This window comes from Oncorhynchus masou, chromosome 13 (assembly GCF_036934945.1).
Source record: "Oncorhynchus masou masou isolate Uvic2021 chromosome 13, UVic_Omas_1.1, whole genome shotgun sequence".
NCBI lineage: Eukaryota > Metazoa > Chordata > Actinopteri > Salmoniformes > Salmonidae > Oncorhynchus > Oncorhynchus masou.
The window spans coordinates 36,118,697-36,226,805 of NC_088224.1; the positions used below are offsets into that span (position 1 = coordinate 36,118,697).

At 42.8% G+C, this 108,109-nt stretch overlaps 5 protein-coding genes across 11 annotated transcripts; 1 reads left to right on the forward strand and 4 right to left on the reverse strand.

Annotated features, from left to right (window-relative positions):
* Positions 1–3,183: 3,183 nt before the first annotated feature.
* On the reverse strand, positions 3,184–23,834 carry tmem65 (transmembrane protein 65). Its single transcript, XM_064983637.1, has 7 exons — positions 22,791–23,834; positions 12,204–12,248; positions 10,360–10,427; positions 9,802–9,856; positions 7,436–7,478; positions 5,907–6,012; positions 3,184–5,691 (listed from the first exon to the last, which is right to left on the reverse strand). Exons 1-7 carry the CDS (start codon positions 23,047–23,049, stop codon positions 5,572–5,574), a joined length of 696 nt encoding a protein of 231 aa, XP_064839709.1. The 5' UTR covers positions 23,050–23,834; the 3' UTR covers positions 3,184–5,571.
* Positions 23,835–29,192: 5,358 nt separating this feature from the next.
* LOC135552180 (E3 ubiquitin-protein ligase RNF139-like) lies at positions 29,193–34,367 on the reverse strand. Its single transcript, XM_064983638.1, has 2 exons — positions 33,565–34,367; positions 29,193–32,014 (listed from the first exon to the last, which is right to left on the reverse strand). The coding sequence occupies exons 1-2, from the start codon at positions 33,725–33,727 to the stop codon at positions 30,165–30,167; spliced, it is 2,013 nt and encodes a 670-aa protein (XP_064839710.1). The 5' UTR covers positions 33,728–34,367; the 3' UTR covers positions 29,193–30,164.
* Positions 34,368–34,472: 105 nt separating this feature from the next.
* tatdn1 (TatD DNase domain containing 1) lies at positions 34,473–38,410 on the reverse strand. Of its 5 annotated transcripts, none has more exons than XM_064983639.1 (12): positions 38,322–38,410; positions 37,769–37,834; positions 37,524–37,573; positions 37,186–37,249; positions 36,917–37,060; positions 36,714–36,756; positions 36,495–36,580; positions 36,363–36,403; positions 36,156–36,232; positions 35,984–36,054; positions 35,752–35,878; positions 34,473–35,529 (listed from the first exon to the last, which is right to left on the reverse strand). In XM_064983639.1, the coding sequence occupies exons 1-12, from the start codon at positions 38,386–38,388 to the stop codon at positions 35,427–35,429; spliced, it is 939 nt and encodes a 312-aa protein (XP_064839711.1). In that variant the 5' UTR covers positions 38,389–38,410; the 3' UTR covers positions 34,473–35,426. The 5 variants fall into 5 exon arrangements, with proteins under 5 accessions (XP_064839711.1, XP_064839713.1, XP_064839712.1 ...); XM_064983641.1 differs by having other exon boundaries at positions 38,245–38,335; XM_064983640.1 differs by lacking the exon at positions 38,322–38,410 and adding an exon at positions 38,059–38,226.
* Positions 38,411–38,647: 237 nt separating this feature from the next.
* On the forward strand, positions 38,648–42,154 carry ndufb9 (NADH:ubiquinone oxidoreductase subunit B9). Its single transcript, XM_064983648.1, has 4 exons — positions 38,648–38,776; positions 39,115–39,307; positions 41,024–41,137; positions 41,771–42,154. Exons 1-4 carry the CDS (start codon positions 38,688–38,690, stop codon positions 41,900–41,902), a joined length of 528 nt encoding a protein of 175 aa, XP_064839720.1. The 5' UTR covers positions 38,648–38,687; the 3' UTR covers positions 41,903–42,154.
* Positions 42,155–42,316: 162 nt separating this feature from the next.
* LOC135552183 (protein MTSS 1-like) lies at positions 42,317–88,701 on the reverse strand. 3 transcript variants are annotated; one of them, XM_064983644.1, is made up of 14 exons: positions 88,204–88,701; positions 83,010–83,071; positions 80,679–80,752; positions 56,967–57,051; positions 56,616–56,707; positions 55,965–56,039; positions 50,821–50,978; positions 49,907–50,014; positions 49,584–49,681; positions 48,872–49,082; positions 47,694–47,822; positions 46,572–46,727; positions 45,358–45,514; positions 42,317–45,082 (listed from the first exon to the last, which is right to left on the reverse strand). In XM_064983644.1, exons 1-14 carry the CDS (start codon positions 88,273–88,275, stop codon positions 44,445–44,447), a joined length of 2,115 nt encoding a protein of 704 aa, XP_064839716.1. In that variant the 5' UTR covers positions 88,276–88,701; the 3' UTR covers positions 42,317–44,444. The 3 variants fall into 3 exon arrangements, with proteins under 3 accessions (XP_064839716.1, XP_064839718.1, XP_064839717.1); XM_064983646.1 differs by lacking the exon at positions 47,694–47,822 and having other exon boundaries at positions 45,358–45,544; positions 46,584–46,727; XM_064983645.1 differs by lacking the exon at positions 47,694–47,822 and having other exon boundaries at positions 88,204–88,700.
* Between the last annotated feature and the right edge of the window lie 19,408 nt (positions 88,702–108,109).

The window sequence follows — 108,109 nt, forward strand, 5'->3', positions numbered from 1 at the left end:
CATGGTCTGTCCTTTAAGTGCCTTTTGACAAACTCCAAGCGGGCTGTCGTGCCTTTTACTGAGGATTGCCTTCTGTCTGGCCACTCTACCATAAAGGCCTGTTTGGTGGAGTTGGTTGTCCTTCTGGAAGGTTATTCAATCTCCACAGAGGAACTCTGGAGCTCTGTCAGAGTGACCATCGGGTTCTTGGTCACCTCTCTGACCAAGGCCCTTCTCCCACCATTGCTCAGTTTGACCGTGCGGCCAGCTCTAGGAAGAGAGTCTTGGTGGTTCCAAACTTCCTTTTAATAATAATGGAGGCCACTGTGTTCTTGGGGACCTTCAATTGCTGCAGACTTTTTTTGGTACCCTTTCCCAGATCTGTGCCTCGACACAATCCTGTCTCTGTGCTCTACGGACAATTCCTTCAACCTCATGGCTTGGTTTTTGCTCTGACATGCACTGTCAACAGTGGGATTTTATATAGACAGGTATGTGCCTTTCCAAATCATGTCCAGTCAATTGAATTTACCACAGGTGGACTCCAATCAAGTTGTAGAAACATCTCAAGGATGGTCAATGGAAACAGGATGTACCGGAGTTCAATTTCGAGTCTTATAGCACAGGGTCTGAATACTTATGTAAATAAGGTATTTCTGTTTTCGCTTTGCCATTATGGGGTACTGTGTAGATTGACGAGGAAATCGTTTGCCGAGACCGGTGTGGAAGAACTTGACTGGCCCCACCAAACACATTTGGGATGAATTGGAATGCCGACTGCGAGCCAGTCCTAATCACCAAACCTCAGCACCCAACCTTACTAATCCTCTTGTGGCTGAATGGAAGCAAGTCCCCACAGCAATGTTCCAACATCTAGTTGAAAGCCTTCCCAGAATAGTGGAGTTATAGCAGCAAAAGGGAGGACCAACTCCATATTAATGCCCATGATTTTGGATTGAGGTGTTCGACATGCAGGTGTCCACATACACTGCATGAACAGAAGTATCTTCTTAATCCCATGGCTTCTATCTAGATCATTCAGCTTAATAAATTAGGGTGGAATCATCCATCCTCCTCTACAACCCCATGGACCTAGACAAGCCAGTGCATCAAATTGGTAGCGAAGGAGTTCCTGGAAGCTCAAGGGGTCACCAGGAATTTGTCAACATTTTACTGGTACAGTATTTGTTCGAATTTTTGACTTGGAATATGCCCCAACATGTACAGTATGGTATACAACTATCTTTTCCCCACAGCTCCTACTGGAAATGTATTTAAAGAGCTTCAGATCTTCCACACAGGACATTTAGTATGATGTCTACCTCTTTTGTGGAGGAAAACCAGGCACACAACCATTCTGGTATCTCTTATACTTCAGACACCATTTTGAACACCAACCTGTACTGTAGCGTTCTGTACCTACTTGTTCAGTCTCATCCCTCCCACTTCAGTTCCATTGCCATTTTCTTTGTGAATTGATTTTAGCAGTTGTTTGATTCTAAACGTTTCCTACACACAATAGGACGCCCCTGCGCGTGTGATTGACAGATGCGCCTGAATTTGTCTTGTCACCACCAGTGCGCCTCTGACTGGCTCACACCAGTAATAAAAACAAAATACTAGTTGGAAAGAAAAATCTTGGTGACTCAGGGGAATATTTTATAATGTCTAGCTACCTGTTGAGATGCAAGGGAAAATAATTAACTCACCCAGCTGGTTAGCAAAAGGTATATTTTTAAGGAATACATGTCTAGCTACCTGTTCACTTGTTGAAATGTTCAATTAATAAAGGACTGTTAAAGAAATTGGTATTTTTAATTCTGTCATTTGTATTGACTTACTTACCTGCAAAACACTGTAGCAAATTCATGGGCTGGCCCCCGACCAGGACTCAAACCTGGGTCTAGCGACTCTCAACCCAACACCTTAGCCGTTACGCCAAATTACCCTTATTGAGGTTGCAAGGTGTTGGATTAAGGTCGCTACAATACTCTTATTCGCTGTAGGTGGGTAAAGTCAAGTCCCCTGAGCCTGCATTTGCACAGGCACAAAGGAGAGGGACAGGGAGGAGGGACATGGAACTAACCTTTTTATAAAAAGTAATATACAGTTGAAGTTGGATGTTTACATACACTTAGGTTGGAGTCATTAAAACTCGTTTTTCAACCACTCCACACATTTCTTGTTAACAAACCATAGTTTTGGCAAGTTGGTTAGGACATTACTTTGTGAATGACAAGTAATTTTCCTAAGAATTGTTTACAGATTATTTCACTTGTAACTCACTGTATCACAATTCCAGTGGGTCAGAAGTTTACATACACTAAGTTGACTGTGCCTTTAAACAGCTTGGAAAATTCCAGAAAAATTATGTCATGGCTTGAGAAGCTTCTGATAGGCTAATTGACATCATTTCAGTCAATTGGAGGTGTAGCTGTGGATGTATTTCAAGGCCTACCTTCAAACTCAGCACCTCTTTGCCTGACATTATGGTAAAATCAAAAGAAATCAGCCAAGACTTCAGAAAAAAAGAATTGCAGACATCCACAAGTCTAGTTCATCCTTGGGAGCAATTTCCAAACGCCTGAAGGTACCACGTTCATCTGTACAAACAATAATACGCAAGTATAAACACCATGGGACCACGCAGCTGTCATATCGCTCAGGAAGGAGACGCGATCTGTCTCCTAGAGATGAACGTACATTGGTTTCGAAAATATAAACTTTTGCTATTGATCAAATACTTATTTTCCACCATAATTTGAAAATACATTCATAAAAAAAAATCATACAATGTGATTTTCTGGATTTTTTCCCCTCATTTTGTCTGTCATAGTTGAAGTGTACCCATGATGAAAATTACAGGCCTCTCATATTTTTATTTGGGAGAACTTGCACAATTGGTGGCTGATTAAATACTTTTTGCCCCACTGTGTGTGTGTGTGTGTATGTATATATATATATATATTGTGTGCAGGATTCATTCATCAGTATCACAATCCAATTCGATGTATCCAATACATAGGCTGGTTACTCACAGTTTTGTAGACTTTCCATTGGTGCACAGGAACACAATGCCACAATAGAAACATGTCATCCCCCACAAATGATGTAGCCCCACCCAGGCCAATTTAGCATGTGATTAACATATTTCAGTTGATTAGTATAGAGTACCACATTATGAGTCATAATACCCATAAAGCCTAGAGGTCAAATGGTGAAATAGTTCCATTCGATTTATTAAATCATTGCAAAATACAAGAGCGATCAAACAGTATTTTCTCTATTTTTGTTGGCATAAGTATTTAAACATGGCAGCATAGATACATTTTATGTGCCTGTCGTTTACATGGGAGTGGGGATGAGCATTAGATAAGGCCATGTTTGTTTAAATGAATAGTTCTTATTACCATGCCAGCCTTTCTATGATGTCGTTAATGGTAACAAAGAGAAAAAAAAGAATCAGACGAGGTGTGCTTTAATATCATGGTGAGAGGACACCACTATCATGGTGGACCAATAGCTAAGCAGGGAGAGAAGAGTTGGAAAGCAATGACAGGGAGTGAGGTTCAGATACAGATGGCAAAACAGACAAACACAGAGAACCATACCACAGGAACCAAACTCGAGAACAGAACACCAAACAAGATTGAAGGAATTTTGATGTACATGTTTGGGATAGAGAAAAAGTGTTCAGGCGAAAGACAGAAGAGATGGAGACATCCCATGAAGTTTGCAGGAGAAAATTGGCAAGAGCCAAATACATCCTAGAGATGCAAGATGGCTTACCTTCCACATTAACGTGTTCCAACATATGTCTGGGATTTCCGAGACTATAGAGGAGACCAATGGAGTGGAGTTAGACAAACACCAAATAGAAGAGGACAGAGCGTGCGGATCAAGGGTCTCTGCAGCCATAGAGCCTAAAAAACAGCTGAAGAGCACATGTGACCAGGAGTCTCCAGCAAGCCCAGAACAGTGGTGCAACAAGCAAGACCAGAGGACGCCAGGAGGAAAAGCAGTAGGGAGAACGAGTCGGGGCAGATACAAAATGTCCAGAGGGCAGAGGAGGTGAGGAACAAGTGCATGGCTTCTATTAGCGCTGAAGAAAAGGATGGAGTAAGACCATGATCAAACTGCAGAAATACTATTCACCCAGAACAGAACATTTCCATTGCTTTCAAACAAAACCCATCAAAGCATTTAGGTTACACCTTGGTGCCCGTTTTCTTATCAGTCTGGTTGTGCTGAAATATGCAGTTTTTTTTATAGCAAAGTACTTGTGGGAAAAAAACTGCATTTGGCAGTAATAGTTTAAATAATAAGGGTCATTATGAACATTCACTACAGTTCATGCAGCATGGTGAGGGGCATTCCAGTTTAAGTACTGCATTTACTGTAATACGAAAAGGCAAACGGAAAAACGAAAACCAATATTCAGACAGAAAACACAAAGAAGATCCTTTCACACAAATGACTAGTTTGATTAGGCCACCATAAGCAAATGGTTGTCTATCAGTGAACAAACAGTAACTGTCCTACAAAAAGTCAATCATAATGGCAACGGAATAGTAGGTGCTGTAATTGCATTTGAACAAACCGTGAGTGCGCAGTTTTACTCTGTTGTTCAGCTTACTTCGTTTCCTTAATTTCTTTAAAATCAAGCATATTAACAATGACGTTCTTTCAAACATGAAGTTTAATACTTCACAAAATAAAATCTCCTACGTGCTGGTTTTTCAAAAAGGTCATAAAAATACATTTGGTTAGAGTGATGTGAAGAAAATAAAGTGAGGCACTTCTATGGTATGGACTGTGAAAATTGGCTTTGCTAAAATAAATGTGAAAGCTAAGAGACATAGATCAGCAGTTAGAATAGAGAGGCAAATTAAGCCTGACATGCTAGGAACCCAAGGCATTACACCCACTCAATTGAGTGCGCGTATAGTAGAGGTATGTTTGTAATTACGCGTCTGAAAAACAGGGTTGGTAGTGCTAATAATCATAGCGGAATTGCTTTTTCCTTGTTGACAAACCAAATCAATAAAGTTCAATGCTTAACATACTGTACAGAAATTCCTCAACAAAAAAGACGTATCCTTGGAAAAAATATATATTGCACAAGCTAGTTCAACTCTTGCCGTTTCAAATCCCCAAAAATAAAATGCCATCGAGGTAGCAGTTCACACGTGTTCCTTTGTTTCACAATCTTAAAACATTGGTTTAAAGTCATCTCAAACTCATTTTCAACTCCTAGGCAAATTCATCTACAAAATCCATCCTATGAAAATATCTTGCCATCAAATGCAACTACTTTGTAAGCCTAATGGCTCATAGTACATTTTTGGAAGGTTATTTGGTAGCTCAGTTGGTAGAGCATGGCGCTTGCAACGCCAGAACAGTGGGTTCGATTACCAGGACCACCCGAAAGTAAAATGTGTGCACCCATGACTATGTCGCTTTGGATAAATTACATGTATTATATTATGAAATAGAGAAGAAAGGTTTTCCAGAGTTAGAGATTCATTTAAAATCATGCTGATGATGCAGCTTGCAATTGACCCTGAGACCAGAAAGCTGGTTCACATGCTGTTAAGAGTCTGTGGTGTTGGTGTGTGCTTCTTTTTTCTTGCCCTCATCCTCATCATCCCCTAGGAATAACAGGGGGAACATTCCGAGAATGCATCCGATTGTGACTCCAATGCCTTTTCCCTGCACACAACGGGAGAAAAATGCATGTCAAATGTGAAGTTCAATAGTTTGAGTTTTGTGCATGCTTCTCTTACGATTAAGGTTAACATGGATCGCTAGTAACCCACCCATCTAAATATCTCAACCCTATAGAGCCAGTTTCCCCTAACCAGACTAAGATTTTTAGTACAGGAGTAGACCAGCCCATAAAAGGTCATCATTTCTAAATCACTCACCATGTGGGAGCTAACCCTGGTCTGCCACATGTCCGCCTGCTTGGGTGTGAGGTCTGGAACCTGCATCCCTAGCCTGGAGGCTAGGACCTCCACGTATCCGGCAAGACTGCCCACAGACAGACAATATAAGAAACACAGCTGTGGTAGTCATGTAAAATTTGTATTACCATTCCATTTCAAGAAAATAATAATCACAATCATACAGTATGTGGACACCCCTTCAAATTAGTGGATTTGGCTATTCCAGCCACACCCGTTGCTGACAGGTGCATTAAAAGATAAAAAATAAAAATCGAGCACACAGCCATGCAATCTCCAGAGACAAAACATTGGCGGTAGAATGGCCCGTACTGAAGAGCTCAGTGATTTTCAACGTGGCACCGTCATAGGATGCCACCTTTCCAACAAGTCATTTCATAATATTTCTGCCCTGCAAGAGCTGCCCCAGTCAGTCAACTGTAAGTGCTGTTATTGTGAAGTGGGAAGTCTAGAAGCAACAATGGCTCAGCTGCAAAGTGGTAGACCGCACAAGCTCACAGAATGGGTCCGCTGAGTGCTGAAGCGCGTAAAAATTGTCTGTCCTCGGTTGCAACATTCACTACCATGTTTCAAACTGCCTCTGGAAGCAACGTCAGCACAATAACTTTTCTTCTGGAGCTTCATGAAATGGGTTTCCTTGTCCGAGCAGCAGCACACAAGCCTAAGATCACCATGCGCAATGCCAAGCATTGGCTGGAGTGGTGTAAAGCTTGCTGCCATTGGACTCTGGAGCAGTGGGTACGCGTTCTCTGGAGTGATGAATCACGATTCACCATCTGGCAGTCCGACAAACTAATCTGGGTTTGGCGGATGCCAGGAGAACGCTACCTGCTGGAATGCATAGAGCCAACTGTCAAGTTTGGTGGAGGAGGAATAATGGTCTGGGGCTGTTTTTCATGGTTCGGGCTAGGCCCCTTAGTTCCAGTGAAGGGAAATCTTAACGCTACAGCATACAATAACCTTTTATATGATTCTGTGCTTCCACTTTGTGGCAACAGTTTGGGGAGGCCCTTTCCTGTTTCAGCATGACAATGCCCCTGTCCACAAAGTGAAGTCCATACAGAAATGGTTTGTCGAGATCGGTGTGGAAGAACTTGACTGGCCTTCCCCAAACAGAGCCCTGACCTCAACGCCATCGAACACCTTTGGGATGAATTGGAACGCAGACTGCGAGCCAGACCTAATCACTCAACATCAGTGCCCGACCTCACTAATGCTCGTGGCTGAATGGAAGCAAGTCCCTGCAGCAATGTTCCAACATGTAGTGGAAAACCTTCCCAGAAGAGTGGAGGCTGTTGTAGCAGCAAAGGGGGAACCAACGTAATATTAGTGCCCATGATTTTGAAATTATATGTTCGGTGAGCTGGCGTCCACATACTTTTGGTAATGTAGTGTATGTCAAAATCATACCCTGAAATACTTGCAAGGCTTTGAAAGTTATATAACTGACTAAATATTACACCGAATGGAGAAGTGGTTGGTGCTCTTACCCAAGTCCAGCCAGGTCTGACACTAGGTTCCCAAGAGCTGCAGCTGTAACAGAAGACGAATGAGATTTCACAGTCTCTAAACCAAACTATTCTTGAAATCAGATCATTTTTCAATACAACTGCTCCTGAGGTTTGTTTAAACATGTAAACAATGCTTAACAGCTGTTGTGGCATGTTGATTCCTTTTTCAAACGTTCAAAGGTCAGCCACTGTCTCCACAGTTTATAAAATCGGATCAGTGTACTGAATTGTATTATCACTTCATTTCATAAGCAGTCAGTCACAATATGAACCAGGCCCAAGGAACTGCATAGATCCAACTGCTATAAACCCTGAAAGCCTCATGAAAACGCTGCTTGTGCATCGCACTGGGATGAGGAGCGACTGTAAATTGCATTGTGGATGTATGGTGGCACTTGGTAAATCATGGATGAGACAAGCCAATATCAAGCACAGTTCATTCAAGTAGATTGATGTATATTAAATGTGTGCCAGCATTAGACAACACTGATTATGAGTATTGGAATTGGCTAGCATATGTTCTTGTTTTCAATTATCAAACTGTTATTCATTGGACAGTGGTGATATTACAAAAATGATCCGAGGCACTAGAATGGTCCAGGGATACTGTTCCACATACTAGTGATGCATCTAGTGATATGGGGGGGGGATAAAAAATATTTAAATATTATTTTTACGCTAGTTTGCTGTACATTCACCAAAATTCCAGTAAGGCTTGTTCTCCATCTTTAAAAAAAAGGTGCAATATGCAGAAATCGCTCCTCCATTTCCTGGTTACTAAAATTGTAGTACTTTACATAATTTCAGTTTAGTGTAGAGAATCATTGTACCATCAAAACCACTTGATTCTCTTCAATAACAACAAATATTGTATTTTCAGTTGGTGTGCAAAACCAAAAGTAGAAGTAGCACACATAGAACATATACCTCTTCTTAGACTTGACTTGGATGCAAATTATAGATCTATAACTCACATTTCTATGTAAATTTGGCCAATTCGCCCAAAAAGTTAAATATTGCAGCTTTAAATAGGGAGCTCTTATTTCCATGACTCATCAAAACGTATTGTTTTCTTGTGGCTCTCTCGTCCTTCTGCATCAATTGTTTGGGGAACGAATCGCAATCACAGTGTCAAATCACAATACATAAAGTATTGTGAGAATCGCGATACATAGACACCTAAGTATCGTGATAATATTGTATCGTATGGTCCTTGGCAACACTGACAAAGCAAAAACAGGTTTTTATACATTTTTGCTAATTTAGAAAGAAAAAAAAGTAAACTGAAATATCACATTTACATAAGTATTCAGACCCTTTACTCAGTACTTTGTTGAAGAAACTTTGGCAGTGATTACAGCCTCTAGTCTTCTTGGGTATATTGCTACAAGCTTGGCACACCTGTATTTGGGGAGTTTCTCCCATTCTTCTCTGCAGATCCTCTCAAGCTCTGTCAGGTTGGATGGGAGCATTACTGTGCAGCTATTTTCAGGTCTCTCCAGAGATATTCGATCGGGTTCAAGTCCGGGCTGTGGCTGGGCCACTCAAGGACATTCAGAGACTTGTCCCAAAGCCACTCCTGTGTTGTCTTGGCTGTGTGCTTAGGGTCGTTGTCCTGTTGGAAGTTGAACCTTCGCCCCCAGTCGGAGTAGGTTTTCATCAAGGATCTCTCTGTACTTTGGCTTGATTCTGACTAGTCTCCCAGTCCCTGTCGCTGAAAAACATCCCCGCAGCAGGATGCTGCCATCACCATGATTCACTGTAGGGATGGTGCCAGTTTTCCTCCAGAAGTGACACTTAGCATTCAGGCCAAAGAGTTCAAACGTGGTTTCATCAGACCAGAGAATCTTGTTTCTCATGGTCAGAGAGTCTTAAGGTGCCTTTTGGGAAACTCTAAGCGTGCTGCCGTGCCTTTTACTGAGGAGTGGCTTCCGTCTGGCATTGCATGTCCACTCTAAACAAAAGTATATAGCCTAAACAAAACCATCCTACAATTATTGGGAGGGGTTTTGTCTAATGTGAATAGCTGCAATAACCATCCATGGAACAAGCAGGGCTCAAATAGACAAAGTATGTTAGTTGAAGAGCTTCACAAAATCAGGGACAGATGCCTACATGCTTCCAAAAACATAGCCTACAAAATACCATCAGGCCCCATAGTGAGGGTAAAATGACTGCTATCTACTGCCACATTGTGATCTAACCCATTTGGTAGAGGCTGGCTAGACTTTTGTAACATTGAAAAATATTTGACCCCTGTAAGGTTGAGAAGTATTCTGACCAATGTTTATTGACGGAGCTACTGCCAAATTTGAACATTTCAGATCACAATTGAACAGTCTTACCTGCCATGGTCGATAATCCAAATGTGACACCTATAGACAACTCAATCTGGGTTCCCTAAAAGTCAAGAAAGCAGAAATATTACGTGGACATTTGTTTCTTGGTGGGCTAGCAATCATGTTGACTTTCCCACCCAATGTTTTTTTGCAATGTTCCCTTTCATCCTCACAGTGGCCGTGGCTGAATACCCATACTAGTGTACTACATATTTAAACTGCATACTCATTTTGGTGTTAGATCTAATAGAATTCACTTGTCTCTTCTGATTTACATGTCTGACAACAGCTGATAAATTGACTGGTTGTACCAAAATGAACAAATGGCGGGAGTCAACACAATCGCACATCAGATGACGCAGTCAGAGTACTATTTTTGAGATGTAACATACTATGACACTTTCTTTTTTTGCATACTATGTAGTACGTGAAGGGTATGGGTATTCAGACACGGCCAGTATCTAAAGAAAACAACGTGAAATACAAAATACATTTTTAATGCTAGTTCAAATTAAACAATGAATACAGGTACATTTAAACACCAGAAAAAGTCATACCACTTACTGCTGCAATCATGATGGCATTGTCCAGGAAGCCAAAACCAATAAAGGGGATCGCATTGTGTAGAAGCACTGCAAACAAGATAGAACCCCAATAAAAACAAACATTTTCTTATCATTTGCTGCTAAGATCAACTTGTCTTGTGAGTTAGGTCTCTGCATGTGAATATACATTGACTGGCAGCAGAACACACGTGTCACTAAGGGACTCACACATGCCTGCTTGTTTGTGCCTGTGTGTACTGTAAGTTTATGGGGCAGTGTCCTACTGACATTGAAGAAAATCCAAATGTATTTACTGACAGACAGCATGCAGTAATTTTTCAACGGCTGACATGAACATTTCCCCTCATTATACACTTTCTAATGTACACTCAGCAAAAAAGAAACGTCCCTTTTTCAGAACCCCGTCTTTCAAAGATAATTAGTAAAAATCCAAATAACTTCACAGATCTTCTTCGTAAAGGGTTTAAACACCGTTTCCCATGATTGTTCAATGAACCATAAACAATTAATGAACATGCACCTATGGAACGGTCGTTAAGAACCAAACAGCTTACAGGAGGTAGGCAATTAAGGTCACAGGTATGAAAACTGAGGACACTGCAGGTGTGGCCAGGGCAATAAATTGCAATATCCGTACTGTGAGATGCCTAAGACAGCGCTACAGGGAGACAGGATGGAAAACTGATCGTCCTCAGTGGCAGACCACGTGTAACAACACCTACACAGGATCGGTACATCCGAACAGCACACCTGCGAGACAGGTACAGGGTGGCAACAATAACTGCCCAAGTTACACCAGGAAGGCACAATCCCTCCATCAGTGCTCAGACTGTCCGCAATAGGCTGAGAGAGTCTGGACTGAGGGCTTGAAGGCCTGTTGTAAGGCAGGTCCTCACCGGTAACAATGTTGCCTATGGGCACAAACCCACTGTCGCTGGACCAGACAGGACTGGAAAAAAGTGCTCTTCACTGACGAGTCGCGATTTTGTCTCACCAGGGGTGATGGTCTGATTCTGGTTTATCGTCGAAGGAATGAGCGTTACACCGAGGCCTGTACTCTGGAGCGGGATTAATTTGGAGGTGGAGGGTCCATCATGGTCTGGGGCAGTGTGTCACAGCATCATCGGATTGAGCTTGTTGTTATTGTAGGCAATCAACGCTGTGCGTTAGAGGGAAGACATCCTCCTCCATGTGGTACCCTCCTGCATGCTCATCCTGAAGAGCCCGGACCTCAATCCCATTGAGCACGTCTGGGACCTGTTGGATCGGAGGGTGAGGGCTAGGGCCATTCCCCCCAGACATGTTGTCCGGGAACTTGCTGGTGCCTTGGTGGAAGTGTGGGGTAACATCTCACAGCAAGAATTGGCAAATCTGGTGCAGTCCATGAGGAGATTATTATTGCAGCTGGTGACCACACCAGATACTGAATGTTACTTTTGATGTTGATCCCTCCCTTTGTTCAGGAACACATTATTCCATTTCTGTTAGTCACATGTCTGTGGAACTTGTTCAGTTTATGTCTCAGTTGTTGAATCTTATATGTTCATACAAATATTTACACATTAAGCTTGCTGAAAATAAACGCAGTTGACAGTGAGATGACGTTTCTTCTTTTGCTAAGTTTATTTTGTGGGTTCATTAAGAGAAATAGCACGGGTAGAGCTGCTGGGAAACAAAAGCTGATAAGGCCATAATTAATTAGTTTTGAGAAACCGTTTTCAAAGGGGTATAATGTGACTACGGAAGCATAAACCCTTTTGATGACACTGACAACTTTTGAGCTATAAATCTCTATGGTATAAAGAAAATTACATTCATAATTTGAGACCGCTTTTATCTTACCGTATTTGATCTGAGCTCGAGTAAGCGGTGAAGCCTCTTGAGTCTCTGAAAGACAAGATCAAAAACAAAGATTCATATCTGGAAAATGATGTGCACTGGGGTAGAAATTTCAGATCCTGATCAACCCTCATGCTTTCTCTCCCAAAAAGTTTGGCACAGAGGTGTAGACTGCAAACTCTTCAGCACAAATATACACATGTTCACTGTATAATGCTGACTACTCCGCTCTGTCCAAGAGGCTCCGTATTCTATAGTCTTGTGAGAAACAGATTCTTGGTAGGATATTCATTGAGAACTAAAGGGGCATGTTCCAAGTGAATGTGTTAGTGTTTAAAAAGTCATAAAACTACTAGACAGTCAACTGTTTTGTGGGAGTGAATTCAGACAGACATGAAAGTCTCCCATTACAGTTACCAAATTACGTAGTCTCTCATTCATTGGGAAAGACTAACACAAACCCCAGTGCTAAACAGATTCACACCTCTAACATGAATGCCGTTTGGAAAGGTCAAGGACCCTACCTTGAGACAAGAGGGGCTGGGGTTCTATTTCTGGAAAGATTAAACCCAAGATTAAGGCGAGGTGACCGCCAGCTGACGAGGTGACTTTAATGAGAATGGAAATACTATTGACCGTCATGGAATACTAATTAATCAGAACAGCGGGTCAATATGCTCATGCACAGCAGCAGCTCATAGAAGAGAACAGGCTTTCAGTGTGGAGTGTAGAACCTCCCACTGAGGGAGAGTGTCGCTATAAAACCCATAATAAAATGCTTGCTAGTGACCGAGTAAACGAGTTGAGCAGGGGGCATGGTCAAAGTCTGTAGGTAACCCTAAGGCAACACAACGCCTTGCGGCCCAAGGCCAGGCAGCACAACGCCTTGCGGCACAAGGCCATGCAACACAACGCCTTGCGGCACAAGGCCATGCAACACAACGCCTTGCGGCACAAGGCCATGCAACACAAGGCCATGCAACACAACGCCTTGCGGCACAAGGCCATGCAACACAACGCCTTGCGGCTAAAGGCCATGCAACACAACGCCTTGCGGCTAAAGGCCATGCAACAACACCTTGCGGCTAAAGGCCATGCAACAACACCTTGCGGCTAAAGGCCATGCAACAACACCTTGCGGCTAAAGGCCATGCAACAACACCTTGCGGCTAAAGGCCATGCAACAACACCTTGCGGCTAAAGGCCATGCAACAACACCTTGCGGCACAACGCCATGCTACACAACAAAAGCTTATTTAATTTCTGTTGACTCAAGGAGGACACTTGGCTGATGGAAAAATATCAATAAACTTCTAGATGAAAAAATTGATATCTGTGCAATCTGCAGCCACTAGACTTCAGGCAATGACTTCGGGCAATGTTCAATGAGATATAGCATAAGGCTACATATTTGTAATCGGTCACTCCAATGTCCAACCCCTCCCGCTATATTACCCTTCTAAACAATAACGGTCACAGCAGGCAGCCGCAGTGCTGATGAGTCATTTCCCTCAGAGTTTAGCTGAAGTGGTGCATGTGAAACTGCCTAATTACAGAAGTGTCTACTCCTGCTGTCTGTGGCAATAGTCACCACCATCTGCCCGCTGTCACAGTTCTGAGGAACTGGCACTCCAACACATTAGAAAGGCTTAACAGGGGAAGTGCAGGACTACCTGCTGCTAGGACGGAATTGGAGAGGAGATGTGTTCGTCTTTAGTCTGCTATTCTTTTGAGGGCCAATTCATTCTCCCCAATTAAAGTAGTGGGTGTAAATATTTCCCAAATTAAATTGGAGCGGAACAGGGAGATGTGCCAATATGTGTTGTTTCCCAGTGAAGAAGTTAGGGTAGTGCACTCATTTTACAATCTCTATGGAATCTAACTACTATCTTGCTCAGACAACCTAAGGACCATAACAATATAAAAATAAAATCAGCACTTTATAGCAACCACACAAGAATATCAAAATGCTCACCAAAGAGCTCTGAAAAGAAGAAACCCGTTTAATAAATCCCCCTCTAGAGTCGGCGGAGGCGGGGTCATCATTTAGCTATTCTATTTTAAGACTCCTTAAGGTACTAAAAAAATATATGGATGAAACGTTGAATAAAACGTTCATAAAAAATAAAAAAGTTTGTTGTGAAGTCTCTTATATCTGAGCGATAAGAAAGATCACCTATTTAACCCCTTATTTTAGCCACTAAACTACTTCCAGATTTACTTCCATTCATTTTTTACTTAGCTGCAGGTATCCTAGAGAAGCATGTGGTTGTTATCAGTAAACTACAGTTGATCAGACTGAAGCACAGATTAATTGTGCATTGACAAAACATAAGGCAATTTATAAAAACTATTTTGGTAGTGGGCTTGGGCTTCCATATAAAACAGCTTGTCGCAGTGCATTCACTTATACCCACGTTATCAGTTGCAATTTGCTTTTAGCACATGTAATGATTTGCATGATATTGATTTAAAAAATGAAGCCTGGTTTGTTGTAAAGTAGGCCTACTGTACTTTATATGCAAATGAGAGGTTTAAAAATCGTTAATTTTAGATAGGCTAACGTTACTTGATGAAGACATGCAGCTAGCAACTCTACATTTTAGCTTCAAGACAAATGAAATGACTGTAGCCTACAGACAAGAAAATAAACCCTTTGTCTGCACATGCTTGTAAATTGTCATATGGGTTGGTTGCATTATTCAATAGTGTAAAATGTTTTCAAAGAAATGTTTGTCATTGTTGAATAGTTTGTGCTTACTGACTACTGTGATATTGAAGGTCAATTTGAGCTGCGGACCAAGAATGTCGCATCGCCAGCCACAACGAAAGGTAAGGATGTAATGTGAATTGAAAAGTAGAAATCCTTTTTGCCACTCCGCTCCTCAGACTCTCCTTGATATCTCGTAGTGGGAATAGGGCCTTAAGGTTTGGTTCACAGGATTAACATATTAAATAGCCCATGACTGAAATGCCACAGTGCCCCTTGACATTCAGGGAAATTTCTGTGTTGAACGCTGTTTAGGCCGATGTTGTAATCACAAGCCTCACAACTAGTGACAAAAAGAATGTGAAAAAAGAAAAGTTACCTGAATCACTAAACTGACTCTCCTGGGGATTTCATGTTGAACACAGAGTAACATGGAACAAGGCAGCAGCATTGGATTGTCATGCCAGCTGATAATGTAGCAACAGTATGGACAAACTTGAGTAACGTCAGTGTTTCCCCTATATTCATTTAGCAGCAGCGCACTGCTGCTGCTAAATCATTGCCGGAACAACAAAAATATTTCTGCAGATTAGAGTTTAAGATCAGAGTGACAAGTTACAACAACTTATATATCTTTGTCAGATTCTCATCAGATCGTCCGAGAAACCTCCAAGGTAACTAGTGTAGCCATCCCATAGAGATAATGTAGATAGAAGACTCTTGCCCAAAAGCCTGTTTTAGCATGGGTAGTGAGGACTTTCACCATTTTTAAGGAGTCACTGAGTGGGCCTTCTTATTGGTTAAGGAAGGATCACATAATTCCATCCTGGTCATCAGGAGGGATTAGCCAATGAATTAGACTCATGAGCAAACATTCTATAACTGCAGGTGGCAGTAAATCACCAACCTTGGCTTTATACCGATTCAAACAACAACACTCAAGGTAGTAGAAGAAAATGTACTCTCACAGACATGTGGCATCCTCCAACTATATCCATGAACCAACCCTATTAATAGATGAACAGTATGTAATAATTGTTAGCTAAATTACAGTAATGTTACATTAGCAAAACATAATTTGGGATTAATATACAATTGGCTGGTGATGTCATTGAGAGCAGGCGATAAAACGAAAACAAAAATTCCTGAAAACCCCAACCTGTGTGCTTAGGGGAAACACTGAAGGTATACAAAGCAGGCAAGGGAAATGTTGTCAGTCTGTCCGTGAAAAACACACATTGTTGTACCCTGTAACCCCACTTCTCCTTCAGGTGTCTCACTCTGGCCACGCAACTGGCTTGTGCAGCTGGACACCTCAGAGTCTGGAGGGGAGGGGGGGGGGGATACGGGGCACATAAAAAGAAGTTTTGGGCAAGACTGTGTGTGTAAAGGTAGTTTCACTAGAACCTTTATGGAAAAACGGCTTCATCTACTGAGAGCTGAAGTACATTGTCACACTACAGTTTAACTCACCTGACTGGGTAGGTCTTCCTCAATTCCTCAAACATTTAATAATAAGCTATGAGGTACATTATGTAATGGATGCCAAAAGTTAACTCACCTGTCTGGATGGCTTTTATCATTTCAGTTCAAACAGCAAGAGAAAATGATCCTCATAATGCATTGACATTGGATGTACAATTAAAGAAGATAAATGCCTAGGTCTACCTCGTGAACCCTCTACAATTTTACTATAAAAATAAAATGAGCACCAGTGCAAAACATTAGGCTCTTCTCATTAGCCACTGCACTCATTCATATATAGTGAACACTTCTGGGAAAAGAAGAACCTGAATTGCATGATGGTTGTCCATTTAAAGCTCTGAATGCATGACCAAGGAGGCATCAGGGCTAATAGTGCTCAAGTGGTTTCCTGGCTATTTACCAGAGGCTGGCATAACAGGGACATGGTGGAGAGAGCCCATCTGTCAGAGGCCTGCTCCAAGAGAGACCAGCTGGCATGAGGGAGGGTCAGGAATGAGCTCTGGAAAAGGTCACTGTACTTCAAGCTTACATATTTCTCCCAGGGTTAAAGTCGAGGATTTTGATTTATTAGGATCCCCATTAGCGACAGCTAGTCGTACTGGGGTCCGACATCACAAAAAATACATTAGCGGCAAAAGACTTTACAATTTACATACATTTAAAAACATAAACATGTAGTGTGTGTGCGCATCTATGAGATACACACAACAAGAAGGTCACTGTTAAAAAATAATAATTTAAAAACGGGTTTGCTGTTCACTTGCGCTATTTAAGATGGGAGTTCCATGCACTCATGGCTCTGTATAATACTGTACGTTTCCTTGAATTTGTTCTGGACCTGGGGACTGTGAAAAGACATGTCTGGTTGGGTAAGTGGTGGGGTAAGTGTGCGTGTGCCAGTGTTATGTGTAAGTTGACTATGCAAACAATTGGGAATTTCCAACACAATAATGTTTCTTATAAAAACAAGTGATGCAGTCAGTCTTTCCTCAACTCTTAGCCAATAAAGAGCCGCTCTGTTCTGGGCCAGCTGCAGCTGAACTAGGACTTTCTTTGCAGCACTTGACAATATGACTTAACAATAATCAAGATTAGATCAAACTAAAGCCTGCAGGATGTGCTCTGTGCGGTGTGGTGTGGTGTCAAAAAAGCAGAGCATCTTTATTATGGACAAACCTCTCCCTATCTTAACAACATTGAATCTATAGGTTTTGACCATGACAGTTTACAAGGGATGCATGATATGATTTTAAATATATATAATATATATAATAAATCAAATTTAAAAAACATCGGTGAACATATCGGAATTGGACGATATTAGCTAAAAATGACAATATCGGTATCGGCCCGATGTCTAGTTTAATGCCGATGTTAAAAACCGATGTCAAAGCTGACGTGCATACCTATATAACGTAATGGCGTCAACTTTAATGTTGCGCTACACGTGCAACACAGAATTCCTAACCTAACCCACAATGTCTGCTGTGTGGAATGAGCAGTCAACAAGTCGAGCAGTCATTTGAAGAGTAAGAATGTTTCAGCGAGACAACTCAAAGGCGAAATCCATTAATGCAAAGATATGGAATTCATTGCCCTTGACAATCAACCGTTCTCTGTCAAGGGTGATTTTGGCTTTCGGCAACTGGTCGAGCACCAGTACACACTACCAAGAGAGCTATTTTTCAGATGTTGCCCTACCGGAGTTACACAGTAATGGCGTCACTGCTATTAACTTCACGACATACTATGAAACGCCGTTTGGGTGTAAAAAAAAGATACGTCAAATAACACTATTTGACGAGTTTAAATAAGCTAACCCAGTTCTATTATAGAATGTTGTGTGTTCTGAATTTGCATGTGCAAGCCAAGCTCCACCACTACAATCAGTAGCACTGTCAAAGCTGTACAAAAACGTCTGCAAACACTGGCCACGAACGATGTGATTACAATACCGCGTTGGTAATAAAGCATTATTTGTTTGACCGCAACTTCTGGGGTAACTAGGGGTAACTAGCTAGCTTTAGCTTGGCACCTAATACAACCAGCCTGAAAACAATGACCAGTAGAAGCTGCAGTAATTTTCATTATTCTTAGCAACGATTTAGGAATCCTTATGAGTAGGTATTAGCTAGATTGCCTAATGAAATTGAACTTCAGTTCATGAAAATAAATAGCTAGCCAGCTACTTAACCCTGTTGCCCAAAGCTAACATTATAAGCAGCCAGATAGCTTCATCTGGCTCGTGAGGCTCGACCGGACTGGGTTATGTGTTATGAAGCTCGCCACAATAAGGATTAGGCACAATAGTGGAATTTGCGGTTTGCCTTCGAAATAAAAGCACCGCTTTGAAAGTGATACAGAAGGTTACAATTGGTGGAATCATGCCATATTTAGACTAGATAATGTTAAACAAGGTTGGAATGTGAAGCAATGAAATGGGGTATCAGTCTACTCGGTGAAACCCACAGAACACAACTGTGAAGAGTTTACGCAAATATTAGCGTTGTAGCTCTTATCGTGGGACTGTGACTGTGTGAAATCCCCTCCCCAGTCAGCCTATTGTGTAAATTGACATTCATATTGCACTGTACAGCTTTACCTAAGGATTGAGGATCAATAAAATGGGGTATCAGTCAACTCAATACGCAATATATTTTTTCCAAAAGTCCTCCTCAGAGTTATTAGACTCCAAAACATCCACACAGTATTGTTTTTCATTAGGAATAGTGTTCACATAGGTTGACAATAAATGTGGCTCAATTCACAGTTGTTTCATAGTCCAGCAAACAGGGCTATGGTGCTAATGTTCTCTGGGTGTCACTGAGTAGACTGATACCCCATGTCATTGATCCACAATCCATAGGTAAGGCTGTACAATGAAATAAGTATGCCCCCAAAGCAATTCTAAAGTATAATACATCTAGTGTGATTTATACAGATTGTCAAATTAACAAATTGTTGATTTTATATAACATTCCAACCACGTTTAGCATGATTTATTCAATTATGGCATAATTATACTATTTGTATTAATTTGCATCACTGTCAATGGCATACTTTTATTTTGATGGCTAACCGCAAAGTCAACCATTGTGGCTAGCGTCACATAGATGGGTCCGACCACCATTAATCAAGTAAGAACCGTCTTATAAATTAGGGTTATTTTAGATGATGACACCTAGCTATATAGTTAGCTAGCTAACTATAACTACTAAAACAGGTTGACGTTTTGCTATGTTTTTGGGGATGAACATTGTTTGCATCCATGAGCTAGCTAGCTTTTTTTTTAATGACCAGCATTGGTCATGAATCGTTGTGACATATGAAATACGAGTGAATGCAATCAATGTGTAATAACGTTAAAAAAAAAAGAATTAATGAGCGCGTTCAATTATTATGTGACGTGCCGTCGTATTCAGGTCCTGACGTGTCGAATAGTGTTATTTGACGTGTCGAAGTGTTATTTGACGTGTCGAATAGTGTTATTTGACGTGTCGAATAGTGTTATTTGACGTGTATCCTTTTTGACACGCCAAGACCCAAACAGCGTTCCATAGTATGAGAAATCCTGGTTGAGAATGAAACAACTGAATAAAATGAACAACGAAACAGCACAGCAAGTGAAAGAAATAGGTTTTGATTATGTTTTACTGGTAATGGGGACATACGTAATAGAGGTCGACCGATTAATCGGAATGGCCGATTAATTAGGACCGATTTCAAGTTTTCATAACAATCGGAAATCTGTATTTTTGGGTGCCGATTTGCCGATTTTTTAAAAAAAAAGATTATTTTTTATACCTTTATTTGGCTAGGCAAGTCAGTTAAGAACACATTCTTATTTTCAATGACGTCCTAGGAACGGTGGGTTAACTGCCTTCTTCAGGGGCAGAACGACAGATTTTCAGCTCGGGGGATCCAATCTTGCATCCTTACAGTTAACTTGTCCAACACAATAACGACCTGCCTCTCTCTCGTTGCACTCCACACAGAGACTGCCTGTTACGCGAATGCAGTAAGCCAAGGTAAGTTGCTAGCTAGCATTAAACTTATCTTATAAAAAACAATCAATCATAATCACTAGTTAACTACACATGGTTGATGATATTACTAGATATTATCTAGCATGTCCTGCGTTGCATATAATCTTACTGAGCATACAAGTATCTAAGTATCTGACTGAGCTGTGGTAGGCAGAAGCGGGCGCGTAAACATTCATTCAAACAGCACTTTTGTACGTTTTGCCAGCAGCTCTTCATTGTGCGTCAAGCATTGCGCTGTTTATGACTTCAAGCCTATTAACTCCCGAGATGAGGCTGGTGTAACCGAAGTGAAATGGCTAGCTAGTTAGCGCGCGTTAATAGCATTTCAAATGTCACTCGCTCTGAGCCTTCTAGTAATTGTTCCCCTTGCTCTGCATGGGTAACGTTGCTTCGATGGTGGCTGTTGTCGATGTGTTGCTGGTTCAAGCCCAGGGAGGAGCGAAGAGAGGGACGGAACCTGTACTGTTACACTGGCAATACTAAAGTGCCTATAAGAACATCCAATAGTCAAAGGTTAATGAAATACAAATGGTATAGAGAGAAATGGTTCAATAATTACTATAATAACTACAACCTAAAACTTCTTACCTGGGAATATTGAAGACTCATGTTAAAAGATACCAGCTTTCATATGTTCTCATGTTCTGAGCAAGGAACTGAAACGTTAGCACATATTGCACTTTTACTTTACTTTCTTCTCCAACACTTTGTTTTTGCATTATTTAAACGAAATTGAACATGTTTCATTATTTATTTGAGGCCAAATTGATTTTATTGATGTATTATATGAAGTTAAAATAAGTGTTCATTCAGTATAGTTGTAATTGTCATTATTATTACCGATTAATCGGTATCGGCTTTTTTGGTCCTCCAATAATCGGTATTGGCCTTGAAAAATCATAATCGTTCGACCTCTAATACATAAATGCCAACAAAATAACTTTTTGGTCAGCGTGGTGCGTGTAACCTTTATTTAAACTAGGCAAGTCAGTTAAGAACAAATTATTATTTACAATGACGGCCTACCCCGGCCAAACCACAGACCGATCCAGGGACGCAGTGACACCTCTTGCACTGAGATGCAGTGCCTTAGACCGCTGCGTCCATGTGTGTGTGTGTTAACTATTTAACTGTACTAGAATGCTGATTTAAAAATGTAAACAAGATCAGTATAGTTTTTTTTGGCAAGGAAAATATCAGTATCGGCCAAAAAATGTAATATCGGTGCATCACTAAGTAAAACCAAGCAATTGGTCTATTAACAAATGTTTGGCCTGGTGATGTCACCAGGCAGTCCAAAACTACATCTCACCAAAACAGGCTGAAATTGCAGACTGTCATTTCAAACAGCTCTTACACTAAAAAGGGAATTCTCATCACTTTCGCTGTATTATTCCAAACTCAGCATGGAAACATATATAGAAAACACAAGAAAGTCTAGTTTTCAATTTGAGACATTGTACACACTACGCACTTCAGCCCCGTTCTGGGAGCTTGTGTGGCCTACCACGTCACGGCTGAGCCGTTGTTGCTTCTAAATGTTTTCACTTCACATAAAGAGCACTTACAGTTGACCAGGGCAGCTCTAACCGTGCAGAAATTTGACGAACTGACTTGTTGGTGCCACGTTGAAAGTTCTTCAGTAAGGCCATTCTACTGCCAATTGAGATTGCATGGCTGTGTGCTCGATTTTATACACATGTAAGCAATGGGTGTGGCTGAAATAGCCAAATCCAATAATTCTAAGTGTTGTCAACATACTTGTATGTGTGTGTGTGTGTGTGTGTGTGGATATATATATATATTTTTCAAATGTGTTTGTGGATGAAATTACTTCTGCCACAACTTTGCAAGTGGGACACCTTCAAAGTTGTTGCACTTGAAGACCATTGCACTACGTTTTTCCCTATTGAAGGCCATTCAAAAAGGCTACAAATGTTAAACTACAAAGCTGAGGGACACTTTTACACCGTATTAGGTACTTCTTCAGGATTAAACAACAACAAAAAAACACCCATAGTTGTGTTGGTCAAACACAAGTTTTAAGAAAAATGAAATTAATGAAATGGTAGCCTGTCAGTTGACTTGACAGCAGCGATTACTTTATCCTAATAGTGACTTTTGAAAATACATGACTTAAATGTTGCCCAGAATATCCCAATAGATAAAAGTGGAGGACACTGTTGCCACCACGATAGCGACTAACTTGGGGTGGGAAGTTTCAACATTCCTGACATCACTATAAGAATAGGAAACACAAAGTCACCCTGCCTGCAGAGGGAGTGAGGGAGGGAATGTCAATCATTATAAAAATGGGAGAGGAACTTGCAATATCTGTTTTGATCTTACCTTGAGCTATAGCTATGGATTCAAAGCTCTGCAGTTCTTTCAGCAAGCATGTTCGTTCTTTGGGGTGAAGGCTGTAGATGAATTCTTTCGCTCTTTTTGGAGAGTTTAGGGGTTCCTGTGGCTCGTTGCGTCTGAGCGTTCCCATCCAACAACTTTGCAAGTGGGACACCTTCAAAACCTTTCTGACCGTGACACTTTCCAGCACTGCTCTTGTTGGGATGGTGGGTCGTAGAGCTATCTGAAGACAAAGCTTGAACATTGTGCAAAATAGGGCAAATATGTTCGTACAAATAACTTAAAATAAGATGGCTAGGTTCGTTGCCCGTTGAACGCTCAACGGCACTGCCAACCAGATAATTCAGCGAGCTAACTAACTTTAACTAAGGTGTTCGCTGTAGTAACATTAGTAGCTAATATTGCAAGTGTTAAGAGTAATGAGAGCTGTCAAAGTAGCGAACCCACACTAGTACGCTAGCAAGTAAAGCTAAGCTAGGTAACGTTAAGTATTATTGCCAAGTTGCAACGCTACCTTGTAGCTAATGCCCAACATGTAACGTTTAAGTCCTTTCTCTCCTCTTCTATTATTTGTTAAGACTGGTTTTATGTAACGTTTGCTAGCAACTACAGTCGACTCCTGTTACATTTCTGCAATAATACATTAACGTTACTAAATATGTCTGGCAAGACAGAGCAGTTCACGAAAGGAAAACACAGTAGCTAGCTAACGTTAATTGCACAAAACCGCGTGTGACCAGACTCTGACATGCCTGCTACTATTGTGGCGTTAGCGGGTCCTCTTTCTTTTTGGCTTGAGAAATAAGTAATGTGTAATGGCAAACGTCCGTGCAATTCATCAGAAAGTATTGATATGGACCCAAAAAAATAGAGCTCAACGTCATAAACTGTCGTCGACTGGACGCGTTCCTCGATTACTTCCACATGCGACCAATGTAGTTTTTTTTTCTCCCGAAGACATTATGGTTTCTCTCGTGTTTTTCCTCAATCTTAATTTAGTATATTGAGCTGACATATCATGTAGATGTATTCATCTAGATACATTATTTTTGCTCCTAGCTACCACGTGTCCTGAGATACTTGTTGTTCCAAATTTGATCATGAAATTCGGCCCGAGTAGTAGTAAACCACATTTACCAAAATGCAACACAAAACGTATCCAATTAACATGCAATTCATTACAAATATAAAATATACATTATTCCAATGTACATACATTCGGCTAAAAGGGCAATCAGACAACTAGGGAATCATCCCGTGCTGTCTTTTTGTCAAACAAAGTTACTCAAACGGCTGTGATATTACCACCTTGTGGTTTTAAACAGTTAAAATGTATTGACCAATGACCACTTAAAAACTGCTCAAAAGGTCTGAAAATGAGCCCTTTTAAAAAAAAAGTTGCCATATTTATACAATAAACCTTTTCCCATATTGTTATAGAGTCAACGAAGAAGGAATTATCGTAGTAACTTGTACCAACATTTGAAGCAAAATTCGTTTTTTCTCAAAATAATAATTATTGCTAGCTATGACATGACATAATAAAATCATTTGACTATATCACAAGAGAAAATATAATTTGCCTTTATTAAACTCGCCAGATCATCTTCCATCAATGGATGTTAATTTAACTCCTTTGACTGCAATAAAGGAAAAGGATCGGATCCTTTTTTTTTTCTTTTTTTTTCGCCTAAAATGACATACCCAAATGTAACTAACTGTCTGTAGCTCCGAACCTGAAGCAAGGATATGCATATTCTTGAAACCATTTGAAAGGAAACACTTTGAAGTTTGTGGAAATGTGAAATTAAGTAGGAGACTATAGCACATTAAATCTGGTAAAAGATAATACAAAGAAAAAACGTGTATTTTGTATTTATTTTTAATCATATTTGAAATTGAAGAGAAAGGCCACAATGTATTATTCCAGTTTAAGTGCAATTTAGACTTTGGCCAATAGATGGCAATGTATGTGCACCGTTTTAGACTGATCCAATGAACTTATCCTAAATGTGCCTAATTGGTTTATTAATGCACTGCTAATACAGTCATTAGTGGTGGTATATTGGCCATATAACACAACCCCCTGGGGTGCCTTATTGCTATGTAATTTGAACAGTAAAAAGTAATTGTCTGTCATACCGGTGGTATATGGTCTGATATACCAAGGCTTTCAGCCAAGCAGCATTCAGAGTTTGAACCAGGTTTATAATTGTAATTAAATCCCTTTTGTGCATAAATATTGATAAATCAGACAAGAGAGTTTGAGTGATGGCAGGGTAGCCTAGTGGTTAGAGCGTTGGACTAGTAACCGGAAGGTTGCAAGTTCAAATCCCCAAGCTGACAAGGTACAAATCTGTCATTCTGCCCCTGAACAGGCAGTTAACCCACTGTTCCTAGGCCGTCATTGAAAATAAGAATTTGTTCTTAACTGACTTGCCTAGTCAAATAAAGGTAAAAAATAAATAAAAATTGGTTAGAGGATTTCTAAATCTCTGAGCAAGAAACACTCAGGCAAACTTGAAAAAACAAACAAGTGTTAGGCTATTTTCTGCCAATTGTGCCAGATGTTAAGAAGACAAACTGTTATAAATGGCCCATTAGCGTGATTGGTTTGTCATTTCAATAGGCTTAGACTACAGACAAAAATCTGGGTTTATCAATTCAACTTTGGTTTGCTTAGATAAAGGTAGGTCCCTGATAGGCCTACATCTCATTTCATATAGTCTACACTAGCCTAGACAAGATGAAGGTAAAATGTCAACTGAACAATTTAGCAGCTTGCTTTATTCAAATTAACAGACTAATTTATTCAACATGAATAGTGAAGCGATTTCGAGGTAAGAAGTGCTTGTTTTTCCCAATAGCCTGCTGGAATAGGCTACTGAGGATGGGGTCATAATTTCAATCACAGAATTAAATATTAATAATATGTACACTACCGGTCAAAATTTTAGAACACCTACTTATTCATGGATTTTTCTTTATTTTTTACTATTTTCTACATTGTAGAATAATAGTGACGACATCAAAACCTTGAATGAGTAGGTGTTCTAAAACTTTTGATGTTAGTGTATTAGGAACAGAATATGCTTGTCAACAACAGCCAGTATTTTGGATATTTAAAAATAAAACCTGTAGCCTAATCAGACTCGTTACCGTCAATCTAATGCGTTCTAACAAATGACCAACAATTGCGATAGAGTTAAGATAACTTCAATTGTATTTAACTAAACAATCCCATTAATAATTGCATAATAACACAATGCTACAACAGTTATAGGCTATTTTTAAATTGGTTTGCCAGCCCCATGTAGGCTACACAAGTGGCACATTGATTTGCAATGACTAAATGATATCAGTATTTCAACATATTTATTGTATCAAATGGTAGCCTACAATGGTATACAAATTAATAGGCTACAACAGAGTCAAATGTATCATTCGCCACATAAAAGAACCACGCGATGGAGTTCCCGAACTTCCATTTATAATTTCTACTCCGGGAGCCCCCGAGACCCAAGAACTGAGCACGCATAAAACACCTCGCTTGAAGGCAAAGTCTACATTAGAATATTGATGTAACGAGCTGTAATGCGCCCAAAGTCGTTTTCCACTACTTTGCCTCCATTATTTCTTTGATGTGCAGGAAAAAGTTTTGGAAATAGGTGTCCCCATAATTATGATCTAAATAGCCTACCTACAAATGGTAAAACGTAGTCACGATGTGCGCGCGTTCTACTCTTTCCTCACCGTCAGTAATTGCGTCAATCACTGCCTGACGGTCAGCAGCAGGTCACAGTGAAATATATATTTTTAAGAGAATGCCATGGCGGCCGCGGTGCAATTTAGAAATAGCCCAAAAACACGCAACCCGCGACCAATAGATTTTCACCACTATATCGTTTTCAAAGTAGCCCTAAACTACAAACATGGCAACCCTGCACAGACAGAAGGGGTAAAGCAGAACGTTCTCTCCGCCAAATATGGTAGTGAGAGAAAGTCCAGTCGTGGATAGTGGGCGAGGATGGAACTATTTGAAACTGGGCCGCTAATTTCTCATCGATGAAACATCTGATCTCAGTAAATATGTCACGAACACAATGCACTACGTTTTATAGACTTGACGATTTGCCAAAGTTTTTTTTTTTAATTACGTTGTTTAGAAGTGCCAGATCGAATTTAGTTTGTCAACACGCCCACTTTAGAGGAGGCGTTCCCTAACGAAAATAGCATCTTGCAAACTCGTGCTTGGCTTTGACCTTAACCCTAACCCTTGCCTGTTCTGGCCACTGTGCTTAATTTTCTCCCACTGTAAACGACACAGATTAACTATCCAGGGTTAGTTATACTTATATTTCTTATTACATTAGTATCCACGTGTGATGATAATAATAAATACCTTTGTTTTGCAAAATAATGTGTAGTAAATGCTGCATTGTCAAGCATCTACGCTACATGACCAAAAGTATGTGGAGACCTGCTCGTTGAGCATCTCATTCCAAAATGATGGGCATTAATATTGAGTTGTACCCCCTTTGCTGCTTTAACAGCCTCCACTCTTCTGGGAAGGTTTTCCACTAGATGTTGGAACATTGCTGCAGGGACTTGCTTCCATTCAGCCACAAGAGCATTAGTGAGGTAGTACGCAGTTGGTGTTCTAATTCATGGGGTTGAAGTATGGGCTCTGTGCAGGCCAGTCAAGTTCTTTCATACCGATCTGAAACAGGAAAGGGCCAACCCAAAACTTTTGCCACAAAGTTGCAAGCACAGAATCTAGAATGTCCTTTTATGCTGTGGTGTTAAGATTTCCCTTCACTGGAACTAAGAGACCTAGCCCAAACCATGAAAAACCATCCTAGACCATTGTTCCTTCACCACCAAACTTCACAGTTGGCACTATGCATTGGGTCAGGTAGCATTCTCCTGGCATCCGCAAAAACAGATTCGTCTTTCCTGCTCCATAGTCCAATGGCGGCGAGCTTTACACCACTCCAGCCAACACTTGGCATTGCGCATGGTGATCTTAGGCTTGTGTGCGGCTGTTCCGACATGGAAACCCATTTCTTGAAGCTCCCGACTAACAGTTCTTGTGCTGATGTTGCTTCCAGAGGCACTTTGGAACTTGGTTGTGAGTGTTCCAACCAAGGAACGCGTATTGCGCTTCAGGACTCTGTGGTTTCATTCTGTGAGCTTGGTGGCCTACCAAGCTGTTGTTGCTCCTAGATGTTTCCACTTCACAATAACAGTGCATACAGTTGACCGGGGCAGCTCTTGCAGGACAGAAATTAGACAAACTGACTTGTTGGAAAGGTGGCATCCTATGACGGTGCCACATTGAAAGTAACTTAGCTCTTCACTAAAGCAATTATACTGCCAATATGTGTCTATGGAGATTGCATGGCTGTGTGCTCGATGTTATACACCTGTCAGCAACAGTTGTGGCTGAAGTAGCCGAACCCACTCATTTGAAGGTATCCACATACTTTTGTATATATTGTGTGTGAGGATTTAGCATTTGTTTCATAAGGTTTACATTTGGTTTGTGTGTTGTAAACAGGGTTGAGTGGGCAGGACTATGTTGTTCCCTAATCCCTGGAAGTTCTGCCTAGGTACTTATCAATGAAATTCATGTTCATCAGTAGTAACCAGGTCCATCCAGCCATTTCATGTGGATGAATTACCTGACGCATGAAAAAAGTCATGGAAACAGGATATGCCGGTACAATTTTATAAACGCCGAAAGACAATTTGTTCGTTCAACATGGTGGGATTTTTCTGTCTGTAAAATTAATTATGCGAGAAATTGCGGTGGAAACACCTTTATGCGCAAATAATGATATAATAACCATCACGCAATTATATGTTGTGTGGTCCTCACAGTACGACTCGTGAAACCGTGCAGTTTATTAGGCTACAGATTAAATCAATTCTGAACTTCACAGGTTGGTCAAAGTGCACGTGGATGAGTTTGACACTCCTTTCCAATATATGTAACGTTAGAGGGTCTTATTCTGATGACATGGTGATCGATGCTTTGCTGCCGTTTGACAAATACAAACATTGCTTTTATCCATAATAATCTCATGTAGGTATCCTACCTACCTAGCTGCGAATTGATTTCTATATAACGTTAACCCAACAGTTTTTCTGAAAATGCGAAAAATCAAACTATTGAGGATAAAAGTGTGTGCGTGATGACGTCGTGCACATAAAAATAACATTCGAATGAAAAATACATTATTTTATGCAGATTTCAGAATATTCGCATGAAAATCTGATGCAAATTGGATGGAAATGTAGCTCATGTAATGTTGATATGAAAAGGTAACTCACTAGCGTGTACTACAGTGTTTGAAGTTATTCTTGAGCACTTACTGACCAAACCACTATTAAAGATGATTTTATTTACATTCTTTTTTTTAATACAAAATGCAAAATGAACAGCTTTACCTGTCATTAAGAGCAAACAACTAAACCAATAATCAAAGTCCTTCATTGCTGAAACAAACTGAAAGCACAGCTTTTCAATGAAATAAGATGCCTCTCAATTCCTGATGAGGACAAGTGATACTTTCAGTATGATTAATAATAATTACTATTGTATTGAAGATAACATTGTAATCTTTAGTTGCTCTGGAAGCTGTTGCCATTTCTAAAGAATGTCATTTCAGTTGTAAAATGAACTGCCCTTTTAAAAACTAAAAACTGCAAAAGTGCAGATAAGCATCACTAACAAAACTATTTCAACCAAGTGAGTTGAAGTGCAGAGATCTCTTAATGTACACATGGTCTAAGCAAAACATGGTGCAATGTTGCGGTTTCATTTCCAAGGTAAGACTCAAACATCTCTTGAAGTCGAGTAAAGTAGCATCTCTCAAAACACTCATTTGAATACAACCTTCTCTTTTCTAAGGGAAAGTGTATTTTTATTACATGTACAATAACGTACACAATTTAAGCAAGGTCACACAAGAGACCAGTAGTAATAATAAGAGGTATATCTGTGATTACAGTAGAACTTCACGTTTTAATTAAACCTCTTCTTGGCGCCGGAGCTCTTGAAAACCGTCTCGGCTCCCTGCTTACTTTCTTTCAGCAAAACAGCAAACACACGACCAACAGCATCCCTACAAAACACAAGGAATGTGGGTCTCTCACACAGAACTGCACCTGTTGGGACACCCAACCACCTAGGCACACTTCATCATAGCAGCTACACTTCTGCAAGCCCTTGGAGGAGCTAACCCAAAGACAAACAAAAAAGGAAACAAATCTTAAGAGTGAAAATGAGTGACATCCCTGATGTTGAGAAAATGTACTTAAATATATATAATATATTTATCTCTATAGGGCTGATCAGTCCCCGTTAGAGTCTGTGTCATCATTAATATAGTCTTCCTCTATGGGCGTTTCACCGTTCTCTGTCCCCCACTCATCCTCGTCATACTCAATACTATCATTATCCTCCAGTAGTTCATTCTCATGCTCAGGCCCACCTGCGGCTGCTGCAGCCTCTGCCCCGCCGGGCTCTGCGAACTGGCCCAGGTCCCCGCCTGGCGCCACGTAGCCGTTGTTGTTGAAGGGCACCCTGTCCCGGGCCTCCTCCTCAATGTACACCTTCTGGTGGCACATGGGACACGTGTCCTGGATGTAGAGCCACTTACGGAGGCAGAGTGCGTGGAAGTAGTGTTGGCACGGCGTGATACGTGCCGATGTGGCAAACTCCTGGTAGCATATGGCGCAGACGTCCTCGATGTCGCGCAGCTGGCCACCCTTCACCTCCGGCAGGGAGTTGATCTTCTTGACAGCTGTACGGCGGTTGATGAAGGTCTTCCAGCCGTTCTTGGCCTGTAGGTAGATGTTGAAGTAGGCGTGTAGGCACATCATGCAGGCGCGGATCTTGCTGCCCGCCTCGAACATCATGGTGTAGGCGCCGTTTCCAAACATGATGACGCCAAAGACAAACTCGATGACGTTGCCCGTGGAGCGCACGCAGTAGACGTGGTCATCCAGCTTCTCCCACAGCACGTTGTAGTAGCCATCCACCATAAACAGGGCGTAGACCGTCAGCGACACCACCACCTTGAGGCAGAGCTCCACGCAGAAGGCCGTGACGGCGAACAGCCAGGTGTTGAGGGCGTAGCGGTGCCACAGGGTGTAGCTGAGCACAACAGGCAGCACGAAGAGGCAGAGTGACACCAGCAGGACCGGGAAGTGGCGGCGGAAGGAGGAGACGTGCGAGGCACTCAGCGACATGAGCACGGGGTCCGTCATGCCATGGATGAAGTGCAGGATGGCAGTCAGCAGAAGGCACATGTTGCGGCTGAGCCGTACCAGCCGTTCCTCAGGGTCCAGACCACTCAGGCCCGTTTGCAGGGCCAGGATGAAGAAAAGAACGGGTGCCACGAAGCCCAGCCGCTTGTCCTCTTCCTCGGTGGAGCCGATGAATGCCAGGATGCTGAGGCCCAGGTAGTGGGCGATAGACGAGATGACGGCACTCATGCCCAACACGGTCAGTGTAGAGTCGCAGCCGCTGATGATAAGGTTGCTGAACAGGTCCCAGAAGACATCCCACATCAGGTAGCTGTGTTCGCCGCTCTCGTGCCGCACCACCTTGACTACGTAGACTAGGATGACGGCCTGCGCTGTCATGCGTGTGAGCCAGAAGACACGCAGCACGTCCGGGAAGCGGATCCTCTTCCAGGTGTCCTCCACCAGAAGCTGCAGCCCGTAGATGCGGTACATGTGGCGCACCAGCAGGTAGACGTAGCGGCAGGAGTAGTAGAACCACTTGAGCTTAAGGGCCAGACACACAGCCGTGTTCAGAGCCAGAGCCAGGCCCGAGGTCACCGCTACCAGTTGCCGTACGTCCACGGGAAGCTCGATGATGAGCCCCCACAGCGGAATCATGACATCCAGGACCACAAGAGCAGCAAACACAGACTGAATGTTTAGCAGCACCACATAGCCCATGCCGAAAAGGAGTTGCACCACGGCCATGCCCAACCATAGGGTGGGCCCGTTTCGTGGTACGAGTCTAAAGCCCAGCGCTGCTTTGTAGTAGGCACTGTAGAAGTCTATGTGAGATATGGCGTAGTAGTTGATAAGAACGGCCACCACCCCCAGGAGCACAGCGAAGAATAGCGTGTAGAACTTGAATAGGGCCTTCTGGGACAACACCAGGACCACACCGGAGACCACGATACCTGAAACAAATTCAAACCATAGTGTCAACATGACATCAAGTGAAACAGACGATCTACTGTACAAAAGGTCTTGATTTATGATAAGGTTTAGAACTACATTTAGCTGGAGAGGGATCAGTAATTTGGTAGTATCTTACTTTAGGCAAACTACCAACTCTACCGTTGAGCTTGATTACACTGAACTATACTGGGGTCGGAAAACTTACCTCAATGCAGGGACGGGATATGCCACTGTACTCCAAATTGTACCTTTATCCACACTGATGCATTGAGAATATTGAAATACTGCTAGTTTTCCTGGGAAACAAACCCCTTTCGTCCTCATACGAGGTAGCCCTAGCAGCCATTATGAAATGGCACGTCACGTTGAACAATGGCGGACACTGCCATTTCAAAATTGGCTGCAGTGTTTACTGTTTGCTAATATGAGGATGAAAAGGGCAGTGTTCCAGGAAAACTAACAGTATTTCAACATTCTCTATGTATCAGTGTGGATGAAGTGTAACTTGATATACAGTGGCATATCCCCTCCCTGCATGGAGGTACGTTTTCAGACCCATATCTCACTTCGGCTCCACTGTGTCTTAATGTAATTATGATTGCATTCCGACCCCAGTGTAGTTCAGTGTAATCAAGCGTCAGTATCTAAAACTGTCTGAAAACATGTGTAACGATTGACATGTTTGCAGAGAGAGGGAGTAGTATGGTAACTTGCAGGGTAGGTAGGCTGTTTGACAAGGGTCATGCAAACAGTGTTGGACTTGAGGGCAGTAAGTATGGCCAAAAAGTAACTGATCAAACACACACTGAGGTCAGCAAACTATCTCGACATGTTTGTTTGCCTGTGACAGTATTGACAGGCCAAAATGAAGGCCACAACATCAGTTATTTGTCCTGCATTGACAAAACAGGTTTACCCATACTTCATAACCTTACTTACTAGCTACTTGGCCAGAGGTAAATTATCCTACAACACCTGGCTGGTATTGATTTGTCTGATAGCCAATATGTTGATCATATGTCTGCCTAACGTTACTTGCCTGCCTAACGCTGGCTAGCTAAATGTACTAGAAAGCCCATGAGTAAAGGGGTAGGGTTATTAGCTACCTATCTGGCTAACAACTGCAAAGAACATGGTCTTCGTGTTGTTATCACTGGCTTCCCGAGTGGCACAGACGCAGCGGTCAAAGGCACTGCGTCTCAGTGCTAGAGCCGTTACAACAGAGCCTGGTTCGATTCCAGGCTGTATCACAACCGGCCGTGATTGGGAGTCCCATAATGCGGCGCCCAGGAATTGGCCCAGCGTCTTCCAGGTTGGGGTTTGGCCGTCATTGTCAGTAAGAATATGTTCTTAACCGATTTGCCTAGTTAAATAAAGGTCAAATAACAAAAATAAAACGGCTTTGGGAGGATTGGGCTGTGGTCCAGGCCCTTCGCGGTTGACAGGTGACACGAGTCAGCCACACTGACGTCTGCAATAGTAACTAGTTAGCTGTCAAGAGGGTGACAGCAACTCGCATGTAGGGGTCCAAAACTACTAATAATCTTACCCATTACTCGGATTAAAATCTTGCTCGCTGTTCCGGCCCATCCTGACCCAGGATCATAGTAAGAGTTAAAAATGGCGTCGATAATAAAGATACAAGGGACTCGAAATGCCACATCCAGCACGGTCAAGGCTTGTTGGCCGATTCGGACATTAACTGAGGCCATGATTTAGGGCGTAAGTCTTGGAGGACTCGGTCACTCCGTTTAAATAGTTAAAAACTCCAGCTTCTCGCTTCTTTTGGTGTCAACTTCCCACACGTTATTTAACGGGGTCCGTACAATCCGCCATATTCGCTGCCCTCCTGTTGCTATGCAAAGAACGCGGAAATTGCTACTTATTTTAAACCCTCGTGACGTATTGGACGTGAAAAGGTGTAATCTGTGACGTACCGACATGCTTCATCGAAGATTTTTATAACTAACCCAAGATAGACCAGAGCCTGTCTTTTCCAATGGGAGTGATTTTATCATAGTGGCTAGAACAAGCAGGGAGATGATGGGCAGAGCCATGCACCAGCTACTGAGATTCTATTGGCGCGTTGTAGCAATTATTTGCATATTTGCCTAATCTGTGAAGTGCGCATGTGCAATAACTCAGTTCGCTCTTGCGCTCCTTCTAAACGCACATTTCAGAAACTTTGGCAAAGGGTGAAGTCTGCAAGTTTTTGGAAACAGAATACTGTATGTAGATCAAATGTTTTATTGATGAGAAAATCTGCAGAATGTTGGCCAAAATCCATCTCGCTCCATCTTTCCCGCTGCCGGCCACAGGGCTTCTTACTCTCATCACCATATTTGGTAGTGAGTGGAAACGCCAACCGGATGCTTCACATTTAGACATCTGGCGAAATATCTGGCGCATTCTCCTATTTGTGGCTTTATGGTGCTTTCTGCCGCGTTCACGTGGTAGTCGGAAATAGGATACTTTATTACACTATTACATCAATACAAAAGGTAACCTAGTGGTTAGAGCGTTGGGCCAGTAACCTTTCGAATCCCTGAGCTGACAAAGTAAAAATCTGTGGTTCCGCCCCTGAACAAGGCAATTAACCCACTGTTCCCCAGTAGGCCGTCATTGTCTATAAGAATTTGTTCTTAACTGACTTGCCTAGTTAAATAAAGGTTAAAATACTTATACTTAAGTGATAATGCCCTCGAATCCGGTGTTTGGAGGATATATTAGCACGGGTGTTGTTCAGGCTGGCTTCGAGGACATTACCCCTTTTATACAACACATTAAAATAACGATTAACATTTTTACTAAAAACGTTATTTTGATTAATTAATTCATACTATTTCACACTTCCACAAGATAGTCCCGATACAAATCTAGGTTTGCTACCCAAGTCGGCTGGTCGTTCGATCTATTGGTTCGGTTGCCAGAGACACGACCCAGCCGTTCAGTCTTTTTGATCTGTATCTATGGACGTTACCCAGTTGTTCTTTCTAAATGTTCCATTGCCATACTGGCTGGCAATGTTCTTATCCCTTGCTTTCTGCTGTTGAACACGAAATGTTAGTCTAAAATAAATGTGAGATAATGTCTAGATTATTTTTATTGTGGAGATCAAGTTTATAACGTCCCTCCCTGGGCTGATGAAACAGTGGATTGCACAGTCAGATGGAACAGAGCAAATAGGCATTTTAAGGCCATGCTAACTAAATTCTCCATGCAAAGTTAGTGATAAGGCATTTCTGAGGACTTCACTGATTGACACCAGCAAGTGCTAACATGAGCAGTTGGAGCCAGTTGGCAGATGGTGTAAACATAAACCACTCTTGAAGAGTAGCATGAAATGCTCTTCCTTAAGGGCAAAAGGCATTTTCAAATTAGGTCCGGGAAAATGTATTTTTGGAAAAGTAATCAGCTTCCAGTAAAGAACACTTTCATAGTGGTATTGTAAATGATGTTTGCCATCTCCACAGGATCCTCATTCCTTGCAGCAGCCATGATTTCAAGCACTTGTCTGGAACAAAGGATAAAAAGCGATTCACATTACAAAAAGTCAGATATCATCCTGAACAACAACACAATGAGATCACAGGGTTAATCAATTCAGCTGGTAATGCTCAGATTAGCATGAATGAATGAACAAGTCCAAGTTGGGTCATCACTGTAACATACTATATGCTAATGAGACCCCCAGATTTTGTACTATCCCTTTCAACCTAGGGTCCAACTGACATACATGATATGGCAAGGCTCGTTCCTGTCCTTCAAGCAGTGTCCTGCCTCCCATTTCTTCTTGGTGGGAAATGTAGTTTTGATGTGCTTGGCCCCCGCATGAGTGTTCTTCACCCCACACCATGGAGCATCTAGAAATGAGAGGAGAGCATTCACTCAAACTAGCATTCTCCCAATGTTCTGAAGCAAAATGATACAGATTAATATCAGCACTTTTTCTCAGCAGAGTCACAAACCTGTCTCAATCATCAGTCTTTCACTGGGAATGGACTTCATCGCTTCAATATTTGCTCCTGTTTTCAAAGAACTGAAATGGTGAGAGAACAAAAACAAAGATTTGGCATGAAATAGACAATATTTACACAGGTCACTATTCTCCATAACTTCTCAACCTCAAAATGATCTCACCAGCCGTTTATGCCAATATATAGATCCAGGTCAATGAGGGCAGCAGCATCTTCTTTAGTTCCATCAAAAGAATGGACCTGGTAGATTTGAAAAACATTCAATGACACTCTGATTTATAACTTTTTAAGGGGTCAAGGGGAAATAATGTATTCATTACATGAATGGTTCTCAACTACAAAATAGCATCTGATTGAGAAATTTCCTTACCACACCTCCAACACATCTGTCTCTGTTTCTCTTCATGATGTCTGCCAAGAAAACAAATGACAATATAAAACATTAGCCATTGTCATGGCATCAAGAGGCAGATGTTGTATAAGTGTGAGACAACAAACATACCAAGGAAGTCCTTATGTGAGTTTCTGCAGTGAAGGAACATTGGCAGTTTGGTTTCCTCAGCCAAGTCGAACTGCTTCTCAAAATACCTGTCACAGGGAAAAAGTGGTTTGATGCACTTATAATCTTAACATTGACATTTTTCCTTTCGTTAAGTGCAGTACATTATTTGTATTGGTGCAGTCTAGAAACATTATTCTAAAAGAAAAAAAGGTAACTCACTTCATTTGAGTTTCTTTTGGACAGAATTCCAACCTGTCAAAATCTGTGATGTTGAGAGCAGAGGCATATAGTGGGCTAATTAACTTGACCCATTTATTGTACATGTACCAGTATGTTGAAACTGTAAACAACACTAAAACATACATGTATAACAGGGACTGTTAAGAGTTGGAGATGATGACAATATATGGCTGTCAACCTACCTAATCCACATTCTCCAATGGCCACCACCTTGCCCTTGTTTGATGTTGCCAACTCCCTCAGTGATGTGAAGTACTGATCTGGTCCACTCTGTTCAAACTCGCTGCAGCGTGTTGGATGACATCCAACCGTACTGTAAAATTCCTCTGTGCATAGAAACAAATTGGATGACCATAACGAAACTGTTGTAACTCTGATAGCGCTGACAAAATGTATTAAACACGAGTGAATAATAATTTTAATCCTAGTCATTTTGATACATCATCATTACCTCTGGACTCTGCTAATTTGAGGGCCTCCTTGCTGTCTTCAAGATTTCCCCCCGTGATCATGAACTGTAAGCATTAAGGAACATGACCCAGGGTTCTCCAACCCGGTTCCTGGAGAGCTACGCTCCTTTAGGTTTTCACTCCAACCCCAGTTGTAACTAACCTAAGTCGGTGTATCAACCAGTTAATTATTAGGATCAGGTGCCGTAGATTAGGGTTAGAGTGAAAACCAACAGGACAGTAGCTCTCCAGGAAAAGGGTTGAATAGCCCTGATATAGGCTATTCACACGATATCATATTTATGATATTGACATGAAATTAAACTGACACAAATCTTACCTTTTGGACTCCAACTTTGACAGCACGGTCAATTATCTGATCAAAGTCACCTGCAAATTATTATTTTTTTAAATAAAAAAGTTGACCAATTTATGAGTATATAACTAGGCAACAATGAAGTACAGATGTTGGAATGTAATTAAGCATTTCTCAATCAGCCTAGCAAATGTAACGTATATTGCACATATCAGATGTTTCATTTGGCCGTGTTATGTAGCCCAAATACATGTTCAACTCACACCTACCTTGGTGTTTTTGATTTCCTCTGTAAACTCCTCGAAACATAGGGTCCGTTAGGTTAATACCGATATCTGTGGAGCAGAATGGCATACATAATCATAACTCAGAAATCACATATATCCCCTGCTTTATAGGCATCCATGTCTATAGTAAGTACTAAGCACCTTAGTACTTACATAATTCACACAAGACAACCTTACATCACGCTCAGCTTTACCACAAATAGGCAGCTCAACAGCAATTTTGAACCGTGTATAAAGTTAGGCTATTGTCAAGTGGCACAGTAACAATATACCATCTCTGATTCTGTAGATGATTCCTGTACAAGCTTCCATGCACAGCTAATGTAATGTAATGATGTATTGTTACATCAAGGGGCATAGTTCAGAAAACTGGCTAGACTAGCTGTCGTTCCGCAGTTGTGGTGGGTTCTGTAAGCTAAAATAGCTATCAGTAGTACTGTACATTCAGCAACACCCACTTCTCTAATTTAGACAACGTATAGTTGCTTGTAGTATATGGCAGCACCGCTCAATCCGATCCCTGGTAACGTCTTACCTATAAATTTTAAGTGTGCCATCCTTGCCAGGCTACTGAAAGAAACTCCACATGCAATTTTGAGCATTTCCCATTATTCTACAACCTCATACACAATTACCATGTATAACCAAATAGATGCGCATATTTTATATTTACCTTTGTCTCAGGTGACGAAAAATGATAACAACGAAAGGAAATAGTATGTGTTGTGTATTATTACAGCCACTCTAGATCATTATCATATATTCTTTGCTATTATCAATATTGCTAAAATAGTACAAATTTATATTACGCATCACGTAGGTGTAAACTGTAATGCCAAATCGCAGACATCCAATGTCCCACAATCCTCATCGCCGCCGAAGGTGACAGGGGACAGAAAAAATGGCAACTGCGTACCTTACTCACCACCAAAAGGTCTTGAGGCTGTACAAAAAATCCTTGAGGCACCTTGAATCATGGTGTATTTTTAGGTAAGCAAAGTAGTTATAGTTATGGAGTCGTATTGAATAATGTGCAATGTTCTTATCGACTGCATGGAACCAACCAACTAGCTAGCTAGCTAGGTCACCCTCTGTTTACCCCTGCGCGGTGCTAATGTAACGATAAGCTCTCTGACATGCTATAGTAACTAGCTGATGGATAAACAATACATTAGCTAGCTATCTGCTCGATTCAAGTTGGTGTTTGCCTCTGTACTATGATAGCTAATGTGTTTAGCTAGCTGTCGATCATACACGCACAGTCAGTGTAGCCTATTGTTATTGACATCAACGTTGGCACCACCTAACAGTACTAATTTGGATTACAGGGATAAATACCGCTTTTACGCGTGTATGATGAGGGCACGCTTCGACGAGGCCAAGGATGAGAAGGACATGGTCAAAGCCACTATGATGCTGAAGGCAGGAGAGGAGGAATTCTGGTCTAACCAACACCCCCAGCCTTACCTATTCCCTGACTCTCCCGGAGGAACTTCCTATGAAAGATATGAAATGTACAAGGTAACTAAATTAGGAGATTGTCCAACATCTGCATGTGCATTGTGTGTTACGGATTAGGGTCCATCTTTTATCCTGGGATTTACGGTATTACTAGTTAAGTACACAAGGGGGCACCAAAAAGATGCATAAAAGCCCATTGATTGGGCATCTATTACCACAATGCAAACCAAATTAGCACAAGTAATAGCAAATCTCTGTGGAGGCTGCTAGCTGAATATGATAACGAGCGCAAATGAAAATAAACAAATTACAAAGACAGTCAATCCAGCTCATTTAGTTACAGTACCAGTCAAATGTTTGGACACAGCTACTCATTCAAGAATATATCACAGACAGTGTCACCAGCAAATCACCATCACACTTCCTCCTCCATGCTTCACGGTGGAACCACACATGCGGAGATCATCCGCTCACCTACTCTGCGTCTCACAAAGACACAGCAGTTGGAACCAAAAATCTCAAATTTGGACTCATCAGACCAAAGGACAGATTTCCACTGGTCTAATGTTCATTGCTCGTGTTTCTTTGCCCAAGCATGTCTCTTGGGCCAAGAAGAGAGGTTTTTGAGACTGCACTTGAAGAAACTTTCTAAGTTCTTGAAATGTTCTGGATTGACAGACCTTCGTGTCTTAAAGTAATGATGGATTGTCATTTCTCATTGCTTATTGGAGCTCTTCTTGCCCCAATATGGACTTGTTTTTTACCAAATAGGGCTATTTTCTGTGTACCTTGTCACAACAACTGATTGGCTCAAACGCATTAAGGAAAGAAAATTGCACAACTTAACTGAACAAGGCACACCTGTTAATTGAAATGCATTCCAAGTGACTACCTCATGAAGCTGGTTGATAGAATGCCAATAGTGTGCAACGATGTCAATTTTAACACTTTTTGGCTGTGTTCTCATAGTTTCGATGTCTTCACTACAATGTAGGAAATAGTCCAAATAAAAAAACTTTGGAATGAGTAGGTGTGTCCAAACTTTTGACTGGTACTGTAGGTAGGAGCTACTGAATGTCATTTTTGGTGACTTTGGACATTTACAAGCGAATGTGAACGAGAGACATTGTGCAAATGAACAAAGTTTTGTCGAAAAAAGAACAGTACAGGCTCTGAAGCAGCATGTGTACACGCTGTGCCTGTGCGGAGTCTGGAGTCGCTAGAGCAACGGTTAGTGCAACGGTCCTGCCTGCTTTGCTTAGAGAAGAGGTGGCAGGAGTAGACAGGGCTGAGAACGGACAGGACAAAAAACTCAAGGAAACCATGCAGTGGCAGCTGTACAGATAACTCATCCAAAGGGCACTGACTTCTCAAACACGGCCGATGCGAACACTGATGCCTTGTGACCTTATTAATTCAGCCACTTGTTTAGATAAACTTAGGGGTCGTGTTAACTTGCAAGTTTACACGGAATTCTTAGTTGTTAATTTTCTCAATCTAAAGGTACAACCTAGATTTGAGCCAATATCATAAGTAGCTGCTGCTGAACAGGTTATTATAGCTGACACATTTTTATTTTCAAAAAACGACTTCATATCGAAGGACTGCATTTGACGGCCTGCACATGCGCAGTTCGGCACGAGATGACCGTTAGAACCGATTACGTTTTTCTGTGCATGAGTTTAGCTAGCCAAAGTCACCATGACATCTCCAAGCTTGATCTGGGAATTCTATTGGAGAAGCAGTTTTCTGATTTCTTGTATTCTGTTTGTACAGGTCCCCGAATGGTGTCTAGATCACTGGCATCCGTCAGAGAAGGCCATGTATCCTGACTACTTTGCCAAGAGGGAGCAGTGGAAAAAGCTGCGAGAACAGAGCTGGGCAGGAGAGGTGAGTTAGGCTACAGTCCCTTTTCCATGAAGTGAAGAATTCTGTCCATTCTCTGTGCTAAACAAAGCATCAAAGTTAAAGAATGCATGGTTTGATGTTCACCAGTGGGTCTGTTTTTACATTTAGTAGTTTAGCACAAGCCCTTATCCATTACGACTTAGTTAGTGCATTCATCTTAATAAAGATAGCTATTTTAGAAAGAAAATGTACTTACTATGATTGTGATATGTGGTCGTCCCACCTAGCTATCAGAAAAGTCACTGCTAGTAGGGGGGGAAAGCCAAGGGCAAGTTTTAGTTTACAAAAGGTACTTTTGTTTTATTTTATATCTTTATATTTGCCGACAAGTACACTCCCCAACCTAAATCCTCCAAAAAGGGTCTGAGTTGGAAGTCTGAGAACATTTGATTTATGCAATGTTCGTTCAAGTCATAATCAGGGCCCTGGCATATTTTCTTTGGAGTTCTTTAATTACTTCCCTCCTGTTGGATTAGAAATATGACATTATCAAACATTCATATGAATTAAATAACCCAATTGATTATACTCACTTCAGACCGCCGTATCAATCTACATCAATTGTTGAAATTTGAACTGTTCTGAGTCTTAAGCTGGTGTCATCTCTCGTTTCAGGTTCAGCAGCTGCAGGAAGAGACCCCTGCCATTGGGCCCAAGACCGAGGCCCTGCCCCCGGCCCGCAAGGACGGTGACCTCCCCCCTCTGTGGTGGCAGTACGTCACCCGCCCCAGGGAGCGCCCCGTCTAAGAGCCCCCGGATGACACTACCTGGTGATAACTCCATAGTGACACATGGCAGCTCACCACAGTACCTACTACCACACAACAGCATGCAGATTCACCTCCTGGTGAATTACAATCCATCTGTAAAGATAGTTATATAATAGAGTCGTTTTGGAAGAGGTTGCAGTATGTTTTGTCAAAAGATATTCCACCCTGCCTGAATGACTTTCAAATGTACTGTAGATGTACATCTGTTTAAATAAATATGAGTATCATTCATGTGTCTCTTGATATGCAGTATTGACATTGTAGTGTTGAGTATCTTGAGCAAGTGATACCAATTTTATGATCTCCATTTAGTCAGGAAATCATACTACAACAAAGATGACTTTTGATGTGAAATGTAGAAAGCAGAAAATCAAAGAAACACTTCTAGAACTTTTTTCAACAGACGCACATTCTGCTACATCTTTATTTTTAGCTGAAACAACTGTTACATAGAAAATAGGAGACAGAATTCCGGAACTGAACAATAATTATCTTCGACAACGTCAGTGGTACAGAAAGAGGTAAACTCTGTCCAAAACATGTCTCTAGGTCATCAGCAACTGACTCACAAGGCTAAAGTACTAGTGTGTGTCAATCTAGACCACAATCTGCGTCCCAGTGCTCCTTCATTTCCTTGCCTCTTTTCCCTCATGTCCGTGAACTTCAAGATTAACACATTAGATTAACATTATGTTTACATCATATTACTTTTACCTGTCACATATAAGTAGGCTAAGTCCTCTTGAATCTGACCATGAAGAAAAGGAAATGAGAGAAGGAAACTATTGCAGACTATTGGGACAAAAACTCGTATTTGCAAGGTGTGAGTTTAACTTTGATTACTTCTAACCATTTAGCATACATTAGATTTAGCAACGTATCTTTACACCAACGGATGTACTTTCGAAAAAAATACTACAGTATATTACAGCTAAGTTTTACATGGACAATATCAGACCATTTGTATAGAATAATTGAGTTGTGAGCCATACAGGATTTTCAGCTTCATATGCATGTCGTTGCATCGGCCACACTTTTAGTTCCCCTGCCTTACCTGTCTTGAATGGAAAAAGAATCCGGCTGCAGTCACTATGCAGAAAGTCAAACTGCTCTCAAATGGGGGAAATGTATTGTGATAAATAGGTTCAGTATAAAAATGAGCTTCAACACGTTTGAGTAAAAAATAATAAAAAACATGCATTACTCGATCTCATTTAACGGGCTGTGTGTTTGACAGTGAAGCTGGTCTACAACACCACAAACTAAGGTATGGCGTTCATGAAAAATTATAGTGGAAGATATGACAATGTTTAGAATATCTACACATATTAGGCCATGTTATTTTGTGAAATACTTTAGGTAGTTGCAATAGTGAATTCTGTCTTCAGTTCACGGTGCTTAACACAAGCTAACAAACTCTACTGTTACCTTTCACTTTTTAATATTTTTTTCTTTACATATTCTAATACTATTAGTTTGTTTTCCATGTTTTCGAATGACTTCTAGTTGCCAGTGATCACCACTATCTTTCACAGAGTCTACTAGTATTTTCACAGCAGGACAAGCACTTGTTACGTTTTCCAGTTATATTTGCGTATGAATCCTTTGTATGCCATTTAGCACAGCATCACTTGCATTGAAATAAATGATCAGTCTCAAGCGTAATGGAAACTCTCGGGCTCTAATTCTAGAGAAAAACAGGAAAGTAAATAAGCCTATCCTATAGCCACCAATCAATGAGTGCTTCCACTGACACCAGAGTTGCATTCAAGGTAGAACCCCTTTGCAACATATTTTACTATTGACAAATGATGTGACACCCATTGACAACCACTCCTTCGATTGTTAAGAATTGTTAGTGTGGCAAGTCTTTGCGTCCTTATTTGCTGACCAAGAAGCTTCCTATTGACAGTGGGTTGTATTTATTCTCGCTCTGAATCTTCTGGCGGTCTAGTTTATTAGGGTTGCAATTATTTGGGGTAGAACATGCAATTGGATTTATTTCTCAATGGCAAAAGAAAAAAATTGATAAAACACTGGCTATTACAGGAAAGTAAAATGTTGCTCTCCTTTGTGGTTATTTCCCTATGTACCCCTCTTCTCCACACAGTCTTACCTTCTATATCTTTCTCCCTCCAATCTTTTTTTTGTTTTGTTGCTGTGGATTCACAGAAAAGATGAATCGTATTCAGTAAAATAAAGTCATTTAAGTTAACTCAGATCTAAGTCTTTTGGCACCTTTCATGGACGGGTAAAACGTGAAAGTACGAAGAGGAGCATTGAACACGAAACATACAAACGCATCAAAATATAAATATGTACATACAAATAAAAGATTATATATTTTCCGTCATTTGAAAATAGTCAAAGCAGTTGTCGCTCCGTTTCCCTCCTCCCCAACTTTCCCGCATCGAGACTCCCACACTTTTCTTAAACCTATGGGTGAAGACGCAGATACTGTATGTGATTCAATCTGCTACATTGAGGGGCAGTGGACATTGCACACAAAGCGAAGCATCTCACACTATTCGCGGCGCCGACCGGTCATTGGATGCCGTCTTCTTCAGCTTGACCCCTCGCCGTATGGCCAAGAGCACGTCTTCCCCCTCGCCGCACCCGGGCTCCTCCTCCTGAACCTCTGGCAGGGCCTCGCGGTCCCACTCCGACAGCCTACTACCAGACTGAGGTGGGGAAGTGGGAGGATCGGAGGGGGCCTGAGTGTCCCAAGTTGCCTTGGGAGACACCAACAACCCGTTGTCACCCGCTGAAGAGAGTGGGCTCCGGGGGCTCAGTGGTCCCCCTCCCTCACTCTCTCCTCTGAAGAACACCCCGGGGTGCTCGGGCACAGTGGGCGTCTTGACGGGGATCATGGGGGGCTTGACAGGGATGGGGCCCAGACCCAAGCTTCCGGAGGGCCGGCGCAGGTTGGGCTTGGAGGAGGGCGTGCGGCGGATGGTGGCCACCCCGGGGGTGACAATGCTGGCGGGGGAGGGGGCCGTGGTGGGGATGCCCGCTGTGGAGGCCGGCCGCTTGGCATGGAACATGCGGCGGTAGGACTGGCTGATGTCACTGTTGCGGGGGATGGTGGAGGACTTGTCGAAGTCGGGCTGGTCTGTCTCCTGGTCACCACTCACGGAGAAGTAGTCGTAGTCGGACACTGGCGGGAGAGATAATATGTGGATGAGGATCATCGTCACCTACACACACAGTACACTTCAAATACACATGTATGGATGTTAATAAGAAAATGCCATTAGACAGAGGTTCAGATCCTTATTCAAAACACGACTAACACCTACTATGGTTCACTATAATTCAAAGTGAGTGTATCCCTATCAAATATCCATACATTAACCTTCTACGGTACATATTAAGGACTGACGGCGATTACCCCTAACATGCAGCGGGAGACACACATACACACTACAGTACCTTGTGAGGGGATGGTGTCCTCAGAGCAGCAGGGTGTGGTGTTCTGGGTGCTGTAGCCACTGGAGCACTGCAGGGAGTCCCTGCTGGAGCGCTGGATATCCAGCTGCAACCCGCGGGCCAGAGCCAGGGCCAGCTCCTCATGGACCTCCGCCTCCTCCTGCCGACACACACATATTAAGACGTATAGCTTATACATACCTATGCAATACGGGCCCTATTCAGGCTTGGGATAAGTTGACTTTAAGGACAATTCCTGCCACTTTTCAATCTCATTTTCATCATCTCCAGCACCATACCAGTGTCTACAGATCTGAAAACGGCACGGTCTATGAGCTATGATCTGTGGTTAAGATGATAAGACGAAAGGTCCTAAAAAAATATGCTTATCTGTGACATCACAGAGTAGGATTACAAGTTTTTAACGAGGGAGGATATTTTCTGGCTCCCCACACGTCACCGTGAATCTCATAGTGTTTGAAAATCACTGTTAATAAAAATGTGTAACATTTTGGTGATGTCATCGGGTATATTTTATTCTACAAAATGTAGAAATGCGCCATTTTCACATACAGTATGTAGACAATGGTATTGTGAGGGGGGAAATTAGATAGAAAAGTGGGTGAGTTTCCCTTTAATATGGACTTAAGTAAAAAAAAAAAAAAAAATGTTGACCTAAGTCTACATTTTATTAAGTCCATGTTATCTCAAGCATAACAGTCTTTAGTACAATAAAAATACACACATGGCATTCACATGGTCATAAAACACATTCATATACTGTACACCTCTAAGAATATAGGTATTAGCATCCACGTGTTTCTGTAATTATAGGTGTAGCTGATTCATGATTTCGCCCGCTGAGAAACGCTGCCTGCCTGCCTGTCTGCCTCGTCCCGACACCTACACGTTTATTACTAGGGGACAGCTGGAGATCGAATTTGAATATTGAAACAATGTTAAAAACAAATGTCAGAGAGACAGATAACAAGGTTTATACAAATCTCTGCTTTGAAAACTAAATGTTAGTCTAAAAGAAATGTGAGAATGTCTAGATGCTTTTTATAGTGAAGATCAAATGTTTAAATTGATTGGCTGAGCTGATGGAACAGAGTAAATAGGCATTTTAACTTCATAGATTTAGCCGGTGGTAACTTGTGGAATAGATACCGGCTGGAATGCGGGTTTAACCAATCAGCATTCAGGATTAGACCCACCCGTTGTATAACTGCATTGGTGCCCCTGGCTCTCTGGGGCTCATCCCCTGGTGTGGTGGCCTGGGGGCTGCTGGGATCTGGAGTCTCCCTCTTCTCCTTGGTCCTCCTCAAGGTGTTCACCATGGGCTGGTCGTAGGGCCCTGGCTTGGCCCAGTCCTACAAAACCCAGAGAGACAAAGCTCTTGAGCAATGCCCACCAAAAATAGCTCAGCTCTGTTGTGTAGCCCTGATAGCTCTGTTGTGTTCATTACGCAAGAAACAGAAGAAAAAGGCCTGAAACTGATTGGGTTTTTATAGCATTCATGCCTTTATGAATGACATTTATACTGGATGACTTCACATATAAAGACTTGCATAATGTAACCGGAGAGTGTTTGCAATCTCCCTGTGATTGTGAGACGTGATTGTATCAGTGTCTGATCATCCACAGAGGAGACTGGAAGAGAAGGAGGAGAATAAGGAAGGAGGAAGAGGAGGAGGCGGTCGATGACAGAACGGACGCACCTTCCAGGTGAGGACCTTGGAGGAGGAGATCATGCCCGGTCCCAGGGTGCAATAGGGGGGCTGTCCACCTGGAGGGCGGAACCTGGTCTCGACCATGACCACTCGGGGGAGGTGGGAGAGTAGGAGGGCGAGGCGAGGGGGGTGGAGGGGGAGGATGGAGGGAGGTCGGGGTAGACCTCCTGCATGCCCCCGCCAGACAGATAGGGGGCTGCGGAGGGCCCCTGATGATGATGATCATACCCGTTTGACAGCTGAATGTGAGTGGAGGACAAAGTGACACAACAATGAGAAATCATAAGTCAAAATGGCAGCTGCTGGTGATGAAAAAGGAAGGTCAAAATGATGCACACAACTGACACCAGATGGAATCTAATAACATCAAATCCTGGTAGCAGACACCTGTGTCATGTTCAGCAGGTACATTTAGAAACAAAAGAGAAACGGAGAAGGTAGGCTACTACTTGTCCAATAAGAATGCTCCTGTATTTGAGGCCCACTGAACATGACGCTGTTGTCTATGTGACAGGAATGAGGGAGGTTTGATCAACCAGCAAAAGTGCACCTAATAACACTGCTCGTGTTTTGTACGTGTCTATGAATGTCTAAATGCGTGTTCACCTGTTCCACCCTAGTGCTGGAGCAGGTCTCCTTAGAGGAGGCAGGTGAGGAAGAGGAGGACGAGGAGGAGCTGCCCTCACTGACAGGCTGGCAAGTCTCAGAGATGGCCGAGGATGAAGAGGTAGAGGTCTGCAGCAAAGCCGTGCAGCAGGACAGAAAGGCACACACACACACAAATATACATGAAAAGATTCACAGGTACACACACACACACACACACACACACACACACACACACACACACACACACACACACACACATAAAGAAGCAGTTCAAAACAAAGCAGCCACAAAGAGACACGTAAGAAAGACAAGACGCACAGACAGAAGTACAGAGAAAAAGAACAGGAGAAATACATTCTGGGTTCGCAACATCGATAAGAAGAAAAACATATGAAACATATCCTACAAAAGCTATAAGCACTACGGCGAAGCTTGAAAGTTATGCAAATCAGCATGACTTGTCACACAATAAACAGCTGACAGTATGCAGACGCAGATATTGCAATGGACCGTATTAATAATAGTAGAGTCATAGAGCAGGTGCTGAGTCTAAGGTGGGTGGGTGGTAAAAAGTAAAAAGCCTTCCACATAGCACAGCCATTTCAGTGGTAATTGAGCAGCCACAACAAAGGCATATACTTCCAGCCACCACTGAGACCCCACAAGCCTTATCTTGTATCTAACTGTAGTTGTCATACAGGTATACAATACGTAATCTACGTGCAGTGACTAAACACACACTTTGTGTGTGTGTGTGTGTGTGTGTGTATGCGTGGGTGCGCAATCAATCAGACCCAGGTGTGTGTTGGGTCTGTGAGCAGGGTGCCTGGCTGGTTGGGCTGCTGCTCACCCCTGTGGGCCTACCGGTCTAATGTAATGTGGGTTTGAATGTGAGGGTGACTCATCGAGATCTATCTGCACCGTTTCTCATAGTGACGCCAATCTCTGCTGTCTCTAATGAGCCCCGTTACCTAGCAACCTGGGAGGATTGTCTCTCACCAGCAACAGAGCCCAGGTGGGGAGAGTGAAGTGTCGGGTGGAATACAATGTCACCGTTATTGTGTGTGTGCATATGTTTTAGTTCATAGAGTATGTTGCTGCTTCTTAGCGGTTTCGGGTTTGAGGGGTGTTGATAAAAGACACCACAAGTTCCTGTTCTCGTCTCTCCGTAGTACCTGTGGGTGGGTGTCAGGGGGCATGGGCGAGGGCGACTTGGACTGGTAGGCATCCTGGGAAATGAAGCCGGAGTCGTGGGAAGAGACACTAGAAAGGCGGGCGGGGCCTTGCTGAGGGAGGGCGGAGCTCCGGTAGCGGTAGTGGGAGGTGGGGGAGTGGCAGTGAGAGCCGCTGGAGCGAGAGTCGCTGCTGTTGACGCTGTTCAGACTACTGCGAGAGACAATGAGAGAACACAGTCTTTTGGTTACTATGGATATTGGTAACTGGTTCTCAACTGAAATGCCTGGTTAAACTAATTAAATAGATAAATAAATATTGATTCAAAACAATATTTACATGTTAAGGTTTGTAAGACTGTTACTAGGTCATTGCAAACAGCTACAGTTTGAACAAGTTACAGCGCTAGCCACAAGCAGAGGTTGCTAACAAGCTCGCCTAGAACACAAATATGATGGTTTCTTTGGCCCCAACGCCTCACATAAATTATTGAGACAGTTAACTAATTCGTAATGGAGCCGTTCTGCGGCCTCACATTTGTAAACATTCAGATTATGGCAAAAATGTCGAAGCTACAGTACCACCTCCAATCCACAAGATGGAGTAGGAGGACTGAATGCTAGGCTGATTCGTCACTCCCAGTCTGTTCTCAACCAGCGGAGAGGTTTGGGTGTAGTGGTGTAGTAGTGGTGATTTGTGGGCATGCTCACTAACCTGCACATGCTGGACTTCCTGGATGCTGTGGTGCTGGGGGAGGAAGGAGGGGTCTGGTAGGACCAGCTGCTCTCAGATCCCTTCAGGTCCAGAATGACCTTGGAGGAAGAACATCAGAACAAGGGAATTTATAAACAAAGAATCTTGTAAAAAAAGCTATTGGCAGCCCTATTTCTAGAGGGAAATGGATTTCCTTACCCTTGTTCCTCCAATTGTGTGAATCAGTAACACAGAGACACTAACTGTTATCCAGGACATGAGTGTAACATGCAAAAAGAGGACTATTTAAGCCCTGTCCTGAGAGTGCGGGCCAAATCACTGACCTGCTCGCTGGCGGGGGGCAGCTTGTGGGGGTCCATGGTCAGAGCCTTCAGGTCGTCAGTGAGGGTCTGCAGGTGAGTGATCTCCCCCAACATGGACATCTCCTCTTCCTGATGAACAAGAATGGCGGGTTGGTGTAAGGCAGGGATGTCCAACCCTGTTCCCGGAGAGCTGTCCAACCCTGTTCCTGTATGTTTTTGCTCCAACCCCAGCTGTAACTAACCTGGTTCAGTTTATCAACCAGCTAATTATTAGAATCAGGTGTGCTAGATTAGGGTTGGAGTGAAAACCTACAGGACGGTAGCTCTCCAGGAACAGGGTTGGAGAGTCCTGGTGTAAGGGATTGTGCTAGCTTATGAATGTGGTATCCATTTCAAATGAGATCTTGTTCTCCATTAACTCAATACTTCTACTTTTAGACTGTGAATTGAAGCAGGTCATCCCTCTCTACTGGGATTTTCCAAATCTCTTTGGAGAGCAAGATACACTGGCAATAGAAACACTTAGAATAGATTACATTAATCACGTTCACAGGTGCATAGCAGAAGCAAAAACTAAAGTAAACTGACCAGCATGGACTACCGCAGGTTGTGTCTACTTCCAGAATAAACATTTACTAACAAATGCAACATTTGAGTCACGTACACCTTCACCAAAATAAAATCGCCAAATAGTTCACTTTAAAAGGATGAGATGGTTGTTTGGACGCGCAAAGTGCACTGTATATTAACGGTCATAACAAAAAACGCTGTTGGTTGGAACTCACTTTATTGAACAACATGATTGGTTCTAATGTGTTGGAGCAATTGTGTACGCGGGGTCCGACTTCATTTCTACATGCTTTCTTCAGCCCAGACCCCCCCCCTTAACAAAATGATGTGTGTTTAGCTACACAGACTGTTGGTGGGGGACTCACCACGACGGGCCTCAGCATGGAGACTAAGGTGCAGAAGCGGCTCCGCTCCTCCACCAGGGCCTTCCTGACTGCCTGCTTCTCTGTCTCCTCCAGAAGCAGGTACTTATCACTGATGTCCTGCATGGCATTGTCCAGCTGGGGCTGGATGTCCCCCCGGCCTGCGGCACACACACACACACACACACACACACCTTTTGTTAGTTTTATCCTAACTTAGGGTTTAGGAGGGACAAGGTCTTTCTGAGTACACAGCAACATAATCGATGTTCGGTCTCAAACCAGACAAAGGGACTGTGGCCGTGTGAGGTGAAAACAGCACAAAAAGACACCAATGTCTCTTAAAGGTATGTTTTAATTGAATTGTTGTGGTTTCCAGTCGTCATCGTCATCACCATTAGATATATGGTTATATAGATATAACCATCAATCCCGTGCACTACTTCACGCTTAATCTTTTGATCACTAATGGTCTGTGTGATCATAGACAATTTATATCTATTAGTACAATCCTCACAGTGCTATCTCAAGCACCAATCAAATCATGTTGTGGAACCGGTTAGTGTTTACATCGGGGTCACACCCTCACAATATTAGACAGACTTAGGATTCGGGAACACACTGAAGAACCATCGCCTTAGGAGATGGGAGTGCATTTATGTAATCGCTCTTCACAAAATGGAGCATTGTTCTGATTTGGACATTTTACCCTCTCAAATTCAACCACTTAATCGTATCAAGTCAGTGTCTTTGGTGTTACTGACATTCAAAAATCTAGCCGTGTTTTAATATAAAAGTGTGACTTTTTTATTGAAACGTCCAAAGCAGCCATTTTTGTCTCAATATCTAATTATTTCTGGGTAAAAATTAAGTAACTTACTGTGATTGTTGTCATTAAAATGGTCAAAAACTAACAAAAATAGCTTCTTAGCGAAGATCAATTTCTCAAGCAAGAATTTTGCTAGGACTGTCTGGGAGTGGTCTGAGTGGGGAAAACTGAAAACTAGCTGTTAGTGGCACAGAGGTTTGGAACCAGGGTGGGAAATCAACTTTCTTGTCCACTAGCTACCGTGGCAGGTAAATAAAACAAATCTACCAGCCATTCAGATTTTTTACCAATTCAATTTTTTTTTTGCCATAATTACACCAAAAAATATACATAAACGGATGAGCATGATTTATGTTTTTCAAAAAAGCAATGTATTTATTACTAGTAAGAAGTAATAGGGTATATTGCTTAATTTAATTTGTGTTACCTGCATCTTTAAACCAATGTATGTTCAAATAAATAATTTACACTGAACTAAAATATAAATGCAACATGCAACAATTTCAAAGATTGTACAGAGTTACAGTTCATCTAAGGAAATCAGTCAATTTAAATACATTCATTTGACCCTAATCTATGGATTTCACATGACTGGGAATACAGATCTGCATCTCTCGGTCACAGATACCTTTAAAAAAAGGTAGTGAAATGGATCAGAAAACCAGTCAGTATCTGGTGTGACCACCATTTGCCTCATGCAGCACGACACATCTCCTTCGCATAGATTTGATCAGGCTGTTGATTGTGGCCTATGTAAGGTTGTCCCACACCTCTTCAAAGGCTGTTCGAAGTAACTGAATATTGTCGGGAACTGCAATACGCTGTTGTACAACATCAATCCAGAGCATCCCAAACATGCTCAATTTGTGACGTCTGGTGAGTATGCAGGCCATGGAAGAACCATGACATTTTCAGTTTACACGAATTGTGTACAGATTCTTGCGTCATGGGGCCATGCATTATCATGCTGAAACATGATCTGATGGTGGTGGATGAATGGCACGACAAAGGGCCTCAGGATGTCGTCACGGTATCTCTGTGCAATCAAATTGCCATTGATAAAGTGTGTTCACAGTCTGTATAAACCAATTTGTGTGTAACATTTGAGAGAAATAAGCTTTTGTGCATATGGAACATCCATGGGATCTTTAATTTCAGGTCATCAAACATGGGACCAACACCTATATTTTTGTTCAGTATAGATACAATAGTAAAAACAGATAGACCGAACATCAAGAATCAACAGAGTGCCAACCCTGCCACAAAAGGCTGATTGATATGGCTTATTCATTATTAATATTATTGTTCAGGGCTCTACGGTCTACGATGCGGACAGTTTTTTTTACAAGGACTACGTCAGTAACTAGAAATGTAAAAGAACACAAATAAGTCTAGGAGAACAATTTACATATGAGTGTTTTAATTATAAGAAATTACTAAAAGTTTTTAGGATTGATCCATGCTCAATCAAGCACAAGCATTAGGTGAGACAAAAAATGTCTAGGGACAAGCCTTTACCGTGACAACTTGGGCACTTGCATGTCTGTGATGAAAAAATATCTGACTGTGACACCTTCCTAGCATCAGACAGTTGCAGCACCTAACCTAGCCTGTGAACAAAACAATGTAACTGGCCAAGAAACACGAGGGCAAAGTCACATTTTAGTAGCCATATTTTGTCAATTCGACCAACTTCTACATGTGGCCTTTAAAAAATATATATCCCGAATCCTTTGTGTGACCACCCGCCAATATGGCTGGTGAAATAGACATTCTTACTCGCCAATGAAAAAAATCTACCCGCATTTGGCAGGTAGCAGGTGAACTCTTTCTTATTGGTCTATTAACTAATTGACCACCTGGTGATGACACCAGGCAGGCCAAAACTCCATCCCACAAAACAGGCTGAAATTTTAGGTCGGCCTTTTCAAACAGCTCTTACACTGAAAGGGCATTAAGAACACAATCTAAGTAGATTAAGTATCAAGACATTGTGTGCTAAAATGATAAAACTCTAGTCTGAACTTGTAGAGAAAGGTTCAATAATCTCCTCTGTAGGCTTTAATGACGTAAACATGCAATTAAAGTTTTACATTTCTTAGAAGAGCCAGTACTAGTTATGTGGTTAAGGCTTGCTAGATGGAGGCCCTTCTTATTTTCCAGGGAAAGCACTGCAGAGGAATTCCTTCACAGGACACAGAATGCAACGTTTGGTTTCCCACAGTATTTACTGTGTGCTGAAGGATCACATTCGGGCATGTTGCTGCTCTCTATTTCACTCATAGAAATGCACTGGGGGAGTTTCCCTGCGCTATATAACAGGCTAGGGAGACTATTGAACCAGAGAGCTCTGACCACATCTGAGGTTCCTCAGGGTTCAGTTATCGGTCCTGTTTGTTTTGTCTTACATGTGAGATTGAAGCTGGAAATCAAACTCTTTTGACGGTCAGGATAATATGGCCTTGTTTATAATCACAATAGGCCTTTTATGCTACTAAAACAGACAAACAGACTGGTTCAAAAGGCAAATGTCTAGTTTTTCATTGTAATTGCAAATTATTTGTGTTTGGTGAATGTATGCAAAGGGGTATCATTCAAAATGTTGAATCATTCTCTCACATTGAATATTACAACATTCCAAACCTCTACAAACAAGAATGATATACGCCTAAACTCTACAAATGATGTAAACACGTATATCACAATACAAGATACAAACTAAGCTGTACTTGGTTTCATAACAGGCAGAGTACGGTCAGGGTGAGACAGTGCAGGAGTCAGGTCAAAACATAACTCTAAACAGCAAGCGACTTTCTTCACAAGCTTCTCACAAATCTAGATAATGTCATAGCTGTCAAAGAAGAGGCCCTGATTGTTGGCTGTGACTGGGTTTCAGAGGAGATCTACACGTAACTGCCAAAATAAAGCAAACACTTGCGTAAATGAGGGATACAACGTATATTGAAAGCAGGTGCTTCCACACGGGTGTGGTTGCTGAGTTGTATAAAATGTATAAAAATTCCCAGTTGCCAAAATGTTTGGCTACCATGGCTAGAAGTGATCTCAGTGACTTTTAAGGAGGGGTCTCAAAGGAGCATTGTGTGTGTGTGTGTGAACAAAAACGAACACTTACAGGAGATTCTGGAGCAGCGCCAGAGACAGTTTTTCCACCACCATCTACAAAAAAACTAATGATGAAATTTATTGTGTAAGAAAGGTGTCGCATCCTCCAATAGAGTTCCAGACATTTGTAGAATCTATACCAAGGCACATTGAAGATGTTCGGGCAGCTTGTGGTGGCCCAACGCCCTATTAAGACATTTTATGTTGGTGTTTCCTTTATTTTGGCATTTACCTGTATATTGGAGCCAGGAAAATAATGAACTCCACAATTATTTACTGACTTTGCCGCAGTCCCAATCTCCCCTGATGATACAAAATTAAGCCACAGCCAAAAGCCCAAGGGAGTCAGTGAGGTATATTTGGAAGCAGACCAAACTCATGACACAGTGAGGGTAGTGGGTGGGGGAGGGGACCTCAGGGGAGACCGGAAGAGTAAGAGAAGCAGGGAGATGAACTATTTTGGGCATTCAGGAGATTTTTAACCCTTGAGTGAGGAATGTGACCGCACAATATGAAACAGACCAGTAAACAATGTGACAGGGTACATGGGGTGGGGGGACAGGGACGAGACCACACACAGGTGGGAAAGGTCAACGGAGGTCAACAGAGAACCGTGACACAAAGGGAGCTAGAGGGGGCAGCGACTTACCGAACACGTCAGCTGGAAAGAACAGGGGCGTGATCGGATGCAACATGGCAGTTGTTGGAGCAGAGAGGAGAAATCTCAGTCAGTTTAGACCCAGGAGAAGGGGACCGGTTCTTCAATGGCTACAGGTTGCAGAATTGTCACAGATCCTTATCATCTTGCCCAGTACATTAGACTTTGGCCCAAAATCGTAAAGATATAAGGTCTGTAATATAATCCAAAGGATTTGCCAAGATGCAGCAAGGATTAGTGACTTGAGTACTATTCTATCCTACCCTGTTATTTGCACAATATAGTCCCTCCTAAATCCAGACACAACTTCCCAAAATTATGTGGCTCAGCTGCCTCTCATCCCATTACTATTCTGACCCTTTGGCAATTCACCTGGGACAGTATGAGATGGGTCTTGGTAGAATTCAGTATCAACACTTTAGTTTCCTTCCGCCACCCCCCAAAATCGGATTTAGCTTCAAAAGTCAAAGTCGTAAGTTCTAGTTCCAGTCGTAAGCAGTCCAAACCCGACACCAGGCATCCTCAGAGTCACCCTACCTTTCTTAGCCTTCTTCTGCAGCTTGAGAGTGTCGGAGGATTTCTTTTTGATCTCCTGACGGGCTTTCTTGTACTCTGCGGAAGGAAGGGAAACACAGTGGACACAACGTGTCACACGTTGCCATTGTCAGTGCTTTGAAGTGCGGCAGCACACCCAAAACGTGGGCGACTCTTAAAAAGGAATAATATCTGATTGATCTTTGTTCTGAGCGATGCGCTTTCCATCCTACTTCAACTTCGTTATGATAAGCAGTGGCTGGAATCAAACCCTGCAACGAGGGAGCACCCTGTTTCTCTAAGGAGGAGAACTGAACTCCTAGGTTGGGGATTATTGAGCGGAGATGGGGATTGGGTTCGAGGTGGTTAGCTGAAGCACATCAAAGCACTATTTTAGTGTTAACTAAGCAAAGTAAACACAAAGAGGCTATTTCTAGTGATAAACGACTAGCATCTTTGTGATTTGATTGCTCGAGGAAACGGTGTGTTCTGACCTACATGGATTATAAAGGGAGATATCTAGCTAACCATTATACTGTAGCACTGCAGGCAATAATGGGGTGAAGGAGTATAGACTGTAAATGGAGAGGTTTGAGAAAGTGTGTGTTGTAGTGGTAGGAGGTAGTACACTGTGTGTGTGTGTGTAGCCCCTACCTTTGGCGTGGTCCTTGTCCAGCGTGTTGGCCACTCTCTTCCACTCCTCCATCTGGTCTTGCAGAGGGTTAATCAGGCAGTCGATGAAAACCCTTGGGTGGGGATTTACAACTCAAGTCAAACAGAGTAGAGCATAACGATCTGTAGCAGCGAAAAATTGCTACAAGGCTACTTTTTGGGGGGCATTCCTCTAGGTGTGTGGTGTGTAGACACTGTACGCAATTTCATCTCCATCATCTCTGCCTATTTCACCCTCTCCACAATACGAGCTAAATGGGGCCCGTTCAGACAGAAGGATGGAAAAGAGAGAGAGAAAAAGGGCTGAATGAAGAGGAGGAGATGGGGGCTCACATGGAAAACTGCCTGAGCTTGGCCTCGATGCTCCGGTGCCTCATACACATCCTGGTGAGGGCTGAACCGATGTCTCTGGTGCCACCTGAAACCAGACCAACAACACAAGCTGTCAGGCAGAGTCTGTTGAAGAGGGATCTCGTCTCATAATATGTTATGACGATTTGTAATTCCCCTGTACAAATGATGGAAGGTTGTCGAAATCGTCGAACGGGTTCACGAGCTAAATCACAAACAGCCAGAGCATGCATAGAAGTGCTTTCGCGTTCAACTGGAATATCAACATGAATTTAAAGCCCAATCACTGATATGATCATTTACAGCCGATTCCAGTTTCAACCGCTTTGTGTTACAGCGTCAACAAACTGATAAGCAGTAAGAGTGCTACTGTGAAAAATACTGTAAGTGAAACCTAAGTATCTCATAACGTACAGTAGTTGGATGCTGTATCCCTGAGCAGCGGAGGCCAACATAACGGTACGCCGTCAATGACTCATACAGTGTCCAAATATGTACACGAACAGGAGAGTTAGTTCCACAGTGGAAGGCTGAAGCAACAGAGGCAGTGATTGGTCCTTTGGACAGGGGTCAAAAGACAGTCAAGCACACATCACTTAGCTGACTTGGTGGTTTCTCAAAATGCTACTACTTGTAACACACCCGTTCCATTTGGCCTGGTCTGTCTAAGTCTAGAACTATCAGGAGGAGCTTGCTAGGGGAGAGGTAGCACACGGTTCATTCCATCACTCACTGACACACACACACACACACACACACACACACACACACACACACACACACACACACACACACACACACACTTAAGTGTGACCGTTAGGGTTTCTAGTGAAAAGCAAACAAAGCCTCTGACCTCACCTCTCTAGAAAAACAGGAGGGAGTAGAGGAGAGTGTGAAGTGTTGAAAAATTCCTCGCCAGAAGAAAAAGTTGTGTAATCCTCCACAAAGACCCCCCCTGGTTTCCCTGGGACAGTAAAAAAGCCACACCCCCTCCTGACCCCCCCCCCCCTGTGCAGACTGACTAGCACTCAACAGTAGCAGACTAGCAGTAGCTAATAGCTATGCAGGCACCAGGGGACAGATGGCCACTCTCTCCCCCAGACAGAGACTCCCTCCTGGGCTATTGTTCCTCGGACTTCAAGCCTCATCAGTAAAGACCCAGGCTGCTCTATGGAGGAGGAAGTTCTTCAAAAACATCCCATTATAACAAGTGGGTGTGTGATTCAATGGTGCAGTGGACAATGGAATGGCCAGATCCACTGTAACTAATCTATTTGGGTTTCATATTGCACTTCTGTACTTGCAACCACGGCTGATGACCATCATTTCAAACCGTGGGGATTACAGAAACCATCTTGTGCATTTAGTCATTACTGTAAAAACAAATGAGTTTTTCTACAGTATTTTACCCAATTCAGTACAAGCTCGGATGATGTTTCTCAAACCAGATCCATTTCGTGCTCAAAATCCATGTCATCGCACTTGTCACTGATCTCCTAGGAAGTACCCTGATGCATTTCAATATCCATAGCTAGGGTTAAGTCGATGAATTATTAAAAAGACCATTCTTGTCAATTCATCCAACCATGAACTGGAAGCTCATCAGCCACGGTTCACATTCTCCCTTCTCAAGTTCCCAGCTCCCAGCTTTTCATATCATCCTCATCCATCATTCACTAGGTTTCTGTGTATTGGCTGTCTGACTGTCATCACTCTGTTTGCATGACCCCTCTGTCATCCATCTACTATTGCATTAACAGATATATAATCATGTGCTGTGGTATGATATTTCCAGACGTTATTGCACGGTATTTCTAACCGTTATTTCCATCTGCAGAGATTGGCCATGTAAAGCTATTGAAAATGAACCCGGGAGTTACATTATTTTAAAGGGCGGTTGGGGGTATTGTGTGACAGTATTATGCACAGCTGTAGGATCTTAATCTGATCAGCCTGTTGCAGGAGAACTCTTAAAAAGGCTTCTGAAGTTTGTCATTTCAAATTGGAAATGTCAACTTGATTTTCCCTTACCAAGAAAATGCACCGACCACTACAATAAATGTCCACTGATTTTACAATCCACGTCATAATTCACTTCTCCTGTTGCTGCAGGATTATTTTCCTGCTGTAGAAAACGGGTTCAAATTAAGATCCTGCATCTGTAAAGTGCTCCTTTAGCTCAACATTTGTTAGGGGGATTTCTGCTCACCACTCTCCTATTATGTGTCATCCATGTCTGTGTGTAACACGGGGCTCTTTATTCTCAAGTACCCACTGGACAGTCAGATCTATAACTGTACGTTTTTTCTCTTATAGGCACTTTACGCTGGCAAACTCAGAAGTTAGCTGCCGATGGATTAATACAGTTCTATCCTAGCCTGGCAACTTGCTCCACTGCCATTCAAATCTCTACATTGTTGTAGAAGCAGTGAAAAGCTGTGTTTTTTTCTAACGTAAGCGCCTCAGCGCCTCGTCAATGTGACAGGTCTCCTGCAAGTGACAACAACGAGAAGGGGGGGGGGGGGGAATACAATGTTCCACCCCATGATGCTCGAGGGTTGCCATGGAGACAGCAGCAGTCAACATAAATCTCAATCTCTCTCTCCCTCTCTCTCGCTCTCCCTCCTCATCCCTCTCGACATACAGAACAAATGCATCCGACTCCCTCTGCTGAACGGCATCCGTCTGTAATACATCTCCAGCTCCTCCCCAATATATTATGCCACAGTCGTTACAATTCAACTCTTTCTCTACACCGTCCTTCGCTCACTATCTTACATAAGGAGTCGTGTTTATATGCTACAATACTTTGGTGGTGGTGTGTTTACATCTAATTGAAGTCCAGAAGAGGTTTGGAAAATTCCAGACATACTTCCTGCTCTACACACACACACACACACACAGGCATGCGCACACATGCATACCAATCTCCTCACACCCCCACCACACGCGCACATACACACTGTCTCCTACTCCTAGTATGTGAAGTCCCGCCCCTACAATGCCAGTCTCAAAAAAAAAATCTCCTGACCCCCAAATCTATAAATAACCCGATTGGTTGGCGCGGGGGCTCTGGTTGCCAGGATCCCTCCTGAATAGCTGATGTATGGAATAGCACTCCTTATTAATAGCTGTGACATGGGGGCCCTGTGGCATGGTGAGCACTGCATTGCACCAACACCTCCCTTCTTTCTCACCCTCTCCTCACGCCCTCGCTCACCCTCCCCTTCCCTCTCCCCTTCTGTGAGTTACCTCTTCTCTCCTCTTCTCTCAACCTCTTTGATGCAAGAGGAAGACTGCCTCTGATATCTCCATCTGTCAGTCTGGTCTTTGTAGAATGACCGAGCATTTCAATAGAAACATGTAGACATAGCCTGTTCCTACTGATGACAAAGGGTAACTGTTTATGCTGATGTATCATTTGTAGATGACAAATGATTCACCGACTGCGAATAAACTTAATAGGCAGACACTAACAACAAGCTTAAAATGCAAAGCTTTTTTATGAGCTTTGTTGTAAAATATCGTAAAATAAGGAAGGGTCTGATCTAGTTGCGGAACAGTCGGCCCAGATTAGTTTGAAAGGGACCTACATAAAGTAATATATTACAAACCATAAAGAGACCCACATAAAGTAATATATTTCAAACCAGAAAGAGACCTGCATAAAGTAATATATTACAAACCAGAAAGAGACCTACATAGCTACAGTATAGGCTCTCAGAGGGCTGGAAATATACAGAGCAATGGAAGCTGGTAGAGTGTGTGTGAAATGGCACCCTATTCCCTATATAGTGCACTACTTTTGACCAGAGCCCTGTGGAAAGTAGTGCACTATAGAGGGAATAGGGTGCCATTTTGCAGTTTAGTGTTGCCAAGTTGTACTGACTTTGCAGGCTGGCCAACGCCCTCTGGCCAACCAGGCTACAGCTGTCACACACGTATTGACCATAGCAGAGTTGATGGCATTTTAATGACAATCAGCTTAATCGATTCACCTCTTTGTCCAGACCAGCGCTAACAGTCCAGTGTGTTTACCAACGTGTGTCGTCATAATTCTGTCTGGTCTAGACAAGTCAGCAAAATGTAGCTAGACATGTATGTTGTTTGCCCAGTGACCAAATATGTTGAGCGTGATATCTAGCCATCTGTAAAGCAACAGACAGTTCCTTCTTATCTTTTTGACAACAGAATGTGGAAAATGGCCGTTTTCACATGTCGACACTGGTGTGGGGCTGGAGATAATGAATGCGATGTTGAAAACGGTGAAGTGCCCTTATAATTAGGCTAATCTCCATACTACTTACAAGGTCCGTGGGACAATCAGAGGGAGTGATGCTTCAAGGCACATCCTTCTTCTAGTTATTACCAATGTTGTTCTACAGTATCTGCGGTGTATTTCTTTAAGTCACTCTGAAAGCCCATTCAGCCACTTGTCTCTGTATGTCAGTGCATCAGCCTTCCCCTGAGTAGGTAGAAGAGATGGAGCTGTCCTTTCCATCTCCCACTGCTCACACAATGTGACAGGGCATGAGGAATGTGTGGCGTCTCTCTGGGATGGAGAGAGAGAGAGAGAGAGAGAGAGAGAGAGAGAGAGAGAGAGAGAGAGATTGTGTGTGTGTGTGTGTGTGTGTGTGGGGGGGATGAAGACTCACCATACTGCTACTGGCAGTCAGAGGCCCACTCAGGGAGGAAGATGCAGAGTCAAGAGCATACTGTAGATGAGAAAGAGCCGTGTAGACCTTGTTTTGTCTGTGGTTTGTTTTGAATGGATTGTTGTGGCTGTCAGTGGGTGTAAAAGTGGGAAGGCTCTTATCGGAGGGAAACTGAAGCTGAAGACTAAAGCCATCTCCTTGTTGAGCACCACATTTCAGCTACCATTAACCAAGCTTTTCTTATGATAGTGAAACATAACGCTGCCTATATATCTGCTTAGATACAGCAGTGTCCTACAATCACCCTTTACTGAGACGGGAGTCTGGGAAGGCAGGCAGAACTGTCCCTGTCCCTCTGTGTTAGCGTGTGACGCTACGCTAGTGCTAGCACCATCCCAGCCATCCCGCCACAGGGGCCTGTGGTGGAGGGGGAGAACCCGGGACGGGGAATTAGAGCAGATGAGGACGAGGACATGGCCGAGGCTGAGAGATGGGGCCAGACAGAGCCAAAGACCCAATGCATACAGTGGAAATGATGAGGATGGTTCAGCGTGGCAACGGTTGGATTCAGTGCACAGCCACGAAGCTAACTCTTTTAGATTGTGTGTGTCTGGGCTTTGACTTTTTTTTTTCTTCTATAAAAAAAAAAGTCAATTAATCGAGTCAATTGTCATGAGTCCTATTGTAGCCAGGGTAATGGATAGAGCACTGTGGTACTAAGCTCTTCCTCTTCAGAATCGGACATTTAATTAACTTTATTAACTGGGGCATGACAAAGTAAGGAATATGAGCAGATGCCTTCCTTGAAATAGAGAAAAGTCCCACAAGGTTTGAGGACAAAAAAAATAGAGGACAAAAAACAAGCTCTAAGTTCTTAGCTAAACATAACTATTTTTCCAAAAGAAGTTCACATTAGAGGAAAAGGATGTGGTTCAATTTAGCAAATTCTACTGCAAAATTGCCAATGACACCACTACGCTGTCGTGACAACCTGTGAAGTCAACAAAAACACCCCATTGTGATCATGTCACAATTACTGCTGAGAGGAAGCTCTGATTGGCTGAGGGACGATGGACAGGCCCAGTCATGAGACAGGAGTATCTAAAAGCTGTCGATATCAAATCCCTTCGACAGTTTTGCAGGGTGTTACATCAGTTCTTTACAGCCCTCAAGGTCAACTTAACTCCTTTTTCAAATTCCTTACCCAGGGTGTTCCTCCTCAAAACAGTGAGGGCGGAAACTAATGAACTACACATTCCAAATAGCTTCAAGGGTGGGGGCACAGTCTTCACATTCCTCCAAGATTCCTTAAATAAGACCCAGAGAACCCCCTAACCTCCTTCCCTCCCACTCATCCTATCACCCCATTAGCCCAGCTTATAGCCCCATAGAGCCTTGTCAATCTTCATGCCATAGACATATGGTGTTTGTATGATGGGGCAGACTTTACAAGACAGACTGCAGTCTGTCTACATCATACCTGGGTTCAAATAATACAACTAATCCATCAAATACGTAAGCTGAGTTTGATTGAGCTCACCTGGCGCAAGGGAACCAACAGTACTTAGTCCCAAAAGTTCAAAATCGCAAACCCTCCCCGCAGGCTCAATCCAACGCCCCAATAAAACAAATGGTAGGCTATTTGAACCAGGTTTTGGCATCTATGCAACTGTGCAGACTATCAGATTGAAGAAGGCTCTCCCTTCTATATTAGGTACGTTGGCAGTCCTATAGCTGCCTGGGGCTGAGGGGGGGGGGGCATGGAGACTGGATTACTACTGACAGCTGAGAGTAGGGGTGGTAGACAGGGCGGCTATAGGAATGCAGGCAGACAGACAGCCCTAGAATACGGGTAGGGTTTGAGAGACATCCCAGCCCCTTGGTATTTCCTCATAAGGGCTTTTGAGGATGGCTCACGACTATGAGACGACTGGGAGACAGAACAGGCCTAGCAAACTGTGAGCGTAAGACAAAAACTGTGAGGGCACGGCTTGTGAAAACCAAAGCAGGCCGTTTGGGAGACCGTGGGACTAATATGATATTCCACCTGTATGTTAAGTGCAGCGGTTCGGGTGTGGTTTCACATAACGTTCAGGTTGACAAGATTGTGTTGACCTTTTCACGAATTGCAGTATATAACAATGCGGGTCAACCAATGAAGACAGCATCATTTATTGATCCAGTTCATCCCTCCCATCATGTTATTTCACTCGTATTCACGGTCGTATTAATTACGCACCAAATAGAAGAAAACGGACCGAAACAGGTAGCAATTACCTGAATAAGAAATACTCATTTTTGTTTTGCTAAGGCTTGCCCTGATGAATATGACCCAGTTCTCGTGACTAGTCTCTAAGCAAAATCATTTCCCTCAATAGAGCAGTAATCTGTAGCTAAAGCCCCAGTGAGGACAGGAAAACACTTTTCCACTGGCAGCCTCAGTCACTACTACCCATTGGCATTACATTCATGGCTCTGTTTCCTGTATGTGTATTGCAGCTGAATGCTAAACGAATAAGCCCCAGAGTATCCAACACACACACACACACTTCTCTCTCTTCATTAGTTTCCCACTCCATTTGTCGTCTTCCAAGACCCTGCCACAGAGGCCTAGTTCTCTTCTTTTCATCCCTTTGACACACATATCTGGATCTGGGATTATTCACCGGACTTAATGCGCGACAACGTGACACCGTTTAGTCCTAGTTGCGAGCCGACCCGTGCCGCGGCTGAAAGGCCTCTGAGGCTAAAATAAGTTTCCCCCTACTCCCCGTCTTTGCTCAAGTGTTTGACGGCCTTCCCATATTACCAGGCCAAATCTGAACCAGAAGGGACACCGTTATGATGATAAGCCTACTCTCAGCTATAGCCAGATAAAAGTCAATGGGCTGTGAATGAGAAAACGGAGACGTAATGAAATAAGGGAGAAAATAAAGGAGACGGAGGCTGCAGTCTGGAAGATTGTGGAGTAATGGAGGTTGGAAGGGAGAGCATTTAAACGTAAATTGTTCTTTTTACTACCGAGACAACTCCACTGTACTGTATCGAGCCTTCGTAATCAGCTGTGATTAGCATAGTTATTTTGTGAGGCGCACGAGGGGCTGGTGCGTGGCGTGCTTATTTTGGGGTGTTAATTGGCGTGTTTGTTCACTTTGAAACGTGACTGAGGCGGTGGCAGTACCAGTGGGTCCGCTTCCCGAACGCCGCTCGCCTTTAATTAGCTTTAATTTATTGAAAAAACCTTGAGGTGATTCTCAAAGAGGTAGAAATGGAAAGGGCCGCTGACACTATGAAGGCACCAGCCAAATCGTTTCACGCCGAAAATCCCCCAATAGAAACAGCTCTATTAGAGGATCCATTGAAAAATGTGCCACTGTCTTCGTTCTCCTCCATCCTCTTGTGCAGCCAGATATCTCCCTGTCTGTTTCATTAATTCTGTTGGGGCTTTGAAATTGGACAGAGAACCAGAATGGGGGGGGGGGGGTGTAGGACATTCTCCCTCCCTCCCCGTATGTGTGTTTCCAAGCAAGTGCATGAGTGTGTCTATGCCCACATGTGTGTCTGATATGGAAATATCAGGCTGGCGCATCAGGGGTGATCGTGCCCTCGGGGTAGCATGGATTTAACAAGACCCAATTTCCGGAGTGGAACACACTTCTGACCGGTCAGCTTCTGGATGGCTGGCTAGCCACGAAAGCAAAATGCCTACTAAGCAAACCAGCCAAAAATTCATCATATCAGACCAGACAGAGAGAAAGAAAGGGGGGGATAACTGCTTTTATATCTATTAAGAGAATTGGGCCTCAACCAAAGTGTGTGTGGTCTGTGGGGTTGAAGCCTGTTGAGGCCAAGCTCGGTAACGCTTTCATAAACATTAGCAGATAAAACTTGGAAGTTAGGAACATTGGGAGCATGACAGCAAGGCAAAGAGCAACATGTACGCCCTGATAGGCACGGCTTCTCCCAGGATCAAAGGAACTCAGTAACTCTTCTACTCTGTAGCCAATTCACCCTACTGCAGCATTCCTAAAGCAATATACAGTGCGTTCGGAAAGTATTCAGACCCCTTGACTTTTTCCACATTTTGTTATGTTTTTACAGCCTTATTCTAAAATGGATGAACAAAAAAAAAATCCTACGCAATATACACGCAATACCCCATAATGACAAAGCAAAAATAAGTGTTTAGACATTTTTTTTTTTAAACAAAAAAAATGCACTGCTATGAGACTTGAAATTGAGGTCAGGTGCATCCTGTTTCCATTGATCATCCTTGAGATGTTTATACAACTTGACTGGAGTCCACCTGTGGTAAAATCAATTGATTGGACATGATTTGGAAAGGCACATTTACCTATATAAGGTCACACTGTTGACAGTGCATGTCAGAGTAAAAACCAAGCCATGAGGTCGAAGGAATTGTCCGTAGAGCTCTGAAACAGAATTGTGTTGAGGCACAGATCTGGGGAAGGGTACCAAAACATTTCTGCAGCATTGAAGGTCCCCAAGAACACAGTGGCCTACATCATTCGTAAATGTAAGAAGATTGGAACCACCAAGACTCTTCCTAGAGCTGAACAATCGGAGGAGAAGGGCCTTGGTCAGGGAGGTGACCAAGAACCCGATGGTCACTCTGAAAGAGCTCTAGAGTTCCCCTGTGGAGATGGGAGAACCTTCCAGAAGGACAACCACCTCTGCAGCACTCCACCAATTAGGCGTTTATGGTAGAGTGGCCAGATGGAAGCTACTCCTCAGTAAAAGGAAACATGACAGCCCGCTTGGAGTTTGCCAAGACGTACCTAAAGACTCGCATAACATGAGAAACAAGATTCTCTGGTCTGAAGAAGCCAAGATTGAACTATTTGGCTTGAATGCCAAGCGTCACATCAGGAGGAAACCTGGCACCATCCCTACGGTGAAGCATGGTGGTGGCAGCATCATACTGTGGGGATGTTTTTCAGCTGTAGGGACTGGGAGACTAGTTAGGATGGAGGCAAAGATGAACGCAGCAAAGTACAGAGAAATCCTTGATGAAAACCTGCTCCGGAGTGCACAGGACCTCAGACTGGGGCGAAGGTTCACCTTCCAACAGGACAACGACCCTAAGCACACAGCCAAGACAATGCAGGAGTGGCATTGGGTCAAGTCTCTGAATGTCCTTGAGTGGCCCAGCCAAAGCCCGGACTTGAACCCGATCGAACATCTTCGGAGAGACCTGAAAATAGCTGTGCAGCAACGCTCCCCATCCAACCTGACAGAGCCTGAGAGGATCTGAGAGAATGGGAGAAACTCCCCAAATACAGGTGTGCCAAGCTTGTAGAGTCATACCCAAGAAGACTCGAGGCTGTAATCGCTGTCAAAGGTTCTTCAACAAAGTACTGAGTAAAGGGTTTGAATAATTATGTAAATGTGATATTTAAAAAAACACAAAGTGAATTCTGTGGGTCACTCTGGATGGAGTCTGTTAGGTGACTGCATGTGATGTCGATGTTGAGCGGCTTCACTGCAAGTAGATTGCATGTTTTCATATTTTAAAAAAAATCTAATAATAAAATAAAGTTCCATGTGTTGTATTGAGTATAGGTGGGAATATCACATATTAGCCAAGCTATCGTTTCTCATTGTGTATTTATTATTCCGCGTTTTACTTTTCTATTAATTCTTTATTTTCTCTTTCTCTGCATTGTTGGGGAGGGCCCGAAAACAAGAATCCCCCCGTTAGTCTACACCTGGTGTTCACGAAGCATGTGAAAAATAAAATTGTATTTTATTTATCAAAACAAAATAAGTTACTCAACTGATTTTCTGAATTCCCAGTACCCAGACAAAAGCACTTGGATAATACTGTGGCGGCAGAACTCGGGGTGAGCTGTTGCAACTTCTCAAGGGATACGTTCTGTGTTGGACTATGCCTTTCATAGACTCCTAGTATGTCTGCACCCTAACACAAGGACATTGTGTTCCGGGGCTGTTGCTTGTATTGAAAGAACTGTTGTGTAAACAATATGATTGTACTATCACCTCCCACTATACAGTATAAAGAGGCATGCAACCATATATTATTTGAGTTCTTCCCTGTGAAATCAGAGATAGATCTCCCTTGTAGCTGCTTCTAACTAAAGATTTGTCTATTATATCATTCAATAATCTCTGCCTTAGTCTTTGGATCGAATTTTCCACAACACACACACGCAAAACTGTCTGGGAGGCCTAGGTTTACACCGTGATACATATTACCGTTGCGTAATGTTTACCACACAGAGCTGGCTTTGGGCACCGCTTCACTCTCTGTTTGGGCCTCCACTGCCAAACCTATAGCTTTGACCTGCCGATAGCATCTAGTATAGCTATCTAGTATATCTTGGATTTAGGGCAATCTGCAGTATCCATAGAATAAAAAAGTGACTATGCATAGAAAATAGAGAGTAGAAGCAGCGTAAAAGAGGGGTCCGGATAGCCATTTGATTAGCTGTTCAGGAGTCTTATGGCTTGGGGTTAGAAGCTATTAAGAAGCCTTTTGGACCTAGACTTGGCGATCCAGTACCACTTGCCGTGCGGTTGCAGAGAGAACAGTCCATGACTAGGGTGGCTGGAGTCTTTGCCAATTTTTAGGACCTTCCTCTGACACTGCCTGGTATTGAGGTTCTGGATGGCAGGAAGCTTGGCCTCAGTGATGTACTGGGCCACACAAACTACCCTCTGTAGTGCCTTGCGGTCGGAGGCCGAGCAGTTGTCATACCAGGCAGTGATGCAACCAGTCAGAATGCTCTCGATGGTGCAGCTGTAGAACTTTTTGAGGATCTGAGGACTGATGCCAAATCTTTTCAGTCTCCTGAGGGGAATAGTCTTTGTCGTAGCCTCTTCACGACTGTCTTAGTGGGTTTGGACCATGATAGTTTGTTGGTGATGTCCACACCAAGGAACTTGAAGCACTCAACCTGCTCCACTGCAGCCCCGTCGACGAGAAAGGGGGCGTGGTCGGTCCTCCTTTTCCTGTAGTCCACAATCATCTCCTTTGTCTTGATCATGTTGAGGGAAAGGTTGTTGTCCTGGCACAATACAGCTAGGTCTCTGACCTCCTCCCTATAGGCTGTCTCATCGTTGATGATGATCAGGCCTACCACTGTTGTGTCATCGGCAAATTTAATGATGGTGTTGGAGTTGTGCCTGGCCATGCAGTCATGAGTGAACAGGGAGTATATATATATATATATCCCATTTAGCAGACGCTTTTGTCCAAAGCGACTTACAAGTCGGCTGGGGCCACTACTTTTTTTACATATGGGTGGTCCCAGCGGGAAGAGTACAGGAGGGGACTGAGCACACACCCCTGAGGGGCCCCCGTGTTGAGGATCAGTGTGGCGGATGTGTTGTTACCTACCCTTACCACCTGGGGGGCGTTCCGTCAGGAAGTCCAAGATCCAGTTGCAGAGGGAGGTGTTTAGTCCCAGGATCCATAGATTAGTGATGAGCTTTGAGGGCACTATGGTGTTGAACGCTGAGCTGTAGTCAATGAATAGCATTCTCACATAGATTATTTTTTTTGTCCAGGTGGGAAAAGGCTGTGTGGAGTGCAATAGAGATTGCATCATTTGTGGATCTGTTGGGGCTGTATGCAAATTGGACGGGGTCTAGGGTTTCTGAGATAATGGTGTTGATGTGAGTCACTACCAGCCTTTGAAAGCACTTCATGGCTACAGACGTGAGTGCTACGGGTCTGTAGTCATTTAGGCAGGTTAGTGCTTAGTGTTCGCTTTTTTGATGGTTCGTTGGAAGGAATAGCGGGATTTCTTATAAGCTTCTAGGTTAGAGTCCCATTCCTTGAAAGCATCAGCTCTACCCTTTAGCTCAGTGCGGATGTTGCCTGTAATCTATGGTTTCTGGTTGTGGTACGTACGGTCACGGTGGGGACAATGTCATCAATGCACTTATTGATGAAGCCAGTGACTGATGTGGTGTAGTCCTCAATGTCATCTAAAGAATCCCGGAACATATTCCATTCTGTGCTAGCAAAACAGTCCTGTAGCTTAGCATCTGCTTCATCTGACAACTTTCTTATTGACAGAGTCACTGGTGCTTTCTGCTTTAGTTTTTGCTTGTAAGCTGGAATCAGGAGGATACAATTATTGTCAGATTTGCCAAATGGAGGGCGAGGGAGAGCTTTGTACATGTCACTGTGTGAGGAGTAAAGGTGGTCTAGAGTTGTTTTCCCTCTGGTTGCACATTTAACATGCTGATAGAAATGAGGTAAAACAGATTTGAGTTTCCCTGCATTAAAGTCCCTGGCCACTAGAATCATGATCTCTCTAGCTCGCTGCCTGAAGGTTAGCAACATGTGAGTGGTGCTGTTGGTGGAAATTGTGTCGGATGAGGTATGTGCTGTTTGTGCGCCAAAGTACCACAAAAGCAGTAAATGGTTTAATTATTATGTACTGTGGTGTGCAACAAAGCACTGAGAAAAGGTAGTCAGACAACCCTACCCCCTCCCATACAGTAACTGTGTCCCTTCCTGAGGTACTCTCATTTTAAAATACTATGAAGCATTGTTCTAGGCCCATTGTGCATTTAGGCTAATGTGAGACAACAACAGTGCATTTCAAGGAAATGGTACACCGTGAGAGTTAACACAAACACTGTACTGAGTTTACTGTCAACAGTCCCAATGTGGGATTTGAATCCCACATATTATAGGCCGTCAATGTAAATAAGAATTTGTTCTTAACTGACTTGTCTATTTAAATAAAGGTTACATTTAAAAAATAAATTTAAAAAAGAATAAAATATATATATAATTATAAATAGAACATAATGGTTTCTGAGGTAGAAGAGGGTAGCCTGTCTCTTTTACATGCCACCCAAGCACAATGTTCATTGTATAGCAGTGCATCCGTTTCACGTTCAATGACAACATGTTACAGCAAAAAGATTGGTAAAACAGAGTCAATCAAGAGATCAGTGACCTACTGTCAACTTTGTTTGGACCTTTACATTCAACATCAGAACACTTGTGCTTTGCGAGTCTTTGTGAGTCAGTCTTGCAGCATGAAATGACTGTGAATTATTGAATACCTGTTCAACCTTTACAAAATGCGCTGCTCCCCTGGTGACCACTAAGCTTTCCCTTAGGGTCCTCTGGCATCTCACCTCTCTGTGGGCTGTGTCACGATAGGACTCCACCAATAGACTGCCACTTTGTGTGACGACATGCTTTAGACAATGAACAATCATGTATAAACAAGTAGTAGTATCTCATAATGTGGGCTGCATATTTCATGGCAGGTGCCAATGGCGATTGTGAGGGCTTGTATTGTTATTGCACTGGGAGAACTTCCCTCTTTCATTACCATGATACAGAGCTCCCCATACAGCTATAACCATATATAAAGGATCAGATCCCCCTACCCCCAACGTTAACCTCAAACATTAGGAACCTAAATATAATATCTGACCCTGGACCAGTTCTATCACCAGCTTCTACCATCTACTCCATTGTGGCTACAGGTACTGGGCCATACTGGTCCTCGATAACAGACTAGCATTGTAGCATTTACATTCTAGTCATTTAGAGACAGCTAGGTGAGACAACCACATATCACAGTCATAGTAAGTACAATTACCCTCAATAAAGTAGTTATCAACAGACAAACGGGCGGTAAATGATGCTGTTTGATTCACGCTAACGAGCGGAGACGAGCAGGGCTTCATAACTAATTAAAACCGTGTGGGGGAGGGGGGCGTTGTGAAGCACATGAAAGAACAGACTCACCTGCTGGGTGATCTTAGTCAATAATTCAAACATGTCCTCTGGCTGTACAGTCAGCTGGGGGAGAACATGGTCATACACGCTACAGGGGGAAGGGCAACGTTGAATAGTTGAGGTGTTCAGCTATTTTCACTATCGGCTTGGTTACAAAGACAAAATGACAGCCGCTGTTTCGTTACATATATTGCGCGTTCTTCGCCAGCTACCAAAAATCACACACTGCTTGCAAGGGAATTAGAGGGAAAAATGTTTAGGGGGGGGTCTCAATTAAGGTTATTGAATGATAACTGGATTCGACTAAATGCATGGATGGATGAGAGAGAGAGAAAGACAGTGTAATACCCCTCTCTTACAGTTCTTATGGTGTCACAAGCTATGGGTTTATGTTAACACTTTGGTCCTTCATATAGGCTACCGATGGCCACTTCTAACATCACAGGCAGTCTGAGAAGACTTGTCCTTTATGTCTCAGATCTCCACTACCACCCCTCCTTCGACTAGCCCAGCCAACCTTGTAAATTGCGTCGTACGCAGAGCACTGAATCTACGAGAGGCTTTTCATGTATGCATCTAGAGAAGCAGAGCATGCTCCCTCTCCTCCAAAAACACACCGACAGTGGATCAAGTGCACAGTGACGTCAGGAACTCCGCCGGCTGTTGCTATGCTGCATACCATGTCAGCCTGCTTGTAATTGTACTATTACACAATCAATTAATGCCAGTAGAATCTATATGGAGAGGGACAGGTGGGGATCGGTGACCTATTAACTCTGCCAGACCACACACACACAACTTTCTTTCCTCATCTCCTTTCCTTTGTGGCCTCCGACATGTGAATGCATGGAATATAATTTTGCCTTGATGCTTTCACCCATCAAGTCCTTTCAGATCAGTAGGTGTGAAGGAGAGGAGATGACGGAAGGAGGATATTTGAGATTGTTTGGAACAAGTCCTTTCAGAACAGCGGCGCTGAAGGCGAGGAGACAAAGTTAGGAGAATATGTGAGATTGTTGGAACCTTAGCCACCGAGTTGAGAGTAGAGTAGACTACATAGCAGTCTCGTATTTCCCAGAGTACCTTATTGGACATGGGTTCAGGGGGTGACGAGCCAGCCATGACACTATAGGGCTGTTTAGGCACGCAACAGGAAGAGACCTGGCCACACCATCACCACAAAAATACTTTTCAGTTAACTGCAGGGAGAATGGACTTGTAGGTCGAGTGCAACGCCTAGGATTAAAGCTAAAAAGGTTTCAGGCATAGTTCGTGGGCTTAGAAAAAGAGACTGCACTATGGGGAGGTTTACTTTGAGGGTGCTGCTAGGTTCGTCGGCATTGGCTGTTGATAAAATTGGACAGTGGCCAAAGTACCAGGCAAGTCTCTGTCTAACAGGCCCAGCTATCAGTGGTATGAAGTAATACTTGAAAGTACTACTTAAGTCGTTTTTGTTGGGGTATCTGTACTTTACTATTTATATTTTTCACAACTTTTACTACAACTTCACTACATTCCTGAAGGAAATTATGTACTTGACACCCAAAAGTACTCGTTACATTTTGAATGCTTAGCAGGAAATGACAATGGTCTAATTCACTTATCAGGAGAACATCCCTGGTCATTCCTACGGCCTTTGATCTGGAGGACTCACTAAACACATGCTTCATTTGTAAATTATGTCTGAGTGTTGGAGTGTGCCCCTGGCTATCTGTAAATAATGTCTGAGTGTTGGAGTGTGCCCCTGGCTATCTGTAAATAATGTCTGAGTGTCGGAGTGTGCCCCTGGCTATCTGTAAATAATGTCTGAGTGTTGGAGTGTGCCCCTGGCTATCTGTAAATAATGTCTGAGTGTTGGAGTGTGCCCCTGGCTATCTGTAAATAATGTCTGAGTGTTGGAGTGTGCCCCTGGCTATCTGTAAATAATGTCTGAGTGTTGGAGTGTGCCCCTGGCTATCTGTAAATAATGTCTGAGTGTTGGAGTGTGCCCCTGGCTATCTGTAAATAATGTCTGAGTGTTGGAGTGTGCCCCTGGCTATCTGTAAATAATGTCTGAGTGTTGGAGTGTGCCCCTGGCTATCTGTAAATAATGTCTGAGTGTTGGAGTGTGCCCCTGGCTATCTGTAAATAATGTCTGAGTGTTGGAGTGTGCCCCTGGCTATCTGTAAATAATGTCTGAGTGTTGGAGTGTGCCCCTGGCTATCTGTAAATAATGTCTGAGTGTTGGAGCGTGCCCTTGGCTATCTGTAAATAATGTCTGAGTGTTGGAGCGTGCCCTTGGCTATCTGTAAATAATGTCTGAGTGTTGGAGCGTGCCCTTGGCTATCTGTAAATAATGTCTGAGTGTTGGAGCGTGCCCCTGGCTATCTGTAAATGATGTCTGAGTGTTGGAGTGTGCCCCTGGCTATCTGTAAATTATGTCTGAGTGTTGGAGTGTGCCCCTGGCTATCTGTAAATGATGTCTGAGTGTTGGAGTGTTCCCCTGGCTATCTGTTAATTGTGTCTGAGTGTTGGAGTGTGCACCTGGCTTTCTGTTAATTGTGTCTGAGTGTTGGAGTGTTCCCCTGGCTATCTGTTAATTGTGTCTGAGTGTTCCCCTGGCTATCTGTTAATTGTGTCTGAGTGTTGGAGTGTGCCCCTGGCTATCTGTAAATGATGTCTGAGTGTTGGAGTGTTCCCCTGGCTATCTGTTAATTGTGTCTGAGTGTTGGAGTGTGCACCTGGCTTTCTGTTAATTGTGTCTGAGTGTTGGAGTGTTCCCCTGGCTATCTGTTAATTGTGTCTGAGTGTTCCCCTGGCTATCTGTTAATTGTGTCTGAGTGTTGGAGTATGCAAAAGAAACACACAAATTGAATTCATCCATAAAATGTGATTTGCTAGTTTGCACTGATATCAAAGAACCTAACAAAAACAATTCCACAAATCTACCCCTTTAGTGTGAAAAGTAGCACTGAAAATCCCTTGAAATTATAAAAATGCCCTGTCTTGCGCAATGCAGTAAATATGATTTCTCCCTTTTGCAGAGATGAGATCATAAAAGCAGAAGCTGCCAAAGGAGTCCATCTGTACAGTTGATGGCACTGAGGCTTTCCTCCCTGACTGGCATGCCTGTCCTTCTGTCTGTATGGGGACCACTCACTGTGCATCCTCTAGTGATTTGCCCACATAAACAAAAAGGCCTTGGCCGGCCACATCAAATCGGCTCGTGGACCGGTTTTGAAACCGTGGGCCACCAATTGATCTACCTAATAACTACATATCATATGACGTAAAGTTTTATGTACGTTGTAGTACATTTTACAATCATCAAGTAGCATATGTGGATATTCACATTTTCTAATTTTCATATTCTCAGATGGACTTGTTTTTCAAGGACCATTTTTAACGGTTGTCTCTAAACCTAAGAAAGTCGACCTCCAGTCCCTCCAATCTGAACCACTGCATGTGACGTTAATGCTCGTCCTGATGCAACAGTCATTTCTCCGTACCGCTTGACCTTACAGTATATCTAGTAATTCTCCAAACCCTTTCACCTCTGTCACCTACATTCAGGCTCTTTCTTACCCTGGTCCTGGATCTGTTTGTGCACTGGCGTAGCACACACACCCTTGCAGTCCCCGCAAGATGGGGGCCCACGAGCTTTGGGGGCCCCCAATGCTAGAATAGCAGGAGATTACCTCAAAGATTCTTGAAAGTCGGGACAATCCTTGTCTAGCAGAGACAATTATTTTTATAGTTGAAAATAATGGATTTTGTTACATTAGAAAATTGACATTATTATGGAAATGATTTGTTTTGAGAATTTTCAAAATACTTTCAATATTATTAATGTCGGCTCAATGTCTGGCGCAAAGGATCCCATTTTAAAACTCGCAAACAAATCTTTTCCATAATAAGATTCCATTAAATGTCAATATATATAAAAAAGTGGGTCAATAATGGATATGAACTCAATTATCTTATGGTAGTTTCTTGCAATAGCGCTTTGTGACTTTAAAGAATATGTATCTCAAAACTGTGATTCCTAAAAGATGTGTTTGGAGATTTGGTCAACTGCGTCAGATTTGTCTAAAATCCTAAATGAATCAGGAATGAGCAGGGACAGCTATACCATAAGGACCCCTTATTCATGTCCTCATTACATGTAATGCAACAAGACCACTCATAATCTGTAAAGTTCTCCAATTTTGATAGATTTAAACAAACAATATTGGAATCACCACGATCACAACCATAAACTGTCAACTCCTTCTGCCTGATAGAATATGAAATTTGGTTCAAATATGTTACATTTAATTCGTTTTTTATAGTCCTAAAGCAACTGATGAAAATTTTTGTCAATTCTGTAAAACATCAACTCCGTCAGATTTTTAACTGACATCAACTCCGTCAGAGTGCTGAAAGATCTGATAAAATGGTTGTGTTTTTATTGGTGATTTTCAAATGAATCATTTTCCATATTTTACAGATGTTTGTATTGAACTTGAGCTTTCAGAGGCAAAAATGTCTGTTGTGAGTATATGTTGTCAGCTACGTCAGAGCTTGTCAACTGCGTCACTGATGGAGTCCAAAAATGTTTTTTTCATATTCTGAAAAACTATAATAATCACAGATCTGCAACATATGCTTAAACAGTTTGCTGTGCAGGACCTAATGGATAATGTTTGCTTGATACATTTTGTTTCATGTTCTAAATCTAATTAGCCCTGGAGCTTTTAATAGTGCTATAAAATAAAACAAAAAGACGTTTGGTGATTTGTATTCTTTATTTGAATAATCTAATGTTAGAATTAAACAATCAAGGCCTTTAAACACTTGTTGGACAATAATTGTAAAAATTAAATGCCTTTAATGGTGTCTGACGGAGTTTTTATGAAAAAGAAATCAATAGAAGGTTGTTCCTTTACATGGTTTGATGGCTGATACTTTGGTCTATCAAAATATAGGTACCTTTTTGGGTTAATAGTAAGACCAATATTTGTGGGGGAAAAAAGTTTAGATTGTACCATCCTTCAAGAATCCCTAAGCTCTAAAACAGCATCACTTCCTTTCAGCCTCATGGCAAAACGTATAAAATACTGTAGCATAAGATAAGCTATAGTACTGCACATTTTTCTATCTGCCCCATGGGGGGGGGGGGGCTTGTGGGGGCCTTGTGGGGGCCCCGCAAAACTCTACTACGCCACTGTATTTGCGCTGTCTTGACAACTCCTATACTCATCGTCACGTGAGTGAGCTGGCAAGGCAGCACAAACAGATCTGGGACCAGGCTAGCCCTTTTTACCTGCAGGATCTAATTCTCTCAAAGGCAACACAGAAGGGTTGCTGACATCTGCCACAACACCCCGAGCTCTTAAAAAAAGGAATCCTTCCTGGCAGTGGGGCGCCATGGCAACCACAGCCACACAATACATAGCAAATAGGTGCTGGGTGTAGAAATAGAGCAGACAGAATGACTACGTCTCCTAGTTTTCATATAAAGACATTAACGGTGCTGTGTCAGAGGAAGTAGGCCGGATTTAGCTGTTGAATGCTTGTTGCATACAAACTGAGACTTCAATGTGAGTGTAGCAAACATGTGTTTACCACATGCTTTTGGCAGTGATGACTGTTCTGTAATTTCTAGTTCTATGATGCATGTAGCCGTAGAGTTGAGTGCCAAATGGCCATTAATTAACACAAAGGGCTGCTCACATGATCCGACGCAAGCAGACCTCATTGAGACTGGACCTATGTTCATATCCATTGGAAATTGTAATCAAACTCCCATCACACTGAACAAGGGTGCATCAACATGAACAAAGTCCTATGTCAGGTGTCTTCACACACGGCTCTTCACAATGGTCTACCTTCTATTGTTTATGCCGTCTCCCACCGTTGAGGTGCTAAGGACTCCTACAGCATGGCTCCAGAGGCGGGACCAGCCCTCCTGATTTCCATACTTGTTGCCATGAGCACCGGTCTGGCTGTGACTAGCTGCTGTGTGGAAGGACAGGACGGGAGCCAAGCACTTATGGCCATCCGTTCGAGACGGCCTCTTTGAGACGCAGATAAATATGAAAATGAGGTGGGGGGGGGGGGTTAGCGTAGCCTACTGTAGGACTGTTTATCCTGGATCAACGGTAAAAGGACAGGGGTGCGGACTGGAGTAGTGTGGCTGTCTTAGTTCAAACAATCTGGGAGGTGCACTGACAATTGTAGGCCTGTCCTTTAGAAACCTCGAGGTTCCTCAAAAGGCTGTGCGATTGCGTAAGTGGTATAATACTGTATGCAACACGCATTGGAACAAAAGACAAGGCACAAACAAAGGGCACAAAAGAAACAAACCTTAGTGGCCTTATGTGTCGCATAAACAAAACCGTGACTGGACGTTGTGCTGAGCCCCGACCTTACATGGTCATCATATGGGGCTGCCTCACACCACACCCAGACAGTCAGACCGAGTAATGAAAGGGAAGAATGAAAAGAGGGCAAAGCACTGCTATTTTCAGCGTACTCCACTTTAGATTGAGAAATGGGCCTCCCTACACTCAGTCAATCTCCCCAGTCTAGGGACTAGCACACAAAAACAGCCAATGGCTAATCATGGTGCAGTGTGGCTAACTGCGGAACCTCCCATAATGACGTTTTCATGTCTATATGACAATGTATGTTGACATGGAGAAAAGACGGTCCTATCGTACAACAAAAACATCTGTAAACATACATACACTGTGGCAGACAATTTCATTTGTCAACCTCCTCTACTTGGCCTGTGGTTCTCAACTGGTTTTGCCTCGGGACCCAAATTGAACCAGGTTGTCTCAGTTGCGACGCAATACTAGCATTACAAAAAACAATCGGCAAAATACAATCTGGAAAACTTTTTTTGTTGTTGGAATTTTCCCCCGTTTTCTCCCCAATTTCGTGGTATCCAATTGTTTTAGAAGCTACTATCTTGTCTCATCGCTACAACTCCCGTACGGGCTCGGGAGAGACGAAGGTTGAAAGTCATATGTCCTCCGATACACAACCCAACCAAGCCGCACTGCTTCTTAACACAGCACGCATCCAACCCGGAAGCCAGCCGCACCAATGTGTCGGAGGAAACACTGTGCCCCTGGCAACCTTGGTTAGTGCACACTGCGCCCGGCACGCCACAGGAGTCGCTGGTGCGCGATGAGACAAGGATATCCCTACTGGCCAACCCCTCCCTAACCCGGACGACGCTAGTCCAATTGTGCGTCGCCCCCCTAAACTCTACATTGAAAATACTGGGATTGAAGAAATATTGTTCAGAGATTAAATTATTTGGAAATGTAAGTACACTGAAATGTCAACACACTTTCTACCTGGTTTAAGTCGTTTTTTTAAACTCAGATACCCATGACCCATTCAAAACCTCACGACCTACCAGTTGAGAATTGCTGTCCTCGACCATATTATATAATAGCCTATTCAAAAACTGGTATTGAAAGAAATGACATAGACAAACTGGATTGCGGTGCTCAGCATAAGAAAATGCTTTTATTTAGCACTGGTGGCTATTTCCACTGTGTTGGGTTGATATCCCCGTACACCTACACGGTTGAAAAGGTATTGTCAAATGTTGACCTTTCATCCTTTGTGTTGAAAGGCCTCCCACTGTGGCCTTTGAGTTGTGAGCGTCTGATTGTCTAGCTGCAATAATTTACAGCAGAGGATATGAATATGCGGAAATGTATAAATAGGGTTATGTAGCTTACGTAATGATTGAACTGAACCTATGGCAGCCAGATTCAATAGCCATTACTGGATTGAATAAAAACATGTGGCATTACAATATGTCATTACTGAGGTATTGAAAAATGGAAAACATATTACTGAAGAATCAGAGGGGTTTTATAATGAAAGCCAAGGGAGATTTTTTTTAAATTACGATTTTTTTTAAATTACATTTCACATATTGATAATAAAAGGCCCTATGGGCTTCCTTTGTTATGTCATAAAACCTTGGAAATCATTGTGGGTAGTAGCCTACATATTAGAAAGGAGGGAGAAAAGAAGGAGAGGAGAGGAAAAGGAGGTCACCATTCTCACTTCACTCTGTCCACTGCCGTGGTATCCCGCCTTACCACTTAATTCAAGTGACAAAAGTCTCCAAATGAAGTTCATTCTGTTCAGGACATGCCCTGCCTGTGAACTTCAACAGTAAACCCTCAGAGGTGCCCAGTCTCGCCCCAAAACAAAGCTGCACCGTCACAGGCGCGACCACAACCACGGTTCAACCTCCCAGGATGGTGTGACCGTGTTCTTGAACCACATTCTCATGTTAACACTTGAAACACTTTTTAAAAAGTGTTTGATGGAACATGACAGCTCTTTAAGACGTGACAGCCCTCACATTAAATGAAAAAAGCTCCACTGACCTACTATCCCTTAAATTAGCCAAGCGAAGAGTGACTGCCTGGTCGTGGCTCGCTCTGTCACCGTGACAGTCAGTGGCCATGACAGCGCTCTGTAGTGGGCAGACAGACCAACCCCGACCTGACCACAAACCCACTCTTCCTGCATCTCACAACCACTCTGTTAACAACATTAGGACCACAAATCCTGCTGATGGAAGCTTGACGTTGCATTAGATTGACAGTTCCGATTGTTGAGGGCGAGGGAGACTACTCCTTCAGAAAACATTCATATAGCATTACATAAATGTAATACACTCACTATTACTACATAAAAGTGTGTATGGCAAAAATATTCCCCACATCGTCAGTTAGGTAGTGTCATGCCTTCAGAAATGACAAGGCAGCTCCAGTTTTGTTGACGAAAACACTATCATAGTGTATTAGAATAGTGGGTATGGGGAAAACATAGTTTCCAAGACATGAACATACTGTACATGCATCCATCAATGAGGTGGACAGCTCAGTGCTCAAGTGTCTGCCAGAAAGGCAGGTTAGAGGTTAACAGGAGGGTGACTGAGCATGACTATTAGTGGCTCTTTGAAGTCCAAATGAAAGGTTAAGCAGAGAGCTGGCTAAAGAGGGGTGCATACATTATTACAATATGGGTCTTTGTAAATCATTCTAAATGATTATGACAAGTCTTATCCATGTATTTGAACATGAAAGACTACAACAGCAACCAGGAGAAAACGTGATTTCCTCTGTCAATATGTGTCCTTAGCATCACGACCAGGCCCCACAATACTCCACTGCCATTTGTCCTCCAAACCACACACACACATACATACACACACACACACACACACACACACACACACACTTCATAGCCCCCCGACTATGAGGTACATCTGCTTACCTCTGCTGCCGGTTGCCAGATCAGCCACTTTCTGAAAGGCGTCCAGGAAGGCGGCTACCGCGACAACTGTCGTCCTGGGAGATGAGAAAGACACAGCTGGTCACCATTCTGATTATTATTGGCAGCAGAACATACAGTATGTACAACATCGGCCTACAACCATACAACACCCATATTCACCATGGTTTGAATCACTTTACCAGTAGCACCATATGCTTTGGGAAAGGGGTGGACAGAGTTAGTAGTCTGGTCAAGGTTGGGTCAGTGTTTACCCTACAATTGTATACGTGGGGTGGGTCCCTCCATCTAGCTCTAATGCACCCCCCCCCCTAAACATGTTATAGGTTTCTATTGGTTTCAATTGACAATTTGATGCCAGAGGGCCCGGATGGGTGATGGATGTTGCTTTAGGGGCCTTTACACCTCACATGGAAATTGAATTTGGGGAAAGACTGGGATTGCATCCAACTAGATTCCCATTTTTTTTGCATTACCTTTCATAAATATTCACCATCTAACTATATGAAGATGTTAACCTTCGACCATCCCCGTATTTACACAATTTCAAACCCCCTTAGTTGGTAACCATAAGCAACCACACTGCATGGGGGTACAAAACTATGTATAAAGGGGTCACGGTAGATTTAATCTGGATTATTGTTGAGGCTTTTTTTTTTACCTCTATGCTCTTCCATTTCTGCATTTTAAGATTACCATGCAGCCAGAGAAACAAATCCATTACTAAATTGTCTGTTCCAGCCCTCCCTGAAATTGTATAAAGTAGAGACTGACCTTTGTTGACAAGAAACTGAGCTGAAATTGAAGTCAGTAGGTAGGCAAGGTATCATCAACTAATTTGATGTCATAAATCATTTCAGGATAGGGAATTCAACTGAGCCACATGCTGCATGATAGTAGTCTGTTGTACAATGTGCAATCCAAAGGGTTGCTTTTCTCTCATTCTTAATGAAGTAACGACTATTTATTTGAGCACAGAAAAACACAAGGCTAAGTGGATGCACGCATTCTTCGTAATTTAAAGCAGAGCATGGTTTCTTAAAGAGTGGGCATGTCTACTCTAAATTCAGATGATATTTAAAAGGAGAATTTGGCCTTTTTATACCCCATGTTTATTTTGGATGTAAATGGCAAGTTGTAGAAGGGTCCAGACACATTGTTTTTTATAGCAATTTCACTTACCCCAACCAGCGATTCACTTCCTCATTCTCGTTGTGCAGTATGGGGGCTCTAAAAGGACTTACTTGGCTGTTTTCGGAGCATTAATTCATGTTTTTCTTTCCAGAGCTGCACAACGAGGATGAGGAAATCACAAAAAAAAAGAAGGGTCTGGACCCTTCTATAACATGCCATTTTAAAAAGCTAAATTCTCCTTTAAAATGGTGTTTGGAAAACACCGGACTAGGTCGCACACAATTGGCACTGCAGAGGTTATGTGTCTCTGCCCTTTGGCACTCTGGGACTCCCTCCCTGTAGCATGTAGTTGGTGCACCGTGCCACTGCTACCGTCCTAGATTACAGGAGGTGTGTGTCACGTAAGCACGTACATGCACAGTGCTGTACACAGATGCAACAAAACAAAATGATTTGCTTCACACAACATGCTATTGTAGACACACCATTTACCATGTGGTGAGAAAGAGCTGCAAAAATAGAACACTAGAAAAATGCATGTGCTGTTTGTAATGTTAGCATGTTTCGCTTTCCCTGCGGAGAGTAAGAGGCGAGATTATAGAGCTATGGATGCAAGACGACTTGTTGAATGAGAAAAAGGCCAAGAGGCTAGGAGGACATTTCCAGCTGGCTTCCGTCACATCAGTGGCAGGATTTCTCAGGAACCCTTTTCCTCCACAAACCTCAGCGGGACAAGGAAGTAGAGATGTTTTTCAGCCGGTTAACCCCGTGTAACCCTTGGCCTGAAATGAAAGCGTCTGGCGCGCTGCGCTGATCCACCACGCTGAGATAATGACTTTATGATTTGATCGTTAATCTCAGTTGATGAAAGGTTCATTAAGTTCTTCCCTTTTTTCCTTTTCTTCCTTCCCTCATGACCTTCAGCTGTGACTGTGTGAAACTGTGATCCAGAAACACACTCACAAGACCTAGGGCAGTGTGTGTGTGTGAAATTCTAGACAGATAACAAGGAACATATGAAGAAGAAGGATTTTTTGGTTTTGTTTCTATGAGGTTGGGTAAATGGAGTGTGCCTGTGTGTGTGTGTGTGTGTGTGTGTGTGTGTGTGTGTGTGTAGAGAGATGTGCAGTAAGTCCTGTGTTTCTTTGTTGTGTTGTTTTGCTTTGTTTGTTTGTTTACCTGAGCTGTGATTGTAGCTTCCCGGCCTTGCTGATGAAGTCATCCCACACTGGGTAACTGCTCTGAGGACATAAAAGAGAAACATGTGAGGACGAGGAGTACACACAAAAACATTTCTAATGCAACATGTCCGCAAGCTCATGTCTGAAAAATCTCACATATACAAGAGCAACAATGGGAGAGATCAATAAATTAAATCCATTGACCCATACTGAGATTGTAGACCCCGCTCTCACTTTCAGTGTATGTAAAACAATAGCCCACAGGCAATATGGATACAGTTAGGATCAAATTGGGTTCAATTCAAAGTCCCAATACTGCATTGCGGTATCTCTGTTGAGAATGTAGGCTACCACGACTGAAGTTGAACTACACTAAACCGAAGAGTTCTAAAAAGTGGATTATAAACAGAGTGGTTCAAGCCCTGAATGCTAATTGGCTGAAAGCCGTGGTGTATCAGACCATATACCAATTTTGTTGGTAATCAGTTTATAATAGTAATAAGGCACCTCGTGGGGGGGGGGGGGTAGGCACTATGCATTGTGTCGTGCTTAAGAAGAGCCCTTGACCGTGGTATATTAGTCATATACCACCCCCCCCCCTGGGCCTCATTGCTTAAATAGACTTCAAACATCATAGGAATCCGATCGATTGAGTGTTGCCTTTGTTGTTAGTGCTGAGACCTTGAAGGCTTATTCAATATGAGGTGCAAGAACATTGCAAATGTACATGTTTGTCATTTAGCAGACACTCTCATCCAGAGCAGTTACAATGAAGTGCCTTGCTCAAAGGAACATTGACAGATTTTTCACCCAGTCGGTTCATGGATTCAAACCAGCAACCTTTCAGTTATTGTCCCAGTGCTCTTAACCACTAGGCTACCTGCCTCCCGAAATATTTGTACTTTACATTTGAGTCATTTTTAGCAGACGCTCTTATCCAGAGCGCATACATGTTCTTACTGGTCCACCATGGGAATCGAACCCACAACCCTGGCGTTGCAAGCACCATGCTCTTGCCAACTGAGCCACACGGGACCTGAAATGTACCATATAGGACTGACACTCGTCTTAGAAGCAGGTGACTGTAGGTTAGCCTGCCTGTCTAATGACATGTTGGCCTCTGGTTGAAGCACCTTGTCCTCCCCTCCCAGGCCTCTAATGTCTAAATTCAGGGCTGTGGTGGTGAAAGGCCAGAGTGGTAGATAGCCAGCTATGGTCTGGGGGCCATGCAGTAAACATCTGTCACCAGAGCAGTCTGGGTGAAGCTAACAAGGCCTCACCACAGCTGGAAGGCAAGAGACCGTGGAAGTCAACAGGGAACGGCCTCTAGCTGGGGGTGACATGCTCGCTGAGTGGACAAACACAAGTGTCTTCTTAGTGGTGTGTGTGTGTGTGTGGTGTGTGTAAAAGTTCATAAGTGTATCCACGACTGATGAGGAGACCTGCACAGGAGGACAGACAGGGGTTAAACTACTTAGGTGGGTAAATTAAATTCCAGCTCAACTTCCTCCACTCTGAGTAAATATGTAATAATACATGAACATGGTGTATTTGAGATACAAGATGTGCATTTCAATTCACTCTCTGAATAGACTACTCAATTCAAATAACTACTCACAACCCCACTGTTTTGAACATAGAAAACACCGTAGAAAATATACACCCTAAGCCTTTTTACTGTGATAGCAATGGATTACAGCCATGAGTTGATAATGGGGCCGAACAATCACATTACGTGGCGGTGGGGTTAACGAGATAGCACACTGTCAGACTTGTCGTTGTCAAGGTGATGTGTCTTGAGTGATTGATTAGTGCCCTAGCCGCACTCCCCTGAGAGGAGGAATACATGTGAAGTCTGCCGTCTCTCAGTGCCTCACTCAGGCATCCTTTTGTTCATCCACGGCACTAGCCCTCCACATTGGTTACCGTGACAACACGATCGAGGCAGTGACGCTGCACTTCAATCTCCCTGGCACCCATCCTTTACATCGCTGGGCGAGGAATTACATGAAATATGCACTGCTTGAATTCACCACGCAACTCACTTATATGGCTTCTGTGCGTTGATTTCCTACTGAGAGATCATCATTTAAGCATCGCAAACGGTATTTCAAATTCAATGCAGTGACTGAATAAATGCAGATCATTTAAAATGCATTGAATCAGGAAAACAAAAAGATCAGGCTTTGACTCAGGCAATTCTAACGCATGGTGCTCATCTCAGAAATGAAAATGGGTAAAAAGAACATGGCTCTATGCTCAACAAGACTTCGCAAGGATCCATCAATTTATGGTCATAAACCCTAGAGCTCTGCTTTGTATCTGGTTATCTTTTCCATCCATTTCAGTTCTATGGTTCATCTAGTAATTTCACCCCAACCCCCCAGTGAGAGGATTATTTTAGCCAGAGTGATGATCCACTCTGATTTAATATAAATACTTATTAATAAACCAAAGTAGGCCTACATCCAATGCCCTCGATAGCATTACCTTCAACCTCGAGCCAACAGATTAATAATGTAATGCTGCTCAAACACGTATACATTTGAAGGGGTAATAGAGAATAAAGCATTATGGGTCGGTTTCCCAGACACATACAGTATTAGGCCTGGACTAAAAATAGTCCTAGACTCTCCATTGAGTAGCCTGTGTTTTATTTGGCTTAATGATTCCAGAAAACAGATCCACGAATTAGCACAACTCACAAATAAAACCTAAAAGTACACCTCTATAGAACCAATTCTGAAATGATTAAATTACCACTGAATTCCATGATTTCTTTGTCATTCATACTGCAGTATTTAATACACAGTTTAAAGAACGCTTGGAGCTCAGGAAAGGCATGTAGGATTGGTTCCAGTTAAACAGATGAATGGTAATATGTCTGGTTAGACAATAAGGGATGTGTGAACAGTATCTAAATGAATGATGTATTAACACACACACACACCATCCAGCACGCGGATTCAATTTAAGCACAAACATTGGCGAGCAAATATAGGCACATAGAAAATCCCCACCCACACATGTACACATCCGCCAGCAGACCAGAGTGTAATTCCTGGTGCCCTTTGGAAAAGCCCTCCACCTACGAAAATGGTTTATTACACAAGTCTAGTGAAACCTGTCTGAAATGGCTGTAGAAGGCTATCATCAATGAACATATTTCTGCCTAATGTTAGACCACTGGAAAGCATTTGTCATCATCATAATCTACAAAAGTTGCCCATTTCTCTGAAATAGTTTATAGTTAAGCAGAGTTGATCACATGGCTTTGCAAAAGTTTCTCAAACCAGATCATGGACATCGTGGTTTTCATTTGTTTGGAATCTCAATCTCTATTCTCCTACATCAAATGTTTATCCACCACCAGTGGCTGTATTCATGGATGCCAAAGGAAGCCTGGCTTCCCAAAACAACTGACCAATAAAAGTTTTTTTTGTATCTTTCGCCTCTCTGTGTTTCATAATTTTCCAACAATTTGCAAAAGGCTGAATGTATTTCACCGGAGAAAGCACGAAACAGAGCCCCTCGGTGTGTGCAGGCCCTCTATCTTATGCTGTCTGGTCAAGCGAGTATGACATTGTTGCCGCCGGTAGCATTGAAGGCAAGGAAAGCGGCGAGCATCGGCCTCCCTTGACAAAAGATTTGACCGAAAACTTCTGCATCTCGTTGTGTTGTTGTCTTCTGGTGGCTAAAATGGTTCCTTTCCTACACAAGCCATGGCTGGAGATTTGGACTTGTAGTTTTACTTAATTCTCAAGTGCTGGCCAATGATTATAAAGGCGATTCTGATCCAACCATACATATACATTGTTGTGCCACTGGCCTGAGAGGATGTTCAATAATTTCAATAAGTAGCTAGACGTAGAAGGCTAATATTAACTAGACTAGCGAGTAAGCATTTTAGCTAGGTAGCCTAGGACAACAAAAAATAAAAGTGTGTACTGTATGACAGAGTGATAGACCGTTTCGTCAAGAGAGGAGGATGGCGTTGGCGTTTCTCTACAAGTAGGGTGAGTCGACATGTTTTTCTACTTGCACGAGCACGAACACAAATCAGAACCATGGCGAGCCACATATTTAGCTTACGTTGATTGCACTCAATTGTTTTTGGTATCTTTTAGTTGTCACTGTATTAGACTAAGCAGAGGTGATTTGATGACGTTGAAATATTGAAGTTGAAATGGAAACATTAACTTGCTTGACCATGCTGTAGGTCATGTAACAACTGTCTGTTACTGTACATGCAATATGCTTTGTGGACTTCACTGGAAATAGGTTGTTATCTGGTTTTGTGATAAAACAAAGGTGTGGTTGAATTTATACTTCCACTGTGTCCTCTTATTGTCTCGACCCTTTACGCCTATATATCACGGTCGCAAGGCATATGAAATAACAAACAACGCAATTATCACAACACATAGTAGGTTGTAATATGGGGGCGGGGTGGGGGTAATGCATTCAGTTGTCAGAGGAACAGGTGGGAACGTGTAAGAATAGGCGCGCCAACACTTTCGGGCAGACTGGAGCGTGCGACAATATGATATTTTCTATCATTTTCTCTCTCTCTGCTTGTTAGGCTAAGCATAGAAAATACACATCGTCATGCTTCCTTCGGAGATGACATTGTGCAAAAATAGCATTTCTTTCATTTCCAACTGTTGAGTGTAGGATAAAAGCAAAATAAAAACAGATGCGTAGCCTAAATGAGTTTCACATCTCAACAGTGACACATTTTATTGCTCTCCTCAGAACAAAAGTCAAGGGGAAACCTTCAGGACATGCATTTACTGCTGCTTGATTGACGTGGTTTCAGAAAATTCTATTCTAATCCATATCCTGGATCATGTAGCCTTTTATATGCATCCGTTTGTTGTCAAAGAATCAGAACACACACACCGTGCGTATCTCGATTCTAGGCAGTCCCTCCGTGAGCGCAATTTACTAGCCTAGGCTGTACACAATAATTTTTCTACCAGCCACTCTTAATTTTTTTACCGTATTCTGCAAAATCAAATATAATTGCATGCCCTTTATCTATCACAGTCAATGTCACATCGATTAGCTATAAACATATAAGGGCACGTATCAATAAAACGTATTATTCTATTAAAAATTAAAATAATACCCTACGGAACCTAAATAAATATTAAGATAAACAATGAATACTTGAGTTCCCGAAGTGTTACCTTCATGTCGCCTATCACTGTTTGAAAAAGTCCTCCGAGCGCACTGCATTCTCTTTCAATGACAGTCTCCATTTTCAGCAATGTATTATCTCGCCAAAACTGTAGTAAAAATGTGTATTCTGTCCTCCAAAACTGACTGAAAAAAGAAACTCAATAGTAAAGTATATTTTAAGGGCAAATATCCTTTCAAAGACTTGCTGCAGTATCCTGTAGGCAGCACTCCCGAACGATGGAAAGCAAAACAGCCGTGAGATTTAAACCCCACGTTAGTTTCCACACAGATATACATTCCATGTTTTTGCGTTTAAGACCATACTGAAAGAAGAATACAAATAGGAAATCCTAGAGGAAATACCACTTGTTTAAAAACGTGTGACAAAAAACGAAAACAATTCGAGTACTATCACGGCATAGTCGAGGTTTAATTAAGTTTCTTGCCACAGCTGACATGCGAACTGCAAGTGTTTTACCCACGCGCGCCAGCATGCAAACCTTGAGCGCGCGTCCGCGTCGCCCCTCCTTTTGAGGCTAGTACAAGGATACTGTAGGCCTACTTCTATGCATCGCGGTGCATGGATCATAATACATTACAAAGGGTTTGGAAAAAACGAAACTTTTTCATGTCACATTTTATACAGTAGACCTAATCCTTAGATGTCATGTGATATTTAGATTTCACATCATTTATCGATTGCAAATTGACTACAAGAAGCCCAAACATACATATTATTTGACTAAAACATAATAATTCCAAATCTTGCTTACATTTGTATACTATCACGTATCTCTCTATATTATGAGTGGGAAAGCTAACTAGAATAGAAAGAAGATTGGGAGGCCCCGGTGCACAACTGAGCAAGAGGACAAGTACATTAGCATGTACAGTTTGAGAAACAGACGACTCACAAGTCCTCAACTGGCAGCTTCATTAAATAGTACCCGCAAAACACCAGTCTCAACAGTGAAGAGGCGACTCCTCTGTTCTTCTAGGCAGAGGTCCTCCATCCAGTGCCTGTTTTCTTTTGCCCATCTTAATCTTTTATTTTTATTGGCCAGTCTGAAATATGGCTTTTTCTTTGCAACTCTGCCTAGAAGGCCAGCATCCCGGAGTCGCCTCTCCTCTTGCTCAGTTGTGCACTGGGGCCTCCCACTCCTCTTTCTATTCTGGTTAGGGCCAGTTTGCGCTGTTCTGTGAAGGGAGTAGTACACAGCGTTGTACGAGAGCTTCAGTTTCTTGGCAAATTCTCGCATGGAATAGCCTTCATTTCTCAGAACAAGAATAGACTGACGAGTTTCAGAAGAGTCTTTGTTTCTAGTCATTTTGAGCATTTTGAACCCACAAATGTCATGCTCCAGATGCACAACTATTCTAAAGAAGGCCAGATTTGTTGCTTCTTTAATTAGCACAACAGTTTTCAGTTGTGCTAACATAATTGGGTTTTCAAATTGTCACGCCCTGACCTTAGATATCTCTGTTTTTCTATATATTTTGGTTAGGTCAGGGTGTGACTAGGGTGGCTACTCTAGTTTTGTACAGTCTATATTGTGTACATTCTATGTTGTCTGTTTCTTTGTTTGTGGTCGAGTGTGGTTCCCAATCAGAGGCAGCTGTCTATCGTTGTCTCTGATTGGGAATCATACTTAGACAGCCCTTTTCCCCACTTTCTGTTGTGGGATCTTGTCTATGTATTGCCTTAGTGCACACCAGTAGCTTCACGGTTCATTTGTTTGTTTTGTTCAGTGAGTTTCGATTTATTAAAATTATGTGGAACTCTACTCACGCTGCGCCTTGGTCCGATCCTTATAACGAACGTGACACTAATGATCAATTAGCCTTTTAAAATTATAAACTTGGATTAGCTAACACAATGTGCCATTAGAACACAGGAGTGATGGTTGCTGATAGTGGGCCTCTGTACACCTATGTAGATATTCCATCACAAATCTGCCGTTTCCAGCTACAATAGTCATTTACAACATTAACAATGTCTACACTCTATTTCTGATCAATTTGATGTTATTTTAATGGACAAAAAAATAGCTTTTCTTTCAAAACCAAGGACATTTCTAAGTGACCCCAAACTTTTGAACGGTAGTGTAAGTATTCAGACCCTTTGCTATGAGACTCGAAATTGAGCTCAGGTGCATCCTGTTACCATTGATTGTACTTCGAGACAGGATTGTGTCAAGGCACAGATCTCGGAAAGCGTAGGAAAAAATGTGTGCATCATTGAAGGTCCCTAAGAACACAGTGGCCTCCATCATTCTTAAATGGAAGAAGTTTGGAACCACCAAGACTATTCCTAGAGCTGTCTGCCCGGCAAAACTGAGCAATCGGGGGAGAAGGGCCTTGGTCAGGGAGGTGACCAAAAACCCTATGGCCACTCTGACAGAGCTCAAGCATTCCTCTGTGGAGATTGGAGAACCTTCCAGAAGGACAACCATCTCTGCTGCTCTCAGTAAAATGCACATGACAGCCCACTAGGAGTTCGCTAAAAAGCACCTAAAGGACTCTCAGGCCATAAGAAACAAGATTCTCTGGTCTGATGAAACCAAGATTGAACTCTTTGACCTGAAAGCCAAGTGTCACGTTTGGAGGAAACCTGGAACAATCCCTACGGTGAAGCATGATGGTGGCAGCATCATGCTGTGGGGATGTTTTTCAGAGGCAGGGACTGGCAGACTAGTCAGGATTGAGGGGACAGATAAACAGAACAAAGTACATCCTTGATGAAAACCTGCTCCAGAGCGCTCAGGACCTCAGACTGGAGTGAAGGTTCACCTTCCAAGTCCAAGTCTCTGAATGTCCTTGAGTGACCCAGCCAGAGCACGGACTTATATCCGATCGAACATTTCTGGAAAGACCTGAAAATAGCTGTGCAGCGACGCTCCCCATCCAACCTGACAGAGCTTGAGAGGATCTGCAGAGAAGAATGGGAGAAACTCTCCAAATACAGGTGTGCCAAGCTTGTAGCGTCATACCCAAGAAGACTCGAGGCTGTAATCGCTGCCAAAGGTACTTCAACAAAGTGTTGAGTAAAGGGTCTGAATACTTATGTAAATATAATATTTCAGTTTATTATATTTAATACATTTGCAAAATTTTCTCCAAACCTATTTTTCTTTGTCATTATGGGGTATTGTGTGTAGATTTATGAGGGAAAAAATCTATTTATTCCATTTTAGACTAAGGCTGTAACGTAACAAAATGTGTGTCTGAATCCTGTCTGAATGCACTGTATTTACAGTGGCTTGCGAAAGTATTCAACCCCCTTGGCATTTTTCCTATTTTGTTGCTTTACAACCTGGAATTAAAATTAATTTTGGGGGGGTTTGTATCATTTGATTTACACAACATGCCTACCACTTTGAAGATGCAAAACATTTTTTTGTGTAACAAACAAGAAATAAGACAAAAAAACAGAACTTGAGCGTGCATTACTATTCACCCCCCAAAGTCAATACTTTGTAGAGCCACCTTTTGCAGCAATTGCAAGCCTCTTGGGGTATGTCTCTATAAGCTTGGCACATCTATCCACTGGGATTTTTTGCCCATTCTACAAGGCAAAACTGCTCCAGCTCCTTCAAGTTGGAGGGGTTCTGCAATCTTTAAGTCATGTCACAGATTCTCAATTGGATTGAAGTCTGGGCTTTGACTAGGCCATTCCAAGATTTTTAAATGTTTCCCCTTAAACTATTTGAGTGTTGCTTCAGCAGTATGCTCATTGTCCTGCTGGAAGGTGAACCTCTGTCCCAGTCTCAAATCTCTGGAAGACTGAAAAAGGTTTCCCTCAATAATTTCCCTGTATTTAGTGCCATCCATCATTCCTTCAATTCTGACCAGTTTCCCAGTCCCTGCCGATGAAAAACATCCCCACAGCATGATGCTGCCACCACCATGCTTCACTGTGGGGATGATGTTCTCGGGGTGATGAGAGGTGTTGAGTTTGCACCAGAAATAGCATTTTCCTTGATGGCCAAAAATCTCAATTTTAGTTTCATCTAACCAGAGTACCTCCTCCATATGTTTGGGGAGTCTCCCACATGCCTTTTGGCAAACACCAAACTTGTTTGCTTATTTTGTTCTTTAAGCAATGGCTTTTTTTCTGGCCACTCTTCCGTAAAGCCCAGCTCTGTGGAGTGTACGGCTTAAAGTGGTCCTATGGACAGATAATCCAATCTCCGCTGTGGAGCTTTGCAGCTTCTTCCCGGTTATCTTTGGTCCCTTTCTTGCCTGTCTGATTAATGCCCTTATTGCCTGGTCCGTGAGTTTTGGTGGGTGACCCTCTCTTGGCAGGTTTGTTGTGGTGCCATAATGGATTTAATGTTGCTCCGTGGGATGTTCAAAGTTTCTGATATTTTTTTAGAACCCAACCATCTGTACTTCTCCACAACTTTGTCCCTGACCTGTTTGGAGAGCTCCTTGGTCTTCATGGTGCCACTTGCTTAGTTGTGCCCCTTGCTTAGCGGTGTTGCAGACTCTGGGGTCTTTCAGAACAGGTGTATATATACTGAGATCATGTGACAAATCATGTGACACTGAAATTGCACACAGGTGGACTTCATATAACTAATTATGTGACTTCTGGAGGTAATTGGTTGCACCAGATCTTATTTAGTGGCTTCATAGCAAAGGGGGTGAATATATATGCACTCAGCACTTTCGTTTTTTTTTTCAGAATTTTTTGAAACAAGTTATTTTTTCCATTTCACTTCACCAATTTAAACAGTTTTGGGTATGTCCATTACATTACATCCAAATAAAAATCAATTTAAATTACAGGTTGTATTGCAACAAAATAGGAAAAACACCAAACTCGATGAATACTTTGCAAGGCACTGTATATACACAGTACCAGTCAAACGTTTGAACACACCAACTCATTCAAAGTTTTTTCTTTATTTGTACTATTTTCTACATTGTAGAATAATAATGAAGTCATCAAAACTATGAAATAACACACATGAAATCATGTAGTAACTGTAACGATCGTTTTTGCAAGGATGGTCGGACCAAGATGCAGAGTGGGGTAGGTTAATCATTTTTATTTATGATAACCTGCACAAAACAAGAAAGAGTAACAAACTAAACGTACAGCTTTGTAGGGCTAAAAAGCAACAATACATAATCAAGATCCCACAAACAACAGCTGGGAAAAGGCTGCCTAAATATGATCCCCAATCAGAGACAATGATAGACAGCTGCCTCTGATTGGGAACCATACCAGGCCAACATAGAAAATAAAAACTAGACTACCCTCCCTAGTCACACCCTGACCTAACCAAAATAGAGAAATAAAAGTTCTCTAAAGTCAGGGTGTGACAGCAACCAAAAAAGTGTTAAACAAAATATAATATATTTGAGATTCTTCAAAGTAGCCACCCTTTACCTTGATGACAGCTTTGCACACACTTGGCATTCTCTCAACCAGCTTCACCTGGAATGCTTTTCCAACAGTCTTATATATATATATATATATAAATTACTCATAAAACTTGCGGGGAACCCTGGCCTACATCATGTCAAACAACAATGTGTATTGTGATTCAGCCAGTGACAACTCTGTCAAACAGCCATAAACCTCTAGCCATTGTCAGCAACCTAATTTGTTAGTTTTACAAATTAGGTTGCTGACAATGGCTAGAGTTCATTGGTCCTCCTTTCTTTTTGATGACCAATTTACCCCTTTTACCAAAGAGCACCTTCTGTCTATCAAATCCTACTATTTTGTACCATAGCAGTGCTTCCCTTCCTCCTTTTTTTCTACATGTGATCACTTATACTTGTAATACTGTAACCTAAGTAATGTGAAGCCTATGAAACAATGGTATTAATGCATGTTATTCTTGTGAGATTTTAGAGGGAGTATAACAAGTAGAAGATGATGAGCAGATCAAGAGGAACATGTGAGAAGGGATAGCTACAGGTCAGGGCAGTGTTTCCCAACCATGGTCCTTGAGTAACCCCAACAGTACACCTTTTTATTGTAACCCTGGACAAGCACACCTGATTCAACTGGTCAACTAATCATCAAGCCCTGAATGAGTTGAATGCGACCTTCAATACAACTGCGACCTGGCCAAGATAAAGCAAAGCAGTGTGACACAAACAACACAGAGTTACACGTGGGATAAACAAAAGTACAGTCAAGAACACAATAGAAAAATCTATATACAGTGTGTGCAAATGGAGTAAGGAGGTAAGGCAATAAATAGGCCATAGTAGCGAAGTAATTACAATTTAGAAAATGAACACTGGAGTGATAGATGTGAGGATGATGATGTGCAAGTACAAATACTGGTGTACAAAAGAGCAAAAAGGTAAATAAAAACAATATGGGGATGAGGTAGGTAGTTGGATGGGCTATTTACAGATGGGCTGTGTACAGTTGCAGCGATTGGTATGCTGCTCAGATAGCTGATGCTTAAAGTTATTGAGGGAGATATAAGTCTCCAACTTTGTGCAATTTGTTCCAGTCATTGGCAGCAGAGAACTGGAAGGAAAGGCCGGCCAAAGGAGGTGTTGGCTTTGGGAATAACCAGTGAGATATACCTGCTGAAGCACGTGCTACGGGTGGGTGTTGTTATGGTGACCAGTGAGCTGAGATAAGGTGGAGCTTTACCTAGAAAAGACTTATAGATGACCTGGAGCCAGTGGGTCTGGCGACGAATATGTAGCAAGGGCCAGCCAACGAGAGCGTACAGGTCGCAGTGGTGGGTGGTATATGGGACTTTGGTGACAAAATGGCACTGTGATAGACTGCATCCAGTTTGCTGAGTAGAGTGTTGGAGGATATTTTGTAGATGACATCGCCGAAGTCGAGGATCGGTAGGATAGTCAGCTTTACAATGGTATGTTTGGCAGCATGAGTGAAGGAGGCTTTGTTGCGTAATAGGAAGCCGATTCTAGATTTAATTTTGGATTGGAGATGTTTATTATGAGTCTGGAAGGAGAGTTTACAGTCTAGCGAGACACCTAGGCATTTGTAGATGTCCACATATTCTAAGTCAGAACCATCCAGAGTAGTGATGCTAGTTGGGCGGGCTGGTGTGGGTGCGGGCAGTGATCGGTTGAAGAGCATGCATTTAGTTTTACTAGCTTTTAAGAGCAGTTGGAGGCCATTGAAGGAGTGTTGTATGGCATTGAAGCTCGTCTGGAGGGTTGTTAACACAGTGTCCAAAGAAGGGCCAGATATATACAGACTGGTGTCATCTGCGTAGAGGTGGATCAGAGAATCACCAGCAGCAAGAGCAACATCATTGATATATACAGAGAAAACATTCAGCCCAAGAATTGAACACTGTGGCACCCCAATGGAGACTGCCAGAGGTCCGGACAACAGGCCCTCCAATATGACACACTGAACTCTATCTGAGAAGTAGTTGGTGAACCAGGCGAGGCAGTCATTTGAGAAACCAAGGCTGTTGAGTCTGCCAATAGGAATACGGTGATTGACAGAGTCATAAGCCTTGGCCAGGTCGATGAAGACGGCTGCACAGTACTGTCTCTAATCAATGGCGGTTATGATATCGTTTAGTACCTTGAGCGTGGCTGAGGTGCACCTTTGACCAGCTTGGAAACCGGATTGCACAGCGGAGAAGGCACGGTGGGATTCGAAATGGTCAGTGATCTGTTTGTTAACTTGCCTTTTGAAGACTTTAGAAAGGCAGGGCAGGATGGTATAGGTCTGTAACAGTTTGGGTCTAGAGTGTCACTCCCTTTGAAGAGGGGGGTGACGGCGGCAGCTTTCCAATCTTTAGGAAATGTCAATAAATATAATTCCATCTCCTTTCTAGCCATAATACTTTATCATAGTAAATTGACACAAAGCTGAACCGGGCCTCATTACCCCTTACAGTGGTAAGCCAAGATGGGCAAAGTTTTCATTATCCTATTTATGTTGAAATGTACTGTACTGTGTAACCAATGCAGCTATGGCCACCTAGTGGTTATTTTACTGACACTCGCCATCAAGTTTCAAGTTTAATTAGTCGTACTGTATGTGGAGGGTACACATCTTACACACGCACCAATGTATTGTCCAATGTATTGTCCAACGAAATGGATCATCCTCGACAATGCAGCAACAATACGAACATAAACTAAATGGCTCAATAGAATCGGAAAAACATTTTAGCATACGTACAATACAAAAAGGCACAATTTATTGTCCAATATTGACACTTGTTTTGGGGAAGGGTGGATTGGGGGGCAAGTGTTTAAATGGTGCTCTATTTTGAAATAACACTAAGAGTCTGGTAGAGTTGTGATGTGTGTGGAGCATAAATGTATATATGTGTGTGTGTGTGTGTGTGGGTGGATGGATGGATGGGTGGATAAGTGTATGTGTGTGAGTGGATGGGTGGAGGAGTGTATGCGTGTGCTTGAGTGAGTGCATGTGTGCTAAGGAGCGGAGAGTGCCATGTTTCCATAACAAAATAAGAATAAGCTTAAGTCCCCAGAAAGGTTTTCACTGAACTGATGTAACTGAGCCAGAGCTAATCAGAGCTGACCTCCTGCACCAAGTGGCAAAGGGAGAACCAGGTAGAGCTGAGCTTTAGCACCTTACTGGCCCAAAGAGAAAAGTAGGATACAATGTAGAATAAAGTAGGATAAACCAAAATAAAGTAGAATAAACCAAGGTTAAGGTTGGGGTTGTGGTTGAGGGTTAGGGTTAGGGTTGAACCGGAATGTGGACATGAAGCTAGGGTTAGGGTTGCGGTTGATGCTAGGGTTAGGGTTGAAGTGGGATGTGGACATGAAGCTAGGGTTAGGGGTAGGGTTGTGGTTGATGTTAGGGTTGAACTGGGATGTGGACATGAAGCTCGGGTTCAGTTTAGGGTTAGGATTGTGGTTCTAATTGGTTATGAATGAGGGAAGGTACTAATTGTACTGTACTACAGACTACCACAAGAGGTCCTCACATGACCGCAAAAATGGCATAGGCTGCAAGAGATACTTTTTTTCCTCACAATAAATCAGGCATGCAATATTGCCAATGAAAACACATTGCGGCTGAGAGATCAGAAATCAGAGATTTGGAAAATGCAATTGAATAAGAAAAGTATATAACCAATTCCCTCAGGAATATGTTTTTCAATCAAATTAACACTCGTGGAACACCTCACACTCTCTACCTAGTAGTCGGCTATTTACGGCATCTTAGCCTCAAGGCCTGATGAATATTCTGATATTTGCAGTCAAGATCTGTGACTAGATAATAACACATTGAATTTCTTACTGGATGTCCCATGTTTCATATCATCAAGCCAGGAGTGATAACATTTATTTACTCCATTTTGTATCTGATTATATTTTCACTCACAGCTTTAAAAAATATTATTAATACATTCAGGTACTACACTGTGTGTAAAAAACATCAGAACAGCCTCAATTTGTCGGGGCATGGACTCTACAAGGTGTTGAAAGCGTTCCACAGGGATGCTAGCCCACGTTGACTCCCTATCCCAGTCTGCTGTCCCCACATGCTTCAAGATGGCCACCCATTGTTCCTGTACCCAAGAATGCAAAGGTAACTGAACTAAATGACTATCGCCCCCTGGGCACTCACTTCCGTCATCATGAAGTGCTTTGAGAAACTAGTCAAGGATCATATCACCTCCACCCTACCTGTCACCATAGACCCACTTTAATTTGCTTTCCGCCCCAATAGGTCCCCAGACGATGCAATCGCCATCACATTTCACACTGCCCTATCCCATCTGGACAAGAGGAATACCTATGTAGGAATGCTGTTCATTGACTATAGCTCAGCATTCAACACCATAGTACCCTCCAAGCTCATCATTAAGCTTGAGGACCTGGGTCTGAACTCCGCCCTGTGCAATTGGGTCCTGGACTTCCTGACGGGCTGCCCCCAGGTGGTGAAACTAGGAAACAACATCTCCACTTCGCTGATCCTCAACACTGGGGCCTCACAAGGGTGTGTGCTCAACCCCCTCCTGTACTCCCTGTTCACCCATAACTGTGTGGTCCTGTACGCCTCCAACTCAATCATCAAGTTTGCAGACGACACAACAGTAGTAGGCTTGATTACCAACAATGACGAGACAGCCAACAGTGAGGAGGTGAGGGCTCTCGGAGTGTGGTGTCAGGAAAATAACCTCTCACTCAATGTGAACAAAATGAAGGAGATAATCGTGGACTTCAGGAAACAGCAGAGGGAGCACCCCCCTATCCACATCAACGGGACAGCAGTGGAGAAGGTGGAAAGTTTTAAATTCCTCAGGCGTACATATCACGCACAAATTGAAATGGTCCACCCACACAGACAGTGTGGAGAAGAAGGCACAACAGCGCCTCTTCAACCTCAGGAGGCTGAATAAATTTGACTTGTCACCTAAAACCCTCACAAATTTTTACAGATGCACAATTGAGAGCATCCTGTCGGGCTGTATCACCACCTGGTACGGCAACTGCACCACCCACAACCACAGGGCTCTCCAGAGGGTGGTGCGGTCTGCACAACGCATCACCGGGGGCAAACTACCTGCCCTCCAGGACACCTACAGCACCTGATGTCACAGGAAGTCCAAAAAGACCATCAATGACAACTACCACCCGAGCCACTGCCTGTTCACCCCACTATCATCCAGAGGGCGAGTTCAGTACAGGTGCATCAAAGCTGGAACAGAGAGACTGAAAAACAGCTTCTATCTCAAGGCCATCAGACTGTTAAATAGCCATTACTAGAAGAGAGGCTACTGCCTACATTTTTGTATTTTTTTTATTTCACCTTTATTTAACCAGGTAGGCAAGTTGAGAACGAGTTCTCATTTACAATTGCGACCTGACCAAGATAAAGCAAAGCAGTTCGACATATACAACAACACAGAGTTACACATGGAGTAAAACAAACATACAATCAATAATACAGTACAAAAATTAGTCTATATACAATGTGAGCAAAATGAGGTGAGATAAGGGAGGTAAAGGCAAAAAAGGCCATGGTGGCAAAGTAAATACAATATAGCAAGTAAAACATTGGAATGGTAGATTTGCTGTAGAAGAATGTGCAAAGTAGAAATAGAAATAATGGGGTGCAAAGGAGCAAAATAAATAAATACAGTAGGGTAAGGGGTAGTTGTTTGGGCTAAATTATAGATGGGCTATGTACAGGTGCAGTAATCTGTGAGCTGCTCTGACAGCTGGTGCTTAAAGCTAGTGAGGGAGATAAGTGTTTCCAGTTTCAGAGATTTTTGTAGTTCGTTCCAGTCATTGGCAGCAGAGAACTTGAAGGAGAGGCGGCCAAAGGAAGAATTGGTTTTGGGGGTGACCAGAGAGACATACCTGCTGGAAGGCGTGCTACAGGTGGGTGCTGCTATGGTGACCAGCGAGCTAAGATAAGGGGGGACTTTACCTAGCAGGGTCTTGTAGATGACCTGGAGCCAATGGGTTTGGCAACGAGTATGAAGCGAGGGCCAGCCAACGAGAGCGTACAGGTCGCAGTGGTGGGTAGTATATGGGGCTTTGGTGACAAAACGGATGGCACTGTGATAGACTGCATCCAATTTATTGAGTAGGGTATTTGAGCATATTTTGTAAATGACATCGCCGAAGTCGAGGATCGGTAGGATGGTCAGTTTTACGAGGGTATGTTTGGCAGCATGAATGAAGGATGCTTTGTTGCTAAATAGGAAGCCAATTCTAGATTTAACTTAGGATTGTAGATGTTTGATGTGAGTCTGGAAGGAGAGTTTACAGTCTAACCAGACACCTTGGTATTTGTAGTTGTCCACATATTCTAAGTCAGAACCGTCCAGAGTAGTGATGTTGGACGGGCGGGCAGGTGCAGGCAGCGATCGGTTGAAGAGCATGCATTTAGTTTTACTTGTATTTAAGAGCAATTGGAGGCCACGGAAGGAGAGTTGTATGGCATTGAAGCTCGTCTGGAGGGTTGTTAGCACAGTGTCCAAAGAAGGACCAGAAGTATACAGACTGGTGTCGTCTGCATAGAGGTGGATCAGAGACTCACCAGCAGCAAGAGCGACATCATTGATGTATACAGAGAAGAGAGTCGGTCCAAGAATTTAACCCTGTGGCACCCCCATAGAGACTGCCAGAGGCCCGGACAACAGGCCGTCCGATTTGACACACTGAACTCTATCAGAGAAGTAGTTGGTGAACCAGGCGAGGCAATCATTTGAGAAACCAAGGCTATCGAGTCTGCCGATGAGGATGTGGTGATTGACAGAGTCGAAAGCCTTGGCCAGGTCAATGAATACGGCTACACAGTATTGTTTCTTATTGATGGCGGTTAAGATATCGTTTAGGAACTTGAGCGTGGCTGAGGTGCACCCATGACCAGCTGTGAAACCAGATTGCATAGCGGAAGAAGGTATGGTGGGATTCAAAATGGTCGGTAATCTGTGTGTTGACTTGGCTTTCAGAGACCTGAGAAAGGCAGGGTAGGATAGATATAGGTCTGTAGCGGTTTGGGTCAAGAGTGTCACCCCCTTTGAAGAGGGGGATGACCACAGCTGCTTTCCAATATTTGAGAATCTGAAACTACATGAAAGAGAGGTTGAACAGGCTAGTAATAGGGGTTGCAACAATTTCGGCAGATAAAGAAAGTGTCCAGATTGTCTAGCCCGGCTGATTTGTAGGGGTCCAGATTTTGCAGCTTTTTCAGAACATCAGCTGACTGGATTTGGGAGAAGGAGAAATGGGGAAGACTTGGGCGAGTTGATATGGGGGGTGCAGTGCTTTAGAAAAATGCTTATTGAAAATCTCAATTAAAATGGATTTATCGGTGGTGACAGTGTTTCCTAGCCTCAGTGCAGTGGGCAGCTGGGAGGAGGTGTTCTACTTTCTCCATGGGCTTTACAGTGTCCCAGAACCTTATTGAGTTTGTGTTGCAGGAAGCAAATTTCTGCTTGAAAAAGCTAGCCTTGGCTTTTCTGACTGCCTGTGTATATTGGTTTCTAGCTTCCCTGAAAAGTTACATATCACGGGGGCTGTTCGATGCTAATGCAGAACACCATAGGATGTTTTTGTGTTGGTCAAGGGCAGTCAGGTCTGGAGAGAACCAAGGGCTATATCTGTTCCTGGTTCTACATTTCTTGAATGGGGCATGCTTTTTTAAGATGGCGAGGAAGGCATTTAAAAAAAATAACCAGGCATCCTCTACTGATGGGATGAGATCAATATCCTTCCAGGATACACCGGCCAGGTCAATTAGAAAGGCCTGCTCGCTGAAATGTTTCAGGGAGCGTTTGACAGTGATGAGTGGAGGTCGTTTGATCGCTGACCCATTACGGATGCAGGCAATGAGGCAGTGATCGCTGAGATCTTGGTTGAAAACAGCAGAGGTGTATTTAGAGGGCAAGTTGGTTAGGATGATATCTATGAGGATGCCCGTGTTTACGGCTTTTTTATTTTGACCTTTATTTAACTAGGCAAGTCAGTTAAGAACCAATTCATATTTTCATTGACGGCCTAGGAACAGTGGGTTAACTGCCTGTTCAGGGGCAGAACGACAGATTTGTACTTTTTCAGCTCGGGATTTGAACTTGCAACCTTCCGGTTACTAGTCCAACACTCTAACCATGATCATTTGTGTGAGATTGAGGGCATCAAGCTTAGATTGTAGGATGGCTGGGGTGTTAAGCATGTTCCAGATTAGGTCACCTAGCAGCACAAGCTCTGAAGATAGATGGGGGGAAATCAGTTCACATATGGTGTCCAGAGCACAGCTGGGGGCAGAGGGTGGTCTATAGCATTCAGCAACGGTGAGAGACATGTTTTAGAGAGGTGGATTTTTAAAAGTAGAAGTTCAAATAGTTGCAGACCTGGATCGTAGGACAGAACTCTGCAGGCTATCTTTGCAGTAGATGTTATGAACGTGAGTGAAGACCCAAACGCGGTTTTAACAGAAAACAGAGTTCTTTAATAAAAAACAGGAATGGCATAAATCCTCTTCCAACGTAGTCAATGGAACAAAAGAACGTAGTATAATGCAGGTTGCACCTGCCATGCAGACTCCGACAGGACAGGACAAGGTGGAAGCAAACGAGACGACAGCTTGCTTCTGGCATCAAAAAACACAAACGAGAATCAGACCCTGAAAGTAGCAGGAACAGAGAAAGAAATAGAGACCTAATCAGAGGGGGAAGAGAGAACAGGTGGGGAAAGAGAGAATGAGCTAGTTAGGGGAAATGTAGAACAGCTGAGGGATGAGAGACAGAGAAGGTAACCTAAAAAGACCAGCAGAGAGAGAGAATGAAGAGAAAGGACAGGAACAGACATAACAAGACATGACAGTAGATTGCAACACCGCCCCTTTGGCTGTTCTATCTTGTCTGAAAATGTTGTAGTTAGTAAGGGATGAAGATTTCAGAATTTTTCCTAAGCCAGGATTCAGACACGACTAGAACATCCGGGTCGGCAGAGTGAGCTAAAGCAGTGAATAAAACAAACTTAGGGTGGAGGCTTCTAATGTAAACATGCATGAAACCAAGGCTATTACAGTTACAGAAGTCATCAAAAGAGAGCCCCTGGGGAATAGGAGTGGAGCTAGGCACTGCAGGGCCTGTATTCATCTCTACATCATCAGAGGAACAGAGGAGGTCTGTACCCAGAGGAGGAGTAGGATAAGGGTACGGCTAAAAGCTTTGAGAATTGGTCATCTAGAACGTCCGGAACAGAGAGTAAAAGGAGGTTTCTGGGGGCGATAAAATAGCTTCAAGGTATAATGTACAGACAAAGGTATGGTAGGATGTGAATACAGTGGAGGTAAACCTAGGTATTGAGTGATGATGAGAGAGATATTGTCTCTAGAAACATCATTGAAACCAGGTGATGCCATCGCATGTGTGGGTGGTGGAACTGAAAGGTTGGATAAGGTATAATGAGCAGGGCTAGAGGCTCTACAGTGAAATAAGCCAATTAACACTAACCAGAACAGCAATGGACAAGGCATATTGACATTAAGGAGAGGCATGCTTAGTCGATTGATCATAAGGGTCCAGTGAGTAGTTAGGTTGGTTGGGGTCACGGCGATTCAGACAGCCAGTCGGGCCATCGGTAGCAAGCTAGCATAGGATAGAGGTCTGTTTTTAGCCACCTCGTGCGTTTCCGTCGGTAGATTAGTGGGGTTCCTCATGGTAGAGGGGATCAATCCAATTGGCAAAATATATATAGTTATAGTGTCCGATAGACCTATTCAGATAGCAACCGATAAAACAGCTAACGATTAGCGGGCCGCAGATGGGCGTTCAGGAAACGCACAACGGAGGGGCCAGTTGGATAACTCCCTCGGGCAGATTACGTCGGTAGTCCAGTCGTGAAGGCCCGGTGGGGCTCCGCATCGGCAGTAAAACAGCTGAAGAGTTCCATCAGCCACTGCTGGGCTACAATCACGGATAGGTGATTGTAGGGGATATGGAGAGAAAAATAGGTCCAGTATGTTCTGGTCTGAGTCACGTTGTACAAAACTGGCAATAGCTTTTTGAGCTAAAGGTTAGCTGATGAGCACAAACTGTGGTTAGCTGAATACTAATGTTAGCTTCTGACTAGCGTCTATTGTGGATTTCAGATTTGAGGTAAATAATACTTTTTTCTTAATTGGTGAGGCGGGTTGCAGGAGAGAGTTTTGAAGTTGAGTTTTTGGAAAATAAAATATATAAAAGATATGCGAAGAAAAATGTAAATATACAGTGCCTTGCGAAAGTATTCGGCCCCCTTGAACTTTGCGACCTTTTGCCACATTTCAGGCTTCAAACGTAAAGATATAAAACTGTATTTTTTTGTGAAGAATCAACAGCAAGTGGGACACAATCATGAAGTGGAACGACATTTATTGGATATTTCAAACTTTTTTAACAAATCAAAAACTGAAAAATTGGGCGTGCAAAATTATTCAGCCCCCTTAAGTTAATACTTTGTAGCGCCACCTTTTGCTGCGATTACAGCTGTAAGTCGCTTGGGGTATGTCTATCAGTTTTGCACATTGAGAGACTGAAAATTTTCCCATTCCTCCTTGCAAAACAGCTCGAGCTCAGTGAGGTTGGATGGAGAGCATTTGTGAACAGCAGTTTTCAGTTCTTTCCACAGATTCTCAATTGGATTCAGGTCTGGACTTTGACTTGGCCATTCTAACACCTGGATATGTTTATTTTTGAACCATTCCATTGTAGATTTTGCTTTATGTTTTGGATCATTGTCTTGTTGGAAGACAAATCTCCGTCCCAGTCTCAGGTATTTTGCAGACTCCATCAGGTTTTCTTCCAGCATGGTCCTGTATTTGGCTCCATCCATCTTCCCATCAATTTTAACCATCTTCCCTGTCCCTGCTGAAGAAAAGCAGGCCCAAACCATGATGCTGCCACCACCATGTTTGACAGTGGGGATGGTGTGGTCAGGGTGATGAGCTGTGTTGCTTTTAAGCCAAACATAACGTTTTGCATTGTTGCCAAAAAGTTCAATTTTGGTTTCATCTGACCAGAGCACCTTCTTCCACATGTTTGGTGTGTCTCCCAGGTGGCTTGTGGCAAACTTTAAACGACACTTTTTATGGATATCTTTAAGAAATGTCTTTCTTCTTGCCACTGTTCCATAAATGCCAGATTTGTGCAATATACGACTGATTGTTGTCCTATGGACAGAGTCTCCCACCTCAGCTGTAGATCTCTGCAGTTCATCCAGAGTGATCATGGGCCTCTTGGCTGCATCTCTGATCAGTCTTCTCCTTGTATGAGCTGAAAGTTTAGAGGGACGGCCAGGTCTTGGTAGATTTGCAGTGGTCTGATACTCCTTCCATTTCAATATTATCGCTTGCACAGTGCTCCTTGGGTTGTTTAAAGCTTGGGAAATATTTTTGTATCCAAATCCGGCTTTAAACTTCTTCACAACAGTATCTCGGACCTGCCTGGTGTGTTCTTTGTTCTTCATGATGCTCTCTGCGCTTTTAACGGACCTCTGAGACTATCACAGTGCAGGTGCATTTATACGGAGACTTGATTACACACAGGTGGATTGTATTTATCATCATTAGTCATTTAGGTCAACATTGGATCATTCAGAGATCCTCACTGAACTTCTGGAGAGAGTTTGCTGCACTGAAAGTAAATAATAATGAATAATTTTGCACGCCCATTTTTTCAGTTTTTGATTTGTTAAAAAAGTTTGAAATATCCAATAAATGTCGTTCCACTTCATGATTGTGTCCCACTTGTTGTTGATTCTTCACAAAAAATACAGTTTTATATCTTTATGTTTCAAGCCTGAAATGTGGCAAAAGGTCGCAAAGTTCAAGGGGGCCGAATACTTTCACAAGGCACTGTATATATACACGGGACACGACAAGACGAGGACAAAGGACGTCTGACTGCTATGCCATCTTGGTATGACAAGATGGTACATACACAGACTTGAAATCATTGGCCACTTTAATAAACTGAACACTTGTCACTTTAATAATGTTTACATATCTTGCATTACTCATTTCATATGTATACACTGTATTCTATACTATCTACTGTATCTCAGTCTATGCCATTCTGACATTGCTCGTCCAAATATTTAGATATTCTTAATTCCATTCCTTTACTTAGATTTGTGTATATTAGGTATTTGTTGTGAAATTGTTAGATATTACTTAGATATTGCTGCACTGCCGGGATTAGATGTACAAGCATTTCGCTACACTCGCAATAACATCTGCCGAACACGTGTATGTGACCAATACAATTTGATTTTATGCTTCCCACAGTTGTGTCAAGTGGCTGGATATCCTATGGGCGGTGGACCATTCTTAATACACATGGGAAACTGCTGAGCATGAAACACTCAGCAGCGTTGCAGTTCTTGACACAAACTGGTGCGCCTGGCACCTACTACCATACCCAATTCAAAGGCACTTAAATATTTATATCTTGCCAATTCACCTTCTGAATGGCACACACACACAATCCATGTCTCAATTCTTTCAAGGCTTACAAATCCTCCTTTAACCTGCCCCCTCCCTTTCCTCTACACTGATTGAAGTGGATCTAACAAGTGACATCAATAAGGGGTCATAGCTTTCACCTGGACTCACCTGGTTCTGTTTATTAATCCACACTGTAGCAAAAATGTTTTGCCACATGAAACACTTCTTATTGGACAGGTTTGAATCATTTTGGAGTATCTTCACATATAAACAGGAGCCTGGCAAGAGGTCGACAATCATGTGTCAAGGAGGGGTCTGATTATGAACCCCAGAGAACCTAAGGGCACATTATTAGCTCCAGGCTATAGGCTATCAGCGAGTATTACATAGTCTTTAATTTAGACATCAGACCCCACCAACTCTGTGTCTTCTGTGGCTCAGCTGCAGAGCCTGCAACCAGCAAGCCTCTTTTGGCATCCCCCTCTTTCCTCTCAACTCCAAATCTGTCCCAATAATCTTCCCATCATCCCTTGATACAGACATCTTGAGGCAGTCTTCATTTCCTCTATGGCTGATTTGGGTTGGCACAGGCTTCCGACACATTGGAGAATGGCTTAGTCTGAAGGGGAGACACCGGGAGAGGGAGCACACAGTGTCATTACCCTCAGTGCCGGATGGGCTGGAGGAAATAACAGGAATCAGGTGGCTGTATGGGGAAATCACCTGTAATGACAACGGGGGAGAGAGAATGGACTGACTGAGGCTGGAGGGCGCAACGGGGGAGAGAGAATGGACTGACTGAGGCTAGAGGGCGCAACGGGGGAGAGAGAATGGACTGACTGAGGCTAGAGGGCGCAACGGGGGAGAGAGAATGGACTGACTGAGCTGGAGGGCGCAACGGGAGAGAGAGAATGGACTGACTGAGGCTGGAGGGCGCAACGGGGGAGAGAGAATGGACTGACTGAGGCTGGAGGGCGCAACGGGGGAGAGAGAATGGACTGACTGAGGCTGGAGGGCGCAACGGGGGAGAGAGAATGGACTGACTGAGGTTGGAGGGCGCAACGGGGGAGAGAGAATGGACTGACTGAGGCTGGAGGGCGCAACGGGGGAGAGAGAATGGACTGACTGAGGCTGGAGGGCGCAACGGGGGAGAGAGAATGGACTGACTGAGGCTGGAGGGCGCAACAGGGAGGACGGGCTCATTGTAATGGCTGGAATGGAATGAATAGAACAGTATCAAGCGCATGCAAATTAAAGTTGTGTGTTCATTTTTCTAGTGTGGAAAAACAATTATGAACACAACTTTTGGTTGTACGGTACGTGTTTGCTCAATTCCATTGATTACATTCCACCCATTCCAATCTATTAACATCTTGTCTAGCAACGTGGTGTAAGATCCATCCAAGGAATGGGTTGTGACATGATATTTTCAGGTTTCAATCTTTGGTCGCCCATGCCAAACCGCTATGGGTCACCTTAAGAACGGGGCATAACCACAATGTGATTAACCAGGAGGTAATGAAAGAATACATCTCAAATATCTGAACTGGATTTTTTTCTCTCAATTGCTGGCCTCTTCTCTAACAATGGCATGGCCAGGTAACTGACTAGTTAAATAGCAGTCTATGTACCTTGATTTATATATTTTAGGAGGAAGTATCTCTATGACCGATATATCTATTTTTTGACATTTTTCTTTTAAGTGCCTCGAAAGCTTCAACTTCACTCAGGACAAGCACTGATTTAAGACAAGAGACTAAATACATGTATTGTTGAGTACCATGACTAATGTATTCCTACTGAATTAAGAGCAAAAAATACCTACTGTGGTTGGGAATTTTAGAGGGTACAGCAAGTTTCAAAGAGGGGACAGAAAGTGGCACAATAATTATTCTCTTGACCTCAGTCCTCTGTAATTGTCCTGCTGGTGAGCGGCTGTTAAGTTAGAGACACTTCACTTACCATAATCAGGCAGGCATCTGGTGGGGCTTTTAGCAATGGCATCAGCCTACAAC

Coding starts and splice junctions, on each gene's coding strand:
- ndufb9 (XM_064983648.1), top strand. CDS start 38,688: ATGGCAACTGCGTACCTTACTCACCACCAAAAGGTCTTGAGGCTGTAC. Junction 38,777..39,114: donor GAATCATGGTGTATTTTTAG/GTAAGCAAAGTA, acceptor TTTGGATTACAG/GGATAAATACCGCTTTTACG. Junction 39,308..41,023: donor AAAGATATGAAATGTACAAG/GTAACTAAATTA, acceptor CTGTTTGTACAG/GTCCCCGAATGGTGTCTAGA.
- LOC135552183 (XM_064983644.1), bottom strand. CDS start 88,275: ATGGAGACTGTCATTGAAAGAGAATGCAGTGCGCTCGGAGGACTTTTT. Junction 80,753..83,009: donor AAGCTACAATCACAGCTCAG/GTAAACAAACAA, acceptor CTCATCTCCCAG/GACGACAGTTGTCGCGGTAG. Junction 47,823..48,871: donor CCCCTGACACCCACCCACAG/GTACTACGGAGA, acceptor GCTTTGCTGCAG/ACCTCTACCTCTTCATCCTC.
- LOC135552180 (XM_064983638.1), bottom strand. CDS start 33,727: ATGGCCTCAGTTAATGTCCGAATCGGCCAACAAGCCTTGACCGTGCTG. Junction 32,015..33,564: donor GATTTTAATCCGAGTAATGG/GTAAGATTATTA, acceptor AATTTGTTTCAG/GTATCGTGGTCTCCGGTGTG.
- tatdn1 (XM_064983639.1), bottom strand. CDS start 38,388: ATGCTCAAAATTGCATGTGGAGTTTCTTTCAGTAGCCTGGCAAGGATG. Junction 37,250..37,523: donor TCAAAGTTGGAGTCCAAAAG/GTAAGATTTGTG, acceptor TAATGCTTACAG/TTCATGATCACGGGGGGAAA. Junction 37,061..37,185: donor CAAATTAGCAGAGTCCAGAG/GTAATGATGATG, acceptor TTCTATGCACAG/AGGAATTTTACAGTACGGTT.
- tmem65 (XM_064983637.1), bottom strand. CDS start 23,049: ATGTTCAAGCTTTGTCTTCAGATAGCTCTACGACCCACCATCCCAACA. Junction 6,013..7,435: donor TCAGACCTGGCTGGACTTGG/GTAAGAGCACCA, acceptor GTCTGTGGGCAG/TCTTGCCGGATACGTGGAGG. Junction 5,692..5,906: donor CCAGGGTTAGCTCCCACATG/GTGAGTGATTTA, acceptor CGTTGTGTGCAG/GGAAAAGGCATTGGAGTCAC.